General features: G+C 54.2%; 3 protein-coding genes across 21 annotated transcripts; 1 reads left to right on the top strand and 2 right to left on the bottom strand.

The window, feature by feature from the left end:
- Window positions 1–1,741: 1,741 nt before the first annotated feature.
- On the top strand, window positions 1,742–35,961 carry CA9 (carbonic anhydrase 9). Of its 2 annotated transcripts, XM_030565741.1 has the most exons (13): window positions 1,743–2,065; window positions 11,975–12,004; window positions 17,354–17,524; window positions 21,259–21,401; window positions 22,730–22,822; window positions 23,357–23,423; window positions 23,952–24,109; window positions 24,355–24,496; window positions 28,336–28,410; window positions 34,169–34,192; window positions 34,878–34,913; window positions 35,246–35,339; window positions 35,647–35,961. In XM_030565741.1, exons 1-13 carry the CDS (start codon window positions 1,963–1,965, stop codon window positions 35,711–35,713), a joined length of 1,203 nt encoding a protein of 400 aa, XP_030421601.1. In that variant the 5' UTR covers window positions 1,743–1,962; the 3' UTR covers window positions 35,714–35,961. The 2 variants fall into 2 exon arrangements, with proteins under 2 accessions (XP_030421602.1, XP_030421601.1); XM_030565742.1 differs by lacking the exon at window positions 17,354–17,524 and having other exon boundaries at window positions 1,742–2,065.
- Window positions 35,962–37,135: 1,174 nt separating this feature from the next.
- LOC115653067 (gamma-secretase subunit Aph-1b-like) lies at window positions 37,136–71,104 on the bottom strand. Of its 7 annotated transcripts, none has more exons than XM_030565745.1 (7): window positions 70,941–71,104; window positions 57,186–57,356; window positions 42,630–42,703; window positions 41,965–42,087; window positions 39,293–39,420; window positions 38,537–38,660; window positions 38,086–38,217 (listed from the first exon to the last, which is right to left on the bottom strand). In XM_030565745.1, exons 1-7 carry the CDS (start codon window positions 71,051–71,053, stop codon window positions 38,180–38,182), a joined length of 771 nt encoding a protein of 256 aa, XP_030421605.1. In that variant the 5' UTR covers window positions 71,054–71,104; the 3' UTR covers window positions 38,086–38,179. The 7 variants fall into 7 exon arrangements, with proteins under 7 accessions (XP_030421603.1, XP_030421604.1, XP_030421606.1 ...); XM_030565747.1 differs by having other exon boundaries at window positions 38,120–38,212; XM_030565743.1 differs by lacking the exon at window positions 38,537–38,660 and having other exon boundaries at window positions 37,136–38,217.
- Window positions 71,105–83,911: 12,807 nt separating this feature from the next.
- On the bottom strand, window positions 83,912–114,658 carry LOC115653202 (tropomyosin beta chain). 12 transcript variants are annotated; one of them, XM_030566103.1, is made up of 9 exons: window positions 114,467–114,657; window positions 112,834–112,959; window positions 95,757–95,890; window positions 92,066–92,183; window positions 91,396–91,466; window positions 90,859–90,934; window positions 89,617–89,679; window positions 88,441–88,510; window positions 83,912–84,216 (listed from the first exon to the last, which is right to left on the bottom strand). In XM_030566103.1, the coding sequence occupies exons 1-9, from the start codon at window positions 114,578–114,580 to the stop codon at window positions 84,134–84,136; spliced, it is 855 nt and encodes a 284-aa protein (XP_030421963.1). In that variant the 5' UTR covers window positions 114,581–114,657; the 3' UTR covers window positions 83,912–84,133. The 12 variants fall into 12 exon arrangements, with proteins under 12 accessions (XP_030421963.1, XP_030421966.1, XP_030421972.1 ...); XM_030566106.1 differs by lacking the exon at window positions 90,859–90,934 and adding an exon at window positions 89,895–89,970; XM_030566108.1 differs by lacking the exon at window positions 83,912–84,216 and adding an exon at window positions 85,697–85,791 and having other exon boundaries at window positions 114,467–114,658.
- Between the last annotated feature and the right edge of the window lie 7,238 nt (window positions 114,659–121,896).

The raw sequence follows: 121,896 nt of genomic DNA, 5'->3' as shown, positions 1-121,896 counted from the left end.
TTTTTAAATGTTGATACAACAAGAGGCTTTTTCCACTCCTCTGGAACTTTCCCGTGTTCCAAGACATATTAAAAATCAACATTAATGGTCAGTGAGTTCCTCAGCCAGCTCCTTTAATACTCTTGGATGCAAGTTATCTGGACCTGCTGCTTTAGAAATGTCCAACAGTAGTAGCTGCTCTTTGACATCCTCCTGGATTGCTATTGGAATGGAATATATTTCATCATCATGTAATAGGATATGACCACATCATCTGTTTATTTTCCAAATACAGAGCAGAAATATTTTCCAAACACTTCTGCCTTTTCTGTATTATTATTGACAGGTCTACCATGCCCATCTAGCTATGGACCATGATCACTGTTAGGATTCCTTTTGTTCTCTAGATACGTAAACTCCTGTGCATTGTTCTTTGCTCTGATGAGCAGTGGAATGAGGGCAATATCTGCCTCAGGCCTCACTCTCCCATCAAAGGACATCCCTTTGGGGCATGGGCTCCTGAGCCCTCTGTGTCATAGGAAGGGTGGGGGTTGTAGCTACAATGATGTGGATGGGTCAGTGGTTCTGTTTATGGGGCTCATGGAGGAATCTGTCCCCTGACCCCACTGCTGTGAGAAGGGCACTGTGCTTCTGGGGCTCATGGAGGGATCAGTTCTTAGGTCCCATTGCCAGGGGAGGGGAGCTGTTTATGGGGCTCACAGAGGGTCGGTCCCAGGCCCACTTGCTATGGGAGAGGAGCAGTGGTTATGGGGATAATGGAGGGTCAGTCCCAGGCCCTGTTGCTATGGCAGAGAAGCTGTGGTTATGGGGCTCACAGAGGGGTTGGTCCCAGGCCCCGTTGTTATGGGAGAGGAGCAGTGGTTATGGGGCTCATAGAGGGTCAGGTCCAGCCCCCCTAGCTATGGGAGGGGAGCTGTAAATGTGGGGATAATGGAGGGTCAGTCCCAGGCCCTGTTGCTATGGCAGAGAAGCTGTGGCTATGGGGCTCACAGAGGGGTCAGTCCCAGGCCCCCTTGCTATGGGACAGGAGCAGTGGTTATGGGGCTCATGGAGGGGTCAGGTCCAGCCCCCCCTAGCTATGGGAGGGGAGCTGTGGTTGTGGGGATAATCAAGGGTCAGTCCCAGGCCCCCTTGCTATGGGAGAGGAGCAGTGGTTACGGGGCTTATGGAGGGTCAGGTCCAGGCCCCCTTGCTATGGGAGAGGAGCTGTGGTTACGGGGCTTATGGAGGGTCAGGTCCAGGCCCCCTTGCTATGGGAGAGGAGCTGTGGTTATGGGGCTCACAGAGGGGTTGGTCCCAGGCCCTGTTGTTATGGGAGATGAGCTGCAGTTATGGGGATAATGGAGGGTCAGTTCCAGGACCCTTTGCTATGAGAGAGGAGCCGTGGTAATGGGGCTCACAGAGGGCCGGTCCCAGGCCCACTTGCTATGGGAGAGGAGCAGTGGTTATGGGGCTCACAGAGGGGTTGGTCCCAGGTCCCCTAGCTATGGGAGGGGAGCTGCGGTTATGGGGATAATGGAGGGTCGGTCCCAGGCCCTGTTGCTATGGGAGAAGAGCTGTAGCTGTGTTTGAGCTGCTCTGCTGGTAGGTTGTCTGAAAAGGAAACTCTGTTCAAGCTCCGGGAGCGTCCCTTGGCTCTAGTCCATGTTAAGGCTCCGCGTACGCACACCCTGGTCCCAGCCCAGACCCCCAGCTGGCAATGACATTGAACTTCAGGCAAGATCCCAATGCAGGATGTATTTCACCCTTCACCTGCCCCGCAGACTTTGCCTGCAGTCTCTATAAAAGGTAAAGGCTGTGTGAGTCACTGCCCCCTCCCACTCCTGCTCTCTCTCTCTCCCTCTCACGTAGACACAGTTCAGCTCCGGCCGCCCAGCACAGCTCGCTGCTACTCTGGCAGCCAGAGGCAGGCTCTCTAGTGGAGAAGTGGGGCCGTCCCACTGAACTGGTACTTGTTGGAGGATGAGCTGCCCCAGGCTGGGTCTCTCTCTCCTGCTGCTTGCTGCCCTGGCCTGGACTGAGGACGAGCATGGCTCAGAGGACTCTTCTCACTCCAAAAAGAAAGGTGAGTAAATCCCAGACTCTGTCTCTGGTTCCCTTGGCCTCACACAGACCGCTGGTGTCTGGCTACTCACTCTAGGGAGAGATGGGGCACAGGGTACTTGGCGCTGATTCTGCTCCCCATAGGGCTGGCTGGTGTCTCCTGATGGTTCTCTAACACATCCCAGGAAGGCTGAATGAAGCATGTCCTGTTTGTGTCATGGGGCAATTGTCTGCTAGGCTGCTGGAGAGGGCATGTTGGCCGACAAGAGCTCTGCTGGAGGAATGCCCCTGCACAGACAGTGCTTCAGTTTCTGCCTCCAGCCCAAATCCTGGATCCGCTTCCTGTCTCTCAGCACCGGCTGGACCCAGCGCACACAGCCAGGGCACCTATCACAGCAGCAGCTAAGACCCTGGGGACTCCCACCAAAAGTTCAGTCAGTGGGGATGGAATTTAGCCCAGCTTCACCTTGACAAGAGGATGTGACCCACAAATGGCACCACAGTGCAGAGAAGGTTGCCAGCTGTATTGACCCTGGAGAACCCAGCACACCTACAAACTGGAATCGCTTGGTCAGGTGTAACCACAGCAACATCTCTCGGCCAGGCACTCTGCCCAGTCTACCAATTAAGCAAGCATTAGTGTACACAGCCATACAGACCTTCCACCCCCTTTGGCTCACCCCTCATGACTCCCCCCATGTATAGCTCCGGTGCCCCCTTTCGCTCACCCACCATGTATAGCTCCGGTGCCCCCTTTCGCTCACCCACCATGTATAGATTCTGTGCCCCCTTTCCCTCACCTTAGTCCCCTTCTTATGTGCACAGACTTATAGAACTTAAAGCCGCAAGGGACCGTGATAGTCATACAGGCTGACATCCTGCATAGCACATGGTCCCATTCTTCCCACCCTGTACACACCCCTCACCTCTGCTGCTCACCTTGCCTGCATTCTGCATACAGCTCCTGAGCCATCTCCTGCTGCCCCCTTTTCTCCTTGCTGGGCCCCAAGCCCCTTTCCACACATGGATTCCTTTTTCCATCAGATCAAAGGGATTAATGTCAACTTGGCAGTTACAGTTCTAACACTCAGGGGAAAGCGATGGCATGTGACTGGTACAGTCAGCAACTCAGACGGGGCGGCCAGGCACAGCTGCCTGGACAGCGAGGCTGTCAAGATTGATGGCACAGTCACATGGGCAATAAGGTGCTGGGGGGAGGGGAGGCATATGGGGATGGACCTGAAACAGTTGCATGGATATTCCAATGCTGAGCTGGTTTATGGAGCTTTTCATCTGTAGCTTTGGTCTGTTGGCTGTGAGCTTGCTCAAACCCACTGCTCTAATAGGATCAGAGCAGTGCTACCGCTAGGTGCCATTTCACACTCACGTCTAAGGCCCCTTAGTGCAGTGCTGGGCTACCACAGAACCTGCCTGAATCACCTGAGATATTGATGAGGCACCTGGGGAGCAGGAGAGAAAAGTGCAGTGATTTTTTTTTCCAAACAGCATCAGTCACACTCTGTTCTGATGGAAGAATAAATTCAACCACATCTCAGTGCAAGGCCCGGAGGGTGTGAAAGAGCAGAAGGGCTGTGGTCATGTCTCAGTGCAGGAGGCTCTCAGGGACTGTCAGACACATCAGTTCAGTGAGACTTGATTGTCATGACTGGCTAGACAAGTGCTGCAAAGTGAAAGAAAGAAACAGCCCCCTGCAGTCTCTGTTGGAGGTTGGGATATGATTCGCCCAGGTTAGGGCTTTATGTCTTTGGGGTTCGAGTCCCTGGGTCCATTTATTGTTCCTGCCCATCCCTGCCCCAGGACAGGTGGTTCCATAGTGTGGGTCTGTTTCTTTCCATCTCCAGGGTCCAGCAGTTCTTCACTCTGGTAAGATATTGCTTAGGATTCCTGATAGTTGCAGTCTAACTTCCATTTGTTCTGTTGCTGTGGGTCATTAGACTAGAATGTGTCTCTTTCTCTCTATCCACTGGCTGGACAGTCACTGCTCTGTGAGTTTGGCCTATGCTTTGTGCCACCTGGTCCCCGCCCCTGGTTCATGGTCACTGAGTCTGTGTTTGGTGAGGGTTTGTCTATTTCTGCACATGTAGCTGCAGTGATGTCTGTACCAGTGTGATTGTTCTGTGTAGGGGACTGGGGCAGTTTTGGCTTTGTTCCCCCTCGCTGCCCAGTGTGTGTTTGCATTCTAGGTGCTGGGCTTGTGTCTTGCATGTTTTCTGGCTCAGGGTAAGGGTCTTTGCTGTGCCGATCAGGTGCTGAGAGGGCTGCTGCTGAGCCCAGGGACTAGGGATGCAGAGGTGTCAGTACTGCAGGGGGCACGGTGTTGTAATATAGCTGGGAGGGGGGGTGCTGTCATGTTTCCTTGCTGGAAGTTCCCAGGGGTGTCGATACAGGAGTGAGGCTGCAGTTGGGTTGTCCATGTTCAGGGGGTTCCTGGGAGCTCAGAGAGTGCAGCAGCTCTAGAGGAGTCAGCGCCCTGAGAACACAGCAGTGAGTGCAGTTGGAGAGCCGAGAGACTGGGCAATGGGCACAGAGCAGTCAGTATCTATTACTCCCGGCCTTGTCCTTGCCACTGTCTCACTCCAGTATCACCCCCCTTCCTCACCTCTTCATTACCCCCACCTTATCTCAGCCCCCCGCCGACCCTCCATTGCACCCCCCCTTCTCCCAGCTGGTCCCTGTGCTGCCCTCCATCACGCTGTTAGACACGTTGTGCTGAGCTGGGAGAACCATGCCCACATGGACCCAGCTCTGTGGCTGGACTAGGCTTCAGCTCCAGGGTCTCTGCATCTTGCCTCTTGCCTCCTACCACATGCTGGTGGTTGGAAGTGCTACTTGCATCAGGGCTGAGGTGACTCAGGGGAAGCTGTGGCATGTGGTTTAGTTTTATGGGGTTGCACTAGCACTCAAGGGATCTGCACAGGCAGCGTCCTGGGGAGTGATTACTCTCCGCAGGTTGCGTCATTTCCTCCTACTGTGCCAGGAGATGCACTGAAGCAATGTGGTTTGTGGACGTGATGGTGGGAAGAACCTGCCCATTGGTGCCAGAGGGGCAGGGCTGGGGCTCTGGGTACAATGTGTGCTCCAATGGCCAGCACCGGGGGGAGCTTCCAGCTGGGTGCTTGTCAATCTGCTGCTAAGATCTTGGGGGCAGAGTGTGTGTCGGGGCAGAGACTCGCTCCTACCTGGGGCCTCTGGAACCAGAGGGTGTCAGCTGGGCTCCCCCATCCCAGCACTTGCTCCATGGGGCAGGACAGGGCTGAGCTGGACTGGATTTTGCTGCAGCAAAGGAGAAAGCCCTGCCAGGTGCCCTTCCTGTCTCTGGGAGGGGAGTTGGCTCAGGGCTCTGTGTTACACAGTGTAGCAATCTTTGGGGAGGAAGGGGTGCCCTCCTCGAAAGGGTCCTGTCTGAAGTATGGCTTGGGAGAGTCAGCTCTGACCTGCCTCCCTGGAGCCTCTGCCAGCTGGTCTGAAATTTCAGTGCTGGAGTGCGAGAAATGCCCTGCAGAATGGATGGGCCCCAGGCAGCAGGGCTGAGAAGCTGCAGAGCAGGGCCCCTGGCTGTGGGGAGAGGAGATGGCTGTACCCACAGCTGAGCAGTGGTTACTGTAGCAGACTGTGCCAGCAGCATGAGCTCTGCCAGGGCTTTCCTCTGCTTCCTGCCCCCACCCCCCAGTGCGGGCTCCTCAACCAGGCTCACCCTGTGTCTAGCCAGAGGCTCCTGTGCATCTCCCCAGCCCTTGGGGCCCTCCCTGCCAACCCCTCACCTCTCAGGCATGCAGCCACCCAGCCTGTGCCTGGCACAGAGACCTTGGCCCTGATAAAATGAGCAGGGTTGTTATCAAGAGTGATGGGGAGAAATAGTATCTCCCTGGGGGAAGGAGAAGGAGAGTGAGACTCCATCCAGGGCTTGACCCTTCCCACCCCCTGAGAGGCTCCCCACGACCTCTGTCCCTGTCTCCCTCTGTTACCCATTCTCCTTCTCATCCTGCACCTCCCCTAGTCCCTCCAGCCCCATGTCAGTCCCACTTAGGGTGACCAGATAGCAAGTGTAAAAAATCGGGACAGAAGGTGGGGGGTAACAGGTGCCTGTATAAGAAAAAGCCCCCAAAATTGGGACTGTCTCTATAAAATTAGGACATCTGGTCATCCTAGTCCCACTGCAGCCATCCTAGTCCATTCCCCTCCCCATTCCTGTCTCTGTCCATTCCCAGCTCCATTCCTGGTCACCTTCCATCCCAGTCTTGCCTTGGTGCCCTCTCTCATTTCCCTGCTGGTACAATCTCCCTCATCATCACACCTGCAGGAGTAGGGGGCTCCGTGGCTGTCAGGGGATGGGAAAGGTATATTGGGGCTTGCCAGCCCTCTGTCACCTTCCTCCAGAGAGGCACAGAGGCCGCTGTAGGGAATTGGCTCAATTCCCAGGCACCAGGACCTGCGCCCTCCACCGCCCAGGAACACGAGGAATGTTCCCTGCAGCAGCACGAGCTGCCAGCTGCAGATCAGAGACTGTCACAAAGGTTTGCACTAGAGCAAGATTTCTAAACATGGCTGAGGTTATTGTGCAGTCGGAGCTCAGGCTGGGAAGGAGTGAGGCCTGCATGGGTGGTGCCCAGGGTGTGCACCGGAGAGCCCTGGAGAGCCGTACCCATGGGTTGTGCCTGTGTGGGAGGACAGGGGATCCTGGAGAAGCTGAATCTGGGCCATGTGAAGGCAGAGGGGCCGATAAGCAGTGGAGAAGTAGCACCAGACATGGGGCATATGCAGGGAGGGGCCAAGGAGCATCAGATGAACAGTGTCTATGGGGCATGTGCCAGGACAGAGAGGTGGAGGGCAGCATGCCCACAAGGAGGAGGAGGGTGAGAATCTGGGAGGTCAGAGCTCATCTTCGAGGAGCGATTCTCCAGGAATGTGCCCTGGCATGAGGGCCAGGCACCCTCAGGGTGGGATTTGGGGATCCCTGGCATTGTCTGTCACCAATGGAGGAGATACGGGGATCCCCCTCATTTACTGGGTGAGAGGTCTATGGGTGGAGCTGAGGTCTGGGGGGGGTCTTGTGCTAGAGTAGCCCAGGTTCCAGTGCTGTGCCTGGGAGCAGGGGGCAAATGGAGTAGAGAGGGACAGGCCTCTGTGAGGGTGGGAGGGCAACAGAGCAGATACAAGCCAGTCACTGACCCCAGGACGCATGCACCACACCAGCCACCAAGGCCTGGTTTCCAGCACAACCAGGCTGGCTGTTTGCCAGGAGCTCCTGGGAACTGAGGGCTTCAGCTGTCCCATAGTCAGCAGCTTCTTTGCTGCACAGGACTGGTTCCAGCCCACAGCTTTTTCAGCACCTCCCTCTGACAGCAAACTGGCTCTGCTTTCACTGCCTTCCTTGCTGGAGCAGTGTGGACATGCAAAGCTGCCTGCCTTTAATGGCAGCTCCTGCCCTAACTTGACAGTAAGGAAGGAACAGATCTGGCACTTTCTCAGGCGCTGCCATGATGAGCATCCTCAAAATGCCTGATAGAGAGAGCGATTCCTGGTGGCACTTGGCTGTGTGCAGTGACGAGGAGAAAGTGGCTGAAATTAACACAGAGGGGCTTTAGGCTGAATCTCAGGCTGCCAGAGGAAGGTCTCCCTGAGCAGGGCCCTGTCATCTGCAGCATTTCTCGCTGGACTTGAGAGAAGCCTAGAGAATGTGCTGGTGGCTGATGCCTGCCTTGACTCTGGGGATGGGCTGGGACAGAGTGACAGGCTGTCTTGCTTCTCTGATTCTTTGAGCCCAGTGGCAGCTGAACATGCCTTGTGTGCAGCTTTCTCTGCTGAGTTCCCTGGCTGGGATTCTCACCAAAGAAAATCTTGGCCCTGACACCCTGTGAAGGGGTGACCTAACCGGTGGGGGACCAGATGAACATTCACTAATGGCTTTTGATGTTATAACCAATGACTGAAGCCTCACTCCTCCTGAGAGATAGGTAATGGATAGTCAGTGATCATGTGACCCACCACTGAAATGCGTCCACCTCTGGTGTGGTGTGTGGCAGCTGTTCAACAGTGAATAGCAATGCTTCTCAACAATTTCTGACTGGAAGAAAACCGTACCTGACTGCAAGTACAGGGGGAATTTAGGTGGCAGGCTATAATTACCTGCACAGAATTTGGGCCGGGGCCCCAGTGTTACCATCCCTTGTGCAAAGTGCTGGGGGATTGTTAAATTCCACAAGTGGTCAGGCTCTTGGTATTACAACGTCTCCAGGAGTGCCTCTTTGCCCCACACTGGGGCATTGGGTCAGTGTGGAGGCAGACAGAGGCACCCCAGTCACCCATGCCATGATGGGCAGTACCTAGGTGTGCCGTTGAGGCGCCTCATGCAGGTGCTGATCAGGCCCAGTGCTACAGAAGCTTGTGAGAGCTGACGGGATCACAGCACAAAGTGGCCTGGCCAGAGGCTGTGATGTTACTGGGAGACCCCTGTGCAGGGGCAGGCTGGGGCAGGCCGGTGGTTCTCACAGTCATGCTGCCTGGCAGGAGCTCACAGCCCTGCCGGGGGCCCAGAGCGCTGGCGGTACGGCAAGCTGAGGCTGTGGGGAAGCGGGGACAGCAGGGGAGGGGCTGGGGACACCCTCCCTAGCTGGGAGCTCAAGGGCTGGGCAGGACAGCCCCACAGGTCGTAGTTTGCCCACCTTTGCCCTAGTTGGATCCCATTGTGAGGGGTCAGGACAAGGCCAGCTCCCAGCTACTCCCTTGTGCTGCTGCTGCTGGCATTGTCTGTGTCCTGGAGCTCGTCATGCTGCAGCGCTGGGCTCCCCACCCAGTGTCTGATACCAGCTGAGGAACAGGGATCCTGCTGCTGCTCCTCTACACCCTGGGCGTGAGGAAAAGGGACAGTCTGGCCATAGATAAATACAAGTGTGGGGGTCTCCTCCCGTGCACTCCCCTTTGTCATGCCTACCTCCAGTGTGGAGCCCTGTATACTCCCCTTTGGGGTGCAGCCTTTCTGTGAGGTGAGGCAGGAGATTGTGTAGCAAAGCTGAGTGAGTGTGTGTGGAATAGACTCTTCTGGGAACAATGGGAATGCAGCCTCCTGGCCTCTGCTTCCATCACATCCCTGAGTGACTGCAGGGCCCAGTGCTCATTGTCAAGGCAACCAGAGCAAGGAGACCTGATTCCTCTCTTTGTGTATGGGCCAGGCATGGGCCTGGGGGGAAGGAGCATGATCATCTCAGCACTGAGCGAAGGAGGGGCTTGGAGAGAGGACGAGGGCCCGAGAAGGCAGCATTGGAAGAGTTCTCTAAACACATCTGCTCGATGTGCAGCGGCAGTCAAAAAGATTAACAGACTGCGAGAAACAGTTAGGAAAGGGAGAGATAATAAGTCCCCAGTTCTGCAGAGTCATATCATACAGTCCCCAGTTCTGCAGAAAAGGACCTAGAGGTTACAGTGGACGAGAAGCTGGATATGAGTCAACAGTGTGCCCTTCTTGCCAAGAAGGCTAACAGCATTTTGGGCTGTATAAGTAGGGGCATTGCCAGCAGATCGAGGGACGTGATCATTCCCCTCTATTTGACATTGATGAGGCCTCATCTGGAGTACTGTGTCCATTTTTGGGCCCCACACTACAAGAAGGATGTGGAAAAATTGGAAAGAGTCCAGTGGAGGGCAACAGAAATTATTAGGGGGCTGGGGCACATGACTTATGAGAAGAGGCTGAGGGAACTGGCAGGGCTGGCTCTACAGTTTTCGCCACCCCAAGCAGCGCACCGAATTTTATGCCCAGGGAGTAAAATCACCTGCCTAGCCTACTCTGGTTTATATGCCCCAGGAGCACATGATCTGGAGTTTCTGCATCTCATTAGGAATGTAGGGAAAAGTGTAGCCTTCCTGCTAAGCTAAACATCTTCAGGCCTTACTCTTCGAGAGCACTGACCCAGAAGAGGTTGAGGGTGGAGAAGGAGCGGCTTTGGAGATAGCTGGGCACATGGCAGAGTGTTTATACAATTTCTCAGTGCATGGGAAACACTGCCATTTCATCAGATTCAGATCACTTAAAAATGGCCCAAATTTCTGGAATGTTCCAGATGCATCAGATTGGACTGAGTGAGCAGGAGAGCGACTCTCCGAAGGGGCCTTTCTCAGCATGTGTCTGAGAGAGGAGCTGGCCCTGATGCTACAGGGAGTCTGCCAGCTCACACCTGAGTGCAGTGGCAGCTTTAGAGTTAGTGTGGCCCTGTGCACAGCTTCATTTTCGCACACACCCCTTTGGGACCCAGCCACGAAAAAGAACATTCTCTCTTATCTCCCCCAAGTTTTTAATTCGTTTTTTTCATAGAATCATAGAATATCAGGGCTGGAAGAGACCTCAGGAGGTCATATAGTCCAACTCCCTGCTTAAAGCAGGCCCAACACCAACTAAATCATCCTAGCCAGGGCTTTGTCAAGCCAGGCCTTAAAAACTCTAAGGAAAGAGATTCCACCATCTTCCCAGGTAACCCATTCCAGTGCTTCACCACACTCCCAGTGAAATAGTGTTTCCTAATATTCATCCTAAACCTCCCCCACTGCAACTTGAGACCACTGCTCCTTGTTCTGTCATCTGTCACCACTAAGAACAGCCTAGCTCCAGCTTCTTTGGAACCCCCTTTCAGGTAATTGAAGGCTGCTATCAAATTCCACCTCACTCTTCCTATCTGCAGACTAAATACCCCCAGTTCGTTCCCTCAGCTTCTCCTCGTAAGTCATGTGCCCCAGCCCTCTAATCATTTTTGTTGCCCTCCACTGGACTCTCTCCAGTTTGTCCACATCCCTTCTATTGGAGGTGGGGGGGGAACCAAAACTGGATGCTATACTCCAGGTGTGGCCTCACCAATATCGAACAGAGGGGAATAATCAGTTCCCTCGATCTGCTGGCAATGCTCCTACTAATACAGCCCAATATGCTGCTGGCCTTCTTGGCAACAAGGGCACACTGCTGACTCATATCCAGCTTCTCATCCACTGTAATCCTCAGGTCCTTTTCTGCCTAGCCATCCGGTTCCAGGCCTGTAGCAGTGCATGGGCTTCTTTCATCCTAAGTGCAGGACTCGGCACTTGTCCTTGTTGAACCTCCTCAGATTTCTTTTGGCCCAATCCTCCAATTTGTCTAGGTCACTCTGGACCCTATCCCTACCCTCCATCATCCTTCTCCTATATTATAAGTAATAGGAAGTAAATGAAAATAAAGTGATGTACTTTGATTTGGACAGGGGGTTGGGGTGCAGGAAGAGGTGCAGGGGTTGGGCTCTGGGAGGGAGTTTGGGTGCTGGGTGTAGGCTCTTGGCTGGGGTAGGGGGTTGGGGTGCAGGAGGAGTCAGGGGGTGGCGTTTACCTTGAGCGACGTGGCTCCCAGAGCGACCAGCACACCTCTCTGGCAGCGGCCCCTAAGCAGGGGATCCAGGGGAGGGGCATCTCTGCACGCCACTGCCTGCAGGCGCTGATACCACAGCTCCCATTGGCCACAGTTCCTGGCCAATGGGAGCTGCAGAGTTGGTGGTTGGGGTGGAGGCAACGTGCAGAGGCACACACTCCGCAGGGACATGCCAGCCGCTTCCAGGAGCAGTGTGGGACTACCAGCCACAGAATGCAGGCAGCCTGCCTGCCTGAGCCCTGCTGTGCCGCCAGCTGGGACTTGGGGGCTGGTTGTCAGATGAGATTTGTCCTGCATTTTGTGGGGTTCCCACTCATTGGGGGCCCCCTGCCACTTCACTGTTTGTTTCATGGTAACTCTGCCTCTGCCTGAGTGAGAGGAGGGGGAAGGGTGAGAAACTGGGAGGGAGCTGGGATCAAGTGTGGGGCAGTCCAGCTGGGTGGGGATTGGAGGGCTGCCTGGAACTGGTTTGTTTGCTGCCAGCTCGTGGCTTCCACTCATTCTCTCTCTGTCTCTTTTCTTTTCAAGGTCCTGGCCACGGTCACTGGAGCTATGCAGGTAAATACACTGTGGTACTTGTACCCTTTCATATCACACAGCAGGCCCTGGGCCCATGCCAGCCAGGGTTAATTATTACAGGGCTGCCTTGCTCATGCCCATGCTCTGCCGTGCCCTGCCCCTGTTCAGCAGAAGGGGTTGAGTCTGGTAGCAACCCCAGAGAGGCTCACAAGCATTTCTGGGGCCTGACAGACCCAGGGAGAGGTGGGAGCTGCTCAGATTCAGATAAGAGAGAGTGACCTGTCAGGAGCTGTGGGCCCCACCCTGCACATCTGCTCTGTGTTCCCACAAGCTAAAAGGTTAATTCACTCACTGAGCTGGACTTCACCCACCCCTGGGGTCACTGGGAGAGGCAGGTTCCATGTTCACGCAGACCTAGGGTTGCTCCCTCTGCTGGAACATCGACCCCTGGCTTAGAAGCACCTCCTCTCTTATGGGGTGTTGACTCACCAGTCCTGTGTCCCCCTGCCATATGCACTCTGCTTTGCGGCGAGGCTGGCGTGCAGCTCCCTGCCCATAGGGAGGTGGCCCAGGGCACAAGCTAGGCTCCTGACCCTGTGCTTGCCTGGTGAACTGGCTGTTCTGCTGCCCGCAGGGACAGCCCATCTGGATAGAGAGTTCCTCACATCTCTGGCCTTTAACCAGGGCTAGGGCTGGAAATCTCAGCTGTGCCAACAGGACCTTTGCTTTGCTCCTTGGGCTTCCTGGCTCCCCTGACTCCACCATGCTCGGCTCCTCTGCTTCCTTCTATGCTGGGTTACCTTGGTCCTCGCTTCACCCATCCCATGCAAGCCACAGTCCTCCCCACATTCACACAAAGGCCCTAGTCACCATTATCCTGAGCCTTGCGTCTCATTTGCCCTATAAATCAGAGTGAGGACACCTTACACTCACTTTGCACTGGTGTCAGTGACAACACAAGGTGCAGGGGACTGGTGAATTAGGACCCAAAATGTGAATTGGGCCCTATAGAAATGTCTCACTTAGACTTGACAGTGGTCAGATCTGCCCCTCCTGAGGCCCAGGGACAGGCTGGAGGTGGCAGGGAGGGTCCAGGACCTCTGATGTCAGGATTGTGCAGTAGCCCAAAGAAGGCTAAATGCATCCCTGTGTCTCCACCCATTCAGTTAGCATGTTACCACTAAGGGGGGGGGGGCGTTGGGTGCGGTGCCGAGCTGTGTTGGCCAAAGGTCCGTTAGTGCTAAGGGGGTGTTCAGTGCAGCGCCGAGCTGTGTTGGCCAAAGGTCCGTTAGTGCTAAGGGGGGCATTGGGTGCGGTGCCGAGCTGTGTTGGCGAAAGGCCCATTAGCGCTAAGGGAGGCATGTTCGGTGTGGCGCTGAGCTGTGTTGGCCAAAGGTCCGTTAGCGCTAAGGAGGGCATTGGGTGCGGTGCCGAGCTGTGTTGGCGAAAGGCCCATTAGCGCTAAGGGAGGCATGTTCGGTGTGGCGCTGAGCTGTGTTGACCAAAGGCCCGTTAGCGCTAAGGGGGTGTTCAGTGCAGCGCCGAGCTGTGTTGGCCAAAGGTCCGTTAGCGCTAAGGAGGGCATTGGGTGCGATGCCGAGCTGTGTTGGCGAAAGGCCCATTAGCGCTAAGGGGATGTTCAGTGCAGTGCCATGCCGTGTTGGCCAAAGGACCATTAGCGCTAAGGGAGGCATGTTCGGTGTGGCGCTGAGCCGTGTTGACCAAAGGCCCGTTAGCGCTAAGGGGGTGTTCTGAGCGGCATCAAGCTGTGTTGGCCAAAGGCTCGTTAGCACTAAGGGGGGCATGTTCAGTGCAGTGCCAAGCCATGTTGGCCAAAGGCCCATTAGCACTAAGGGGGGCATGTTCGGTGCAGCGCCGAGCCGTGTTGGCCAAAGGCCGTTTGTGCTAAGGGGTTTTCAGTGCGGCGCTGAGCCATGTTGGCCAACACCCGGGTGCGTGAGCTCACAGTGGCTTTACTCATGCTTCACAGCACCAGGGTTGTACTGAGCTATTTGCAAACAGCGACAGCCTGCGACGTGCTGCCTCATCCCGGCTCGAGTGCAGCGTGATACTAAGTGGGAGTGTGGGCAGCTTGTGGGAATAAAGCGGGAGAGCTGCCAAAGGGGAATAGCTGCGAAGAGTGGGGTGGGGGAAACGTGGCGAGGAGTGGGGTGGGGCGAAGGGTTTAGAGTGAGCCCTAGGGGAGGAGAGTTTAAATTCATCTCCTGCAAGGCATGGTTTAGCATGCGCACACTGGGGAGTCTCCTTCAGAGCAACAGTTTAGGATTAGCACATGGGCAATAATTATTGAAGGTGAGCACTTGGAGTGAAGGGGGCTAGAGGAAGCACCCAGAGACAGAGCCCTCCCTAGGGTGTGGCAAATCGGGCAACTGCTCTGGGCCTCACGCTTTGGGGGGCCCTGTGCTTCGTGAGGAGGCAGGCGGGGAGGTGGGCACAGGGAGAAGCCACCCCCACCAACCTCCCCCTCCCCGCAGCGCCTCCTGGTTGCCAGTGGGCCCTGCCGATCAGCGCCTCCCCCTCCCTTCCAGTGTCAGGAAGCACTGTGGGGGAGGGGGCAGAAATGGGTGGGGAAGAGGTGGGGTGGGGCGGGAAGAGGTGGGGTGGGCAGAGCTGGGGGGGTGGGAAAAGGCAGGTCAGAAGTGGGGCCTTGGGGGAAGGAGTGGAGTGGGGGATGGGCCTGGTTAGAGCCGGTGGGGGCACCACCCGGCAGGTAGAAACTCTGCCCTATGTCCTGGCCCCAACACTCCTATAGGGAAAGCCCTGCCCAGGGAGTACATCTATTAAATGAGCACCAGTGGGACCACTGGGGCAGGGGTTCAAGGGAGGGTGAGCTCCATGGGGGAACAGTCCAGGGTACGTGCCCAGAAAGGGAACAGTGAAGGCTGAGCACATGGGTGAAGCGGTCGATCAGGATAAGCACTGGGGGTGGAAATGTTCAGGGTAGACACTCATGGAGAACCAGAGTAAGTCTCCTTTGTGCTCACTTTAAACCAGTTCCTGGTTATTCATCCTAAACCAGGGCGCTGATCTGCTTACTCTACTTCACTCCATGTAGGGGAGAAACATGTAAACGCTGTCCCATGAGGCCGTCCTATCGCTCTTCACTGTGCTCACGCTAACTGCACCTCTCTGAGTGCTCTGCCTGAGCCGGTCGCCTCTCATGCCCCACTAAATATTTCCTCCCTGGATACTCACTCTCAAATTCTCCTAACACAATCCCCAGGCTCTTCCCTACATGCTCATCCTACCCTGTTCCCTGGGTGCTCCTGCTAAACAGTTCCCTAAGTGTCCACCCCAAACTTCTCTGCCCTTAATGCTTGTCCCTGGGAGTCCATTGTAAAGCCCTCTTCTCAGGTGCACCCCTAAATGATTCCCCAATGGTTTCACCCCACATTGTTCCTCTCTGGATGCTTACACCTGTTCATTGACTGTTTGCCCTACACTGCTCATCCCTTGGTCCCTGCCCTAAACCGTTCGGTGAGGGTTCACTCTAAATTGCTCCATCTCTGGGATTCACTCAAAAAACATTCGTCCAGCATTCACCCTAAAGTACTGCTCCCCACGTGATCACGCTGAATCATTCCCTGGGTGTTTTTCCTTAATTGCTTCTCCTGGGGTGTTCACCCTAAACCAAGCCATTGGCATTCACCATAAACCTTCTTCCCAGGTGTGTGCCCTGAACAGTTCCCCAGGCACTCACTTTGAGCCACTCTGCCTAGCAATACGCACCCTGAATTGTGCTCTGTGGGTGCCACCCTTCTCTACTCCTCCCCTAGCGCTCACCCAAAATGTCCCCCAGGTGCTCAGCCTAACCTGTTCCTCCTTAGGAGCTCCAGCTAAACCTTGTACTGGGGTAACTAGGAGCAACCTGTGACACCAGTACCTCTGCTTCCAGCTAGAGCCCTGCACAGGACTTTTAAACATCCTGCTGCCGCTAGCAGGGCAGCATGTCCTGCGGGACCTGTGGGATCCCAGTCCCTCTGCAGGGCTGTACACTAGTCCCATGCAGGGCTCTACCAATAAGAGAAAGAGCCCATTTACTGAGCCCCAGCAGGGAAACCCAGAAATCTTTATAGGCATTCAAAATCTAGGAATAAGGTATAGCAAAAGTAAGCCAGCCAAAAATAATATTGGCTCAAATCCAACATGCGCAGCCTAACAGGTCTTAAAGCAGACACGTGCCTAGGCAGGGCTATGCTGGCGATGGGTCCCCCAGAAGTGTTGACACGCGCACACACACACACGTGTCTTCAGGCACAACTCCTGTAGATGCACACGGAAACGGGTGTCTTTGGGCACAGCCCCTGTAGACGCACACAGAGACGTGGCTCTGTCTGTCTCACTCTCATGCACACAGAAGGGCTTCATGTGTACATGAACATGTTTGGCCATGGACTCAGGTCCCTGTGTTGCCTGGCGGTGTGCACGTGGAAGAGATGGGGCTTGCTCTCTGGTGCCGCCTTTGAGTTCCTGGTGCTGCTCACTGTGCAGCGAAGTCCTGTTGCCCACAGAGCCACCAGCATGTTTCCATTCATGGCCATAGCTCTGCTGCTGCATGTTTCTCCCCCACATATGACTTGTGTTAGCAGTTTTGCCTGATGTCTCTGACCTGGCCAGCCAGGCTGCCTCTGAAAGGGCCATGAAGGGCAGGGCAGCCAAGCGCACGCTTAGTGACAGGGAGGGAGCAGCACAGCTGCGCCAGGAGCACGTCTCTCTCTGCCAGGATCAGGCTGTAAATCGTCTTCTCACAGCTTGTCCAGCTGCTCCTTAAAATAGATGCTCCTGGCAGTGCACCACGTGCAGAGCCCTGTCCTGTGACAGCTGCACAGAGATTCCAGCAGCTTCTGAGCCCAGCACAGTCTGCTGGCAGAGCAGGCCCTGGCCATCAGCTTCTGTCTGGGCAGGAAGCAGCAGCGCAATGCTGCACCTGCAAAGGCTTCTGAGCAAATCTAGAGGGAGCTAGCACAGGGGAGCAGCACCCCAATGCACTATGCTCAGGGCAGGTACCACAAGGCAGGGCGAGAGGATGCTTGTACTGTCCGTTCCCCCTCCTCCACCATTCCAGGGTAAAATTCAGGGGTAAGTGGCCATCAGCAAGACAGACTGAATGTGAATAAACACACTGTGCTGCACCCAGGCCCTCTGAGTGGCCAGCACAATCCCAGTGGCACACGCTTGTCAGGAAGCACCAGTGTTTGCAGCTGAGCTCCCCACAGGCCCCTAGTTCGCTCAGACCTCTAACATCACCATCCCGTGAGTGCTGCAGCCTCTGCTGGTGGGCCAGGAGTCTTCCTGCACCCTTTTCTTCCCCGGCAGGCCCCCCTCACCCCACAGGCTCTCCCATGTGTCTTTCTCTTCCCTGCACAGATAAGGACGAGTGGCAGTTGGAGTTCCCATTCTGCAGTGGGCAGAAGCAATCTCCCATCAATATTGATACCAATTCCACAATCTTCAGCCATGAGCTGCAGCCTATTGTGCTGGCAGGTTACAGCCTGGACCCCAGTGAGCAGCTCAGCCTAATGAACAACGGCCACACAGGTCAGTGCCAGGGGCTGAGCTGTGTGTGCTGGGCTCACAGGGCGTGTCGCTCGCGTCACAGGATGCTCAGATGAGACGGGATATTTTGAGATATTTCTCATAGATTAGTCCCGGCCTCTTCCAGCAGGGGGCGCTGTGGGGAGTGGGGCAGGAGCACTCGCTGGAGGGCTCCCAGCTACTCCAGCCTTGGCCTCTGCCACCAGGGGGCGCTCTAAGGAGTGGGGCCTGGTGCTGGCTGGGATGGGGGTGCTCCCAGCTACTCCAGTCCCAGCCTCTGCCAGCAGGGGGCGCTCTAAGGAGTGGGGCCTGGCGCTGGCTGGGGTGGGGGGCTCCCAGCTACTCCAGCCTTGGCCTCTGCCACCAGGGGGTGCTCTAAGGAGTGGGGCCTGGTGCTGGCTGGGATGGGGGTGCTCCCAGCTACTCCAGTCCCAGCTGTTTCGTGGGGTGCAGGAGGCTCTGGGGGTGGGGGAGGAGCGAGGGCACGGCAGGCTCAGGGAAGGGGGCAGGAAGGGGTGGAGTGGGGGCAGGGCCTGTGGCAGAGCCAGGGGTTGAGCACTGAGCACCCCCCCTCCCCCTAGCACATTGGAAAGTTGGCGCCTGTAGCTCTGGCCCCGGACTCGGTGTCTATACAAGGAGCCGCACAGTAATTTGTGAAGAGCCGCACGTGGCTCCGGAGCCCCAGGTTGGCCACCCCGGATTAGAAAGATGGCAACCCTAGGGGAGCTTCCAGCCACCTCAGTCCCAGCCTCTCCCAGCAGGGGGCACTCTGGGGAGAGGGCAGGAGCGCTGGCTGTAGGGGGAGCTTCCAGCCACCTCAGTCCCAGCCTCTCCCAGCAGGGGGCACTCTAGGGAGGGGGCAGGAGCGCTGGCTGTGGGGGGAGCTTCCAGCCACTCCAGTCCCAGCCTCTCCCAGCAGGGGGCACTCTGGGGAGGGGGCAGGAGCGCTGGCTGTGGAGGGGGGGAAGCTCCCAGCCACTCCAGTCCCAGCCTCTCCTAGCAGGGGGCACTCTAGGGAGGGGGCAGGAGCGCTGGCTGTGGGGGGGAGCTCCCAGCCACTCCAGTCCCAGCCTCTCCCAGCAGGGGGCACTCTGGGGAGGAGGCAGGAGCGCTGGCTGTGGCGGGAGCTTCCAGCCACTCCAGTCCCAGCCTCTCCCAGCAGGGGGCACTGTGGGGAGGGGGCAGGAGCACTGGCTGTGGGGGGGAGCTCCCAGCCACTCCAGTCCCAGCCTCTCCTAGCAGGGGGCACTCTGGGGAGGGGGCAGGAGCGCTGGCTGTGGGGGGGGGGAAGCTCCCAGCCACTCCAGTCCCAGCCTCTTCCAGCAGGGGGCACTGTGGGGAGGGGGCAGGAGCGCTGGCTGTAGGGGGAGCTTCCAGCCACCTCAGTCCCAGCCTCTCCCAGCAGGGGGCACTCTGGGGAGGGGGCAGGAGCACTGGCTGTGGGGGGGAGCTCCCAGCCACTCCAGTCCCAGCCTCTCCTAGCAGGGGGCACTCTGGGGAGGGGGCAGGAGCGCTGGCTGTGAGGGGGGGGAAGCTCCCAGCCACTCCAGTCCCAGCCTCTCCCAGCAGGGGGCACTCTGGGGAGGGGGCAGGAGCACTGGCTGTGGGGGGGAGCTCCCAGCCACTCCAGTCCCAGCCTCTCCCAGCAGGGGGCACTCTGGGGAGGGGGCAGGAGCACTGGCTGTGGGGGGGAGCTCCCAGCCACTCCAGTCCCAGCCTCTCCCAGCAGGGGGCACTCTGGGGAGGGGGCAGGAACACTGGCTGTGGGGGGAGCTCCCGGCCACTCCAGTCCCAGCCTCTCCCAGCAGGGGGCACTGTGGGGAGGGAGCAGGAGCGCTGGCTGTGGGGGAACTCCCAGCCACTCCAGTCCCAGCCTCTCCCAGCAGGGGGCACTCTGGGGAGCAGGGGAGCAGGAGTGCTGGCTGTGGGGGGAGCTCCCGGTCACTCCATCCTGGTCTCTCCCAGCAGGGGGGACGCTGTGGGGAGGGGCAGGAGTGCTGGCTGTGGGGGGAGCGCCCGGTCACTCCATCCTGGTCTCTCCCAGCAGGGGGGACGCTGTGGGGAGGGGCAGGAGTGCTGGCTGTGGGGGGAGCGCCCGGTCACTCCATCCTGGTCTCTCCCAGCAGAGAGGATGCTGTGGGGAGCAGGAGCGCTGGCTGTGGGGGAAACTCCTGGTTTTACAGTTCCAGTCTCCCCCAGCAGCCCCACTGGGGTGCCAGGTCTGGGTAAGCTCTGGGCTCACTGTTCTGCCCCTCCCAGTGAAGGTTCCCTGACTGTCCTAGAGTTTCATAGATTCCTGGATTCCAAGGCCAGGAGGGACAATCAGATCCCTAGTTTGACCTGCTCTGTGGCGCATGTCCTTGAATTCCACCACAGTCCCCTGCTCTGAGCCCCAGAACTTGTGTTTGGCTAAAGCAGCTTCCAGAAAGGCAGCCAGGCTTGAAGATGTCAAAGAGACAGGGAGTACAGCACTGTCTCTGGCAGTGTGTGCCAGGTCTTAATCATGTTAAAAAAATTCTTCCAAATTTGTGCCTAATTTCTAATTTGAATTCATGTGTGTTCAGCTCCTAGCCATCGGTTCTTGTTCTGCCTTTCTCTGCTAGAGTAAAGAGCCCTTGGAACCTGTTATTTTCTTCCCAGGAAGGTACTTAGGGCTAAAGTATTTAGGTAAATAAGGGTTTGTGTACATGGGAACATGCAGGAAAATTAATCTGAATTAGCCAAAGGTATGAATTTAAAGTGGATTAGTTAAACTGCCTTGAACTCCTTTGTGGATGCTCTTATTCAGAATTAGCATGGCCTTTTTTCAGTTTTGTTTAGTTCACTTTAATTCTGATTCAGAGTGTCCACACAGGGGTTTAACTAATCCACTTTAAACATTAGTTTCCTGAGTGTTCCTGTGCTCTAGACAAACCCTACACCATAATCGAGTCACCGCTCAATCTCCTTTTTGATTAAACAGATGGAGACATTTTCTGTAGCACTCAACTCATTTTTATAGATCTTTTCTTCACCCTCTCTAATTTTTAAATGTGGACCCCAGAACTGGACCCAAGTTCCAGGATCAATTTCACCAATGCGTATACAGGGGTAAAGGCACCTCCCTGCTCCTTTGCTAATCCCCTCATTAGTCCCTTGTCCCACTGGGAGCTCCTGTTGAGTTGCTGGTGCACTGTAACCCCTAAATCCTTTTCAGAGTCGCTGTTTCCAGGGACATATCGCCTGGGTTCCTTGTTCTTAGATGGATCCAGCTTGGAGTGATCCAGATTGGTCTGTGTGGTTGCCCCATTCTCATCCTTATCATTTTGCCGATCTTTGTGCCATCAGCTGTGACTTACTGCCAGAGCATTAGTGAAACTGTGGAATAGTGTCAGGCCTTGAACTGATCCCTGCAGAACCTCACTCTAGACTCCCCTGATCAGTGCGGATTCCCCATTGGAAGCTGTTTTTTGAGTGCTGCTGGTTAGCCGGGGCATAATCCTTTTAATGTGCTCTAGTGCTACTGTATAGTGCTGTTTTTAAGATACAGTGTCTCCATATGTTACATCTTTACCGTTCCCTCTATCAACCAAACTCCTAATTGCCGCAAAGAATGAAATCAGTTTGTTTGATAGGACCTGTTTTCCATTAAACCACATTGACTATTTTCCATAACACACGTCTCTGCCTGGTGCCAGCGCCATGGTTCAGAGCCCCCCCTCTGACTTCTCTACCCCTTCACTCCCTCACCCCTGCAGTTGTCCTGCAGCTGCCTGGCTCTCTGACTATTGCCAGCGGTTACCCACAGGAGTACAGAGCTATGCAGCTGCACCTGCACTGGGGCTCCCCAGAAGGGCCTGGCTCAGAACACACCGTGGATGGACGCCGCTATGATGGGGAGGTAAAGATCCGTCGTGGGCCTTCCCCTCTTGCCTGCTGCTCCCCAGGTGTGCCTCAGTTATTGGCTGTGATCAAGTCAGTCCCACCTGCTCCAGCTGTCTGCACAGCGTGAAGGGCTGGTGCCTTGAGGCGGATGTGGCACCCCCAGGTCACCAGCTGCCCTTTGTCCACTCTGCAGCTCCATTGGCGGGGAGGCTGCCACCCCTTTGCCCTCAGTGGAGTGCTCCGGCCAGTCTCTGCTCTTGGCTCAGATCCTCTGAGAGCACAGTTCAAGTGCCCAGGAACCCAGAGGGAGGAATCATGCGCCTAGGGCTGAGCAACTGAAATAAAAGCAGAGTTTATGACACAGCCTGAAACATGGAAGCAGAGGGGAAATGAGGCAAAACTCCTCCATGGAAGGAACATTGTGCCAGCAGGGCGGGGGGGGGGCGGGGGGGGGGGAGAGAATGGCCTGGAGCCAGGCACCCAGTGCACAGCGCGGGGACGGACCCACACACTCTGTGTACAGGATAAACAGTCCATCCTGCTCTGCAGCCAGACTGCCCTGGTGCTAACCAGGTGCTGGGGCACAGGGAGTGCCCCCCCCAAGTCCAGGGTCCTTCACAGCCCCCTTTAAAATTGCCCTAGGATGTGCCTGGGGGGGCACAAGCTTCCCCAGGGGACCTAGGTCCTAAGGAGGGGGCAACACAGAGCTCTCCACTACAGGCTGCCCTGTGCTGGTGGATGATTCCGCTTTTCCCCAGCACTCTGGCCTGCTCTCTGGCATGTGAGGGCCTGGGAGTGGGGACAGCTCGCTGGGCCCTCGTCCTTGGCACCAGCCCAGAGCTGTGTGGGCAGAGAACTCCTGGGACTGTTGTCTCATACACAGAGGTGTTTTCTGCCTGGGTCTGGTTCCTAGCTGGTTCTACCCACCCTCCCCCTGTTGCTGTTCGCACGGAGTCACCAGGGCCCAGTACATCAGGGAGGACAAAAGTTGGAGCTGGCTGCCAGATTGCTGCTGCCCCAGCTAGATGGGCACCAGGGAGACGACCTTCAGCCCTGACCCATGTGCAGAAACCAGGGGAAGGCTGGTGGCAGGGCTCTTAGGGCAGCAGGGGCTGGCAGCAGCAGCACTCTCGGGTCACCGTAAAATGGTTTGGGGAGCTTGTCTGGTGCTGAGTGGGGGACTCTGGCCATGTGACCAAGCCCCAGGCACTGCTAATGGAGAGGCCCTAGTGCTGGGGCTGGCCAGACCTGGTGGGGTCACACTGGGACCGATACAAGGCTGGTTGGTCCAGCACTCGCCCATGGCACAATGGAGCCTCAGGGGGGTTTGCGCTTTGATTCCAGATCCATATGGTTTATTACAACCCCAGCTGTGGCAGCATCAAAGAGGCAATGAAGCAACCCGGTGGCCTAGCAGTGCTGGCAGCTTTCCTGCAGGTGATGCCAATGGGGCAGTCCCTGGGAAGGTGGGGCGGGGGCAGTGCCAGGAAGGGATGCTCTGATCACTGGGCTGGGTGTGGCAGGGTAGGCGAGGACTGAGAGGGCATAGGCAGTTCTGGGATGGAGGAGAATAGGGGCAGAGGAGGGCAGGGGCCGTCCGGGAGGGAAGAAAGCCCTGACGATTGGGCCATGCCAGAGCAGAGACGGGACATTCCCCGATTGCAGGACCATGCTTGTGGTGGGAGGCAGAAAGTGCTCTGTGCACTGATCCAGGTGACGTTAGGGGATGCCCTAATCGCAGGTCAATAGTAGGGTTCATGCTTTGATCCTGGTCAGGGGGTGCCAGGGCCGTGCTGGGGGATGTCCTGATCCCAGCCAGGTCAGTCAGGGAGGTCACGGGTCACTCCTCTGCCTGTGACAGTGATATTAGTCCCATTTTCAGAGTGCCCCGCTGTGACTCAGGCTCAGTAGGCAGGAGACTTGCCTTTCCTGGCCCTGTGCTCTCACACCTGCTGAGTCTCTGTGTTACAGGTTGGGCCAGAGGACAACATGCACTATCAGCCTCTGCTTGAGCAGCTTCACAAGGTCCAAGAGGAAGGTAAAGCCCTCGTGCACCTAATGCCCACCATGGGGCCAGCTAGGGGCAGCCTGCTGCATGGAGAGGCCGGTGCATGCCAGCCAGCCAGAGGCAGGCACTCCTGTGAGACAGCCAGGCAATGAGTGGCCAGCTCAGCAGAGGCCTTTCGGGGATTCCTGTCTCATCCCTCAGAATTCCCCGGACTCCCACTCTGCACCTATCCCAATGACATGGCTTCCCTAGGGCCTTAGGCTCGTCCATCCAGGGCTTGTACAGACTGGCTATGCCTGGCCAGGGCACTGTGCTTCTCCAGTGAAACCAGGGGTCCGTTCCCGCAGTGACAGCTCACCCTCTCTGGGTGTTGGCTCCTGGGGACGTGGTGCCCAGGATCATGCTGCCCAAATTCGGATCCCAAGGGGCCTGTGCAGCTCTTGATTGTTGCTGTGCTCTAGTCCACGGAGCGGTGCTGCTCTAGATTGTGCTGTCTCTGTGTTCTAGAGCATGGAGACCCGCTGCTCTAGAGCACAGGCAGTGTTTTTTTCCTTCCAGGCAAGGAAACCACTGTGGCTGGATTCAATATTGAAGGGTTGCTGCCCGCCAACCTAGGCCGCTATTACCGCTACAGTGGCTCTCTGACCACCCCTCCCTGCTACCAGACGGTGAACTGGACTGTCTTCAACTGGACGGTGCTGCTGTCCAAGAAGCAGGTCCGTCCAGGGGGGTGAGGGCCTCCTTTTCTTCTCTTGGGAGTGGGTGGGACTGTCTGCAGGTGGCTCTGCCACTCCTGTCATGCTCGGAGCTGCGTGCCAGCACCAGCAATGGGTGGGGGCGGCCCATAGGCCACCAGAGACTTCCTGAAGCCAGCCCCCCTCGCACCAGAGTATCGAGGATGGCTGCGTTCATGAGGATCCCAGGGGCAGCTTAGTGACTCCGTTCAACCCTCCCTCTCCAGATCTCGCTGCTGGAGACCACGCTGCAGGGAGACGATGACACGGACCTGCAGAACAACTTCCGGCTAACCCAGCGTCTGCACGGACGGAAAGTCCTAGCGAGTTTCCAGGCATCCCTCAGCCCAAGGAAGGTCCCGCTACCTGGTAAGGAGCTGTGGGATAGGGCTGGGCAGTTCTCTGCTGCATGCCACCCTGACACAGACATGCCTGGCAGAGCAGAACCAGGACACTGGTGTTCCAGGAAAGAATAGCTCCTGTAAGCAAGTGCCAGTGAGCGGTGGGGCCACAACAATGCAATGGGCTTCACTGCTAACCTGACCTGTGGGGAGAGGCATCTTGGTCTCCATGGCCTGCTCTGTCCTGGCCTCACAGCTGACGTGCCAGCAGGGCACAAAAATAATGTGTCTGAACAAATAGTCACAGCAAGTTGTTTGCAGTTTTTGCCAGCTCTCTTCAGGACCAGGCGTTCGGGTGCATGTCCCCAGCCCTGCTAGCCAAAGCCAGGCTGGAACTGCAGGAGAGCAGGACTCTTTGCAACCCCAGAACACACCCTCCAGGCCAGGGGTATTTTGTGGCTCCCACTTCTGGGCCTGGCTATGCCCAGCAGTGCAGGGACATATCCTCTGCCCCACCTCGGAAAGGGCTTGGTCACTTCAGCTTCTTTGAAGCCTTCCCTGGAACACCCCTGCCCCAGCCCAGGTGCTTATTGATCTTCCTGACCCATCAGTGGTCTAGGAAAGCTGCAGTCTCCCTCCCCCACTCCTGGAGCACTCAACAACAGAGGCTGGGCCAAGCGCGTGGCCAAGCCCCAGCGTGTCTCTGTGTCTCACCCACAGACAAAGCCACCCTGTGCATGATACAGCAAGTGTGTACCAGGCGATAACAGAACCATTAATGGCTGTGATACTGCACTGAGTAAATATTTGCCTGGTGGAGCCCCATGATGTGTCACAAAGTCCTAGTGTTTTGGGCCCAGTTTCAGTTACAGCCTGTAGAGCAGACGATTGACCCACCACCAACCACATGTGCTGGTGGATGTGCCGGATCCCTGGCACAGGGAGGGCGGCGGAGGCCTTGGAAATCGCAGTCACTGAGATCGCCCTTCTAGCATACGTCGTGCAGGTGAGGGTGGGTTTCAAGGAGAGACAGTGCAGGCGCCCTAGAAAGAGGGGTCACACGCTGTGGGCTCAGTAAGCCCCAGAGATATCAATCCTGTTGCTGCCCAGCGTGAAGGAGGCAGAAGACTCACTGGAGAAGAATGTGTCCCTGACTCTGCCCGGCGCCTTGATGGGGACTGCTGGGAGCAATAAGGTCTCATCTGTATCTGCACAGACGTAACATGGATCCCTGAAGCAGTGAGGAGGGGAAGGTCTGGGTGCCTCACCTCCACAGGGGCAGCACGAAACCACCAGTGGGCTCTGGCCGGTCCTGCTGCCCCAAACCAGGCCAAGCGGAACCCATCTGTAACCCCTTAGCTGGGGCTGCTCTCTCAGTGCCTCCCACTCAGCAGGCCTGGTGCCCCAGGGAGACAGCAGGAGGGGGCGGGGTGACACGCTAACTGGCTCTTCCTCTGATGTCCCAAACATTACCGGTTAAAACAGGCTCTGGAGGGAATGGAGGCCGGGACACTCCGCCTCACAGGGAGAGGGGCTGGGAAGGGGCTGGCACTATGATGGGCCACAGTGCCTCCTTGACTGCATTGACCATGGCCTGGACAGAGCCGCTTTGGGCAGACGTGGGAATGGGAATGGACTGCAGGCACTGTGGAGCCAGACTCCCTGTGCTTCCGAGAACATGGCCAGGCCGGGGCTGAGCTGCCTCCGGCTGCACATGAGACCAGGCAACTCTGTGGTGGCACTGAGTGTGTTGGCCGTACCAGGAGGCCCCAGCGCTGCACATTGTGAGGGCAGGAGCTGCCCCAGCCATGGCTCCTAGGGTCTGCCCGCCCCTTTCCCAGCCAGGCTTTGAGCACCTGGGGGCACAGTGCGAGTGATTCGTCTTCTACACCCTGGTTAGAGCTTGGCTGCTGCCTTGGGAAATGGCAGAGGATGGTGAGTAGCATCCTTGCAGCTCTGTCCTCGCTAGGGGCTTGCTGGAGTGGTGTGCGGGGCTGTCTCTCACGGCCGCACCAGCTCCCTCTGCAAGTGCTCTGGCTCAGGGGGCACGAAGCCCCCCCCCCTTGTGATGGTGTCTTGGGGGATGGTGATGGTTAGCACAGGGCCGTGTGGGTGCTGTTGGGCCCCCACCGCCCAACTGGCTGGGCTTGCTCTGCTTGCTTTGCTGTAGGCGCTGAACTGCAGCAAAAGCTGATGCTGTTGGTAACATGGCTAAGGGCTCATTTCCTTGTGTGCCTCTTTAATTTCTGCTGGCTGGGCATCCGGGCTTCCGACCCTTCTGGGATGGTGCTCACGAGCTGGGACCCTGATGCAGCATGCACCCACGGGCCAGGGCTCTGCTGGAACACCTCAGAGCCACTCACCCACTCTTGGGCCTCTATGGCTCCCAGATGTTAAAGAGCCCTGGAGGTCGGGGAGGGAGATGGCTAGACCCAGATAATGCATCTCTGCTGTCTTTGGGGCAGGTGCCGCAGCTCAGAGGGACAGATTCCCTCTGGCAAGTTCCTGGCCCACTGGTTGCTGGGTGGAGAGGTCCCCAGGCTCAGTGGAAGGAGGCCCTCCCAGAGCAGTGCCCTCTGGCTCCAGCCTGGCCCTGCGCATCTCTGTCAGGCTGTAGCAGGGTGTGGATCTTGGCTCGGGGTTGTGAATGCGAGAGGGAGGAAGGTGCCTTTTGCTGCAGGGTTCAGGGCTTTCTTCGTGGCTGCCTGCTGCTCAGCATGACTCTTCCAGCCAGGCTGGGCCCAGGTCCCCAGTCTGAGCCAGACCCCTGTCTCTGCCACCCAGGTGCTGTGGGCAGTGCTTATGGGAGGGGTGGGCAAACTGTGGCCTAGGGGCTACATCAGGCCCTTCAGACATTTTAATCTGGCCCTTGAGTTCCTGCTGGGAAGCAGGGTTGGGGGCTTACTCCACACAGCTCCTGGAAGCAGCGGCACATCCCCCCTCTGGCTCCTATGCATAGGGACAGCCAGGGGGCTCCACATGCTGCCCCCGCCCCAAGTGGCGCCCCCACAGCTCCCATTGGCCAGCAAACAGGGCCAATGGAAGCTGTAGGGGGCGGCACCTGCAGATGGGGCAGTGCGCAGACCCGCCTGGCTGTGCTTCCACTTAGGAGCCGGAGAGGGGACATGCTGCTGCTTCTGGGAGCTGCTGGAGGTAAGTGCCGCTCAGAGCCACTAACCTCCTCCTGCACCCCAACCCCCTGTCCCAGCCCAGAGCCCCCTCCCACACCCTGAACTCCTCATTTCTGGCCCCATCTCAGAGCCCACACCCCCAGCTGGAGCCCTCACACACTCCCTCCTGCACCCCAATCCCCAATTTTGTGAGCATTCATGGCCCACCATACAATTTCCATACCCAGATGTGGCCCTTGGACCAAAGTTTGCCTACCCCTGGCCTACGGGCATGCAGTCCCAAAGGAGGCTGCGTCCCCAGCAGGGAATCAGGCAAAGCTGAGCCTAACAGAGGCTTGTGCCAAACACATGGGGCACAGCAGTCAGAGCACTGACATTACCTGCCTGGCTGCTAATGCAGCGTCCTGCCCCATTAATCAGGGCTTGGGACGGGGCAGGTGGGAGCGTTCTGGTAAGAGCCCAAAGCTGCCTGCATGGTGGTACGAGGGGTAGGGATGGCCTGGGCACAGGATTCGGCGCGTCCTTGCCACAGGAGGTTGAACTCAGTGTGTCTCTGGGCTGCTTAGTGGGCAGGAGGAGACTGTGAAGGTTGCTGGGACCAGGTTTGGGCTGTTCCTGGCTTTGGTGCAGGCACTCCAGGGGAGTTGCTAGGTATACCTGGGCTGTGGGGGTGATCCCAGGGGGTGCTGGGAGGCCCCTGGAGCATGTGTGTTTGAGTCCCTGTATCTCACCACAGACGGTGGAGTTGCCCCCATGACGCCCGCCCCTGACAGTGCCACAGAGAGAAGCATGGACAAAGTTCCCGGAACAGGTACCGCTCGCCTCCTGGCGGCTTTTGTTATCTCCTTGGGGGCTGGATCGGGCTCCCCCATCTGTCCTGCTTGTCTCCCTGCAGCCAGCACAGTTGTAGTGATTGGGGCAGGGGGCGGGGGTGGCTCTATCTTGTCTGGGCAGTCAGAGCCTCTGCTGGGGTTCTGGGCCAGAGGCTTCTGGGCTCTGAGGCGCAGTGTGCCCTGACTCTGCTGGTGGCTGGGTGCGGCTGTGGCTCCGTGTGGGTTGGGTGCTCCTGAGGGGCAGGGGCTCGGGGCTGGCTCTGTGGCTGGCTAGGGGGGATGAATGGCTCTGCTCCTGGGGGGTGGGGGCGGGGCTTGCTGGAGGGAGGGGCTCAGGGCTGTCTCAATGGCTGGCTGTGGGGGGGATGGGCTCTGTTATGCTATTCCCAGGGGTCTCTTTGGGGGGGTGGGGGGATGGGAGTGTCAGTAGCTAGTTTGTCCCCTGTATCTCAGACTCTTGCTGGCTGGGGTGTTTTGGTTTTTTAACGCCATCTGGGGGGAGATAGACCATGAAGGGCCTTGAAAGGGAAGCAAGGAGGCAGATGTTGGATGTGCTAGAGCAGTGGTTCTCAACCAGGGGTCTGGGGCCCCCTGGGGGTGCCACCAAGCAGGGCCAGCATTAGACTTGCTGAGGCCCAGGGCAGAAAGCTGCATGGGGCTGAAGCCCATAGCCCTGAGCCCTGCCACTCGGGGCTGAAGCTGAAACCTCAGCAATGTAGCTTTGCAGGGGCCCCTATGGCGTAGGGCCCCAGGCAATTGCCTAGCTTGCTATCCCCAACATCGGCCTTGGCTTTTACATGCAGAAGACCAGTTGTGGTGGCAGAGGTGGGCCATGGAGTTTTTCTAGTGTTGAGGGAAGGTGGCAGAAACAAAAAGGGTGAGAACCTCTGTGCTAGAGAAGAGGGCAGCAATGCAGGGATCTGTGGTCAGAGCGACAGGCTAGGAAATCAGCTTTGTAACAGCATTCCCAATGCGTATGAGATGGCAGGGTGAGACGTGTCAAGACTGGCACAGTAATTGAGACATGAGCTGATGTGGTTTAGCTTGTGGATGGATAAGAAAGGTTGTATCTTAGTGATGTTTTGCAAAAAAAGCTGCGAGACTTAGACTCAGTCTGGATGTGAGGAACTAGAGAGCGTCCGAGTCAATGATGACACCCCGGTGACAGGCCTGAGTGACAAGCAGGGTTGTGGTGTTGTCCATTGTGGTCAGGAAAGGAGGTAGCGGAGTTGTGTGTTCAGGGGAGATTAAGAGCTCTGGTTTAGCCATGTTGCACTTGAGCTGATGGTGAGACAGCCAGGAAGCGATGTCAGCGAGACAAGCTGAGATGTTAGTGTGTACAGAAAGAGACTGGTCCGTGAATCACAGTCGTAGAGCTGGTATTATGTTTGCAGATGAAATTACTCAGAGTGAGGTGTAGCAGGAGACGCAAAGGCGCCCAAGGCCAGAGCCCTGAGGAACTCCTCAGACAGCTGAAGTGGGACTGAGGAGGAAGTTCGGTTGGAGAGGTGGGAGGAGACTCAGGGAGGGCAGAGTCACAGAAGCCCAGGCAGGACAAGGCTTCAAAGAGAGCATGGGTGACTGCAGGGCAGGCAGCTGACAGGTCAAGGCGGATGGGTCTGAGCCTAGGCTAAGAGGTCATTACAGACTTGGATGAGTGTGAAATGCAAGGAACAAGAGCCAGGGTGGAGGGGAACTCCAGCCAGCGAGCGCAAACCTTGTGTTCAGTGGCCTTAGAACTGAAAGGGAACTGGGCTCATTTGTTACGATGGGAGAGACTAAAGCATGCTGCCAGCCATAGGAAGATGTTGTCACAGAGGGGCACGCACCAGAGGCCAGTGAGATTACAGAGAAGGGTAAAAGAGGGAATGAAAGTGGCCCAGGGGAGCAGATGGTCCTGGGGCTCAAGGAGGCGAGCAGATAAGAAATTTCGGCCTCTGTTCTCGAGGAGAAGGCAGCGAGAGGTGTAGGAGGCAAAGGGAAGGCAAGCTGAAAGGGGGAAGGTCCTGTTATCATTTGTCAATCTGCTCTTGGAAGAAATAGCCGTGCCCCTTTGGGGAGAAAGCAGTGGAGGCAGAAGGAGGGGAGGGTTTGAGGAGTGAGTCAAAGGTGGCGAAAAGAGGGCTGGGACCGTGGGGGTGCGATTCAGGTAAGGTGGAGATGTAGCGTTGGTTAGCAAGGCTGCTGGCAGCGCTGAAAGAGGCGCTAACAGATTTGTAATGGTCTGCCTCGCTGGGATGCTCAGGGTATTTCTGGATTTCCAGGGCTCCGTGATGGAGTTTTAGGCTATTCCTTGATTGAAAGCAAGGATTGTGGGTGACCCTTGGCTGGAAAAGCCCCTCCCCCCAGTTTGTGCATGTCTGAGCCCCTGTAATCTCACCCCCGAGGGCAGCAATCCCCCCGTGACTCCTGCCCCTGAAGATGCTGCAGGGGGAAGCACCGACAAAGCGCCTGAAGAAGGTATTGCTCCCCTTGGTGGCTGGAGCTGGTTCTCCCATCTCTGTGCTTCCCACCTGCCTGCAGCTAGCACAGCTGCTGGGAAGGGCTCTCCTAGGGCCAGTCGGAGTCAGAGCCTCTGCTGGGCGTCTGGGGTTTGGTGCTGGGATTGTCCCGTGTTGGGTTTGGCTTGAGGACTGTCCTAGCCTGAGCTCTGGTGGTGGCTGGGGGGTGATAGGCTGTGTGGGTGGAGGTCTCTCCAGTGCTAGAGGGGCCCTGGGCTCTGGCAATGGCAAGTGGAGGGGGGGGGATGGGATGGTTTCTCTGGAGTGGAAAGGGCTCTAGGTACATGGGCACTGGAATAATAAACAACATCCACACTTTGTCCATGAGGCACTTTCAGGCTGTTTGGGCATTCTGGGACCTGGGCACTCCCCTGCACACACCCTGAGTTCTTGCCATGCTCTCCAGTGCCCAGTGCCACACCCTTGAACTCCTGGTCTTGGCCTTTGAGGCCCTTTATCACTTGAAGGACTCGGTGATTATGGCAGATGAACACTGGCACAGGAATGCCCAGCATGATGGTAACAAAACCTGATCCTTGCCTGCCGGGTGCTATTACCTCTGCATATGGCATCGCTGAACACTGTGTCCGGCTCCGGAGGCCAAGGGGATGTTGGAAAATAGGAAAAGGTTCAGGGAAGAGTTGTGAGTGTTCAAGATCTGGAAAATCTGCTTTGGAGAGAGACTAAATAAACTCAGCCAAAAGAAGGCTAAGAAGTGACTGATCACATTCTACAATTACCTACACAAGGAACAAAGGGCTCTTAATTCTACCAGACAAAGGCAGAATGAGCTATCAGCTGCAGCCAGACAAATCCAGACTAGCACTAAGGCACAAATATTTAGCGGTGAGAGTGATTGTGCCAATATTTAATGGTGTGTGACTGTTTGAAAAGGTTAAACAGAATGACCCAGGTAATTACTGGCTTATCAGGCTGACGTTGTTCCTGGGCAAAATAATTGGGCAGCTGATATGGGACTGGATTCATAAAGAATTAAAGTGAGTGTGTGTAATATAATCAATGCCAATCAAAGTGGGTTTATGGAAAATGGATTTTGTCAAATGACCGTGGTAAATACTGATGACAACAGCCAGACTTCTGTATGGGATTTGACTTGGTACCACAGGACATTTAGATTAAGAAACTAGAACAGGGGTAGGCAACCTATGGCATGCGTGCCAAAGGCGGCACCCGGGCTGATTTTCAGTGGCACTCACACTGCCCAGGTCCTGGCCACTGGTCCGGGGGGCTCTGCATTTTAATTTAATTTTAATGAAGCTTCTTAAACATTTTAAAAACCTTATTTACTTTACATACAACAATAGTTTAGTTATATATTATAGACTTATAGAAAGAGACCTTCTAAACACGTTAAAACATATTACCGGCACGCAGAACCTTAAATCAGAGTGAATAAATGAAGACTTAGCACAGCACTTCTGAAAGGTTGCCGACCCCTGAACTAGAATGATATACAGTGAATATGGCACACAGCTGGATTAAAAACTGGTTAACTTATAGATCTCAAAATGTAACTGGGAATCATCAAACGGGTGGGTTTTCAGTGGGGTCCTACAGTCATGAGTTCCTGGCCTTATGTTATTTAACATTTTTATCAATTACCTAGCAGAAAATGTAACATCATCACTGATAAAATTTGACACAAAAATTGGTGGGGGCAGTGGTAAATAATGAAGAGCACAGGCCACTGACACTGGGAGGGGGATTGCTTGGAATCTCGGCGCAAGCACACAGTATGTGTACAACTAGGAACAGAACAATGCAGGATCACAGGCTGCAGCCTGCATGTACTGCGCAGGGGACTCAGTCCTGGGAAGCAGTGACTCTGGAAAAGCCTTGGGGGTGGCTGTGGTGGGGAATCAGCTCCACATGAGGGGCCAGTACAATAGCGTGGCCCCGAAGAGCGAATGTGACCCTGGGATGCATAACCAGGGGAATCGTGAGTAGGGGCAGAGAGTTCATTTTATCTCTGTATTTGACACTGATGCAGCCGCTGCTGGAATAGTGTGTCCAGTACCAGTGCCCACACTTGAAGGATGGATGAAAGTTGGAGAGGGTTGACAGGCACACGAGAATGATGAAACCCTGTCCTATAGTGATAAACTGGAGCAAAGTCATTTTTAGCTTAACAAAGATGAAGTTAAAGGGTAACGATCACAGTCCATCAGTACCGGCAGAGGGAACAGAAAATTGCTGATAGATGGCCTGTCAGTCTAGCAGACAAAAGTATAACACGATCTAGAGGGTGCATGTTGAAGGTGGGCCGACACTGGGTGGAGGTTTCCATGGGAGCCGGGCACAGGTATTTCTAAGAGGCCCCTGAATTGTGGGTTGTTTGAAGTCCCTGTAATCTCTACACATGTGGTAGGGCTTCCCCTGTGACTCCTGCCCCCAAAGATGCTGCAGGGGCAAGCATCAGCGATGTTCCTGGACGGTATCACCTTCCTGCTGGCTCGTTAGCCCCAGGGGTTGACACTGAAACTCCCATGTCTGTCCTTTCCCTCTCCCTGCAGCCAGCACAGCTGCTGGAGGGAAGCGGGGGGCACCTCACGTGCTAGGCATATTTGGGAACGTTGCTGGAGTTCTGGGCTTCTCTTTGTCACGCCTGGCTCAGGGGAACTAGCATTTCCCAAGCTGTGTTGCTGGCTGGGTTTTGGCACAGTTCCTGTTTGGGCAGGAGGGTCTCTCGGGAAGGGAGCTCTGGCAGAGGCTAGATTGGTGATGGTCATGGCCAAAGGACTGTCGAACCGCACCCCCCTCCCCAGGGGAGGGTGTGTGTGAGGGTCTCCCAGTGCCATTGTGTGTGTGATGGAGGCATTGCTGCGGGCGTGAGATGTTCCCAGTTGGGCTCTGGGATTCCCTGAACTATTCCCTATTCACCTGAGTACGAGGAAGAAATGGAGCAGAGGCCAAGCCCCAGGGAGCAGCTGAGCCATGCCGAAGGACCAATTAGCTGGGCTTAAAGCAGTGGCATTGCTGGGGCTGGTTGTGTGCAGAGGGGGAGAATGTCCCTGCTCGAAGGAGAGGGGCAGCCATGGGGGCAGGGGACAATCACAGCTCTGCTGGAGGCAGTTACTCTTCAAAGTTGTTTTACCAAAGATGAAATAAAAGGGGGCATTGCACTGTGACAGGACACGCCTGTTATTTGCTGCAGCCAGCCCCCCCCGCCCCCACGCCCTCCGGCGGCCTGCTCACAGTGTTGCCTCTATTGCAGGTGCTGGCTGCCCACCATGCGCAGGTAAGGCTGGGCCCAGGCCCCACACCCCAAGGATGGGGCAGAGGCAAAAGAGGAGTTCTCAAACTGGGGGTTGGGACCCCTCAGGGGGTTAGGAGCTTATTACATGGGAGGTCACAAGCTGTCAGCCTCCACCCCAAATCCCACTTTGCCTCTAGCATTTGTAATGGTATTTAATACATTAGAAGTTGTTTTTAATTTAGTGGGGGGGATCACACTCAGAGGCTTGTTATGTGAAAGAGGTCCCCAGTACAAGTTTGAGAACTGCTGCCTGAACACCAGCTTGTAGGGGGAGGGCACTTGGATTAGCCGCTAGGCCAGGGCAGTGGCGGGGGGTGGGTGGTACCTACTTCCCTAAGGCACACCATGCTGGGGGCAAGGGGGAGTTGGCTGTGTGCTAGGAAAGAGCCTGGCACTGCACATGGGGGTGCGGGTGCACACAGAGATTGGGTGTGCGCAGATTTCAGTGACCACATGCTGGGATGGGCGGGGGGGGCGGGGCAGGCTTGCATACTGGGATAGGATGGGGGGCAGGCTTAGTGGGCACATGATGGCTGGACAGTGGGCTGGGGGGGGTTGTACATAGGGTGGGGGGTAATAGTGGTTCCTGTGATATTGGCACCTGCCCCTGCCCAGCCTCACCTGCTGTGTGTTTCTCCCCCTGCCCCTGCCAATGTTTCATGTTTAGATTCAGAAAAACAGCTGGGCTTTGCCCTACAGACTGGTGAGTACTCCCGGATGGGCTGCCCTGGCCTCCCCCCGAATTCCCTGGCCTAGGGCCACCCAGCTTCTGCTACCTCTGCCTCCTGCCCCAGGCCACATAGCCTCCCCTAGCCTGGGGCTACCCAGCTTCTGTCAACTCCCCCACCCTTGCCCTGGCTCTCCTGGCCTCTCTCTGTCCCTGTGCTGTGGCACCCCAGCCCTGCTCAGAGCCACTAACTTCCTCCTCCCCTCCCTGGGAGCACCGCTTGGCTTGGTCCCACTCTCCCAAGGCTAGAGTTCTCCCTCCCTGTCTGTGTCTGGTGCCTAACCCCCCTCACTCGCCTGTGTCTGCAGCGGACGTGCTGGCCGGTCTCTTTGGGGCTCTCTTCGCAGTCACGGCTCTGGCCTTCCTCATCTACATCCACAGGCAGCGGAGCCAGAACAGGAGGTGAGAGCTAGGAGCCTGACATACTCCAATCCCGTGTCCCTGTATGCAGGAACTACTCCTCCTAATCCCCCACCCTTCTCCCTCTCTCCTGAAACCCCAGTCTATGATTCTCCAATGCTGCCCCCCCAGTGCCCTACCCTGCAAAGGCTGGGAGAGTCGCAGCCCCCCTGGTAGCAGCCACTCCTGTGTGTAGGCAGAGTGCTCAGCCCCAGCCAGGGGGTAGGGTGGGGAGCACCTGCCCCATAATGCAGAAGGGGGGCTGCCAGGGAGCTGCAAGTGATGCCCTACTGTTCTCCCTTCCCTGCAGGCCGGACTCTCACCCCAAGCCCAACATCATCTACACAGCAGCCACCACAGACGAGAACACGGTGTAGACGCTGCCCTGCGAGGCACATGGAATGTAGACCAGTCCACACATCCTCGGGCTCAGCCAGCCGGACCCTGCCACTCGCGGCCAGCCCAGCACGCCCTCCCTCCCCACCAGGGGGCCTGAGCAGCAGGGGCCCCTCCTCTGGGGCCTTCACTCCTTGTGGCCCGGTTACCTGCACTGAGGCTCAGCAGAGACGGAGGGGAAAAACTCTGCCCCTTTCACAGATACAATAAAATAAATGAAATAAAAACCGGTTGCTATGCCAGCCCTGCCTCTGCTGCAGGAGCTATTGCCCACGGGGGCCAGGGCCCTCCTGCCCTTGCAGTGACAGCCCTGCCTCTGCTGTGGGATTGCCCCATGCAGATACCCCAGACCGGGGCGAGGAAGCACCCCTGTGCAGGACCAGCTGCCCACAGCAGCACAGCAGATGGCTCCAGCTAGAGCAGCCAGGAAGCCCCAGGCGTGGGAGTTAGCAAGGGGTGATTGTTACAGGCTAGCAGGGGATGTGTCCTCCCTCACCGGGCTGGGGGTGCAGGAACCAGATTGATGGTCCCATTGCCTGGGGTTAGTAAAGAACCAGTGGGACATTCCCCCAACTGTCAGGGTACAGGCTCCAGCAACCTGGGCCAATCCCAACATGGGGGTCGCTGCAGCTGGGCTTTGCCTTCCTGTCCCACCCAGAGCTCTCATGCAGCTGCTCTGCCCCCTGCCCATGGCTGCATTGCAGGGGCAAGTGCAGCTCAGCCAGGAGAAGTAATTGCCATGAGGCCTGTTACAGGTGGGAGGGGAGTTCCCATGGCCACTGGCCTGCCCCCCAGGGCTCAGCAACCAGACACTCTGCATGCAGCAGCAGAGGCTAGACAGCCACTGTCCAGCCAGAGACGGGAAGCCAGTGCCCAGCTTCCTGTGACCCTCCAGTGAGGCTTGTTAACGTGCCAGCCTGGAGCCCCGCGTCCACCTGGCAACATCCAACCAGAGCCCCACTCACCTACTCGATGCCAGCACCAGGGGCCATGGTACTGACTGACACCTAATGGCCATGTGGAGTCCCTGCAGCACTTCTGTAACGAACAAGAACCCAAGGGAAATAAGCCAGACCTCCCCCTCCCTGCAGCGACACAGCCCCTCTCTCCTCCCCCTCCCCTGACTATCTACAAACCTCCCCTCCCAATGACAGTGTGGTTGAGCAGACACAGCACTGGACCAGGGCTCAGAACAGCCAGGCTCCCCCACTCACCTGTTGGGTGACCTTAGACAAGTCAATTCCGTGCCCGTGCTTTGGTTTCCCCAGCTGTAAAACAAGGATAACGACCCTGCCCCTACCTGTGAAACACTCCATATGAGCTGGGTACTAGCCCAACTTCCCACTCCCAGCATGGCAGGTGCACTGCATGCGCAGGACCCATCCTCCACAGCCACACACAAATTCTCTTTGAGGCTGGTATTTCTCTTTATTGATATAAAAGCCCATTACAAACTCAGCCAGTCTTGGCTCTCGGCCCTGGCGCCTCTGCACGGCTACCAGGCTCCCAGCTCCCAATTACACCCCACATCCCCAGGGCTGGTGCCAGCTCAGGCGCCTCATATCCACCCCACCAGAGAGATGGGCAGGGTCACTGATAAACCTCTGTGACCGCCCCTCCTCCCCGCATTTCTGCTGGAGTCATGCAGCTACCAGCTATGCTGTGCCAGCACCACCTGACCCCCGCTTCCCATACCAGCATCTTAGCAACAGTCCTTTGTCCCTACTCATCCCCGCCTCCCTCCCCATGCCAGTGCTGGGCATCCAGTCAGCCTCATCCTTTGCCCCCCATCTGTCCTGCACTTCCCACACGAATGCCACCCACCTTCCCAGGCCAGTACCTGGCAGTCTGTCCCCTACCAGCAGCCAGGCACTCGGGGCCAGGGCTGGGAATTCAGTCCCGTGATACAGCCACTCCCGGGCAAGGGGAAAGGACGTTGCAGCTCCTTAATGCCTGACATCCCCAGCTTGGCCCTTTGACGTATCCTTGCAAACGTCCACAGGCCAGTGCTGCTCATTTGCCCCTCAGCCCAGCCCACTGCTGGCCAGATCACAGACTTCTGGGGCTGAGAAGGACTCCCCCTGTATGAGGCAGAGAGCACCCACCCCACATACACTGGTTGTGGGGCAGGCGCAGTGAGTTCTGTAGAACCCCTCACACCACGTGTCTTTCAACGGTGGGCTAAACCAGTTCATGTCCACAGCATGGAGGGAGAGGGGTTGGTAGGACAGGGTGAACAGCCCCCGGCTATCAGACAGTCTGCTGGCTACTCCCTGGCTGCAGGAGCCCCTGGACACCTGCCTCCAGCAGGGACGAATGGGGGTCCCCCGATCACAGAAAAGAGAAATGATATTGCAGAGAAGGCAACTGTAGGTCCCAGCTGACAGCACCAGAGGGCGGGCAGGGCAGGCAGGGAGCAGCTGAGGGAGAGAGCTCCTGATGGACCCTCAGGATCCTGGCTGGGGGCTTGTCTCACTCTGCTGCCCTATGGAGAAGCAAAGGCGAGGGAGTGAGTTCAGGTACCAAGCTTACAGGGTTCCAGAGCAGGTCATTTCCTGTCCTATTCTCACAGAAAAGGGGCAGCACCCTGATCACCCTGATGAATAGCCCCAGATTGGGGTATTTCCCCACTTGCTAGTGCCAGGAAAGCGTTAACATCTCTGCTGAAGGGGCTCAGATCAAAGGAGGCCACATCCTCCTTAACACTGGGAGTAGCCCCTCCGGGCATTCCCTTTCCTACCCCTCAGAGGCAGGGTCTCGGGCAGGGCTCCTCCTCTGGACGTGGGGCTGGACCAGATACTCACCCTGCAGGGATCGGAGCAGGTTCTGAGTGCAGCCTCCTGACAGGACGTAGGCCCATGCAGCTGTGGCAAACATCAGCAGGTAAGAGGGGATGAGGCTGCCCAAGTACAGGGGGTTCCAGAATGTCTGGGAGGAGAGCAGCAAACAGAGTGAGAGGAGGGGACGAGCCGGGGGAAGCCCCAGAGCCAGTTATGCCAGAGCTGGCCTCCCCACGAGCCCTGGCCTGCTTGGCTCAGGCCCCCTCAGTGCTCTAACCTCCTTCCCTGACACTCCTGGCTCTGCACCTGGCTGGGGCACAGTGCTCTGAGGGGTGTGGGGTTGGCGTGCCCACAGGGCCTCTCTGGTCTGCAGCAGGACAGCACTGCCCCACAGAACTAGGGGTCCTGCAGGCTCCTCTGGAGCATTTGGAGTTTGAAGTGCAAGCGTGTTATGTCTCTCACTGGCAGGCGTCAGTACCTGGAGGCTGCCTCTGGCCGTTCGCACTAGTGCAGGGTCCCACAAGTGATTCCCTGGAGCAACGGTCATGGGGGAACACCAAGTTTCTCCTGCAAGCAGGGACTGACTATCTGTGCATGCGGTACCCATCCTGACAGGGCCCACATCCTGAGGGCCCCACCCCGCCCACACCTGCCAAATAGTAATTCCTGGCCCAGAACTGCCCACCCTGTCCCCTGCTGCACTCAGGCAGCAGAGACACAGTGGTGTGGGAGCAGTCTGCTCAGCTGCCCACGTCTCCGGTTTGCCTTGCCCACACTCACCAGTCCTGACACGATGAGGTGAGTGAAGATGACGGCCACCATCTCCCACCAGCGCTGGGTCTCACAGCCGTGGAAGAAGAGGATTCCCCAAAAGGTGTGAAGGAAAATCATCACCATGGTCATGAAGGCTGTGAGGAGGAGCAGAGGCAGTCACGGCCAGGATGGCGAGGCTGCCCCAGGCAGAGTCAAGGCCATGGCAGGGGGGGGCACCATCAACAGAGGGTGAGAACTGGCTTTACCTGAGGGGCAGCGTAGGGCACTGATATGGGGAGCAGTGGTGATGAGGGGATGGGTGGGGTGTGAGCAGGATGTCCATGGGTGATGAAGGTGTGGGGAGGCAGTAGGCAGGCAGTTCAAGGGGCTGTGGCAGTGGGGTGCCTTGAGGAGGAGGCAGTGGTGGGAGGGCAGTGTGGGTGAAAAGAGGGTCGGTGGTGGTGTTAGTGGAGACATGGCAGGAGTGGGGAGCAGACATGGGTTGGGTGCAGTGCAGGTGGGGGGCGGGGGGAGGGACTGCTACACCCATTGCTTCACTGAGATCGGGAAGCAGAGCTGCAACCCGCTCTTGTGTGTGTTCCAATTCCAATATCTCTTTTTTGAGACGGGGTGGCCACATCTTGAATACTGTGTGCAGATGTGGTCATACCAGGGATTTATATAGCAGCAACATGATATTTTCTCTTATCGCCTCTCGCTTTCTTAATGATGCCCAACATTCCGGTCACTTTTTTGACTGCCGCTGCACACTGAGTGGATGTTTTCAGAAACTACTCACAAGGACTCCAAGATCTTTCTTGAGTGGGAACAGTTAATTTAGACCCCAACATTTTATACATATAGTTGAGATTATGTTCTCCAATGTGCATTACTTTGCATTTATCAACATGGAATTTCATCTGCCAGTTTGTTGCCCAGTCAGCCAGGTCTGAGAGATCCTTTGGCAGCTCTTCACAGTCTGCCTGGGATTTAACTATCTGCAAATTTTGCCACCTCACTGTTTACCCCTTTTTCCAGATCATTTATGAATATGTTGAATATGACTGGTACCAGTACAGACACTTGGGGGACACCACTATTTACCTCTCTCCATTCTGAAAACTGACCATTTATTCCTGCCCTTTCCCATTTTTTAACCAGTTACTGATTCCTGAGAGGACCTTCCCTCTTATCCCGTGGAAGATTACTTTGCTTAAGAGCCTTTGGTGAGAAATCTAGTCAAAGGCTTTCTGAAAATCTGAATACACAATATCCACTGGATCCTCCTTGTCCACATGCTTGTTGATCCCCTCAAAGAATTCTAGCAGACTGGTAAGGCATGATTTCCCTTTACAAAAACCATGTTGACTCTTCTCCAACAAATCGTGTTCATCCACATGTCTGATTTGCCCAGTACTGAAATCGCCAGGATCCCCTCCAGAGCCCTTTTAAAAAATTCGCATCACATTAGCTAACCTCCAGTCATCTGGTACAGAAGCTGATTTAAATGATAGGTTACAAACCACAGTTAGTATCTGTGCAATTTCACATTTGAGTTCCTTCAGAACTCCTGGGTGAATACTATCTGGTCCTGGTGACTTATTACTATTTAGTTCTTCAATTTGTTCCAAAACCTCCTCTAATGACACCTCAATCTGGGACACTTCCTCAGATCTGTCACCCAAAAAGAAGGGCTCAGGTTTGGGAATCTCCCTACATCCTAGGCTGTGAAGACTGATGCGAAGAATTCATTTAGTTTCTCCGCAGTTGCTTTACCATCCTTGACTGCTCCTTTAGCACTTCGATCATCCAGTGGCCCCATTGGTTGTTTAGCAGCTTCCTGCTTCTCATGTACTTAAAGAATGTATTACTTCTTGAGTCTTTGGCTAGCTGTTCTTCACATTCTTTTTTGGCCTTCCTAATTATATTTTTACACTTCATTTGCCAGAGTTTATGCTCCTTTCTATTTTTCTCATTAGGATTTAACTTCCATTTTTTAAAGGATACCTTTTTGCCTCTCACAGCTTCTTTTACTTTGTTGTTTAGCCACAGTGGCACTTTTTTTGGTTCTCTGTGTTTTTTAATTTGGGGTATACATTTAAGTTGAGCCTCTATTATGGTGCCTTTAAAATGTTTCCATGCAGCTTGCAGAGATTTCACTTTTGGCACTGACCCTTTTCATTTCTGTTTAACTTCATCATTTTTGAGTAGTTCCCCTTTCTGAAATTAAATGCTACAGTTATGCTGCTGTTGTGTTTTCCCTGCCACAGAGATGTTAAATTTAATTATATGATGGTCACTATTACCAAGTGGTTCAGCTATATTCACCTCTTGGACCAGATCCTGTGTTCGACTTAGGACTAAATCAAGAATTCTCTCTCCCCTTGTGGGTTCCGGAACTAGCTGCTCCAAGAAGCAGTCATTTAAGGTGTCAGACTCTTTATCTCTGCATCCCATCCTGACGTGACATGTACCCAGTCAATATGGGGAAAGTGAAAATCTCTATTATTTAGTTTATTTGAACAGCCTCTCTAATCTCCCTGAGCATTTCACAGTCACTATCACCATCCTCGTCAGGTGGTCAGTAGTATATCGCTAGTGCTACATTCTTATTATTAGAGCATGGAATTACTATCCATAGATTTTCTAGGGCACAGTTGGTGGGGAGATGGTGCAGGGGTTGTAGGCCCATTGCTCACCTGAGGTCAGGAAGTAGAGCTGCGAGTCTCCATGGATCCCCACAGTGCCAGGCCCCAGTGCATCTGCCAGGAGGTTAATCATGGAAAAGGCGCCGCTCATGAGCCCAAAGCCCAAGCCAGCTACTGTGGGACAGAGAAAACACGTGTTGCTGAGCCCAGGGACGTTAGAACCAGAGACTCTCAGAGAGGCTCCCTGACTTGTCTCCAACCCCAGAGGCCTCCCCCACAGCCCTGCACAGGGACCCCGTTACACTTGCTTCCACTCGGAGGGATCCCTGGTGAGAAACCTCCTTTCCCCAAGACCCACTCCCCTTCTCTAGGAGATGCTACCTCCACTCATCCCAGCGGTGCCCAACCTTTTCCGGGTGGCGGGCGCCGGACAATGAGTCACCGAGGACCGCGGCCGGTGGACAAGCATCCGCCAAAATGCCGCAGAGAAGCGGCAACATCAAGAGGCATCACCGCCGAAATGCTGCTGAAAATCAGCAGCATTTCGGCAGTGATGCCGCTTTTCGGTGGATGCTTGTCCACCGGCCAGTATATGAGCGCACTTAGATACCCTGGCAGGCACCATGACACCCACAGGCACTGCATTGGGGACCATGATTCATCCCATGTCCCCACCACTCAGGCTGGAGTCAGCCCTGCCCCACTGAGGAACATACCATATGCCATCTGCTGGATGGAAATTGGGGAGCAGCCATCTTCGCTGAGGGCCACCAGCCCTTCGATTGCCTTCCTGGACAGAGAAAGGAGAGAGCCCCAGTCACACCCCAGTGTGCGGCTGCCCATGGGGCTGCAAAGCGACATAATGGGTGCGCACAGACCATGGTGCTGGGAGCCAGGACTTTCATTCTCTGATGGGATTACTAGGCTGGCTGACAACGGTAATTGTGTAACATACTGTACTTGGATCTTTGCAAGATGTTTGATTTAGCACCGCACAATAGTCTGATTAAAAAATTACTTCTACACAATACCAATGAAGCATAAATTAAACAGATTTAGAGCTGGCTGACAGATCTCAGAAGGGAGTTTTGAGAAAGTGGGAATATTTTGTAATATTTTTAGGAGTCGTGTGAGTCCATTTCCCCTGTGTGCTCCATGGTTGCCAAGTGGATGGAAAAGGGCTGTCTACTCTCAGGGCAGACAAAGGAACAGTGGGGTGGGTGTCATCAAACTTTCTGGGCTTTAGGCCCCACATCAATGGAGCATCTGAGAAAAACAATGGCAAATCCAATCCTTCAGATGTTGACACCCAGTGACCAAAGCCCCAGTGGGACTGGGATTTCCCCATCTCTCAGCAGGGAGGCTGGGCAACATTCCCCAGCTGGAGATCAAAGGACTGGGAGTGTGAAATCGGGGGGATCAGACCTGGCATCTGGGAGGAGTTGGGTTCTCATCTACGAGATCAGACAGAGAGAGACACAGAGCTTGCCTCAAGGGATTCCCTACAGCGTGGCTGGGCTCTGGGCTGGCCAGACTGGAGGATGCTCCAACCGTCAGTTCTCTGGGCTACCCTAAGGGCTCCCTGTGCTGTGTCCAGGTGACGGACAGACCCGGTCACCCGACTGTTCTGGCAGCGCTGGATAAGTGTCGCTGCAGATGCTGGGCGAGGTGCATTAATCTCTGCAGAGTGGACAAGTCTCCATCAGGGTCTGTCTCTGTGGGACTCGCTGAACAGAGCTCACGAGGTGAAGCAGGGAGGCTGCAGGCCCAGAGGTTCAGTCTCAGAGTGAGACCCCCGCCCAGGAGGTCCAGCCCACTGATGGGCTCCTCCAAGGGACTGTTCCAAAGCTCTGTGGCTCTGTGACAGCTGTCAAGAGGGAATCATAACTGAATGGGGCATTTCTGGTATGGTTCTAAGCCCGATGCCACTCCATTTTTTTAACCAAAGGATCTAGAAGTAAATATAAATATCACTGTTTATAAAATCTGCTGCTAACAAAGACTGGCAGAATGGTAAATAAAGAGGAGGACAGGGCAGTCACATAGGGTAATCTGGGCCCATTCAAACAAAATGCATTTTAATACAGTCATGTAGGAATGCAGGCCATACCTACAGAATGGGGGATTGTATCCTGGAAAGTAGTGAATCTAAAGGATTAGGGGTCATATGGGATAAGCAACTGAACTGAGCTCCCAGTACAAACCTAAAAAATAACCATGACCCACATTAAAACGAACTAAAAACTGGCTAACTGATAGGGAATCATCTCTGAACGGGACTGTTTCCAGTGGGGTCCCACTAGGATTGGTTCTTGGCACTATGCTATTTAACTATTTATCAATGATTTGGAAGAAAACAAAATCACTGATAAACTTTGCAGATGACAAAAAAGAATTGGGACAGTGGTAAATAATGAAGAGGACAGGTCACTGATACAGAGCAATGTAGATCACTTGGTAAACTGGGTGCAAGCAAACAATATACTCATTTTAATATGGCTAAACGTAAACGTATCCATTTAGGAACAAGGAACGCAGGCCACACTTACAGAATGGAGGACTCTATCCTGGGAAGCAGTGACCCTGGAAAATATTTGGGGGGTGTGGTGGATAATCAGGTGAACATGAGTTACCAGTGTGATGTTGTGATCAAAAGGGCTAATGTGATCCTGGGAGGCAAGAATGGGAATCTCGAGTATGGGTAGAGAAGTTATTTTACTTCTGTCTTTGGCACTATTGGAACCACTGCTGGAATCCTGTGTCCAGTTCTGGTGTCCTCAATTCAAGAAAAATGTGGATAAATTGCAGAGGGTTCAGAGATGAGCCAGGAGAATGATTAAAGCATCAGAAAACCTGCCTTACAGTGATCGAGTCAAGAAGCTCAATCTATTTAGCTTAACAATGAGAAGGTTAAGTGGCGACTCGATTCCAGGCTACAAGTGTCTACATAGGGAACAAATATTTCATAATGGGCTCTTCTATTTATCAGAGAAAGGTCTAACTCAATCCAGTGGGTAGAAGTATAAGCTAGACAAAGTCAGACTGGAAATAAGGCGTAACTTTTTTAACAGTGAGATTAAACAACCATTGGAACAGTTCACCAAGGGCTGGTGGATTCTCCATCACTGACCATTTTTAAATCAAGATGGGATGTTTTTCCTCAAAGCTCTGCTCTAGAATTATTTCAGGGCAGTTCTCTGGCCTGTGCTCTGCAGAAGGTCAGATAGAGTCATAGATTCTAAGGGAAGAGGAGACCACTGTGGTCACCTATGTATAACAGGTGATTAGAGAGGAGGAAGTGATTTTACCTCTTTATACTGCACTGGTGAGGCCGCTACTGCATCCAGTTGTGGTGTTCACATTTTTAGAAGGATGTTGAAAAATTAAGAGGGTGCAGAGAAGAGCCACAAAAATAATCCAAGAGCCGAAAAAATGCCATACAGCGAGAGATAAAGAGCTCAATCTGTTTAAAAGACTGAGAGGCAACTAAGGACCCTCATGGGACGAAAATACCAGGTACTAAAGGGCTCTTTAAATCGAGCCGAGAAAGGTAGAAAAGAATCAATGGCTGACAGTAAATCGCTCAGCACAGGAGTGGCTGGACATTGGCCTGCACTCAGCAGGGGGGTTAGACTAATGATCCTTTCTGGCTCAAACGCTGTGAATCCTGGATTCTAGGCCTGGCTCTGACACTACCTCGCTGGGCCACGCAGTTTGAGCCCAGGCATGAAAGGGTTTTTGATACCAAACAGGGAGATGCTGTGGTATAGGGTTGCTGTGTTTAGAGCCAGGCCGGGCCCCTCACTGCCATCTGGTTTAGGCTTATGAACTAGGCCACATTTAGCAAGATTCTGTGTCCTGGGTACCATGTCAGACTTAAAATCATGCAGTGTGCCCTGGAATCATCATCATCATCATCCCCAAGCCCTGGTCCACCCCAGCTTCCCCCCACCCTCCTCACAGCTTTCCTGAGGTTCCACCAACCTGTTGCCTGTTAATTTAATTGGGTGACCCCTGGTTCTTGTGTTACACAACAAGGTAAACAACATGTCTCTATTCTTCATTTTCTCCACACCAGTCAGGATTTGATAGACCTCCCTCAGATCTCCCCCTTAGTTGCCTCTTTTCTAAGCTGAACAGTGCCAGTCTTTTTAAACTCTCCTTGTACAGAAGCTGTTCCATACCTCTGATCATCTTTGTTTCCGTTCTCTGAAGCTTTTCCAGTTCCACTATCTCCTTTTTGAGATGGTCACGAGAACTGCATGCAGTATTCAAGGTGTGAGCAAACCACGGATTTATCTAATAACTATGGTATTATGCTATTTACTGTCTTATTTTCTATCCCTTTCCTAATGACTCCTGACATTCTGTTTGCCCTTCTGGCCTCTGCTGTGCACTGAGCTGAAGATTTCAGGGAACTACCCACGGTGACTTCAAGCTCTCTTTTGTGAGTGGTCACAGCTCGTTTGGATCCCATCCCTGCCTATGTTTAGCTGGTACAGATGTGTATCGACCACGAGCAGGTCACTTCCTTTCACGGTGCCCCTCTGTCTGCTTAGACCAGGCCTGCACAACATGCGGCCCGCAGAGGCTCACTGTGCGGACCGTGGCGGGATTCAAAAGGCTCTGAGCTGCCTGCAGCGGCGGAGAGCCCAGAGCCTTTTGAATCCCAGCCGCCAGGGCTGGCTTTAGGCCAATTCAACCAATTCCCCTGAATCAGCCCGCCCCTAAGAGGGCCACATGTCCAACCCCCAGTACGGTGTACCGTCAAAAGCCAGTGCGCTGTAGCGGGGTGGCCCAGCTTTCCCAGGGGGCAATTTAAAAGGCCTGTGGCTCCCAGGCCCTTTAAATTGCCACCAGAGCATCACTGCTGGAGCCCTGGGGTAGGGCTGTGGGGGCTATTTAAAAAGTCCGGAGTTCCCATCACTTCTACTGCCCTGGCCCTTTAAATAGCCACTGGAGTCCCACCACTTCCCCAGGGTTCCTGTGGCTATTTAAAGGGCCAGGGCGGTAGAAGGGGAGTCCCGGGCCCTTTAAATACCCCCTAGAGCCCTGGAGTAGCGGGGGGCTCTGGGGGCTATTTAAAGGGCCGGGGCTCCAGCTGCCTTTGCCGCCCCATTCCTTAAATAGCCGCTGAAGCCACACCGCTTCCCCAGGGCTCCTGCAGCTATTTACAGGGCTGGGGCAGTGGAAGCAGGGGAGCCCCAGGCCCTTTAAATAGCTCCTGAGCCCCGGGTTGCTACTGCTACCCTGGTGGGGGAGGCAGGAGGAGGGGGCACTCACCATACAGGATGGGCTGTACCCCCTGTACCTGCACCAGTTGCCCGCAGCCAACCCTGCCGCACCTCCTGCCCTGCCTGCACCAGTTCCTGTCTGCAGCCAGCCCTGCACCCGCTGCCCACAGCCAGCCCGTCTCCAGCCAGCCCTGCAGCCCTTTCCCTGTCTCCAGCCAACCCCTGCCACACCCCCCTGCCTGAAGCCAGCCAGTCCTGCACTCCTTCGTCTCCAGCCCTGCCAACCCATGCCGCACCCCCCCGGTGGCCCTGCCTGAAGCCAGCCAGCCCATCCCACACGGTCTCCAGCCTGCCCCACACCCTTTGCCCAGCCTGCAGCAAGACCCTACCTCCAGCAACCTCCCCCCCTACCTCCAGCCAGCCCCATGTGCACTGGTGCCCTGTAGTTCCCAGGGAAGTAACCCTGCACACCTGCTTCAATGAGGTGGGCAGGGAGCAGCTGGGACCCACACGTGCACCCTAGCACACCCTCAGGGAGTGGCGGAGCTCATATCTAGTTCAGACACATCTTTTTAAAAAAGAACTTTAGGTAGGGTTAACATACATCTGTACTTTCCCGGACTTGTCAGGCTTTTTGGATCTTAAATTGCCATCCAGGAGGAAAATATGGACGTATGGTAACCCTATTGGTTCAAAAAATACAAACTGTGGCAGAACCTTTTACAGGGAACTGGTTGTTAAGAAATGAAAGGCTTTTTTTTTTTTTAAACGTGTTTTTTTTTTTCCAGTCATCCCTGCTGGGGCCCCGCTGAAAATGCTCGAATTGGGCCCCGCACTCCGCAGCTGGCAGGGCCAGCTTTAGGGACGGGATTCAAAGGCTCTGGGCTGCCCACAGCCGTGGGGAGCCCAGAGCCCTTTAAATCTCAGCCGTGGCCAGGATTCAAAGGGCTCAGGGCTCCCACAGAGATTCTCGGCCGAGGCTGAGATTTAAAAGGCTCAGGGCTCCCCGCTGCCACGGGCAGCCCAGAGCCCTTTGAATCCCAGCAGTGGCTCCAGTGGATGCGCTGGGGCTGGGATTTAAAGGGCTCAGGCTTTAAAGGGCTCCTGGTCAGCAGTAGGAGCTCTGGGCCTTTAAATCCCTGCCCCAGCCCCACAAAGCTCCGGGTTCCCGCAGCTGCTGGAGCCCCGGGCCCTTTAATTTGACCCTGAGGGCTCCCAGCCAGCTCTTCAGCTGGGAGCCCCTGGTTGATTTAAAATCAAGTTTCACCTCCCCACCCCCAACCTTCCTTTTTGGCCCACAGCTGTTTTGGTGAGGCGGCACTGGGAAAGGAGGGTTTGTTTCTGCAGGGCTGGGCGGTGCTGGGGCGGAGTGTTTCTGCTGGGCCGGGGGGGGTGGGGGGTCTGTGTTTCCGCAGGGCCGGGGGGTTTCGGCCCTCAGCTGTTTTCTTTGGAGTAATGTGGCCCTCGCCGCTTTACGAGTTGTGCAGGCCTGGCTTAGACTGTCAGCTTCTTGGGGCAGGGACTGTCTCTCATGCTGTGTGTAGAGCTGCATACAAGGCCCCATTCTCAAAATGCAAAGAAGGAGGATTGGCAGCCTGAGAGGCAACCTTTGTCCAGCAGGCGTCATCAATTCCTGGTGCCCTCTGACGCCCTGAAGGTAGATGGGAAATAGAATCATAGACTAGATGACCTTGAGAGGTCTTCTAGTCCAGTCCTCTGCACTCAAGGCAGGACTAAGTATTATCTAGACCATCTCTGACAGGTGTTTGTCCAACCTGCTCTTAAAAATCCCTGAAGATGGAGATACCACAACCTCCCTATGCAATTTATTTCAGTGCTTAACCACCCTGACAGTTAGGAACTTTTTCCTAATGTCCAACCTAAACCACTCTTGCTGCAATTTAAGCCCATTGCTTCTTGTTCTATCCTCGGAGATTAAGAAGAACAGTTTTTTCTACCTCCTCCTTGTAATAACCTTTTATAGACTTGAAAACTTATGTCGCCTCTCAGTCCTCTCTTCTCCAGACTAAACAAATTAAATTTTTTTTCAATCTTCTCCCATAGCTCATGTTCTCTAGACCTTTCATCATTTTTGTTGCTCTTCTCTGGACTTTCGCCAATTTGTCCACATCTTTCCTGAAATGTGGCGCCAAGAACCGGACACAATACTCCAGCTGAGGCCTAATCAATGCAGACTAGAGTGGAAGAATGACTTCTTGTGCCTTCATAGACTATCAGGGTTGGAAGGGGCCTCAGGAGGTCATCTAGTCCAACCCACTGCTCAAAGCAGGGCCAATCCCCAACTAAATCATCCCAGCCAGGTGTAACGATGCGGTTCTGGCAGGACCCAACTAAGAGTGCCAGTTCAGGACAAATTGCTTAAACAGGGCAGTTCTGGCCCAAGGCTGGGGTTTTTCCACCTTTAGAGGTAAATCAAACCAGACAGACATAGAGGGCTTTGGTCTCACCCCACTGGCTAACTACAAGTCACACAAGCAATTCCCTTAGTTTCCCAGTATCACCACCAGTGTCATGGGGACAAATGGTTATAAACAAAAAAAAAGAAAAAAAGGTTCTCTCGATCCCAAAGGACCAAGCCCCAGACCCAGGTCAATATACAAATCAGATCTTACCCACAAATCATGCTGTTGTCAATCCTTTAGAATCTAAAATCTAAAGGTTTATTCATAAAAGGAAAAAAAGATATAGATGAGAGCTAGAATTGGTTAAATGGAATCATTTACAAACAGTAATAGCAAAGTTCTTGGTTCAGGCTTGTAGCAGTGATAGAATAAACTGCAGGTTTAAATAAACTGCAGGTTTAAATCAAGTCTCTGGAGTACATCCCCAGGTGGTATGGGTCATTCAGTCCTTTGTTCAGAGCTTCAGTTTGTAGCAAAGTCCCTCCAGAAGTTAGAAGCAGGACTGAAGACAAGATGGAGATGAGGCATCAGCCTTTTATAGTCTTTTCCAGATGTAAGAACACCTGTTTGTTCTTACTGTGGAAAATTACAGCAAAATGGAGTCTGGAGTCACATGACCAAGTTCCTGCATACTCTGCTGAGTTACAAGGAGTATCTGCCTTCTCTCAATGGGTCAATTGTATAGCTGATGGTGCTTAATGGGCCATCAAACAGGCTAGGAAGAGCTAACACCAACTTGTCTGGGATGTCACCCAGAAGCATAGCATAAGTTTGAAGTACAGACAGCATAGAGCCAAAATTCATAACTTCAACTACAAAAAATGACACATGCATACAGACAGCACAATCATAACCAGCAACCTATAACCTGGTCTTAGATACCTCATTTGACCCCTTTTATACAAGATTTGGTGCCACTACAGGACTTTGGTTGCAACCATATTCTATATGGTCCCAGATTAGGTCAATAAATGTCACACCAGGGCTTTGTCAAGCCTGATCTTAAAAACCTCTAAGGAAGGAGATTCCACCACCTCCCTAGGGAACCCATTCCAGTGCTTCACCACCCTCCTAGTGAAAAAGTTTTTTCTAATATCCAACCTAAACCTCCCCCGCTGCAACTTGAGACCATTGCTCCTTGTTCTGTCATCTGCTACCACTGAGAACAGTCTAGGTCTATCCTCTTTGGAACCCCCTTTCAGGTAGTTGAAAGCAGCTATCAAATCCCCCCTCATTTTTCTCTTCTGCAGACTAAACAATCCCAGTTCCCTCCGCCTCTCTTCATAAGCCATGTGCTCCAGCCCCCTAATCACTTTTGTTGCCCTCCCCTGGACTCTTTCCAATTTTTCCACATCCTTCTTGTACTGTGGGGCCCAAAACTGGACACAGTACTTCAGATGAGGCCTCACCAATGTTGAATAGAGGGGAATGATCACGTCCCTCAATCTGCTAGCAATGCCCCTAATTATACAATCCAAAATGCCGTTAGCCTTCTCGGCAACAAGGGCACACTGTTGACTCATATCCAGCTTCTCGTCCACTGTAACCCCTAGGTCCTTTTCTGCAGAACTCCTGCCTAGCCGCTCATTCCCTAGTCTGTAGCAGTGAATGAGATTCTTCCATCCTAAGTGCAGGACTCTGCACTTGTCCTTGTTGAACCTCATCAGATTTCTTTTGGCCCAGTCCTCTAATTTATCTAGGTCCCTCTGTATCCTATCCCTACCCTCCAGCGTATCTACCACTCCTCCCAGTTTAGTGTCATCTGCAAAATTGCTGCAGTTCATGTCATCCTCCAGATCATTAATGAAGATATTGAACAAAACTGGCCCCAGGACTGACCCTTGGGGCACTCCACTTGATACTGGCTGCCAACTAGACATTGATCACTACTTGTTGAGTCCCATGATCTAAGCAGTTTTCTATCCACCTTATAGTCCATTCATCCAATCCATATTTCTTTAACTTGCTGGCAAGAATACTGTGGGAGACCGTATCAAAAGCTTTGATAAAGTCAAGGAATAACACATCCACTGCTTTCCCCTCATCCGCAGACCCAGTTATCGCCTCATAGAAGGCAATTAGGTTAGTCAGGTATGACTTGCCCTTGGTGAATCCATACTGACTGTTCCTGATCACTTTCCTCTCCTCGAAGTGCTTCAAAATTGATTCCTTGAGGACCTGCTCCATGATTTTTCCAGGGACTGAAGTGAGGCTGACTGGCTTGCTTACAACAATCCTGCTAATAGATCCCAGAATCATGTTTGGTTTTTTTTGCAACAATGTTACACTGCTGACTCCTATTTCGCTTGTGGTCTATTATGACCCCTAGATCCCTTTCCGCAGTATTCCTACCTAAGCAGTCATTGCCCATTTTGTACGTGTGCAACTGATTGTTCCTTCCTAAGTGGAGCACTTTGCATTTGTCCTTCTTGAATTTCATCCTATTTACTTCTGACCATTTCTCCAGTTTGTTCAGATCATTTTGAATTTTCATCTTATCCTCCAAAGCACTTGCAACCCCTCCCAGCTTGGTATCATCAGCAAACTTTATAAGTGTCCTCTCTATGCCATTATCTAAATCATTGATGAAGATATTGAACAGAACTGGACCCAGAAGTGATCCAAGTGGGATCCCACTCGTTATGCCCTTCCAGCATGACTGAAGTACTGATGATTACTCCCTGGGAACAATTTTCCAACCAGTTATGCACCCATTTTATAGTAGCTCCATCTAGGCTGTATTTCCCTAGTTTATTTATGAGGAAGTCATGCGAGGCAGTATCAAAAGCCTTACTAAAGTCAACATATACCATGTCTATCACCTCCCCCCATCTACAAGGCTGGTTACCCTGTCAAAGAAAGTTACTAGGTTGGTTTGACACGGTTTGTTCTTGATACATCCATGTTGTTACTTATCTTATTATCTTCTAGATGTTTGCAAATTGATTTCTTTATTTGGTGATTCATTGAGGGTGGGGCCCAGACTTTACCCAGATCAGGGCAGTGCTGGCAGCTGGCCAGAGGTCTGAGGGTTATATCGGATTTTCAGAGCAGATTGCACATGCCTGGGAACATGCATAAGAAAACAGCAGTCCCTTGTGTCTGGGATAGGGGGGAAGGGGTCTCTTTAAAATAGGGCACTTGCGCCTCCTCCCTCCTGCAAATCAATGTCAATTTGCCTAAAGCATCCCCTGGATTCTCCTGTCAGGGAGTGTCTGGAGGGGATGTGGCCAAGCCAGCCACATAAGAGTTGCACTGACTGGAAGCTGTTTATGAGGCCCTGAGCTGAAGGCTCCAAGGGGCTTCGAGATGCACAAATGCAAGGACTTTCTGTGCAGATTATACAGGAGGCAGGATGGCCTTCAGGCTAAAGCCCAGGAATGGGAGTCAGATCTGGGGTCTGTTAGTGGTTGTCCTCCGACACACCACTTCCTACCTCAGTTTCCTGCCTGCTAACATGGGCAGTTAATACTGCCCTGCACCGAGGGGCTGCAAGGCTGAGTTCAACAGCGTTTGTGAAATGATCCAAATCCGATGTACTAGAGTCAGGGAAAGAATGACTGGAAGAGTTGCAGGGCCGACCTGCCTCATGGCTCCATCCACACAGGGAACCAACCCTGCAGAGTCCAGGAAGCAGAGCCAGCTTCCCAACAGTTTGCCAACATGGAACAGACATTCTGGGTTTCATGCAGGAATCACTGGGCGAGGCTCACTGGCCTGTCCCATGCAGGAGGTCAGACTGGATGATCATGTGGATAAGGGAGAAGCGGTGGATGTGATATACCTAGACTTTAGTAAGGCATTTGATATGGTCTCGCATGATATTCTTATAGATAAGCTAGGAAAGTACAATTTAGATGGGGCTACTATAAGGTGGGTGCATAACTGGCTGGATAACCGTACTCAGAGAGTAGTTGTTAATGGCTCCCAATCCTGCTGGAAAGGTATAACAAGTGGAGTTCCGCAGGGGTCTGTTTTGGGACCGGCTCTGTTCAATATCTTCATCAACGATTTAGTTGTTGGCATAGAAAGTACGCTTATTAAGTTTGCAGACGATACCAAACTGGGAGGGATTGCAACTGCTTTGGAGGACAGGGTCAAAATTCAAAATGATCTGGACAAATTGGAGAAATGGTCTGAGGTAAACAGGATGAAGTTCAATAAAGATAAATGCAAAGTGCTCCACCTAGGAAGGAACAATCAGTTTCACACATACAGAATGGGAAGAGACTGTCTAGGAAGGAGTATGACAGAAAGAGATCTAGGGGTCATAGTAGACCAAAAGCTTAATATGAGTCAACAGTGTGATACTGTTGCAAAAAAAGCAAATATGATTCTGGGATGCATTAACAGGTGTGTTGTAAACAAGACACGAGAAGTCATTCTTCCGCTTTACTCTGCGCTGGTTAGGCCTCAACTGGAGTATTGTGTCCAGTTCTGGGCACCGCATTTCAAGAAAGATGTGGAGAAATTGGAGAGGGTCCAGAAAAGAGCAACAAGAATGATTAAAGGTCCTGAGAACATGACCTATGAAGGAAGGCTGAAAGAATTGGGTTTGTTTAGTTTGGAAAAGAGAAGACTGAGAGGGGACATGATAGCAGTTTTCAGGTATCTAAAAGGGTGTCATCAGGAGGAGGGAGAAAACTTGTTCACCTTAGCCTCCAATGATACAACAAGAAGCAATGGGCTTAAACTGCAGCAAGGGAGATTTAGGTTGGACATTAGGAAAAAGTTCCTAACTGTCAGGGTAGTTAAACACTGGAATAGATTGCCTAGGGAAGTTGTAGAATCTCCATCTCTGGAGGTATTTAAGAGTAGGTTAGATAAATGTCTATTAGGATGATCTAGACAGCATTTGGTCCTGCCCTGAGGGCAGGGGACTGGACTCGATGACCTCTCGAGGTCCCTTCCAGTCCTAGAGTCTATGAGTCTATAATGGCCCGTTCTGGCCTTACCAATCTCTGACGGTGACTCAGGGTTATAAACCAAGGGAGGGACACAATTCCCAGCAGAGTGACTCTGTGCTTCTGGGCCAAGGCCAGAGGCACCTTGTGCAAACATTCAGGATCAAATCGTTTGCAGTCAGAACCCCACCTCCCCTGATGGAAACATGGAACTTTTGTAATACACAATCACCACCTACTGGCTACTGTAGGGAATGCAGATCAGGAACCTGACAACCAAGTCCTGATGCAGATCTGGGTGTCAGACCAGGTGAAGAGAGGGGCTGCTGCTGCCCATCCTCACCCTAGAGGCCCTCTATAAAAGTGGAGTTGTGAACCACCAAGGCCATGCTATCGTCCCCTCTCGAGTGGGAGTCATAGGAGCATCCTGAACCCAAGATCAGAATCCAAAGAACACAGAAACTGTCTGCTGCTAAGATCTGATCCCAAACTTCTAAGAAACTGCCTCCTTGCTCTTTACCTGGGTCTGAGCCTTTTAGCACAGAATGAGCCCAAATGATAACAGGTGGGCATAATGCCATCTCACACATTGCCTGTCACCTCTACAAGCTCAGTCAGGGTTTAAGGCAGAGCCCTGAAATCACCTTCAAGCCATCCCCTCCCCCACCACCCCATGCTTTTGTTCTACCTACGGATCTGGGCTAGAAGGGAGGGGAAGTTGGCTGTGCACCGCCTTTGCAGTCCCCAGAAACTGGGACTGACCAGGGATCAGACCAGTCCCTGGCATAAATTCAAGATGCCTGAGGACTGCTCTAATTACACCCACTGCCCATGATGCAAAGGGGCAGTCAGGAATAGATGAAGTGGAGAGTGCTCTGGCCGCATCCCTAAGTGAGAACGTGAAGAGTCCCTTCAGGAGAAGTCCTCGCCCAAGCTGTAACCTCCACCTCCACAAGCGACTCCACCCTTTCTTCAGCGCATCCCTCCTTCAGGCCTGGGGAGCTCAGCTGAGGGGGGGGGTCTGTGCAGGATGGGGGGAGCTGGCAGAGGGCAGCGCTTTGCTCTCGTCCAGTTACTAGATGGATACGTGTGCTGTTACAGGGAAAAGCAAAACTCCCCACCCCCAGCTGCATGAGGACATCAGAGTCAGCCCCAGTCTCTCAGATGTTCAATACACATTACCATGTTCACAAAGCTGTGTTTACAATGGTGCCGGCACCTCCCAGCAGTGGAGTAATCCAGCCATTCTTCCCATCAAGACCTGCACAGTTCTGCCCCTCTCTGCTGGTCCTCTCACCCTTACTGCAACACAGACACCCAGCTTCCTCCCTGTGGAGTCCCGCCTTCACCCACCTGCCCTCAGCATGCCTAGGCCAGTACTGAAGATGGAAGTCTGCCTACCCCGGGTAGCCAGGGAGGAGGGTGGTGGCCAGTGCCATTAGGGAAGAGGCAAGACCACTGTGGCCAGTGTTTGGATGTAGCATCCTGGCCTGTGACTCAGCCAATCCATCCCTGATCCTGTATTACCCATCACAAATGGTCCACAACAGACAGACCTCTTCCACCAGCCCACTCGGAGCTGCATACCTCCCTCTGCACTGTTCACCCTCCCAGTACTGGACAGAGATCACATGCTCAAGGCAGAAGTGGAGACCAGCTCTTCCATGTCTGTCCTGAACACACTGGGACAGTCACCAGCGCCTGGTGAGAGAGGCCAAAAGTTCAAGAGTTCCGCTCCCATGCAGACACCGCTCCCATGCAGACACCTAGATAATGGTCAATTTCAGGCATGCACAAGCACCCGGGCACTGCTGTAGTAGGGAAGCTAGAGGGATGCAGAGGAGTGCTGGGTCGGGGTTGGGTTGTTTGCAGCGTAAGCATTGCCAGAGTCTCAGACACACTGGATTTTTCCACTATGCTAATTTCTTGGCTTTTTCCCTTTGGGGTAAAGCAGCACTCTTAAGAACGTTGCATTAAATGAACAGGGATCTAGTCTCAGCCTCAACTCCAGCTTATCAACAAGACAATGGAGAGCTGATTTGCTTATAGTGTGTCAGTAACCTTCACATACCAAAGTGCCCTTTAATCTAGCAGAGACGGGCTGAACAAGAACCAACACTGGGAGCTGAATCTGGACAAATTCAGGTTAGAAATTAGGCACAAATGTCTAACGGTGAAGCTGAACCACCACTGGAAGAAACTCCTACGAGCAGTGGTGGATTCTCCAGTTCTTGGAGTCAGATCCAGCTTGGATGTCTTTCTGGAAGCTGCTTCAGCCAAACACAAAAGTTATTGAGCTCCATGCAGAGGGAACTGGGGGAAATTCAGTGGGCTGTGCTACCCAGAAGCTTATTTTTGTTAGATTATTATTAGATTATTTAAATGGACCTTCTGGCCTTAAACTAGATGAATGTAATCACAATTATGATTCTATTTACTATTAGTATTGCTGGAGCACCTAGAGGCGGGAGATCAGGGCTCTTTGTGCTGGGGGCTCTAAACACCTATAACAAAAACAAGAGACAGTTCCTGCACCAAAGACCTCACAGTCTGAACAGGTAACAAGAGACATCAGGTGGATCAAACAGACAAGTGGGGTGGGGCAGCAGGGTGAGTGTCAAAGTCCTGGCTTGTGCAATAGGCAGCGCAGTTACAGTTCAGACTGAGTCTGGAAAGGCAGGTAGTGTGAGGCACCGCACCCCACTCCTTACCTGAGCAACTTGTAGTAGAGAAATCGAAAGGCCTCCTGTAGGAGCACAGAGAACAGGACTCCGAATATCAGGAGGCCCTTCTGCAGTGGCTCATCCCCTGGGTCACTGGCTTTAACTGCAATGAACCAGACTAACGATGACAGGAGCAGGGAGACCAACCAGAAAAAGGCCCTGAAAGAGAAAGACAGGCCAATTTGGAACATGCCAGCACCACACTGCTTGCCTGCTTGCAGATAGCCCCCCGGGTGGGCAGTGTGGAAACGGCCCCACTATCTGCACATCAGTGGGGTGCAGCTCCCAGCTGGGTCAGGCTCGACAGAGCTAGGGGTGGGGAGAGGTGTGGATGCCTGCAGCAGGCGTCTCAGCTGGTGGACATCTGCAGAGCTCCATTGTCTTCCCACCTGCTGAGGGTGGGGCCATAGGTGCCTGTCCTGGAGCCTGCCCCAGGAGCCTGCTCACACAGGCGCTCTCAGCGAGGGGCTCCGAGGAGCATTACAATCGGGCAATGGGGCCGGAGGCCATGTGCAATGACCCAAGCAAGCACCCAGTGAGGAGATCCCCGTTGGGTGTGTCTAGGGAGAACAGGTAACATTTCCCCCCCGCCCTGTATACATGGGGAATCTGGTGAGGGCTGATGGCCATTCTCCCAGAGGTGTTGCCAACAGGCGCTTCATGGGAGACAGATTCCTCCTCTGGCACTGAAGCCACACTGCTGTCTGGGTGATATGAGGACTGGATCAGCCTGGGGCACGTCTGGGGTTAGCCAGTCTCTATTCTGGGCTTCCACGTTTCTGTGATGCTGCCAAAAACCAGCTATTTTATTTCAGACTAACTGGCTTGGTCCTCAGGACCATTAGCTGCTGCCAGAGCCTGAAAGAGACGGACTTTTGACTTCAGAGGGCATGACCTGCGTACCATGCCTACACTGCATTCTTCCTCCCCAGAGAGTGTCCCAAGGGCTGGCAGGGCCACTGTGGGCACAACAAGAGCAGGACCACCTGAGAGGCACAAGGCACAATTACTCTGGGGGAAGCAGTGACCCCAGCAGCGTGACTCCCATACGCCAGCTGAGAAAACAACTGTGCTGACATCTCTCTGTGAGAGCGTGACGGATCATGTGCTAGGCCCCTCCAGGCAGAAGCCTGGTGCTCTCCTGCTACTATCCGCAGCAGCACCTCCCCCCCGAGCACCAGGATGCAGTGCCCAGAGCAAGGGGGGCCCAGAAACATGGGAAGTGGCAGAAAAACCTACTGCTAACTCAACTCAAGAGCCTGCAGAGATCCCCACATCCAATGCCCACCCCATGACAGACACACCATCAAACAAGAGTGCGCAGGGACTGGGCCCTTAGCAGCAGCTCCAGAATGAGCCCTTGTGCTCCTTGACCCGGGAGCAGACTGGGGCAGTTAGTGCCCTACCTGAAGCACATGGCATTCAGAGCAGAACATAGAAAACACCTGGAACACCTGGTGGCAAGTGAAAGATGCTCAGCCCCGGTCACCGCAGGTCACACAGTCTCAGACACTCAGGGGGCAGCAAGGGGAGCCAGGACCCAGAGGCTGCTGGCCCGCAGAGCTGGGGGCAGCAGCCCAACACACACAGCACCATACCAGTTAGAGGAAGGGCTGGATTAGGTCCCAGTGGCCATGTCCTCAGGCCCAGCCAGGCCAGGGATGTCTCACTTTGTCTAACATGCCAAACAAAAGGGCTCCCAACACCTCCCCTCCACAGCCACATCCCCCGTCCTGTTCATGCTGCATAGAGCAACTCTCATTCTCTCAGCTCCTATCTTCACCGCCCAAAATGGCACTGGCGTCTCTTGCTGCCATGTCACCTGTCTGCTCCGCACCCTGCTGTCTCCCACTGAATGCGGTTCTCTCCTGCCCACCATGACATAAGGAGGAAGGGTAGTGTAGATACCAATCTAATTGGTGATACTGGTGGTAGAGTGTCTGTGCCTAACCGGGAAAAGAATGTCAGTGAAGCCAAACGGCAAAAATTAAGATGTCTGTACACTAATGCGAGGAGCCTAGGGAACAAAATGGAGGAACTAGAGCTACTGGTGCAGGAAGTGAAACCGGATATTATAGGGATAACAGAAACATGGTGGAATAGTCGTCATGACTGGAGTACGGTATTGAAGGCTATGTGCTGTTTAGGAAAGACAGAAATAAAAGGCAAAGGTGGTGGAGTAGCATTGTATATCAATGAGGAGGTTAACTGTAAAGAAATAAGAAGCGATGGAAAGGATAAGACACAGTATGTCTGGGCAAAAATCCTAGTGGGAAAGAAAGCTACTAGATCCTCCCCTGAGATAGTGGCTGGGGTGTGCTACAGACCACTAGGATCTGATTTGGATATGGATAGAGACCTCTTTAGTGTTTACTTCATTAAAAACATTAATGGGGATTGTGAGATTATGGGAGACTAACTTCTCAGATATAGACTGGAGGACAAGTGCTAGTAATAACAACAGGGCTCAGATTTTTCTGGATGCAATAGCTGATGGATTCCTTCACCAAGTAGTTGAAGAACCAAGAAGAGAGGATGCCATTTTAGATTTGGTTTTGGTGAGTAGTGAGGACCTCATAGAAGAAATGGTTGTAGGGGACAACCTTGGTTCAAGTGATCATGAGCTAATTCAGTTCATACTAGATGGAAGAACAAACAAAAATAGATCTGGGACTAGGGTTTTTGATTTCAAAAGGGCTAACTTTAAAGAATTAAGGAAATTAGTTAGGGAAGTGGATTGGACTGAAGAACTTGTGGATCTAAAGGCGGAGGAGGCCTGGAATTACTTTAAGTCAAAGCTGCAGAAACTATCAGAAGCCTGCATCCCAAGAAAGAGGGGGAAAAAAATCATAGGCAGGAGTTGTAGACCAAGCTGGATGAGCAAACATCTCAGAGAGGTGATTAAGAAAAAGCAGAAAGCCTACAAGGAGAGGAAGATGGGAGGGATTAGCAAGGAAGGCCACTTTACTGAGGTCAGAACATGTAGGGATAAAGTAAGAAAGGCCAAAAGCCATGCAGAGTTGGACCTTGCAAAGGGAATTAAAACCAGTAGTAAAAGGTTACCTAGGGAGGTGGTGGAATCTCCTTCCTTAGAGGTTTTTTTAAGGTCAGGCTTGACAAAGCCCTGACTGGGATGATTTAGTTGCGAATTGGTCCTGCTTTGAGCAGGGGGTTGGAGTAGATACCACCTGAGGTCCCTTCCAACCCTGATATTCTATGATTCTATAGCCATATAAATAAGAAAACAAAGAAAGAAGAAGTGGGACCGCTAAACACTGAGGATCGAGTGGAGGTTAAGGATAATCTAGGCATGGCCCAATATCTAAACAAATACTTTGCCTCAGTCTTTAATGAGGAGCTTATGGATAATGGTATAGGACCAACATCTTTTGGTGAGAGACAAGCTTTTGAGTGCACAAAGCTCTTCTTCAGGTCTCTCACCAACAAAAGTTGGTCCAGTAAAAGATTTTCCCTCATCTCTCTTGTGTCTAATATCCTGGGACCGACAGAGCTGTGACTACATTGTGTAGGATAATGCGATGACTTTCAGCACTCACAGGTGAAAACAAAGTTCCTTAAACAGGAGCAAGGCCAGCCGGTGTTCCCCTTATGAAGAAAGTCCTTTAGATGAGTTGCAGTGCTGGCAGGTAGGGGGATGAACTGGGATGCAAAGTGGGATGGGAAAAGAGAAGAGAACTGAACTGATGATTTTTTCCCAAAAGTTTCTATAAGAAGCCCAAGGGTGGCATAGTTTATCCCCCTCATTATTTTGTCCACCAATTAGGCATACTATCCATAAAACCAATTTTGATATATTAACTTCTGGTTCCAAGCCTTCTGTTTTACCGAGCATAATTTCAATAGTCCTTGGATTATATCAACATGGCCTTTTTGGGTTAGACTAATCCAGCTCCTTTAGTTCTCTGCCACTTGTTTCAACATTCAATGTTGTAAACAACTTGACCTATTTTTCATGGTTATTGTAACATCTTAGGAACTTTCACTCACTTCTTATTTTTGAGTTTACAATTGAGGTACATTTTGTAGGCCCAATAGTCATAAAACAACCCTCCTTCTGGGAAGCAAATTCTTCCAGTATGTTCACCTTACACTGAAGGTGAACTTCAAATATATGCATTTGAGGGGAAGGATAGCTCAGTGGTTTGAGCATTGATCTGGTAAACCCAGGGTTGTGAGGTCAACCCTTGAGATGGCCATTTAGGGATATGGGCAAAAATTGGATGGATGATTTAATTGGGGATTGATCCTGCTTTGAGCAGGGAGTTGGACTAGATGATCTCCTGAGGTCCCTTCCAACCCTGATAGTCTAGGATTCATTTCTTTGACAAATGTGAATGAGGATATGGAGGCAGATATTACCATATCGGAGGTAGAAGCCAAACTCTAACAGCGTAATGGGACAAAATTGGAGGGCCCAGATAATATTCATCTAAGAATATTAAAGGAACTGGCACATGAAATTGCAAGCCCATTAGCAAGAATTTTTAATGAATCAGTAACCTCGGGTTGTACTTTACTACTGGAGAATTGCTAACGTGGTTCCTATCTTTAAAAAAAGGGGAAAAAAGTGATCCGAGTAACTATAGGCCCGTTAGTTTGACATCTGTAGTATGTAAAGGTCTTGGAAAAAATTTTGAAGGAGAAAGTAGTTAAGGACATCGAGATCAATAGTAATTGGGACAAAAATACAACATGGTTTTACAAAAGGTAGTTCGTGCCAAACCAATCAGATCTCCTTCTTTGGGAAGGTAACAGATTTTTTAGACAAAGGAAACGCAGTGGATCTAATTTACCTTGATTTCATTAAGGCATTTGATATGGTTCCACATGGGGAATTATTAGTCAAATTGGAAAAGATGGGGATCAATATGAAAACTGAAAGGTGGATAAGGAACTGGTTAAAGAGGAGACTACAATGGGTTGTACTGAAAGGTGAACTGTCAGGCTGGAGGGAGGTTACTAGTGGAGTTCCTCAGGGATCAGTTTTGGGACCAATCTTTTTATTACTGACCTTGGCACAAAAAGTGAGAATGCGCTAATAAAGTCTGCAGATGACACAAAGCTGGGAGGTATTGCCAATACAGAGAAGGACCGGGATATCATACAGAAAGATCTGGATAATCTTGTAAACTGGAGTAATAGTAACAGGATGAAATTTAATAGTGAAAAGTGCAAGGTCATGCATTTAGGGATTAACAACAAGAATTTTAGTTATAAATTGGGGAGACATCAGTTGGAAGTAACAGAGGAGGACGACGACCTTGGAGTATTGGTTGATCACAGGATGACTATGAGCCGTCAATGTGATATGGCCATTAAAAAAGCTAATGCAGCTTTAGGATGCATCAGGCGAGGTATTTCCAGCAAAGATAAGGAGGTGTTAGTACCGTTATACAAGGCACCGGTGAGACCTCATCTGGAATATTGTGTGCAGTTCTGGTCTCCCATGTTTAAGAAGGATGAATTCAAACTGGAACAGGTTCAGAGACAGGCTACTAGGATGATCCGAGGAATGGAAAACCTGTCTTATGAAAGGAGACTCAGAGCTTGGCTTGTTTAGCCTAACCAAAAGAAGGTTGAGGGAGGATATGACTGCTCTTTATAAATATATCATAGGGATAAATATTAAGGAGAGAGAGGAATTATTTAAGCTTAGTACCAGTGTGGACACAAGAACAAATGGATATAAACTGGACATTAGGAAGATTAGACTTGATATTAGACGAAGGTTTCTAACCATTAGAGGAGTGAAGTTCTGGAACAGTCTTCCAAGGGGAGTGGTGGGGGCAAAAGACATATCTGGCTTTAAGACTAAGCTTGATAAGTTTATGGAGGGGATGGTATGATGGGATTGCCAAATTAACTGCCAGAATTAGACTACTGATCTTCGATTATCAGCAGGTAAGTATGCCCAGTGGTCTGTGATGGGATGTTAGATGGGATGGGATCTGAGTTACTGCAGATAATTCTTTCCTGGGTGCTAGCTGGTGAGTCTTGCTCACGTGCTCAGGGTTTAACTGATTACCATATATGGGGTCGGGAAGGAATTTTCCTCCAAGGCAGATTGGCAGAGGCCCTGGAGGTTTTTCGCCTTCCTCTGCAGCATGGGGCATGGGTCACTTGCTGGAGGATTCTCTGCAGCTTGAGGTCTTCAAACTACAATTTGAGGACTTCAATAACTCAGACATAGGTTAAGGGTTTGTTACAGGAGAGGATGGGTGAGATTCTGTGGCCTGCTTTGTGCAGGAGGTCAGACTAGATGATCATAATGGTCCCTTCTGACCTTAAAGTCTATGACTCTATGACGGAGGCACTGGAGTTATTTCTCCTCCTACCGCTTCCAGCTGCCTTGTCCAAACTGAATCTTAATTTTATTTCCTGCCCGGGTCTGGCCTGCCTGGTGCTGCAAAGAGAGTGAATGCCAATGGACAGCATTGCACATGATTGCACTGCTGTAAATGACAGCACAAGGGAATGGTGAATTATCCCACCAGCATGCCCCATGATGGAAAAGTCTGCATCTCCAGTGCTGTCCAGTGGAGCTGCTGCAGGGCTCAGCCCCTGAAATCTGCAGAGGTGCTCAGCTCCTGTTCCCTGAGCTCTCCCATCCTCTCTGACCCAGACTGCACCAGATTCTTCTCTTGGGGCACAGGGGACTGCTGCTGGTCTGACCCATAGAAAATATACCCAGACCTGAAAACTCTTTTTCTCAGGTCCCGCTTACCTATCTACCTGGCCCGCGTTGTGCGCATCTCACACTCTTGTGTACAAAAACAAAACAATACACAACAAATGGAAGAAAGGAGAAGGGGATGGCAATGGACTTAAATCAGAAGTTAGGAATCGTAGAACACTGAAACGGGACACAAGGAGAAATCTGTGGCCAGCAGAGATAAGGACAATAAGAGTTTTAAAAATATGTTTAAAAGAACAAGAATCCTGACAATGGATTGGTCTATTACTAGATGGAAGTAGTAGCATTATCAATGATCATGAGAAAAGGCAGTGGAGTTCAGTAAATATTTCAGTTCTGTATGTGGCAGGCAGATGTTGTAGGTTCATCATGACAATATCACTTTCCATCCCACTACTTTCTCAGGAGAAAGTCTCATAGCAGCTACAACAGTTAGATATTTAAGAACAGCCGGTCCAGATAACTTGAACCCAAGAGTTTTAGGAGGGCTGGCTGAGGAGCTCGTTGGACCGTTGCTGATGATTTTGAAAATGCCCTAAGATGCTGTGTAAAAGGCGCAGAAGGCTGGAAGAAAGCAAATATGTGCCTATCTTTCGAAATATTAACAGCATGACTGTGTAATTATGGGCTTGTCAGCCAGACATCAGTCCTGGGCAAGATAATAAAGTAGCTGATATGGGACTAATGATGAACTAAAGGAGGGTAATATAATTAATGCCAATCAGCATGGGTTTATGGAAAATAGATCCTGTCAAACTAGCTTGATGAGACCAGGTGGGTGAGGTAATATCTTTTATTGGACCAACTTCTGCTAGTGAGAGAGACGAGCTGTCTCCACTCTCAGCATCTTTCCCAGACCTGAAGAAAGAAAGGCTCTGTATAAACTCGAATGCTTGTCTTTCTCACCAGCAGAAGCTGGTCCAATAAAGGATATTACCTCATTCACCTTGTCTCCAATACCCTGGGACCAACATGGCTACACCACCACCACAAACTAACTTGATATCATGGTTAATATTAACAGGGGAAGGAAGGGAAGTCAAAATAGGGAAAGAATAGATTCAAGACTATTTAGATAAGTAGATGCATTCAAGTCAGCAGGACCTAATGAAACTCATACTAGTTCCTACTTACAGAACTAGCTGAAGCAATCTTTGAGAACTCCTGGAGGATGGGTGAGAGCGTGGAGGATTGGAGAAGGGCAAACATAGTATCTATCTTTAAGAAGAGGAGCTGTCATAACTATAAAGGGAAGGAAACAGCCCCTCTATGTACAATACTATAAAATCTCTTCTGGCCAGAGACACCAAAATCCTTTTACCTGTAAAGGGTTAAGAAGCTCAGGTAACCTGGCTAACACCTGACCCAAAGGACCAATAAGGGCACAAGATATTTTCAAATCTTGGTGCGGGAAAGGCTTGTTTGTATGCTCTTTGTTTTGGGGTTTGTTCGCTCTTGGGACTAAGAGGGACCAGACATCAATCCATGCTGTCCAAATCTTTCTTAACTAGTCTCTCATATCTCAAACTTGTAAGTAACAGCCAGGCAAGGCATGTTAGTTCTATCTTTGTTTTCTCAACTTGTAAATGTTCCTTTTTGCTAAGAGGATTTACCTGTTTGCTGTAACTTTGAACCGAAGGCTAGAGAGGGTTCCTCTGGGCTCTATGAATCTGATTACCCTGTAAATTATGCTGAGCGAGTTGGTGCTGGAGCCCCTGTGTATATGGCTGATGTCTTAGAGTATCTGACTGCTGAGATTCTCGAGTTGGCTGGCAACGCTGCACGCGATAACAAGAAAACCAGGATCATCCCCCGCCATTTGCAGCTCGCCATCCGTAACCACAAGGAGCTCAACAAACTACTGGGGAAAGTCACTATTGCTCAAGGGGGTGTTATGCCTAATATCCAGGCCGTGCTACTGCCTAAGAAAACCGAAAGTCATAAAGCCAAGAGCAAGTGAGAGTGATCGAGGAGAAACGGGACATTTGAATCTGTGCTTAAAAATTAAAGTTATTTTCCATCCTGATTTTACAGAGATGATTTTTACCTTTTTCCCTTTCTTTCTTTAATTAAAAGCCTTCTTTTTAAGAACCTGATTGATTTTTCCTTGTTTTAGGATCCAGGGGATTGGATCTGGACTCACCAGGAATTGGTAAGGGAAAGGAGGGGGTTGGTTAAATTCTCCTTGTGTTAAGATCCAAAGGGTTGGATTGGTGTTCACTAGGAACTTGGTGAAGAAGTCTCTCAAGACTATCCGAGGAAGGGAGTTAGTACTTGGGAGTGGTGGCAGCAAGACCAGATTTAAGCTGGTAATTCAGTTTAGGGGTTCACATGCAGGTCCTCATATCTGTACGCTAAAGTCCAGAGTAGGGAAGGAATCTTGACAGGAGCAAAGAGGACCAGAGAATTACAAGCCAGTCAACCTAACTTCAATACCTGGAAAAATACTGGAACAAGTTATTTAACAATCAATTTATAAGCACCTAGAGAATAACAGGGTTATAAGGAACAGCCAGCATGGATTTATCAAGAACAAATCATGCCAAACCAATCTCATGTCCATTAACTTTGTCAAAGAAGAAAAAGTGGATATGATGTATCTTTATTTTAGTAAGACTTTTGACACAGTCCCATGTGACAGTCTCACAAGAAAACTAGAAAAATGTGGTCTAGATCAGTGGTTCTCAAAGCCGGTCCGATTTAGGGAAAGCCCTGGCAGGCCGGGCTGGTTTGTTTACCTGCCACACCCACAGGTTCAGCCGATCGCGGCTTCCACTGGCTGTGGTTTGCCACTCCAGGCCAATGGGGACTGCGGGAAGCAGTGCAGGCCAAGGGATGTGCTGGCCGCCCTTCCTGCAGCTCCCATTGGCCTGGAGCGGTGAACTGCGGCCAGTGGGAGCCACGAATGGCCGAACCTGTGGACGCGGCAGGTAAACAAACCGGCCGGGCCCATCAGGGGCTGTCCCTGAACAAGTGGCAGACCAGCTTTGAGAACCACTGGTCTAGATTAAATTACAAAAAGGTGAATGCACAACTGGTTGAAAGAGTTGTTATCAATGGGTTGCCGTCAGACCGCAAGGGTGCATCTAGTGAGGTCCTGCAGCAGTCAGTCCTGGGTCTGGTACTGCTCAATTTTTTCATTAATGACTTGGGATAATGGAGTGGAGGGCATGCTTATAAAACTCTGCAGATGACACCAAGTAGGAAGGGTTTGCAAGCACTTTGGAGAACTGGATTAGAATTCAAAACAACCCGGACAAATTGAAGAATTGGCCTGAATTCAAGAAGATAAAATTCAATAAAAACCAGTGAAAAGTACTTCACTTGGGAAGGAGAATATCAAATGCACAACTATAAAATGGGAAATAATTGGCTAGGTGGGAGTACTGCTAAAAAGGATCTGGGGGTTAGAGTGGATCAAAATTGAATACGGGTCAACCACATGATGCAGTTGCAAAAAGGCAGATACCATTCTGGGGTGTATTAACTGGAATGTTGTACAGAAAACATGGGATACAATTGTCCTGCTCTACTTGGCACTGGGTGAGCCTCAGCTGGAGAACTGTCTTTAATTCTAGGCACGATCTTTTAGGAAAGATGTGGACAAATTGGAGAGAGTCCAGACGAGAGTAACAAAAATAATAAAAGGTTTAGAAAAACCTGGCCTGTGAGGAAAGGTTAAAAAACACTAGTCTATTTAGTCTTGAGAAAAGAAGACTGGGGGAAGAGGACCCAATAACAGCCTTCAATACCTTAAGGGCTGTTATAAAGGGAACTGTGATCTATTGTTCTCCATATTCACTGAAGGTAGGACAAGAAGTAATCAGCTTAAACTGCAGCAAGGGAGATTTAGGTTAGATATTAGAAAAAAAAAAAAACACGTTCTAACTATCAGGGTAGTTAAGCTCTGGAACAGGCTTCCAAGGGAGGCCGTGGAATCCCTACCACTGGAGATTAAGAACAGGTTGGACAAACTCCTGCCAGGAATGGCCTAGGTTTACTAGGTCCTGCCTCAGAGCAGGTGGCTGGACTTGATGACTTCTTGAGGTCCCTTTCTGCCCTACATTTCTATGATTCCACTATTCTATTATCTTTTTTTGAGATTAAAAAAAGTTTGGTTGCTAAAAGGTAACAGTGCGTATGTAATAAACGCTGACTTCTGTAAAGTCCTTGGTACTGCATAACATTTTGATTAAAAAACAGAAGGATACATAGTGCACATTACATGGATTAAAAGCTGGCTAACTGATAGGTTTCAAAATGTAACTGTAGACAGGGTGACAGGTTTCAGAGTGGTAGCAGTATTAGTCTGTATCAGCAAAAACAATGAGGAATCTTTGTGGCACCTTAGAGACTAACAAATTTATTTGGGCATAAGCTTTTGTAGGCTAGAACCTACATGAAAGCTTATGCCCAAATAAATGTGTTAGTCTCTAAGGTGCCACAAGGACTCCTGGTTGTTTTTGTAGAAAGGGCGTTTCTCGTGGGGTCCTGCAGGAATCAGTTCTTGGTCCTATGCTATTTAACATTTTTATGACTGACCTAGAAGAAAACAAAGTCATCAGATAAAGTTAGCAGATGACACAAAAATTGGGGGAGTGGTAAATAATGAAGAGGACAGGTCACTGATTCAGAGCGATTTGGATCACTTGGTGAACTGAGCACAAGCAAACAATATGCGTTTAATATGGCTAAATGTAAAGTTATACATCTAGGAACACAGAATGTCAGCCATGCTCACAGGATGGGGGACTCTATCCTAGGAAGTGGGCACTCTAGAAAAACTGGGGTTGGGGGGGGCATAGGTGCTGGAACTAGGAGTGCAGGAGGTGCTGCAGCACCCCCAGGCGGGAAGTGGTTTCCATTATAGCCAAGATTTACAGTTTGGTTCAATGGCTCTCAGCACCCCAGTATACAAATTGTTCCAGCACCTCAGGGGGGTGGGGGCTGGGAGAGGAGATAATCAGCCAAACACAGTGGCCAAAAGAGCTAATGCGATCCTGGGATGTATAAACAGGAGAATCTTGAGTATGAGTAGAGATTATTTTACCTTTTTATTTGGCAATGGTGCAACTACTGCTGGAATACTGTGTCCAGTTCTGATGTCCGTAATTGATGATAATTTGGAGAAGGTTCAGAGAGGAGCCATGAGAATGATTAAAGAATTAGAAAAAATTAGTGATAAACTCTTTAAAAGAGAAGGTTAAGGTATGATTTGATCAGTGTATAAGTACCCATATGGGAAACAAATGTTTAATAATGGGCTCTTTAATCTAGCAGAGAAAGGTCTAACATGATCCAATGGCTGGACATCAAAGCTAGACAAACTCAAACAGGAAATAAGGTGTATGTTTTTAACAGGAGGGTCATCAACCATTAGAACAATTTACCAAAAATCATGGTGTATACCCCATAACCTGACAAATTTTAAATCAAGAACATATGTTTTTTGGAAAGCTCTACTCTACGCCATACAGGAGGTCAGACTAGTCCCACGCCCCATGCTATAATCCCAACTATACATACAAAGTGGCAGGGTCTAAATGAGCTGTTACCACTCAGGAAAGATCTTGGAGTCATTATGGGCAGTTCTCTGAGAACATCTGCTCAATGTGCAGCAGCCCTCAAAAAAGGTAACATATGAACAGGCCCTACTGGGTCAGCCCAAAGGTCCATCTAGCCCAGTATCCTGTCTGCTGACAGTGGACAATGCCAGGTGCCTCAGAGGCAGTGAACAGAACAGGTAAATATCCAGTGATCCATCCCCTGACACCCATTCCCAAGTTCTGGTGAGAATCATTATGAAAGGGATAGTTACCGTAATAAGACAGAAAATATCACATTGCCTCTGTATAAATCCATAGTACTCCCACACCTTGAATCCTGTGTGCAGATCTGGTCACCCCAGCTCACAAGAGATGTATTGGGATTTGCAAAGGCACAGAAAGGGGCGACAAATGACTGAGGGCAAGGAACAGCTTCCACAGGAGGGCAGAGTAATAAGCTCGGGACTGACTTGGGGGGATAGGATGGCGGTCTCTACAGTCATGGCTGGTGTGGGAATAGGAAGGGTTATTCAGTCCTTCTCCGGACACAGGCACTCGGAGCCAGGAACGGAGTGACCAGAGGGAAGGTTTGCAGAGAAGCAGCAGGAAGCAGGTCCCCACAGCAGGGCAGAGTAATAAGCTCGGGACTGACTTGGGGGGATAGGATGGCGGTCTCTACAGTCATGACTGGTGTGGGAATAGGAAGGGATATTCAGTCCTTCTCCGGACACAGGCACTCGGAGCCAGGAACGGAGTGACTAGAGGGAAGGTTTGCAGAGAAGCAGCAGGAAGTAGGTCCCCACAGAAGGGCAGAGTAATAAGATCGGGACTGACTTGGGGGGATAGGATGGCAGTCTCTACAGTCATGGCTGGTGTGGGAAAGGAAGGGTTATTCAGTCCTTCTCCGGACACAGGCACTCGGAGCCAGGAACGGAGTGACTAGAGGGAAGGTTTGCAGAGAAGCAGCAGGAAGTAGGTCCCCACAGAAGGGCAGAGTAATAAGATCGGGACTGACTTGGGGGGATAGGATGGCAGTCTCTACAGTCATGGCTGGTGTGGGAAAGGAAGGGTTATTCAGTCCTTCTCCGGACACAGGCACTCGGAGCCAGGAGCGGAGTGATAGAGGGAGGGTTTGCAGAGACGCAGCAGGAAGCAGGTCCCCACAGGAGGCACAGCCAAGCTGCGAGCTCCTTGCAGAGGCTGCCGAGAAGGCCCGCCGGACAGCCGGGTGATAGAAGGGCTCGGCGAGGTCCCGGAGGACGGGGCCAGGGATGGCTGGTGTCCCTGGGCCGTTTGCCAGGAGCCGGGACCGGGCGACAGGGGAGGGATCACTGGACGGGTCCCTGCTCCCTCCACTCCCGCTGCGGCCGCCGGGCTGGAGGGGCCTTTGGCGGCTCGGCCGAGTCCCGGGGCCCGGCCCCAGGGCAGGTCAGGCCGGGTCTCCCCGCGCGGTCCCGAGGCGGCGGGCGGGCGCGCACTCACCCGGCGACGAGGATGATGACGCGCAGCGGCTCCCGCACCACGCTGAAGAGGCACAGCCCGAGCGCCGGCCCAAAGGCGATGAAGCTGCAGCCGAAGAAGACGGCGAGTGTCATGGCGGCCGCGGGGGCGGGGCAGGGCCGGGGGCTCCCGGTCCGGCGGGCGGGGCGGGGCGGGGCTGGCCTGTCAGTCTGTCCGTCCGGCTCGGCTCGGCTCGGCTCGGCTCCGCTCCCCCGCCCCGCCGGTCCCGGCTCCGGCTCTTCCGGGAGCCCGCTGACATCACATCCCGCAGCCGGCCGCCTTAAAGGGGCAACGCCGGGGCTGGAAGTGGGGCCCACCTGCTGGGCTGCGCCAGGCCAGGCTGGAGCGTGCGGCCTCGATCCTGCCCCGCCGGGTCCCCGAGCCGAGCCCAGCCCAGCCCAGCTTGTGCGGCGCTGAGAGTCAGGGGGCCGAACCGCGCCCCCTGGGGGTGATGGAGCCACCCCTGCCCCTGTGGGACTGGACCTGCCAGGGCGGGTTTAGCTCCCGGGGGGCACCGGGGCTTCCTCTGCTCCGCCCAGCGCGCTCATGGCTGCTGAGCCTCGCGGGAGGGTGGCCCCAGTCTCCATCGTGGGGAGTCTGGGGTCAGTGGTGGAGATGGAGGCGGGGGGGGGGGAGTCTAGGGTCAGTCATGGGGATGGAGGCCGGGGTGGGAGTCTGGGGTCAGTTGTGAGGCTGGGGGGGGAGTCTGGGGTCAGTCGTGGGTATGAAGGCCGTGGGGGGGAGGGAGTCTGGGGTCAGTCGTGGGGATGGAGGTGGGGGGGGGGATCTGGGGTCAGTCGTGGGGATGAAGGCCAGGGGGAGGCTGGGGTCAGTTGTGGGGCCGGGGGAGGGGAGTGTGGGATGAGTCGTGGGGATGAAGGCCGTGGGGGGGGAGTCTAGGGTCAGTCATGGGGATGGAGGCCAGGGGGGAGTCTAGGGTCAGTCGTGGGGACAGAGGCCGGGGGGGGGAGTCTGGGGTCAGTCATGGGGCGGGGGGGTGAGTCGTGGGGATGAAGGCCGTGGGGGGGGGAGTCTAGGGTCAGTCATGGGGATGGGGGCCGGGGGGGGACTGGGGTCAGTTGTGAGGCTGGGGGGGAAGAGTCTGGGGTCAGTCGTAGGGACAAAGGCCTGGGGGGGGAGTCTAGGGTCAGTCATGGGGATGGAGGCTGGGAGGGAGTCTGGGGTCAGTCGTGGGGATGAAGGCCGTGGGGGGGGGGGGAGTCTAGGGTCAGTCATGGGGATGGGGGCCGGGGGGGGACTGGGGTCAGTTGTGAGGCTGGGGGGGAAGAGTCTGGGGTCAGTCGTGGGGACAAAGGCCCGGGGGGGGAGTCTAGGGTCAGTCATGGGGATGGAGGCCAGGGAGCGGGGTCTGGGGTCAGTCATGGGGATGAAAGCCGGGGGGGGGGGGGGGAGTCCAGGCCCAGTGGTGGGGATGGAGGCTGGGGGAGTCAGGGCTCAGTCGTGGGGATGGAGGCCGGGGGTGGGGGTCAGTCATGGGGATGAAGGCCGGGGCGGGGGGGGGAGTCTAGGGTCGGTCGTGGAGACGGAGGCTGGGGGGGCGAGGGAGTTGGGTCAGTCGTGGGGACAGAGGCCGGGGGGGGGGGGAGAATTCTGAGCCCAGTTGTGGGGATGGAGGCCGGGTGGGGGAGTCAGGGCCCAGTCTTGGGGATGGAGGCCAGGGGGCGGGGTCTGGGGTCAGTCATGGGGATGAAAGCTGGGGGGGGGGGCAGTCCAGGCCCAGTGGTGGGGATGGAGGCTGGGGGCGGGGGGAGTCAGGGCTCAGTCGTGGGGATGGAGGCCGGGGGTGGGGGGGAGTCTAGGGTCGGTTGTGGAGACGGAGGCTGGGGGGGCGAGGGAGTTGGGTCAGGCCTTTTGGAGCCTTCCCCCCGGAGCAGAGTGCTGAAGCCCCCACCCTGAGCTCAAGGGAAGGCAGGGTGGGAGGTCCAGGAATGAACTCGGGAAGCCGGGACTCCAACCACAGGGCACAGAGTTCAGCCAAGCCGAACCATGTGCCCCCAGCACAGAGGATGCACCTGTTTCCTGAGGTGGGTGGGTCTGATCGGCCCCTTGGGCCAGACCCCGCTGCTCTAACACCTTATAGCCGACCCTGCCGTGGATCTCACAACCCGAATCTGATGTAATGCAGCAAGGGGGCCAGCCAAAAAAGGAGGGAAGCAGCATTTAAACCAACGCAGCTGCCCTTCCACCTTTTACAGGGTGATGATACACATGCTTGATACACATGCCTGGCAGGGAGCTTCCCTGAGATCGCCCCGACTCCTCCATTCCCCCAAGTTACCTCACCCCATCAGCCTAAAAAAACCACACCCCCAAACGCCAAAAGTTTCACAGACGAAAAGCACCAGTGTGAACAGCGCTTTGTCGGCGGAAAAGCTCTCTCCTGCCAACAAACAGCCGCTACATTGTGCACCTTGTGTCGCTAAAGTGTGTAGTGTGGACATAGCCTGTGTTTACTGTCTGCCTAAGCCGGAGGCTAAATCTGCTCCCTGCTCTGCCCCACCTAGAGGGCCACGGCTTCCCTTGCAGACTGTTAATTGCTGTCTGCCCTGGCCTGGAGACTCTGGGCTAAAGCCAGTTTACTGCTCTGCCACGCCCAAGGGGCTAGAACTCCAGACTGTTCATGGTCATTTGCCTCTGAGGAGGCTGCGAGCTATAAACTGCTATAAACGGCCCCACCAGCAGGACCAGAGCCCGAGTGCTGCTGCCTGACGCAGCGAGGTGGGGTGGCCGACCTCCCCCCTGAAGAGTGAGAGACTACAGTCCTGGTCTATGGAGAGCGTGATTCAGATGATGAGGTCGGCAGGGATTGGGGGTAGTTTGAAGGCCAGAAGAGGAGGTTCAGGAAAAAATTTTCTTTCAGGTCCCCATCGAGTATGGGTTGTTGTCTGATGACATGCCATATAGGTTCCAATGTAGGGTGGTAGGTGACAGCTGGGGTGTGCAGTAAAAGGGGGTTTTAGTGCTGTGTGGAAGCAGGTTCTCTCGGAGTATTTGGGTGGTTCGGTCCATGATGAGGTCTGCTACTCTGGTGGAGTGTCCTGGTTTGGTGAAGGTGGTTTCACAAGTGTTAAGGCAGATGTCTCGGACTTTCTCCTCGGAGCACATGCGGTGGTAGTTGAGTGAGACGCTGGTCAGACATGGGTGTGTTGCACCTGCCAGGGCATGCCTGTGTCACAGCCAGTTGGCCCGTCGCTGGGTTTGATATGTGCTTCCCAGTGATTTGTCTACAGGCGCTGTGCTGGCTTGCTGTGTATTTGCTGGTCAAGGACTCAGCGTTACTGAGCACAGGAGCAATGACGTAGTGTAGAGGAGTGGAGCATGTTTCTGTTTGGGTTTAGTGTCTGACCTCCTTTGAGTGGGAGTGGGGTTGCTGCTTTAGAAGCGGTGGCCCCAGAGCTGAGTCAGCTCCATTTGTTGAGTGGCTGGGGAATTAGCCCAGTTCTTCCCAGCAGCTGTCAGTGCTGCATCTCCCACATACAAGGTGTGTTCATGTGATGTGTCTAGTGGGGTTTTATCCCAATCAATGGAACCAGTTCAAGTTGGGCCCCAAACATCACTTGGGCAGAATGGGCTGGACTGTCCCATGAGAAGGATTCACCAAGGTATTTAGGCACCAGGTCCCAGGTTTGGCTCCATTGCAATTCACAAAACTCCTTCCGAACCTGGTATGTGCCTAAATGGTCTGGGTAGAATTTCTCTCTGCACTGTTGCTTGCCTGTCAGCGTGTGCACTCCTGCCCCACTTTGGGCATTAGGAGGCCTCAGCCCTAGAGCAATTCACAAACCGGTGAGATGGGTGAATGCATGCCTAGCTCACCTGCAGGGCCTGATCCTGTAGGGGTGCTGAGAGTCTGCTGACTGGATTGCAGCACTTTCAGAATTCGTCAGGAGGAGAAGGTGGAGCCATCCCATTATACCTTCTAGCCCAGTGATAGAACCTGTCTGGGCTGTGGGAAACCTAGGGGTCAGTTCTCTCCTCTCTGCCAGAGCCTGGACTCCCACATCTAACCATTGGCCTAAAAACTATGAGAGCATCACCTCCGCCTCCAGCTGTTGTGTAGCATGAGGCCCTCCCTAGCTCACAGTCACAAAGCGGCCCAACTCCAGGAGATGGATCCTGGCTGTGTGTCCCTGCAGCCCAGGCCAGGGCACCAAACTCCCTGAGAGGGATGGGCGGGGGACACATCCTTGTTGTTGGCATATCCCATTGGCTTCAGCCCTACTCAAGCCCCAAGCCCCGGCATGTGCGCCCCATGGGGCTGAAGCCTCAAGACCCTCCTCCCCACTGGGCAGAAGACCTGATTTCCACCCCCCTCCCCTAGTAGGTGGAGAATGGATGGTGGTATGCACGGGCTTTGCAAGCTGCACTTTAAGTGTAAAAGAGTTTGGCCACCCCTGCTCTAGAATTCTGGCCCTTTGGGTGGGACAAAGCAGAAAGCAGGCTTTAGCCTAACCTGGCTAAGGCAGCCAGCAAACACACAGTCTGGAGCCTCCTGCCCAGGTCAGTCTTCCCTCAGGGCAGGGTGCTGCATGGTGCTGGTTCAGCTCCAGAGTTCGGCAGTGGACTAGAGACAACTGTCTCCTTCCCTGGCTCCTGGTAATGGAGCTGCAGGGCCCTTCCTTTATACTTCCCATTCCGCCCTGGTACTTCTGGTGTGGGGAATGGAGTGGGTTTGGCTCCGCCCACCAGGGGGAGTGTAATGATCCCTTGCTCTCAAGTCCAGAGGGAGGCCATTCCGCGACACTACACACCCCACCCCCTCAAGTCCATCTCCTGGGAAAGGCAAAGAGATGGCCAAGTCCCCTTCTCCCAACCGAGAAAAGAAATCGGCATTGGTGTGGTCCTTATCAGTCCAATGACACACCGTGAACTCATAGGGTTGCAGGGGGAGGTACCAATGCATCAGTCAGGCGGTGGTTTTATTGACCATGTTCAGCCCCTTCAGGGGAGCAGTCAGTCAGAAGCACGAAGGGGGTCCAGGAGGTATATCTCAAGGCGTCCGCTTGACTGCCAGAGCTTCTTTCTCAATAACTGAGTAGTTCTGTTCTCGGGAGAGCAACTTTCAGCTGATATGTAATATGGAGTGCTCTTCCCCGTTAACCTCCTGGGAGAGGATGGCTCCCAGTCCCACCTCTGAGGCATTGGTCTGTAAAAGGAACTCCCAGTTGAAGTCAGGGCTGAACAGCACCGGCTCTTGGCACAGTTGGTCTTTGAGGGTATGGAAGGCCCATCCACACTTATCTATCCAATGCACATGTCAGGGACTGCCATTTTTCAGGAGCCACAATCAAGGCAAAATTGGGGACAAAGTGGTGGTAATAGTCCACTAGCCCCAGAAATTGCCACACCTGTCTTTTTGTGGTAGGGGCTGAGTAGGCCTGCAGACCTTGGACCTTTCCCACTAGGGGCCATACTTGGCCTTGCCCCAGGGTGTATCCCAGATAGGGTGGCAGGAGACCACTTATCTTGCACTTCTTGGGGTTGGCAGTCAGCCCGGCTGTGCACAAGCCTCTAAGGACAGTGGTGACCTTGTTGAGGTGGTCTTCCCAGTGGCTGCTGTAAATCACTACGTCATTGAGTTAGGCAATGGTGCAGGCACAACGGGGTTGTAGGATCCAGTCTATCAGCCAGTGGAAGGTGGCTGGGGTGCTATGGAGACCGAAAGGCATCCAGGTGAATTGGTACAGCTGGGTCAGGGTGGTGAACGCAGTCTTCTCCCTGGAGCTTGGGTCCAGTGGAATTTGCCAGTACCCTTTGGTGAGATCCAGGGTGTTCATGTACTGGGCATCACTGAGTCAATCTAGCTGCTCGTTGAGCCACGTCATCAGGTAAGCATTGAATTTAGAGATGGTGTTGACTCGTTGGAAATTGATACAGAACCGAAGGTCTCATCAGGCTTAGGGACCAGAATGATGGGACTGTGCCGCTCTGGGATCTCTCGACTATGCCTAGTTCCACTGTGGCCTGGACCTCCTTGTCAACTACTTTGGGTGTTTGGCGCAGCAATGGCCTTGTGGTCTCTCGGACAACTTTTCCTGAGTTTGCCAATATTCTATGTTGTACAAGTGTAGTCTGTCCTGGCTGGGCCATGAAGGTTTTAGGAAATGCCTTCAGCAGGCTCCTGACTTGCTTCTGTTGCTCCTCAGTAGGGTATTCGCCAGTTGTGGCCCTTCAGAGTCCATTAGGTGAGGAAGCTGGGGCCCTAAGTCTGGCTCCAAGGGATATGGGGCGATCAGCAGCCCCTCGTGCTCCCGCCATGCCTTTAACAGATATGACAGATTTACCATATCATTTTCCTTCCAGTCAGGTTGGGACCTTCATAAGTGACCGGCCCGACCTGGCAAATGATCTCATAAGGCCCCTGCCAACGTGCTAGGAGTTTCAATTCCTTGGAGGGTAGGAGGAGGAGAACCCTTTCATCAGGCTCAAAAGTCCCTTCCCCGGGCTCCCTTGTTAGAAGTTCACTCCTGTGCTTTCTGAGTACAGTGGAGGTTCTTCTTCACAATCTCCGGCACTGGCCAAACACCCCTGAAGCTGCAGGACATACTGGAGGAGGCCCTGTGATGGGGACAGTGTAGGTTCCCAGTTCTCCCCCATAGGGTCTAGCAGTGCCCTTGGCTGCTGGCTTTTTAACAGCTCAAAGGGGGAGAACTTTGTCGACAACTGGGGTACCTTTTAGATGGCCAGCAACAGGGGTGGGATAAGTTGGTCTCAATAGTGAAGTTATTTCAGAGGGACCTTCCGCAGCATCTCCTTAAGGGTCTGATTAAAACGCTCCACAAGCCTGTCTGTCGGTGGGTGGTACACAGATGTTTTCAACCTTTTTATCTCCAGTAGGTCACAGACCTGTCGAAGAAGCTTCGACGTAAAGTTGGTGCCCTGATCAGTCAGGAATTCTTGGGGGAGGCCTACCTGGGCAAATATTATCAAGAATTCTGCAGCAATGGTTCATGTGCTGTGATGTTTTGGAGAGGGACTGCTTCTGGGAAGTGGGTAGCATAATCTAAAACCACCTGGATGTACCTGAATTTCACGACACTCTTTGTGATGGGTCCCCAAGAGGTCCTTGCCCCAGCTAGGAGACTGTGGGCCCAGCCTGTGTGTTTGCTGGCTGCCATAGCCAGGTTAGGCTAAAGCCTACCCACCCAAGGTCTGACCGAGGGCTGTAGCCCAACAGCCAAAGGACGTGAACTGGCAGTGCCTACAGCCTTAAGAGCATACTGGTGCCAAAGACGCTGCACTCAAGTCCACCAGCCAGTGGCGAAGGACCCAGGTTCTGCCTCGCACTTGGAGGACATGTATGAACTGCTCAGGGGGTGGGGCAATTTTGGCTCCACCCAGCAGGGGGAGTGTAGTGGGCTCTCACTTTCAAGTCCAGAGGAAGGTCACTCTGCTGCACTACAAGGACACACCAAACCCTGCCAGTACAACAAATGCCAAACCTGCAGACATATCACCACTGCTACAGTGATGAACACCCACCCAACACACCTTTCAAGCTCTATGGGTCCTATACAAGCCTATCACAGCATGTGGGGTACCTTATCCAGTGCACTGAATGCCCCAATAACAACTATGTGGGTGAAACTATGTTTTATAGTCAGGAACAGAGGACGGAAGAGGATAATGTAAGGGCCGGATCACATGATAGTCACATAAAAAAGGATCTGGTACATCAGAAAAGGGCAGACAAAGAGGGACAAGTTTTTAAAGTGCTTGTACACAAATGCTAGAAGTCTAAATAATAAGCTGGGTGAACTAGAGTGCCTTGTGATAAAGGAGGATATTGATATAACAGGCATCACAGAAACCTGGTGGACAGAGAGCAATCAAGGGGACACAATCATTCCGGGGTATAAAATATATCGGAAGGACAGAACAGGTCGTGCGGGGGTGGGGTGGAAGTGGCACTATATGTGAAAGAAAATGTAGATTCAAATGAAGTAAAAATCGTAAGCGAATCCCCATGTTCCATAGAATCGCTATGGATAGAAATTTCATGCTCTAATAAAAATATAACATTAGGGATCTATTATCGACCACCTGACTAGGACAGTAATAGTGATGATGAAATGCTAAGGGAAATTAGAGAGGCTATCAAAATTAAGAACCCAATGATAGTGGGGGATTTCAATTATCCCCATATTGACTGGGAACATTTCACTTCAGGATGAAATGCAGAGATAAAATTTCTCGATACTTTAAATGACTGCTTCATGGAGCAGCTGGTACGGGAACTCACAAGGGGAGAGGCAACTCTAGATTTAATCCTGAGTGGAGCACAGGAGCTGGTCCAAGAGGTGACTATAGCAGGACTGCTTGGAAATAGTGACCATAATACAATAGCATTCAACATCCCTGTGGGGGAAAGAACACCTCAACAGCCCAACACTAGCATTTAATTTCAAAAGAGGGAACTATACAAAAATGAGGGAGTTAGTTAAAAGTTAAAAGGTACAGTGACTAAAGTGAAATCCCTGCAAGTTGCATGGGCCGTTTTTAAAGACACCATAATAGAGGCCCAACTTCAATGTATACCTCAAATTAAGAAACACAGTAAAAGAACTAAAAAAGAGTCACCGTGGCTTAACAACCATGTAAAAGAAGCAGTGAGAGATAAAAAGACTTCCTTTAAAAAGTGGACATGTGGACAAAGGGGATCCAGTGGAAATAGTGTACTTAGATTTCCAGAAAGCCTTTGACAAGGTCCCTCACCAAAGGCTCTTACATAAATTAAGCTGTCATGGGATAAAAGGGAAGGTCCTTTCATGGATTGAGAACTGGTTAAAAGACAGAACAAAGGGTAGGAATTAATGGTAAATTCTCAGAACGGAGAAGGGTAACTAGTGATGTTCTTCAAGGGTCAGTCCTAGGACCAATCCTATTCAATTTATTCATAAATGATCTGGAGAAAGGGGTAAACAGTGAGGTGGCAACGTTTGCAGATGATACTAAACTGCTCAAGATAGTTAAGACCAAAGCAGATAGTGAAGAACTTCAGAAAGATCTCACAAAATTAAGTGATTGGGCAACAAAATGGCAAATGAAATTTAATGTGGATAAATATAAAGTAATGCACATTGGAAAAAATAACCCCAACTATACATGCAATATGATGGGAGCTAATTTAGCTACAACGAGTCAGGAAAAAGATCTTGGAGTCATCATGGATAGTTCTCTGAAGATGTCCATGCAGTGCGCAGAGGCGGTCAAAAAAGCAAACAGGATGTTAGAATCATTAAAAAGGGGACAGAGAATAAGACTGAGAATATATTATTGCCCTTATATAAATCCATGGTACGCCCACATCTCGAATACTGTGTACAGATGTGGTTTCCTCACCTCAAAAAAGATATTCTAGCACTAGAAAAGGTTCAGAAAAGGGCAACTAAAATGACTAGGGGTTTGGAGAGGGTCCCATACGAGGGAAGATTAAAGAGGCTAGGCCACTTCAGCTTGGAAAAGAGGAGACTAAGGGGGGATATGATAGAGGTATATAAAATCATGAGTGTTGTTGAGAAAGTGGATAAGGAAAAGTTATTTAATTATTCCTATAATACAAGAACTAGGGGTCACCAAATGAAATTAATAGGTAGTAGGTTTAAAACAAATAAAAGGAAGTTCTTCACACAGTGCACAGTCAACTTGTGGAACTCCTTACCTGAGGAGGTTATGAAGGCTGGGACTATAACAATGTTTAAAAGGGAACTGGATAAATTCATGGTGGCTAAGTCCATAAATGGCTATTAGCCAGGAAGGGTAAAGAATGGTGTCCCTAGCCTCTGTTCATCAGAGGATGTAGATGGATGGCAGGAGAGAGATCACTTGATCATTACCTGTTAGGTTCACACCCTCTGGGGCACCTGGCATTGGCCACTGTCAGTAGACAGTTACTTGGCTAGATGGACCTTTAGTCTGACCCGGTACGGCCGTTCTTCTGTTAAACCAGAGAATCTCTGCGCTCTTGAATGAACTCTTACAGGAAAATGATATGGTTGAACATGTTTCACAAAATGATCACTCAGGCCTTAGCCTCAAAGGAAACCTGCACAATACTTTCAAAAGATGAGCCTGAGAGCTTAAATTCATAACTTTGCTGCCCCTAAAAATCATGGACTGACCAAAGACACTGGATTTATGGCTTATTACAACAATCTGTAACCCACTAACAACACCCCCCACACACACACACAACTTCCTTCTTATCTCCCCCTTTTCTTTCCCTCCAGGATTGGTCCCTTGAAATATGTTACTACTTATGCTAAACAATTTCTTCCACCTTATATTTAGCTGAGTTTTCCAGACCTGAGGAAACTGTGTAACTGCAAAAGCTTGTCTCTCTCACCAACAGAAGTTGGTCCAATAAAAGATATTACCTCATCCATCTTGGCTTGCCCAGCTTTGCAATACTTGACCAAAGGTGTGGGGGAGGGTCACGTTGTCTCTGCTGAAAGCTAAGCACTAGGTGATCATCGTGGTTATTTCTAGATGTTTGCATGGGAAGTATTTTATGAGCTCTGTAAAATGTAGGCTCTGAGGGTCCAAACAACTGGAGCTGAAGCAGGTGACCTGAGGTGGTGTGATAAATTAAAGGAGGGGGGGCTTCCTTTTATGGACACCCAGCCAGCCAGTTAGCGCTAAAATCCCTCTTGGTAGCTGTTCTCTACTTGCTTTACCTGTAAAGCGTTAAAAAGTCTGACTGCATGCATAGGTAAAAGGAAGTGAGTGGGCACCTGGCCAAAAGAGCCAATGGGAAGGCTGGAACTTTTTAAAATTGAAACAAGATTCCCCTTTTGTGTGTCTGGCGGTGTTCTCTGGAGAGAGGTACAGAGCAGGAACAGGGCTGAGCTATGCTATAGGAAGCTTTAAGCCAGGTCTGAAAAACCATCAGATCATACCTGGAGACTATTCACCTGAAACCCCAGCTATGTAAGTAAATCAGGGAATGTCTAGGAAGATGCAATTAGGGTTATTTCTTTTATTTCTCATTGGCTTTTGGCCTCCTCTGTGCTAATCCCCAAATGCTTTTATTTTGCTTGTAACCTTTAAGCTGGACCTCAAGAAAACTATTCTTGATGCTCAATTATGTTTGCTGTTTTTAAATCTAGCAATAGCATACAGTACAGATGTATTTTCTTTTTGTTTTCAATCAAATTTATATTTTTTAGGAACAGGATTGGGATTTTCTGTCCTAAGAGGTTTGTGCTTATGTTTAGTTAGCTGGTGGCAACAGCTGATTTCCTTTGTTTTTCTTTCTCAGCTCTTTCCTGGGGGGGGGGGGGTGTGTGAAAGGGCATGAAGGTACCCCACAGGAAGAAATTCCCAAGTGCACCTTCCTGGGTTCTCAAAAGAGGGTTTTTGCACTTACGTGGCAGCAGCATCTACCCAGCCAAGGTGAGAGAGAAGCTGTAACCTTGGGAGTTTAATACACGCCTGGAGTGGCCAGTGTTAATTGTTAGAGTCCTTGCGGGCCTCCCGCCTTCTGCACTCCAGAATCAGCCTTGACAGGTGGGTTCGGGCTCAGCTAACTCCACCAAGAGTGAGAACACCCAGCATCGGTCTAGCCAACCCGGTCCTGGGTTTCCATCTGGCCCAGACATGGGCCTAAGCAGTGACAAAACCAAAAGAACCCCAAGAAAAGACACAGAGAGCTGTGCTGAAGTGAATGAAGCGCCTAGGTTAGAAAATGAGCCCAAACCTCTGGGACTGTCCGAGCAAGGAAGCAAGGGCACAAGGCATTAGCATTATGGAGGTGCCATGCTCATGGGATGCAAACCCAGTATGCGTCTCATGGAAAGCGGACCCAATTCTCTGGCCTGGACAGGTGCTGTGTGGACTGATTGGGGGTTAGAAATACTTTAACAGACAGGACAGGCACTTGTTAATACGTACAGGCCACAGACTGGGGTTTATGTTTTTCTTTTACCTGTAATCTTATGTTCCCAAAACCTTTTACTTGTATTTGAATCTATCTCAAGCTGCATTAAATAAACTTCAATCTGGTTTACTATAGCTGCGCCCCAGTGCTTTGCTAAGGCATGTGTTGAACTGGGTGATGCCAATGATCTGGGCTGCCTTGCTTCCACAGAGGCAGTAGATTGGTGGACATTGCAGGTGTCCAGAAGACAAGGAAGTGGGCATGCGACTGTAACAAGGTGTGCTGGGTAAATTGCTAGCATGCAGCAGGAAAGGGTGGGGCTTGCAGTATCCCCGAGTGGATCACCTTTATTGCCTGCAGCTGGTAGCTTTGGGAGAACTTCCCCTGGTGGGCACAGACAAGACTCCCTCACACCATAAGCAGGGGGTAGCAAGTCACCCTGGCCTCCTTCATTAACCCTGAAAAGTGTCACACTGGCTCCAGCTCCCTGCACAGAATGAGTCTGAAAGCACAGACCTGAAGAATTACGGCAGCCTCTCAGCAAATCCAGACTCAGCAACCGCGCACTGGGCGTGGGCTGGGGAGACACAAAGCACAAAAAGCGAGGAGCGACAGGGCAGCCAAGGGGACAGAGAGATTCTAGCCCAATGTCCCAGATGTGACGGAACAAGATACATTTATTTACATCAGTTAGGACCAGGAATCCTAAGTGATGTCTCTTCAGAGCGAGAAGGGAAAACTCCCTGCCTTTGGGAGATGGAGAGAGATGGCTCTGTGCTATGGAGGTGCCTGCTCTAGAGCAGGGACAGGCCGCAATGACAAATTGACGCAGGAGATCAAACCCCAAAGACGGGAACGCCCTGATGTGGGCAAGTCCCCACCTCCCCTCAGCAAGAGACAAGAGGGGGCTGGCTCCTATACTATGGCAACATCTGTCTACCCAGTCAGGCCAAGAGCCCCACTGAAATGAGCTGGGGAGGGGGGGCAGAGGCTCTCAGCTGTGGGCAGCTTCTCCCCACCCTGACCCCCCTTGGCTAAGGACCAGACATCTGTCCATCTTGTTAAACTTGCTTTAATATTTGGACATGAAGACAGGACAGAGCCGATCTGGCTGTGCACAGACAAGATGCCCCAGGGCCAAGGTATGGGCCGCAGGGTTTCCCTTCTCATGGATGTGTGTCTTTGGCCATGATGCAGTTCACTTGGTGACCTCCAGAGGGTGCCAATGGGGTTCAGGTGCAGGGGCAGGCGGATAGAGTGGGGCTCTTCAAGCAGCTCAGAGGTTGTTCAGCTCCAGCAGGGTCTGGTCTAGAACTTGGTGAATGCCAACGTTCTCCTCTTTGGCACTGGCCAGATTCTCTGTAAACACAAGGGACATCCAGACACACATCCGGACAGACAGACGCAGATCACACAGGCACGGAGACAGACCTGCCCATGCACAGGGACAGACAGACCGAGCCAAGACACACACGCACACCCCCACACACCCGACAGGATCCAACCCAGACACACAGACACAAATGGACATTTCGGTGTCGCTGGGGAACAGTATTTCCACACAGCGCCATAATGCACCCCAGCTCCAAGCCAAGGCCCTACCAGGGACACGGCCCGACCTCACAGAGCAGCAATAGCTCAGAGGCAGGTAGGGTGCCTGAACCAGTCAGATTCTTGCAGGCTAACTTCACACCCACTGCTTCTGCCTGTGCTCCCTGCAGGTTGCTACTGCACATGGGGCCGTCAGATGGCACAGCCCCATTTCCGCAGTCATGTGCTTCCAGCAGAGCCAGGTCCATCCCCAGCGACTCCTGCCCAGCCACTCATGATGAAAGGTGCATAGTACTGACCAGCTGCTCCGAGACTCAGCTGGGTGCAGTGATCCGTGGAGAGCAGGAGCAAGGCAGCAGCTCAGGAGGAGAGAGGACAGCACAGATGGAAGAGAGAACAGCACTAATGAAACTGCAGGAGCCAGTTCTTCTAGCCCTCGTGTACAGCACATGCTACGGGAAACCTGCTCACAGCCAGCGCTTCTGCACTGTCCCCTACACCACTTCTGCTGGAATGAGACTCGCCACCACACCCTCAGCTGCGAGACACTGGGTCTGGGGATGGAGTAGCTGGGAGTTCCCTCTTCCAGTGCATCTGTCCTGCTGCCTACCAGAGCCCTCGCTGGGACAGGTGTTTCCATGAGGTCACCTGCGGCCAACGTTGCTGCCCAGCGCACCTGCTGGGAGAGGCTGGGGCCAGAGTAGCTGGGCTCCTGCCCTGTTCCTTACAGTTCCTGGATCTGGAGAAGCTGGACCTGTGAGAGCAGTATCCAGACAGCCTTTGCCTGCAGCAGTTAGGTGGTTTAGGAAGATCCTGGTAGAGCCGGTGGGAGGCTGGCTGTCCCCTTCCCTGGCTTGGGGAGCTCTACGCTCTAGGGAGGGTTCATGTGGCTCAGCCCATCACATGGGCACTCCCTCCCCAGCCTGGGCAGTAGGCACCAGCTCAGCAGTGCCCCCATGGGGAAGGCAGGACTCTGGGTATTACAGCAGGCTCCCGATTGCTGGGTTGTGATGGCAGCAGGCTCTGCCCCTGGGCAAATCAACCAGCTTAGGAGGCTCCAGCAATTCAGAGCAGGCTTGTCACTCTGAACTGCAAGGCCAGGGGGTGGGGTCCATGTGTCAAGTACCCAGCAGCAGGGAGAGGGCAGGGACTCCCTAGGGCCCAGGCCCACCCAGCCTGGTGGGACCTGTTACCAGGACTCGGGACTGTAGGGAATGTCCTGGGCAACAGAGGGGGCGAGCGATGGGGCTGGAACACCCCAAGAGACACAGGCTACATGACATAAGCATGGGCTGAGGCTGGCTCAGTTGTTAAGTTCGTTAAGGATGACCCGCAGTTCGTTAGTGAGAATACGGTTTTTCTCCGCCTCCTGCTGGGAGCGCGCTATGGAAAACAGACGTCAGCAGCAGCAGAGGGAGAGAGAGAGAGAAAGAGAGAGTTAGTGCAAAGAGAAAGTCAGGTGAGCACAGAGACGCTATTGGTGTACGCTGAGCCCGGGGGGGCGCATGGCCCGCAGCCTGTCTGCCCAGTGCAGGAAGGAGAAATGACGTCAGGGCTACAGGCAGAATGGAGCAGGCTCAGGCCTGGCAGGGGGATGGAGTAGCATGGAGGCATTCGAGAAGGAAAGAGGACATGGTTCCAGGAGATGGGGAGCTTTGTATCACAAACTGGGGTGAGGTCTGACCCGGAAACATCATGCTCTTTGAAGGGGAAAGCCAATCACCGCTCCAGAAAGGAAAGTGCTGCAGCACTCAGCTAAACACAAGCCAGGAAGCCAGGCCAGGGCTGTGAAATGGTGTGTGCACTGGAGTAGGTCCAGGCAACGAAAGAGAGACAGGGTTGGATCTAGCTCAGCTCAGGCTAGGACCTGGAGCCCGAAAGGAGCCCAAGGACCAGGTGAACTTTCCTCTCAAATGGAGCTAGCTGTGCGCTTGTCCCTCTCCCTCCCCGATGCACAAAGGGGGAAGGTTGCCCTGACAGACATGGCTGAGCTCAAGGGTCTTTCCGGGTTCTTATGACAGGCCCCTCCCCACAGGGTCCAAGCACCTGTGGATGTCCGCGCTGTGGAGCACACCTGGCGGGAGAACCCCCCATAAAGGGCCATGTACAGGCATGAAAATGAGAGTGAAGGTGAAAAATCAAAGCAGCATGAAGAAAACAAAGGAGAAACCAAGGAGAGAAAATGTTTTATTGAGACCAGCGCATTGACCCAGAAGGACAGAAAAGAAAGTAAGTCATGAAATGTGAACTCAAGAGTAACATGCGAAGGACAGGAGGAATACAACACAAGGACAGGGGGATGCAGTAAGGGCTGCCAAGCCTCCCATGTTTTCCTTCCACCCCATGAGAGTGACCCTCCCCTCTCCTCCTGCCCTCAGCTTTGGAGGGGCTGCTTCCAGCTGCGGGGAATCCCCTCCAGGGGGGTGTCAATGGGAGCAGAGCCCAGGAAGATTTGGTCAGCGGATGTGGAGCCCACGCTGCCCTTCCCAATCCCAGCACTAGCTGCTCCCTTCTTGTTCCCAGCAGCTGGGCTAAATGCACCTGCCTCTTGGGACCCAACATAAGTAAAGCTCCCCTTTGCACCAGGGCATGTCCCTCCATCTCCTCCCCCGAGGCCTTGGGGTCCTGGCCCCAGAGCTGCCGTTGTCCTCAGGCTTGTTAGAACTCGGCAGCCCTTTGACACAAAGCATGCCCCATGGGGCAGGCGAGGCAGAAGGGAGCCAGATGGCCAGTAGCATGGGGAGCCCTGGCCTCTTCTCCTGGGCTGCAACAAGAGCTTTTCTCTACTTTATCTTCTGCACCAACTTCTCTTAAGGAAAGAGAGAAATCCAAATCTGCAGCCATCCCTCGGCCCGTGCCCATGGAGCAAGGATCAGTCGAGGCCAGCAGACAGAGACCCAGCATGTGGGGTGAGATGGGACCATGCACCTTCCATCTTCAGACCCCACCCCCAGGCGAGGGGTCAGCCCCTGAAGTCTCATCCCACTATCTAACTGGACACTTCGCTGCAGCTCAGCAGATCAGGAAAGCTGGCCACACGCAGCCCCTGGGCAAGGCCTATGCATGGCACATTGCAGCCGGGCTGATCCTGGACCAGGGATGCTCCCCAGTCTGGGTTATGGGCTGGTCACTGCTCAGGGACTCTCCTCTCCTGCAGCTTTCACTGAGCAAACCACAGCCACCTAGCAGCACTGGAGCTTGTGGGGACAAAGAAGGGATGGACAGACACACACGCAGTGGGGAGCAGAGACCACGGGACAGCTGGACAGGCAGGCAGGGGCAGCCATGGTGACTGAGGTCACAAGCAGGCCGGGTGGGAGGGGGCGAGCAGACAGTGGGAGTGGAGTGCCATGGTGCTGGGACCGCTCGGGGGGCTCAGAGGGAGGTGATGTCGTTAAGTGCATTGTCCAGCTCCTCGCTGATTGCCTTATACTTCATCTTCTGAGCATACACTTCGTCTGCAGGCAGGAGGGAGTGCGGGGGGCGGCCCGTGGCAGAAAGCGGAGCAGGGCAGTGAGGGGGAGGGAGAAAGAGAGAAAGTGAATGTGAGAGAGAAAGAGACCTTGCTGCCATGGGAGGGTGCCGGGTAAGGCTCACACAGGTGCATGGGCCTCTGACAGGCCAGGCTGGTTCCTCCCACCCCTGCCCTTACCTCGTTGCTCCAGGGCCTCGCATGGCCCCTTCTTACCCAGGGGCTCTCCTGGCCAGGCTTGAGCTCCCTGGCCACTCTTCATCCCCTCCCTGCCTATTGTGCTCCTGGCCTGCCCCGATCTGGGGCCCTTCCTGGCCCACGCCCATCGCACGGTGATCCTGCCTCCCATCCTTTCAGACTGGGATTCCCACGCAGGGGGACAGCTCGTTCTGTGATACCCACCCGGGCTCTCTGTCCCTCCCTCCTCTCCGAATCCCAGTGCTCAGCCAGTCCCATGGCCAGAGGTTTTGGCTAGGCAGACCCTGAGGCGTGTCCTGGGCCTCTTAGGCTGGCTGTGCTCTGTGAGGAGGGGGGGCAAAGGGCAGGCAGGGTCTCTTTACCTTCTAAGTCGTCAATGGTTTTCTCCAGCTTGGCCACGGATCGCTCAGCAAACTCCGCTCGGGTCTCAGCCTAGGGTCAGGAAATGGGGCGTTAACTATGGTACCGACTGTCTGATGGAGAACTGGTCAGGAGGTAGGTCAGGACTCTCCACGGGCAAAGGAGGGCCAGAGGCTACCCCGTTTGGTCCCATGGAGGAGCCCCTGACTGGAGCTGGGACATGGCGAGCAGCCAAACCTCCTGCTGGACTCTCTTCCCCAGCACATCTGCAGGGCTTGACTGCCTGCTTGGCTGTATCTGAAGTTGCAGCAGATCCAGCTGACCTGTCAGCTGCTCTGCAGCGACTCCAGCCCTGCAGCATGGAGCCAGGCCATAGCTGGAGGAGCAGCAGCATTCAGAGCCATGTGTGAGGCCAAAGCAGAATCTGCCTTTGTGCTGCTAATTTCAGCTCCGCTCCAGGAATGACTGTGTCTGCCCCCCGCCAAGCACCTCAGGGCCTCACAGGCTGAGTATGGCCCCTTAAGTGCATCAGAAACACATAGCTGGGCAGGGACCGGCGGTGGGGATGGCTCGTGTTTTGGGGCAGGCTGTCAGGGGAAGCTGGCCGGGGATCCTGTCCAGGTGGATGGTGGTTTTAGCCATTCAGAGGAGTGGGCAGTAGACTCAGTGTTTCTGTCCCTGCTCCGCCTCTGTCCCACCCCTGCTCTGCCCCCACCCCGCCTCTTCCTGCCCCTGCTCCACCCCCCCGCTCCACCCCGTGCCTCTTCCTGCCCAGTTCCTCCCACTCCTCAAGCTCCCTGCATCCTAGCTTCTCTCCCCTCCACCCCCACCCCACGCCCAGCCTCCTGCATGCAGTGAAACAGCTGTTCATAGCGGAAGGAGGTGTAGGGAGGGAGGGGGAGGCGCTGATCCACGGGGCCCGCCAATGGGACGGAGGCACTGCGGGGGGGAGCTGATGGGGGGCTGCCGCCTGGTGTTCAGGGCCCACCAATTTCCCCCCGTGGGTGCTCTAGTCCCAGAGCATCCACGGAGTTGGTGCCTATGGCCCACAGCCAGCATAGCCCACAGCCAGGCCCACTCTGAAGGGTGGCAGCAAACCTGTGCACTATGGGAGGACGGGGCGATTACACAAGGTCTCTGCCCTCCTGTCAGGGTCTCTGATTCTGGGCGTTTCTCACCTCCTTCAGTTTGTCTGTTAGCAGCTTGATCTCCTCCTCGTACTTATCTTCCTTGGTGGAGTACTGTGAAGAAAGACATGTCTGAGTTGCTGCACAGTCCCTGTGGCACCCACTGGGTCCCTCTCACAGCAACAGGCTGGTGGGCCCACCCCGACCTGCCCCACCATTGGCCAGATCCAGGGCATCTCCCGGGAGGGCAGCACTCTGCTCCGCTCACTTCTCAGGCCCTGCTCCTCACCAGCCCCTGGGGGCCGGTGGTGCACCCCTCTGGTTCCTACCTTATCGGCCTGGGCCTCCAGGGACTTCAAGTTGTTGGTGACAATTTTCAGCTCTTCCTCTAGGTCCCCACATTTACTATTCCCAGCAGGCCGGAGCGCGCGGAAGAGAGAAGGGTGGGGTGGGGGGAGGAATGAAGGAAAGGAGAAAGAGAAAAAGCTCAGGAGAGAGAAACAGCAATTCAGATGGAGAGGAAGCAACAGCCAGCCTGGTCCGTGGCCCATGACCTCAGGCAAGCCACCATCCCTGCTGACTTACCCCAGCGGTAGTCACACAGCTCCTGAGAGCGTCCGGCTGAATGGCTGGGATGCGAGAGGCAGGCTCAGACACCCAGACTGTGCCCAGGCAGCGAAGGGGTAGAGTGAAACACCTGCCTGAGCAGGCTAGGCAGGTAACTGGATCTAAGAAGGGCCCAAAGTCCAGAGCAGAGATGCCAGAGTGACAGGACCAGCCAGCCCAACTTGCCTCTGCAAGCTCAGCCCCAGCTGGGCCCCTCGCGGGACCATGAGACCTCCTCCTGCAAGCAGCACAGCGGAAACTAATCGGGACAGAGACTCTTGCGGTACTGAGAGACAGATGTAGACAGAGAGCAGGAGAGGTCTCGCTCCCCCCAGGGCCTGCCTCACGCCTGCAGGGCCTACCCTGGGGCCTCGGCCAATGCTCAGTTCACCCTGTGGCACAAGGAGCGGCCCTGCAACGCAGGCAGCAAGGGAGATGTGTGGGGTAAACCAGGCAGCAGCCAGCACCAAGGGCCACCCAGCTCGCCTCCAACCCTGCCCCTCCGTGCCTCGAGCCCCATCCGTCTCAGCCTCAGGAGCAGGACCAGACCCAAAGCCGTCCAGGATGGCGAGGGAAGAAGGAGGGCTCAGAGGATTGATGAAAAGGAGACAGCACGTCCAGAGGGTCGGAGAGGCAGAGAGGGACAGAGAGGAAGCTGCGAGTTTCCCCAGTCCCCTGCCCCAGTACCTCTTCCTCTGAGGCCATCAGGGATTTGAGGGTCTGGTCCATGGTGCGCAGCTCCTCTTCCAGCTGTCTCACTCGGCTGGGGGGAGTGAGAGGGAGCATCCCAGGGGGAGTATTCAGCCATGGGAAACCGAGCAGAGAACAAGATCAACCATTCCCACTCCTTGCACCCCCACCCACCTGGCCGGCCCGGTGGGGACAGTGAAGGGGCAGGAGCCGGCTGCCATTCAGCCTGATCAGACACAGAGAGCCAAGGGCCCCCCTAGGATCAGGCCACCTGCTCCGTCAGCTCCATGGGAACCTGCCTCTGACGGGATTCTGTGCCTCTGACGGGGTCAGTGGTGCCTCCTGCTGGAGAACCAAGGGAAGAGACTCGCCCTCGCCACGGACTCTGGCTGCCCATTGAGTGCCCTACGCGGCTCAGCTCCCCAAGGGCTGGATCCCAGCTCAGCCTCATCGGGGGGGAGAAGGACATATGGGCCTGAGAAACCCCGTCCCCGTGCCCTCCCCCACTGCCCGGGGGGTACAGACAGCACTCACCTTTCTGCAACCTCCGCCCTTTCCTCTGAGCGCTCCAGCTCCCCCTCAATGATCACCAGCTTACGGGCAACCTGGCAGGCCCGGCAGAGGAGAGACTGTCAGCCCGGCGCAGGCCCTGCAGGGCGGCAGCTGCGGGGACACAGCTCGGCAGCAGCCCCCCCACCACAGTGGTGGCCGTGGATAGAGGCCTTGGGGTGGGGGGGCAGCAGGCAGAGGATTAGCAGGGAGGTGGATGGTAGCCTCCACGTGTAGTGGTGCTGGGAGGCAGAGGACATTGCATGTGGGGTGCTGCCCAATGTGGCAGGAGGCAGAAAGCCGTGGGGGGGACACCCCCAGGGTGGCAGTGGTGGCAGGCGGAGGAGGTGCCCCCCAGAGACAGTGGCAGCAGGTGGGGGAGGGGTTGCCCCCCAGAGGCAAGACAGCAGAGGGTGGGGGGAGGGCAGGGGCCTCAGCAGCAGGACCCACTATCTCATGCTCCATTCTCCGGGGCCTCTCCTACAAAAGGGGGTGTTGCTAGGAGCTGCCAGCCCCCCGAGGGATGCGCCCCCCTTCATGGCAGTGCTCCAGTGCACGAGCCCATCCTTGGTGAGCCACCCGGAGCTGTGGATGCTCCTGGTGGTGTCAGCAGGAGCCCCGGGGATGATGGTCATTGGGAAGGGCTGGTTCTCACCTCCTCGTATTTGCGGTCAGCCTCCTCAGCTATGTGCTTGGCCTCTTTCAGCTGCATCTCCTGGAGCTCCATTTTCTCCTCATCCTTCATGGCCCGGTTCTCAATGACTTTCATGCCTCTGAAGAAAAACCAAACCACAGTTACGGCTGCAATCTAGACTGCCCTGAAATGCAGCCATGATCTAGAGCACCCAACTTGCCTCGCAGCAAGTTAGAGCACCCCAGCTCTGCCCCATGCCGGAGTGCCCCACACCTGCTCCCTCTCCTTTTGCAGCCCTAAGCACCCTTCCCTCCCAGTGAATTAAACCATCCCCATGTTCTAGATCAACTTGAATGTCAGGAACTAGCCTCACACTGTTATCCCAGGGCCCATCCTGCCACATCCCTCACCCTCTCTCAGATCACTGCCATGTGGAGTCAGATGCTCCTGGCGTTGAGCTAGCAGCTCCCTTCAGCGCCATCCTAGCTAACACTCAGCGCTAGTTCTGCACCCTCTGTGTCAGGTATCTGTCCTGCCACTCACCACCACAGCATCTGCGCACCTCCTGCAGAGGCAGCAGCAAGAGCGAAGCCGCTTGTGGGCACAGATCCCTCTGGGACAATGCATATGATGAAGCCCAGCCAAACGCCTGGGAGAGCTGGGGACACCACATTCTCCATCTATGGAAAAACCTCCCAGTGGAGATCAGGGAAATTCAGTCTGACCATCTTCAGGACACACTTACACCCTCCTTTCCCACACGGCACCAGTGATACTCACAGCTCTGACACCCAGTCTGCCCAGATAGCCCTCACGTAGTACACAAAAGCCTACAGCAAAGGATCAAATCACCCAAAGAGGCGGGGAGCCTGCGGAGGGACAGGAGCACGGGCTCCCTAGGCAAATGGCCAGCAGTAGTCCTTGGCTCAAGCCTCTGAGCTGGGTCAACACACCTGGGCTCACAGGGCCCCTGCTGCACTCTGCAATTGCAGCTCGGGCTGTAGCGTGGGCTGGAAGCCCAGCCTTGCCCTAGGCTTCAGAGCCTGACCTCCCGCTCAAATCACGTCGACTAGCCAGTGATAGCAGGCAGCGCGGGCCCCGCCAGCCCAGGTCTGTCGACCAGGTTCAGCAGCTCGTGGCTGTGGGCAATGCAGACAGTTGCCTGGTTCATGGAGAGGGCAGGCAGCCAAGGGAGCTAGTGACCCAGCCTCAAGTGACAAACACAAGGGTTGTTGGGCCCAGGCCCTCAGCCAGGAGGAAGGGGCAGGGATTCCTAGTGAGTTTGAGGTGAAATAAGACATTTTTAGACAGATACTCCCTGGTCCCCCAGCTTAACGAGGAGTTAAACAGGACCCCAAGGCTTTGAACGATTCGGCAAATGGAAGGTGGAGACAAAGTCTTTCCAACAGCGACACTTTGTCTGGGGTCTCCAGCTGCAAGCGAACTGCCCTCCATCCAAGAGCCGATCTCTGGGACGTACTGCGAGTGACATCTTAGTCGTGGTGGTGGCTGCATCGGTGGTGAACGAGATAGATAGTTAAGTGTTGTTGGCAACTGAGCCCTGGTGTCTCCCTCTATCTCCCAGTGGAGTCACGTAGTCATTGAGGAGAAGCAGGTGTTGCATGGATCCCTGCGGGACCCCGTAGATGAGAGCCTTCAGCACTCCCCATCCTCACTCCCCAAGTTCTGCTGGAGAGGAACGCTCACCCACTGGAGTGCTGTGTCATCGGTTGCTCTGTCAGGTAGGTGAGTTAGTACCTGCGGTTCACTGCGGTGCAGCAGCATGAGCATGGAGACCTTACCTGCATCCATGGCCCAAGGCCATCTCTCTGTGCCACTAGAGCGGTTTCTGTGTTGTGCACTAGCCTGAACCCAGAATCCAGTGCATCCACAATCACGGCGCATGCTGGAGCACTGATTATTTTACCCTGGAACGGGAGGCTGGAGAGGTCTTCAGGGTTGACTGGTGGCTTCTGGAGGACAGGGCAGACTACTGGGCTTTCCAGGAGACTGCCCTGTGCTACACTAGTGCTGCATTCGCACATCTGACCAGTTCCCTGCTTTCCATGCTGGTTTCCCATAGAATAGTGAGTCACGGCTTGGTCCTTATTTCCAAGATGCTCAATGGCCTGGGCCCAGCACAATCTAAAAGGTCCTAAAGCTCCAGGACGAAGTCCTGGTCACCAGTTCCGCTCCTCAGCACAATGGGACTCTCCCCCTGGAGGGTACAGCGCATCTGGACACGAGACAGAGCTTTCCAGGGCCAGCTGAGACTGGAACAAACTCCCTCAGGGGCTTAGTACCATCACAAACTCCCCACCTTCCAGTCCCAGGGCCAGCATGCTTCTCCAGCTATCCTTTGCTGACACAGACCCGGGGCAGTGTGGACGTGTTCAAAAAACCTAATAGCCCTACCAAAATCAACCACTCCACTGCACCACCTGGGGAGAGGACAGGCACGTGTGACAGATGTTAGCCACAGCTGCAAGGTGCCCAGAGACCTCCGTGATCAGCGTGGGGAAAGAAAGAGTTTCAGGGCTGATGAGCCCTGCCTGAGACAATAAGTATCACCTGCAGCAGGACTGTCACTTACCCACGGGGAAGGCCTAAGTCCCCTTTTAATTATGGCCCAAAGGCTGGGTAAATATTCTGAACTCTCGACATTCTGCCACGAATGGCGGACCCACTCAGGAGTCACTAGGAAGTCACATCGAGTGCAAGGGAAACTCTGTTTGTTATCTGCTCAGCGCCTTACAGTCACACCCAGCATCACCCAGCGGGAACACGCTCCCCTTCAGGAACATTTCTGGGATCTATTTCTGTCCTCTGCATCTCCCTTCCCCAGCCATGTTTGCCATCCGCTACCTGTGTGTCTCCCCATTACCTCCCTTCTGCCCACTCCTGAAGGCCAAACGATTAGCAACTGACTAGTTAATTAGGACATTGCAAAAGTGTTATCATTAGGCTTTAGAGTCAACACCTTGGCAAGGTCCCCAGGGAGTGGGGCAGTTCACAGCTCCCAGAGCTCCTGTCTCAGTCGCTGTCTGTGTGACACTTGAAGTCTGGGAGCTAGACTCTAGCTTTTGAAAAGCCTCATGAAATCTCAGTGCTGGCACAAGCTGAACCTGCTCCAGGGGCCACGTGACCCAGCTTAGCAAGAGAGAAGGAGCCTGAGGTGCCCCTGTTTGACAGCAGTAACTGGCACCTTCAACAGTCCAACTCACAGCTCATGGCAACCTAGAGCACAGCTGGCCTCGGGCAGGCTGCTGCAATCTTATCCCCTGCCCCAAACTGCCCCCATCCAGGGGTGCCAAAACAGTTAAGGGGCCATGGCAATGCACTGCCACAAAGTGTGAGAGTCAGGGGAGAGGGTCAAAAGGAGTGGAGAGGAGCAAGTGGGGAGCAGGACCTCAGGGGAAGGGGTGTTGCAAGAGCACAGCCTCAGTGGGAAAGCCTCCACCTTTAGGGGGCTTCCACCACTCCTGCCCCCATCTCTCCCTGACATGGGGCTCAGCATGAGGCTCAGCTGCCCGTTGCTGCCTGTGACACCAGGGGACCCCAGTTCCATGGGATGGGGGCTTGGAGCAATCCTGCAGGGCCCTGGAAGAGGAGCCCAACCCCATGGGAGCAAGAGGCCACATCCAGGCCAACCCGCCCCCAGCTGCCAGGCTACATTCCCCTCCGCACTCCTTCCTTCCCACCAACCACACACCGCTCGCTCTCATCAGCCGCTTTCTCAGCCTCCTCCAGCTTCTGCAGCGCAGTGGCCAGGCGCTCCTGGGCTCGGTCCAATTCCTCTTCCACCAGTTGGATACGGCGGTTCAGGGAGGCCACATCAGACTCAGCCTGAGGGAGAAGCAGCACTAGAGTCAATCCCACCCCACAGCTGGAAAAGGGCTGAGAGCCACTGAACGTGCATGAGCCCCTCAGCACTGGGACCCTGTGCAGAGGCCATAGGAATTGCTGCCTGGATCAGCCAGGGGTCTGTCCTGCACACCAGTCGGCCTCTGACAGTGGCTAGCATCAGATGCTTCGAAAGTTCGCGCAAGATGCCCAAAGGAGAGAGAGGTGGAATAATCTGCCCCCACACAAAGTCTCGTCCTGGTCTCGAATCCTTCGAGATTGGCTCAAGGCCCTGAAGCATGAGGCTGAATATCCTTGCCAGAATTTATGCTAGCAGTAACAGGATAGCCCTGAATAGTCTTATCCATATAAGGATCCAATCCTTCTTTCAATTGGGCTAAATTTTGGCCCAAATGTCTTGTGGCAGTGAGTTCCACAGGACAATTATGAACTGTGTGATAAAGCGTTTCCTTCTGTTACTTTTTAATTTGCCACCTTTAAATTTCTTTCACTGTCCTGGGGTTCTAGGACAGCAGAAGTTCCAAATCTACATTCTTTAGACCAGTGGTTCTCAAAATTTTGTATTGGTGACCCCTTTCACACAGCAAGCCTCTGAGTCTGACCCTCCTTATAAATTAAAATCACTTTTTTTATATTTAACACTATTATAAATGCTGGAAGCAAAGCAGGATTTGGTGGATGCTGACAGCTTGTGACACCCGCATAATAACCTCGCGAGCCCCTGAGGGGTTTATCTCCCAGTTTGAGAACCCCTGCTCTAGACGATTGATTGTTTTAGATGCTTTTGTCATGTCCCCTTCTTATTTGTCTCTCTAAGCTAACAATCTTGATCAGTTCACTCTCTCCTCACAGGAGCCTTTCCAGACCCTTGATCATTCTCAGCACCCATCTCTGAACCTCTCTAATTCTGCAATATCCTTTCTGAGACAGGGTGTGCAGGGGAGGCCGGACCATCTATTTATATAAAGCCATTCAAAATTCTCCATCCTATTCTGAATTCCTGACATCTCATCTGGGTTTTGGATCACAGTCTAGCCAGCGCCTGACTCCAGTGAATCCTGCACCTCTCTCCCGAATCCAACTCAGCCCCAAAGAACCAACCTCAGTGGACCCTGCACTGTTCTCCCAAACATAGGCGCTGACTTCTAGTTTTCCGGGGGAGGAAGGGGGCTCTCTCAGGGGGAAGGGCCTCCTTCCCCGCTCCAACCCAAGGCCCTGCCCCCATTCTGTCCCTTCCCCCAAGGCCCCACCCTCACTCCGCCTCTTCTTGCCCCACTCCGCCTGCCTCCCGAGGTCCCGCCCTCGCTCTGTCTCTTCCCACCTTGCTCCACCCCAAGGCCCCCACCCACCTGCTGCTCACTGCTCTCCTCCCTCCCACAAGCCTCTTCCCCAGGCATCAAACAGCTGTTTGGCAGCACTCCTGATTAGCTCATTGGGGATGCTGCCAAACCACTGACTGGCACTGGCAGCACTGAACAGCTGTGCCTGGTGGGTGCTGAGCACCCAGTATCTTTTTTCCATGGGTGCTCCAGCCCCAGAGCACCCACGAGTCAGCACCTGTGCTCCCAGAGGCCAGCCCAGTTCTAAGAACAGATAGACAGATGGCAGGACGGACAGTTAGACACATATCTCCATCCCAAGCCAAGGCCCAGTCACTTTGGCAAGCGAGGGCCTGGGCAGACAGACTTGTGTGAGCAGGGCACGAACTGGCTCTGAGATTGGGGGCTAGCCAGAGCTGCTGCCTGGGCCGCAGTGTCCACACTGCTCCTTTTAGTGCACTACCTCAGGCCCTGCCAGCACGGGCTGTCCCGGGCTCGGAGGCCGGCTCCCCGCTGCAGTGCGGACACAGCCCAGGAGCCCTGCACACTCCCCTCCAAGCCAGAGCCCAGCCCGGTCAGTCCTGGCTGACCCCGGCGAGTAGGGCGACCAGATGTCCCAATTTTATAGGGACAGTCCTGATTTTGGGGTCTTTTTCTTATATAGGCTCCTATTACCCCCCACCCCCGTCCTGATTTTTCACATTTGTTGTCTGGTCTCCCTACCGGCGAGGGTGGCGGGGCAGCGTCTGGGTTTGCAGAGCGGTGAGTAAAGGAGCAGGAATGCCCAGCACAGACTCACTCCCAAAAAGGAGATTGGAACAACTTGTGGATTTCCTGTTTACCGAAGCCAGCCAGGCTGTCCATGCGGGGTCCCCTCCCCCGCCCCGGCTCCCTACCCAGCTAGGCAGGGCGGAGGCAGCACTGGCCAGGCTGGGGAGGGGACCTCGATGCTGGGGGGCCTGTGGATACCCCCGAGACCCCAGTCACTGTTACAAGGAAAGGGAGCCACTCTGGCTGGCACCTTCTCCCGGCCCCTCCTCAGCCCGGGGGGACAGACTGGGCCAGGCCTGAGCCCTCCCTGATTTACAGTCCTCAGGGGAGGAATCCGGCAAAGTGCCTCCATGGGGCTGGCCCGCGGCCAAGGCCAGGCTGCAAGGAGCCCCAAGAGCCAGAAACCAGTGTGTTCCCAGGCTCCAAGCACCACCCCTTCCCCACAGGGCTGGGTTCCCTGGGGCGAAGGGAAGGGGGGTAGGCGAGCCAGGGCAGAGGACACTGGGGAAAGGGGGGGCGGGGAGAGGGATGAGACCAGAGGCGGGGAGAGGGCGGATAGAGGAAGAGACGCCAGAGAGAGCTCTTGGCAGGGGGTGTGGGGACTGCAGGCACTTCCATGCAGCGGGAGCCGGAGTTGTGGACTGGGAGACAGACCCCCGTCGGCCCCATGTCAGCTCCCCCAGCCCCACACCAGCCTCCCATGCCATATGCCAGCTCCCCCAGCCCTATGCTAGCTCCTCCAGCCCCATACCACCCTCCCCTCCCCACAGCATCTGACCAGCTTTCCTTTCCATTGGCAATTCTCGCATTGCTCCTGCTCTCGCAGGCCTGACCTCAGTCCCAGAAATGCCTCCAGCGGGTGCAGCAGTCCCCAAGGGCTGAACTCTCTGCGGGGTGCGGGGGGAGAGCAGAGTGTGGCTCAGTGCTGAGAGCAGGGCCAGGGCCCTGCCCAGCCTACTCAGCACCCGGCAGGGCACAGGCCACCAGGCACCCTCACCCCAGCATTGTCTGGCTAATGAGTGCCCTGCCCAGGAGGCTGGGATCTGTGCACCCGGCCCCAGAAAGCAGATCACACAGAACAGGGGTGAGCCTGCAGAGTTAGGGACACCCCCTCATGCCATCATGACCCTGCCCTACATCCCCTTTCCTGACCTCCCACACCCGTGGGAAACCCCCCTCCCCCAGGCAGGGGTGCCAGAACTAGGGCTGGGAGGGCTGCACCCCCGGCTTGAAGTGGTTGCCATCCGTACAGGATTACAGTTTGGTCCAATGGCTCTCAGCACCCACAGGATGCAAAGTGTTTCAGCAGCCCTGCCCTCAGGGACGGACAAACCCTCCAGGACCCTTGCCCCCTCCCCAGTTACAGTCAGACCCAGACCTGCCCTTCGCTGGATGTAATTCCGCAGTGCCATCTCCTCCCAGGCCAGACACCAAGACAGCAGGGAAAGGGGCTGAGCTTGGCTTTCGAAGGGACTTTGGGCAGAAGGCCCCAGGAAGCACACATTGGGCTGCTCTCCTCCCCCAACCCTCACCCCATGGAGCACTGTGCTGCCATGCCGGGGTGCGGGCTGGGTTCACTGGCTCCACATCATGCCACAAGGCTGGGAGAGCTCCCAAGGAACCATCCCTGCCAGGCACAAGGCACAGCAGTGATGTGATTCCTGTGGGGTCTCCCCAGCACCAGCAGAAGGCGTTAGCCAGGCTGCAGAAAGCTACCTGACCCCACAGGGCCTGCAATAATGTCCTTGGCCTATGTTGGTTACAGAGATATGGGGGTGGGCAGAGCCCCCTTCTCCCTGCTGGGGCCCCCTTCCCCTCCGGCCATGCTCACTCCCCAACACAGGGTTTCCCTGCAGCCTGGTCAGTAGAGCAGAGGAAGCTGGGAATGGGGCAGGGCTTAGCACACACTAGTAGGGAGATCAGAGGAGACAACCCCCGGCCCCCCCACCACCTGGCCAGGTTCAGCCCTTGGGACATGCAAGCCAGGACCTGGCCCTTCCACACTGAGGTCTCAGGTCCCTTCCCTCCTGGAGTCAGGGCAGGAAGCCACGCAGCGCAACTGCTCTATGGAGAGTTTCCGCTGGTTCCTGGACCTCAGCCAGGCCCAGCGCTGGAGTGACCGGCCTGGCTCTCTCGTGGAGATCAGGTTACGGGGCAGGGTGGCCCGGCTTTCCCTGCAGCCAATGAGCACCAAAGAGTGAGCGGGTCTGGGGCTGTGGGAACAATAGGAAAGCTCCCTGCAGGGCGCCCTGCCCAGGAAGCTCCTGGCAGAGTCTGCTCCACCCAGCCTCAGGTACACGCTCCAGCCAGAAACAGGAGCGCTTGGGCCTGCTAGTGCCACCCCAGGCAAACAGCCTGTAGCCCAGCCGCACCCAGCCAGGGAATGCCCTCCCCTGCCCAGGCTGAAATCCTCCTAGAGTCAGATTGGATCAGCAAGGCCCAGTCCTGCATGTGAAGTTCCCAGGGGGGCGCTGCCCGAGATACTCATAATCCACCTATTGGGCTCTCTCTGCCCGAGATACCCACGTATAGGGCTTTCTCCTCTCTTCCTCGTGTTATTTACGGCAGAGCAGCTTTCCTGAAGAAGGCCTCTGTGGTACGGCCTGAAGCAGGCCAGACTCCTGATTAGCCAGACTTTCTCTGGGAATACAAGCTCATGTGATGCTGTGGCAAAAAAGGCTACAGCAATCCCTGGATGTATAAGCAAGGGCTAGCAAAGGGAATAGGAAGATGGCATTAGCGAGATCATTCCTGGATACCATGGCCAGTTTCGGGGATCACACTGTGCTGACAAACAGGAAGGGTTCAGAACAAGCTACAAGGATGATGCGGGGTTAGGAAAGCTAGCCCAACAGCAAGAGACTGAAGAAGCTCAAATCGAAGAGAAAGTCAAGAGGTGACTTGACAATAGTCTACAGCTACCTAGACAGGGCAGGGCTGTCTGGTAGCACAGGGCTCCTTCACCTAGCAGACAAAGGCAGAGGGAGAGCCAGCGGCTGGAAGCTGAAACAAGACACATTCAGACTAGAACTAAGCTGCGGTTTTTAACAGTAAGGGTTCAGTGGGTGCTCTCCCCCAGACCCGCTCACTGGAAGGGGTGGGCTGGAGGTGGCAATCACTGGCTGACATTCTCTGGCCTGTGCTATGAAGGGAGTGAAACTGGATGCTCATAATGGCCTCTTTGGGTCCCCACATCTCTGACTGTCTGAGGGATGGCTACACTTAGAGCCGTACAGAGCTGCCGCGGGAGCGCTCCCGCAGCAGTGCTTTGAATTGCAAGTGTGGTTGCAGCAGCAGTGCTGGGAGAGAGCTCTCCCAGCGCTGCAGGTACTCCACCTCCCCGTGGGTATTAGCTCACAGCGCTGGGAGCCGTGCTGCCAGTGCTGGGGCAGCGTTTTCACTGGCGCTTTGCAGCACTGTAACTTGCTGCGCTCAGGGGCTGTTTTTTCACACCCCGAGTGAGAAAGTTGCATCACTGTAAAGTGCCAGTGTAGCCAAGGCCTGAGTCTAACCCCTCTCCTGGCAGGAAGCCCTCCTCTCCCCAGCAGTGGGGATACCATGGAAAGTATTTGAGGCACCTGTTGCTCTGGCATCCAGGTGCACATTACAAATGGAGCACCTTTTCCGCCCACGCCCTGCAGCACTCAGCTACTACCCTTACAGGGTGGGGCTAGGGAGAGAGCTCCCGGGGCTCCGGCCAGCAGAGGCCTGGACACCTGTGTCTCACAGTCTGCTCTGGAAGCGACCAGGCTTGGCCAGACATATTTCCAGTGGTGAGAATCCCAGAGGCAAGGACAACACCCTGAGAATGGCCGACACCCCTCCTGCAAGTCCCACCCTGGGGACAGGCAGCCTGAGTTTTCCTGCTGAACACAGGTGGCCTATGGCAGAGAGGGGGCCTCTGAGATCACTGGGGCCTAGGCTAGCTGCTTTTGGATCCCTGGGGGGGTCTTTCTGAGCAGAACCAGTTGCAAGCTAACCCCTTCCCCCAGGGCTTGTCCCTACAGCTGAGTCTGCAGCACGGAGGAGGCAGTGGAGTCGAAGGCTGCTGGGAGAACCTGCAGGGGCAGCTGATCTGCCCATTGCTGTGAAGGGACAGAGCTGGCAACCAAGCCTAACGCCATTCCCAGGGACGAGGCCTAACTGATCTGGGTTAAGCACAGGGCTGTGGATGGAATCACGTGCTGCTGGAACTGGTCGACTCCCACCCGACTCAGGGCTGGATCAGGTAGTTACACCAGCATCCTGGGACGGCTTCCCAGGCCAGATCCAGCCCAACAGGCTTTCAGAGCTGCCTGCCCCTTTCCTCCCTTAGGCAGCCCAGCACTGCCCACTGCCTGTCCCCACCCCACAGTGTAATGAGCCAGCTCACAGGGCCTCTCGAATCCCTGCTCGAGTGACTCGCTGTGACTTTGCCAGGGAGCACAGTGGGACTGTCCCTTGGGCTGTCCTGAACTCTGGGAGCCCTTCTCGGGGGAGGCAGTCAACACCGAGACCCAGTCAGGTCAGCTTGGGTTAATCAGGGCGGCACAGGAGAAGGCAGCTCCCTTCAGCTGTACCGCTGCTCCTGCACCCTTCCTACATCATTGCCAATCATCCATCCCCTACTCCCGCCAGCAGTGCCTCTGGCACTTCCCCTCGCCTCCTCTGCACGAGGGCAAGGGGAAGCCACAGTGAGCCCAGAGGGAGGGAGGGATAGACGGGGACACAGCTTTGCATCCTGTGGGCCAGGACAGCAGAGGCTGCAGCTTCAGCCTGGAGCAGGAGATGTTCCCTCCCCGACAGAGAATCCACTGCACCTCCAACCAGACCCAGAGCATGGCCACTTCTGGACTTGGGGCCCAGCAACTGACGGAGGGGAGCACGCGGCTGCAAGGCCCAGGCCATGAGTCAAAGCTGCCGGAATGGGCACCCAGTCCGCCAAGATGGTCAGTTGGGGCAACCAGCAGTAGGCCTGAAACTGACACCACGGTGATGGGGACCCCAGAAGCACCCAGAGTGCAAGAAGGGCTTCATCCCTGCTGGGGGGCACTTTCCCAGCTGGGTCTGGCCACTGTCCTTCCGAGATGCAGGCGCAGCCGGTAGGTGGACAGAGAAACTGAGCCACACAGGGCTTGCTGAACCCACAGACAGCCACAGCCAGGTCAGGGGGCGCATGGATGGGGCTGGGCTTTCCAGAGTGCCACGAGTCTGGTGCTTGGGTCATTCTCGGCTGTTGTGCTGCCCTGGCATCACCATAGGGACAGGCACCAGATACCCACCTACTACACCACAGACCTGGGACCAGCCTGCTCTGGCCCGTTACCATGGGAAAAATCCCCCTACCCCCACCTCTGTGTAACCCCCAGGCCTGAACCACAGCACCAGGCCCCATCTCCCAGCTACTTCCCAGACCCCTCCCCGCAATCCCAACCTTTCCCCAGCTGCATCCATGACCCCGTCTGTGCCCCGCCTTCCCCAGCAGCCTACATCCCGGCCCCTCACTGGTGCATCCCAGACCCCCAGGTGGTGGGAGGCTGGGACAGGGCCAGATGGGGTGTGAGTGTTAGGAGAAGCTCCTTAGATGGGGAGTCCAGCATCAGGCAAGCAGGGTGCAAGGTAAGCCCAGCTTGGGGTGGAGCTGACTGGGCCTGCCAGGCCCTGACATCCACGGGGAACGGTGGGGATGTCAAACCCAGGCTGGCACCCAGGCCCCTGGGGGAGTAGGGCAGGAAGGGCATTAGGAGGACCTGGCTGGGACTTTCAAGCCCTGGACCACCTTACCCGCTCCCTGGCCTGTCTCTCAGCATCCACCTCCCTCTGCAGATGCTCTGCACGCTCCTCTGCCTCGTCCGCCACCTGCTGCAGGCTCTGGATCTTCTTCTTCACCGCATCAATGGAGGTGCTCCCAGCCATCTTCCACCCCAGGGCACGCCCAAGGAACGAGGCCTGAGGGTGCTGCTTGGGGACCTGAGCAGGACTTGCCTGGGGCAGGGTCTGGGGCGAGCTCCAATGCAGCCTGGTTCCAACCCACTGGGTCCTGCTGGCTGTCCCTAGCCAGCTCTGTGCTCCAGCCCAGGCTCCCCGGTCACTGGCTCTGCCGGTGACAGCTCCGCTTCAGCCCTTTGTGGGACTGCCACTCCCAAGCCAGCAGGAAGAGCTCAGGATGCGAACTCTCCCCTCCCCGCCTTCATCCCCTTTCCTGCTCCTCCTCCCCCTCTCCTGCATCTCCTCCTCAGGAAACGAGTGTCAGGCTTGCACACTTCCCTCCTCTTAAAGAGGCAGCACCAGGCATCCAAGCTGCTTTTCCCACTGCAGCTAGGGGCTCCCCTCCCTCCCCCAGGGAACCAGCCCTCCCCCTCCCCAGGCCCAGGGAGCATTGCTGCGGTGCTCTGGGTACCTGTGTGTCCCTGGCCTGCAGAGCCCAGAGAGGAGTGCCCCAGCAGCGGCTGGCCTGTAGGGGTTTGCTCTATCTCTTTCAGGTGGGGCTCAGCAGAGAGGCCCCTTTTTGCATTGCCACTGCTGTAGCCATGGGCATGGCTTCTGGACCCTACTTCTGCGCTCCATGGAGCCAGGGGGCTGGGGAATTGGGAGGGCTCTGTCCTGCCCCTGGTGGGTCCTGCACACAACACTGAGTCCCTGGGGGGTGCAGGAAGGGGGAGCAGAGAAGTGGCAAGAACAAAGTTTCCCATAAACGTATGTTCATGAGTCAGGGTTTGTGACGTGTAAGAGAGAAACGAAGCCCAGGCGGGGAGTGTGGGGGCTGGAATGAAGGCCGAGGAGCAGAACAAGGCAGCTCCTGGCAGAAGCAGCACCTCCTTCCCCTCATGCAGGAGACTATCGCTAGTATCTTTCTGAAAGGTCTCTAGCTCGCCCACAAGCGAGGGGCTGAATGCAGGAGTCACCCAGTCAGATCTCTGGCCTGGAGGGTCCTCATGGGCCCTAGGAAATCATTGCAGAGCCTCCCCATCCGACCAGGGGCTCTGCCCTTAGCCATGAGAGGGGCTGCTGAGACTGCAGCCCCATTGGGGTTCTCACAGACACCTCACAACCATTTCTCTGGGAGCTGTGCCCCCTTGGATGGAGCTGGCAGGCTGCAGTGTGTCCAGTCCAAGAGCCGGAGCAAGATGCATGGCTGCTCCAAACACCAGTGGAAGGGAAGGGGGTCTGGGAGTTTTAAACCCCATTTGCCCCAGGTTCCAGAACTATTTCAGCATCTCTGCACAGATTGAACAATGGCGGCAGAATCCAGTGACAGGCAGGAACCACAGGGCATGCAGGTGTGAACCATGGGACAGCCTGCTGCATGCCATGAATGCTAGAGCACAGCTGGGCCTTTAGGGTCAGCCGCCAGATATGAACGACTTGAGCTTCTGCCTGTGCTCGGAGCGCATCTCCATGGGAAAGAGTCTCCAAGCCCCAGGGTATGTCTACATCTACAATTTTGTAGCGCTGGTTGTTACAGCTGTATTAGTACAGCTGTATAGGGCCAGCGCTGCAGAGTGGCCACACTTACAGCAACCAGCGCTGCAAGTGGTGTTAGATGTGGCCATACTGCAGCGCTGTTGGGCGGCTTCAAGGGGGGTTCGGGGAACGCGAGAGCAAACCGCGGGAAAGCAGGTCTCCTTCCCCGGTTTTGCTCCAGTGTTCCCCGAGCAAGCAGATCTCCTTCCCCGCGGTTTGCTCTCGCATTCCCCGAACCCCCCTGCAAACGGCGGGGAAGGAGACCTGCTTGCTTGGGGGTGCGGGGAAGGAGACCTACTTGCACGGGGGTTCGGGGAACGCGAGAGCAAACCGGGAAAGGAGACCTGCTTCCCCGCGGTTTGCTCTCGCGTTCCCCGAACCCCCGAGCAAGCAGATCTCCTTCCCCGCGGTTTGCTCTCGCGTTCCCCGAACCCCCGAGCAAGCAGATCGCCTTCCCCACGGTTTGCTCTCGCGTTCCCCAAACCCCCGAGCAAGCAGATCTCCTTCCCCGCGGTTTGCTCTCGCGTTCCCCGAACCCCCCTGCAAAAGGCGGGGAAGGAGACCTGCTTGCTCGGGGGTGCAGGGAAGGAGACCTACTTGCACAGGGGTTCGGGGAACGCGAGAGCAAACCAGGGAAGGAGACCTGCTTCCCCGCGGTTTGCTCTCGCGTTCCCCGAAACCCCCTGCAAACCGCTGGGAAGGAGACCCGCTTGGGGGGGGATTCGGAGAACACCGGAGCAAACCGCGGGGGAAGGAGACCAGCTTGATTACCAGAGGCTTCCTCAGGTATGCTGGGATACCTGCTTATTCCATGGAGGTCAAGAAAAGCGCTGGTAAGTGTCTACACTTGATTACCAGCGCTGGATCACCAGCGCTGGATCCTCTACACCCGAGACAAAACGGGAGTACGGCCAGCGCTGCAAACAGGGAGTTGCAGCGCTGGTGATGCCCTGCAGATGTGTACACCTCCTAAGTTGCAGCGCTGTAACCCCCTCACCAGCGCTGCAACTTTGTGATGTAGATAAGCCCCCAGGGTCCTGACACCATCCATCCCATTCCTGGGATCTACAAGCCCCTCAGACAGATCTGATGATTTCATGTCTGCAGCCTTGGTCTCTACTCTGCACTGGATATAAGGAATCACACACGCAACTCCCCAGTGCTCAGACACACTTGCTATCTTCATCCCTGCTTGTCTTGGAATGCAACACGGACGCTATCTGGTGTCGGGGCTATGCCCTGGTGTCCCATGCTCTGGGACATGGTCTGATCCGTTACAAGGGGAGCCCTCAGTCCCTCCTTAATGAGCAGTGACAGACAGCAGGCAGCACTGGCTGCACTTCACGCCTGCATTTAAAGAGCACAGCCAGCACAGGGATTCCTGGGCTCCATATGCAACAGCTGAGGGACCCCAGCAGGGCCCATGTCTCCACTGCTGAGAAGTCTGTTTTCCTTGCAGGGTAACTAAGGCAGGTCGGCTGTCCCGGCTGCACTGTACCCTGCCTGGGGCTGAGCTCGGCTCATTTACCTCAGGGTACGGCCACAGAGCCTTGGCTTCACTCTGGCTTTACAGCAGGCTAGCTCACGCATTGTCACCCCCGTCCTCAGCAATGAAGGCAAGGCCTGTGCAGAGCCTAGCTGCAGCATAGCACTTCCACACCAGCCACAGGGCAGGGCAGGGAGTCAGGCCCCAGCTGCCAGGAATGGGGCAGGTTCAGGGGCCGGAGAGACAGTTCCTTCAGCAGTTGCTCTGCTAAGTGGCCTCTGCTCTAGCCACACCCTGGGCCGCCAGCCAGCTCCCTCCCACTGGCTCAGGGAATCACCAAATAAGAGCAAAGTCTGGACTAGGAGGTGGGCTGGGGCGGATCCTGTCACAGCCTCCCAGGGAGCTTTCAGGATCACAGTCCTGGAATCCAGCACTCTCCCTGCATGCCCCAGAGACGCACACCAGCCCTGCTACCCCACTTATGGGCACCCAGACCAGCTCCTGCCTCAGGAACTGGGAAGTGTGCAGCAGCTGGGTGCCTCCTACACAGCCAGTTCCACTGCAGGTTACTGGGCTCGCAGTGTTAATTACAGAGCAGGCAAGAATAATTCCCTCCACGGCCAGAGTCACTGGGTGAGGTTCCCTGGCCCATGCTATGCAGGAGGTCAGCCTACAAAACCTATGAATCAGTGCTCCCGCCCTGCACCCACAGCGCCTTCTGCTGGGAGAGGCTGGCACTGGAGAAGCCAGGCAGCCCTCCCCCCCATGGCGAGCACCCCTACACTGAGCTCTGACACACCCCACTGTTGGGATTGCAAGGACCTGTGAATCCCTGAGCCTGCCACACTTAGCTTTATGCTGGAAGCTGACACCCCTTGGCAGGCTGTGTGGGACGGGGCTCACATTAACACCCGTTAGCATGGACCCATGTTACATTAGCATGTTGCAGCCCATCTGCAAGCAAGCCACACTCCCGTCTCCAGACAGGCTTGTCAGCTCAGGCTGTGGGCCAGGGGCACATTCCCGTTGTCCCCAGATGAGCACTAGAGAGGGTTAGTTATTTTAATGTATTTTTGTTGATATTTCTACAGAGAGCAGCTGCCTCTCTATCAGGGCCCAGGGAGCTGGGAGCAGCCCTGCATGGCTCAGTTGCTCCTGTCTTGCCCTGCTAGACTCACAGGAATGGAGCATCTCTCCATCTCTGGAGACGCTGGCTCCTCTGGCTCCTGGATTCTCAGCCTGGGGTTTTATTCTCCTCCTTTCCCAGGTGTCCTCCAGCTCCTGTTGCATCGGCCTCCCCAGCTCCTAGCACCGTCCTGCCCTGGGATTCACTCGCTGGCGATTAGGCAATGAGAGATCCTGGAAACAAGCTCCAGCAGCCACAGAACAGGGTCCTCCCCTGGAATGGGGCTCCCCCAGAACAGAGCTCCTCAGGGGCTCACAGAGAGACATCCTTTCAGGCAGGTTTGGTCCCTGCACTTCATTGTCCAGGGTTCTGGCCAGTCCTGAGCAGATGGTCCATCTCGAGCACCCATCACCACAGGGCCTCCACTCTTCAGCTCACTCCCAGCAAGTTTTTCCCAACATTTCTTTCTATTTTTCCTTTTCTGAATGGGATCCCATTCCTCCTGGTCTCTCCCTCAGGTCCCCGAGCAATTCCCCTCCCTCCTGGGAGGCCACATCTCTCAGATATGTGGAGAGAGGTCGCAGGACTCCCCCTACCCCCATTGTCAAACTAGGTAGGTTTGTCCAGCCCCCCTCAAGCCTTTCTGTTACTCTTCTCAGAGCTCCCTCCAGTTTGCCAGCACTGAGCACAATATGCCAGGGGTGGACACAAATCAGAGCCACATAACGAGGGATTCATCCCCCCGGGAGCGTGCACTGCACATCACACTGCCAACTACACTGCGAACTCCGCATCCACCCAGGCCTCTGACTTCCCCCAGGGCCATCTCCTTTCCACTGCCACCCATCTGCAGCTCAGTTGGACCCTCAGCCATTTGCACTCCACGCTAGTCCACACCACGGGGTAATCTACATGCAAATTTGCACCACTTCAGTTAAAGCAGTGCTATCCCCTCTGTGGACACTTAGGCCACATCTACAGAGAAACTCCCCCCCCCGAAACCCTGCAGCGGGAAATCTCAGAGCCCTGGAGCACAGCTCTGGCTCACGGGGCTCATGCTACGGCACTCAAAATGGCAGTGTAGACGTTCCCGCTCGGCCCGAAGTTTGGGCTCTGAAACCTGGCGAGAGCGGTAGCGCTCAGAGCCCAGGCTCCAGCCTCAGGGGGAACGGCTACACGTGCTGCAAGCCTCAGGACCCTGAGTCTGTAGGTCTAGGTTTGAGACGCGCTGTCGTAGGGCTTTATGTAGTGGAGACTTACTTTAAAAACTGCTCTTAATCTATGTCAGGCGAACTGAAACAAGCCTGTTTGGAACCAGAGTGTCTGTGCACTTGTTTCTTCACTGGCTTAACTAAATCAGCATTCAGAGAAGCACCAGGCCCCAGGCAGACCCATGTCCCAGAGGCCCCCTCCCACTTCTCCGCGAGAAGAACAACTGATTAATAGACTCCTAGAGTTTCAGGTCAGAAGGGTCCCCTGTGATCACCGAATCTGCCCCTCTGTGTAACCCAGGCCGGAGAACTGCCCTGCATTAATTCCTATTGGAACTACAGCAGAGCAACATCGTGTCTTGATGTAAAAACTGCCAGGAATGGAGAAGCCGCCTCGACCCTAGGTCAGCTGTTCCAATGGTTAGCGACTGTCACTGTGCGCAATCTCCATCTTAGTTCTAGTCCGAACCTGTCTCATTTCAGCTGCCAGCCTTTGGGTCGGGTTAGATCTTTGTCTGCTAGAGCCGGACAAGCCCATTATCAAATATTTGTTACATGCGGGGATCAGGGCACCCCATAACTTTCCCTTTAAGCTAAGCAGATTGAGCACCTGCAGGCAGGTTTTCCAGTCCTTCAATGCTGCACAGCCTGGCTCTGGCTGCCCAAAGCCCAGGGGAGCCTCTGCCAAGAGTCACCAGGGTGAACTCTAGGCTCTGAGGAAATCAATGGCAAAACTCCCATGGATTCAATGGGCCCAGGATCTCACCCCAGAACCCCAGGGCAGCTGCCTCAGGGTAAAGGGAGGCTGAGGCCAAGAGGAGCTTCTCCTTGTCTCAAGCGCCTGGCTGCAGATTTCGCCCCCAGTTATGCTGGACTCCGATGCAGGGTTTGGCTCACGCTCCAAATGGAGCAGACACGTCCCAGAGCTAGAGCAGAGTAGCCAGGGCAGCCAGAGAACAGGGAGGAGGAAGCAGACTCGCTCCACATCGCCTTTACACCTGGAGCACTCACTGAGAATGGGGCCACTAGGCCACCCCCCTGCAGCCCTCCCGGAGAACTAGCACCAGTGCCTGGCCTGCACGGACTGTGCCAGCTGGTGCTGGCTTGAGTGACAGGAGGGGGTGCAGGACACTTGAGCGCTGGCATTGTAAGCTCCGAGGCAAGGTGTGTTTACGCAGAGCCCCGCACAGTGGGGCCCTGATCCTGACTAGGGGCTCTACTGGACTATCAATACGTTTGTGGGATGGTAGGGTCCTGAACTCAACCAGGGTGTTTTGCTGCCCCAGGGAGTGGGGGAGGGGACGTATCACAGTCCCACAGCCTTGTCCTTGTCTGGACTCCCCTGTCCTTGGTGGCTACCTCAGAGATTTGACACATCTCCCCCATTTAGCTCCACAGGCCAGCTGGGATTGAATTTTTGCTCTTGATCCTAAAAAGCTTGGCCCTCCCCCCACTGGCTGTGCTCCAGATGGCTCCCTTCAGCTTCTCCTCCACTTCTCCGGGGTGGTTTTCATCAAAGAAGGGCTGGCTATGGAAAGGAGGATTTATTTATAGGGTGTCAAATACCCTGGGTGGTACAGTGGGTCACTACACCCCATTCCACTCCCTGGAGCAGCCGGGGGCTGCACACAGCTGTTCCTCACTGTGCCCTGCCCGGACACAACGTCTTCCTCCAGGCAGGAGCCACTGTCTCAGGAGAGAGAGAAAACCACTCCAGGCCTGTCCTGAGGCTCCTGGAGCTCCTGGAGGAAAAGGATTTTCCCAAGCACAGCTACAACCTCCTTCCTTCCAGCCAGCCAGCCACCCTCCTGCCTCCCCCAGCCTCCCTGGCCCAGGGTTTCTTTCAGACGCACAGACACCTGCTGTGCCTGCTCCCTGCCCTTGGCTCCCTGCTCTCCTCGGCTTTCCCAGAACAGGCTATCAAGCACCCTGGAATTTCTCTTGATGTCTGAATGTTATGGGAGGCCGATGAGCTGGTCTGTGCCCAGCAGATACCAATGGCCCATTTGAAGATACTCAATATTGGCTGGTGCAGTGACAGCTCCAGTCCTGGCAGGGCCCTATCACTGCTAGAGAGGTGGGTCCAGTCCGCTGAAACAGCAGAGCTGCTCTGGGGCCTGCAGAGCTCCAGGAGTGTCTAGTGTTGTCAGCAAAGCCCTCCATCCAAGAGCAAACTCCAAACAGCTTCTCACCTCCCGCAGGTCAGAGCTCACTGCCTCCCCTCAAACTGCATCCCCTTCCCTCTCCTGACTGTGCCCTTACCTCCCTATCGCCCGCCAGGCTGTACCCCAAACTGTCTCCTCGTCCTCCGTCGCGGCCGGACTGCACCTCAACCTGTCTCCCCATCCTCTGTCAGATTGCACCCCAACCTGTCTCCCCATCTTCCATCGCCTTCGGACTGCACCTCAACCTATCTCCCCATCCTTTGTCGCCACCGGACTGCACCCCAAACTGTCTCCCCGTCCTCTGTTGCCCAGACTGCACCCCAACCTATCTCCCCGTCCTCCATCACCCGCCAGACTGCACCCCAAACTGTCTCCCCGTCCTCCGTCGCCACCGGACTGCACCTCACACTGTCTCCCCGTCCTCCATCGCCGGACTGCACCTCAACCTATCTCCTCGTCCTCCGTTGCCCGCCAGACTGCACCCTAAACTGTCTCCTTGTCCTCCGTTGCGGCCAGACTGCACCTCAACCTGTCTCCTCGACCTCTGTCAGACTGCACCCCAACCTGTCTCCCCGTCTTCCATCGCCTTCGGACTGCACCTCAACCTATCTCCCCGGCCTCCGTTGCCCGCCAGACTGTACCCCAAACTGTCTCCCTATCCGTCGCCCACCAGACTGCACCCCAACCTGTCTCCCCGTCCTCCATCACCTTCGGACTGCACCTCAACCTGTCTCCCTGTCCTCTGTCAGACTGCACCCCAACCTGTCTCCCCGTCTTCCATCGCCTTTGGACTGCACCCCAACCTGTCTCCCCGTCCTCCATCACCTTCGGACTGCACCTCAACCTGTCTCCCCATCCTCTGTCAGACTGCACCCCAACCTGTCTCCCCGTCTTCCATTGCCTTCGGACTGCACCCGAACCTGTCTCCCCGTCTTCCATCGCCTTCGGACTGCACCTCAACCTATCTCCCCGTCCTCCATCGCCCGCCAGACTGCACCCCAACCTGTCTCCCCGTCCTCCGTCACCCGCTAGACTGCACCCCAAACTGTCTCCCCATCCTCCGTCACCTGCTAGACTGCACCCCAAACTGTCTCCCCATCCTCCGCCACCTGTCAGACTGCACCCACCCTCGCCTCCTCCCTCAACAGACTACACACCTCTTGCCCCATTCCTCCCATTGGGCTGCACCTCCCACTCCAGGGGTCAGGCCCCTATTGTCCATTTTATAGTGTTTAGTGCAGCTTAGTGTAAGTGTCCCAAGTGATGGGATTTCGACTGCTTCCACCAGGAGAGGTTTCCCAATGAGGCTCCCACCCCTTAACCCCCAGTGACAGGGCCCCCACCCCTCCCACATGAGATGCTTCTCCCGTCTCATGGGGAGAGGGGCTGGCAGTGGGTACATACATCTGCTGCCTTCTTCTCCGCCTGCTCCAGCTTCTCCTGGGCCTCTTTGACGGACTCGGAGTACTTATCCACCTCATCCTCAGTGCCCTTCAGCTTCTTCTGCAGGGCCTGCTGCTCCTCCTCCAGCTGGGAAGGGAGATCAGAGCGGGGGCTTAGGGGCCCGGACAAAGGTTCGGCAGGAGCCAGGCAGCATGCTAGGTAACAGGCAAGTGGCAAGGCGAACTTGGGGGGTGTCCCAGAGCGGCTGGCCCAGGACTGGCGCAGACACAGAGCTTGGTTCCTGGAACTCGAGGCCAGCGGGACAGTGCTGGGAAGAGTCTCCAGAGAGGGTGGCTCCCAGAAAAGGCTCCTTGGTCCAAGGACCAGGGGAGCCCAGAGAAGCCTCTCCCCAGTCCTGGGCACAGATGCGGGAGAGTGACGTTCTCGCCCCACATTTCTGGTGAACCCGCTGCGTGGAGGGGAGAACCCCAGTCTCAGCCCGAGATTCTGGCTCCATCCCAAGGGCCTGAGCTGCTGAGACAGGCAGTGTCCAAGGGGGGTGGAGCAGAGACAGTCCCTACCCCCTGGATGAGCAGGGGGGGCCAGGATGCCTGTTTGCAATGAGCCCCCTACAAGTCTAGCTCCAGGAGGGCCTAATGTGGTACCTGGTCAGGGGATGGAACTGGGGGTCCCTGGAATGGTCCCCAACAGTGTGCAGTGACCCCACACTTGGTCCTCACCCTATCAATGGGAGTCTAAGGGGGAGGAGCCCTGAGGGATGGGGGTATCGGTCCTCACCCTGCTTAATCTGTCACTGGATGGGGATACTGGGCAGGGTTAATCCCAGCTGGGGGGTGGGGGGGCTGGGCAGCGGGCTGCCTAGAAACTAGAGGGGCTGCTGGTGAAGGCACTGGAGGGGGGTGTCCGAGTGTGTGATGGGGGGCTTCCCTGGGACTTAGGGGGGGAACTGAGGGGTGGCTGCCTAAGGACTCAGAGAGGCTGTGCCCAGGTGTAGGGTGGGCTGGGGAGCCTGGGAACTCAGGGGAGTGTTAGGGCTGCCTGGGGACTTGGGGGGGGGGGTATGGCCAGGGTGCTGGGAGGGGCCCTGCTAAGGTTGATGCCCAGGGACTTGGGGGTTCTCTGGGGGTCCCGGGTCTGCCTGGGGACTTGGAGGGCCACCGGGCAGGGAGCTTCCTGGGGACTTGGGGGGGGCGCAAGGGGGACTGCCTGGGAACTTGGGGGGCCACTGGGTGGGGGGGCTTCCTGGGGACTGGGGAGGCGCTGGCAGGGGACTTCCGGGGGGGGCGCGCAAGGGGGACTGCCTGGGAACTTGGGGGGGCGCTGGGCAGGGGGGATTCCTGGGGACTCGGGGGGGCCCTGGCAAGGGGCTTCCTGGGAACTGGGGGGCACCGGCAGGGGACTGCCTGGGAACTTGGGGAGGCGCTGGGCAGGGGGGATTCCTGGGAACTTGGGGGGGCGCTGGGCAGGGAGTTTCCTGGGGACTTGGGGGGGGGCGCAAGGGGGACTGCCTGGGAACTTGGGGGGGCGCTCGGCAAGAGGGATTCCTGGGGACTCGGGGGGGGGGGCGCTGGCAGGGGAGATTCCTGGGGACTCGGGGGGGCGCTGGCAGGGCGCTTCTGGACACCCCCCTCACCTGCTTGCAGCGATCCTCCGCCTGCTTCTTGTCCGCCTCCGCCTGCTCGGCGCGGTCGATCGCGTTCTCCTTGTCCAGCTTCAGCATCTGCATCTTCTTCTTGATGGCGTCCATGGCTGCGGCGCGGGGCGGAGACCGGGCTGGGAGCGGGGCTGAGCGGGGCCGGGAGCGGGGCTGAGCGGGGCCGGGCGGAGCGGGCTCTGGGGCCCGGGCGCTGCCGCCGCGCCTAAAAGCCGGGGAGGGGACGGGAGGAGCCGCGGGACCCGGACCCTCCCCCGCCGCCGCCGAGCACCTTTTAGGGACAGGCTCGCGAGCCGAGCCGCAGGGAGGGGCGGGATCGGCGAGCAGCCGCAGCACCCCGGGAGGGACCCGGAACCGGAGACACCCCCCTGCGCCTGCACCCCAGGGCCCCACTCCTACTGCACCCCCAGAGAGACCCCAACTCCAGAGAATCACACTGCACTCCCAGAGCCCCCACCCCATTGCTCCCCCAGGGAGAGCCCCAACCCCACTGAGTCACAGTGATCTCCCCAGAGACCCCCAATCGCCCTCTCCAGAGGGACCCCCAAACACCAGAGACCCCATCCCCAGAGACTCTCGCTGCTACCCCCCGAGATTTCCATTGCACATACACCCGAAACTAGTTAAACACAAATCAAAAGGAAAAGTCACAGGAGTGAAATGCCTGGAAGCTGCCTGGAAACTTTTAAACCCACATAAATAAAATGCCACTGTGGCTAAACAACACAGTAAAAGAGGCAGTTAAAGGCAAAAAGGCAACTTTTAAAAATTGGAAGTCAAATTCTGCTGAGGGAAATAGAAAGAAGCATTAAGTCTGGCAAGTGATGTATAATTAGGCAGGCAATAAATAGAGTAACTAGCAAAAGACACAAAAACTAACAGCAAAATGTTTTTAATTACCTCAGGAGCAGGAAGCTGCCAAACAATCAGTGGGGCCACTGAACAGTGGAGATGCCAAAGAAGACTCACGGAAGACAAGGCTGTTGTGGAGAAGCTACATGAATTATTTGCATTAGTCTTCATTGCAAAGGATGTGAACCATACTTTTAGGTGATAAATCTGAGGAACTGCTCCAGATTGAGATGTCAGTAAAGGTGGTTTTGGAACAAATTGATAAATTAAATAGTAATAAATCACCAGGACCAGATGGGATTCATGGAAGAGTTCTGAAGGAACTAAAATATGAAATTGCAGAACTAAGAACTATGGTATGTAACCTTATCATTTAAATCAGCCTCGGTACCAGATGACTGGAAAATAGCTAATGTGATACCAATTTTTTAAAAAGGTTCCAGAGAGGATCCTGGTTATTACAGGCCAGTAACCCGAACCTCAGTACTGGGCAAATCGTTTGAAACTATAGTAAAGAACAGAATAGTTAGACACATAGATCAGCATGATTTGTTGGGGAAGCGTCAACACAACTTTTGAAAAGGGAAATCATGCCTTGCCAAACTATTTGAATTCTTTCAGGGGGTCAACAAGCATGTGGACAAGGGGGATCCAGTGGATATAATGTACTTAGATTTTCAGAAAGCCTTTGACAAGGTCCCTCATCAAAGGCTCTTAAGCAAAGGAAGCTGTCATGGGATAAGAGGGAAGGTCCTCTCATGGATCAGTTAACTGGTTAAGACAGGAAATAAAGGGTAAATGGTCAGGTTTCAGAATGGAGAGAGGTAAATAGTGGTGTTCCCCAGGGGTCTGTATTGGGACCAGTCCTATTCAACATATTCATAAATGGTCTTGAAAAAAAGGGTAAACAGTGAGATGACAAAGTTTGCAGATGACACAAAAACTACTCAAGATATTTAAGTCAAGGCTAAATCACAGAATCATAGAATATCAGGGTTGGAAGAGACCTCAGGCATTCATCTAGCTCAAAGCAGGATCAACACCAACTAAATCATCCAAGCCACTCATTCCACCACCATCCCATTTCACCGCCTCCCTAGGAAACCCATTCCAGTGCTTCACCACCCTCCTAATGAAATACTGTTAGCTAATATCTAGGGTGACCAAATGTCCCAATTTTATACAGACAGTCCCGATTTTGGGGTCTTTTTCTTATATAGGCTCCTATTACCCCCTACCCCGTCCTGATTTTTCACACTTGCTGTCTAGTCACCCTACTAATATCCAACCTATACCTCCCCCACTGCAACTTGAGACCATTACTCCTTGTTCTGTCATCTGCCACCACTGAGAACAGCTGAGCTCCATCCTCTGTGGAACCCCCCCCCCTTCAGGTAGTTGAAAGCTGCTATCAAATCCCCCCTCACTCTTCTCTTCTGCAGACTAAATAAGCCCAGTTCCCTCAGCCTCTCCTCATAAGTCATGTGCCCCAGCCCCCTAATCATTTTTGTTGCCCTCCGCTGGACTCTCTCCAATCTGTCCACATCCCCTCTGTAATGGGGGGACCAAAACTCCAGGTGTGGCCTTGCCAGTGCTGAATAGAGGGGAATAATAACTTCCCTCAGTCTGCTGGCAGTGCTCCTACTAATGCAGCCCAATATGCCATTGGCCTTTTTGGCAACAAGGGCACACTGCTGACTCATATCCAGCTTCTCGTCCACTGTAATCCCCAGGTGCTTTTCTGCAGAACTGCCGCTTAGCCAGTCAGTCCCCAGCCTGTAGCAGCGCATGGGATTCTTCCATCTTAAGTGCAGAACTCTGCACTTGTCCTTGATGAACTTCATCAGATTTCTTTTGGCCCAATCCTCCAATTTTCTAGGTCACTCTGGAACCTATCCCTACCCTCCAGTGTATCTACCTCTCCCATCAGCTCAGTGTCATCTGAGAACTTGCTGAGGGTGCAATCCATCCCATCATCCAGATCGTTAATGAAGATGTTGAACAAAACCGGCCCTGGGGCACTCCGCTTGATACCAGCTGCACATCGAGCCATTGATTGCTACCCCTTGAGCCTGACGAACTAGCCAGCTTTCTATCCACCTTATAGTCCATTAATCCAGCCCATATTTCTTTAACTTGCTGGCAAGAATACTGTGGGAGACTGCATCAAAAGCTTTGCTAAAGTCAAGATATATCACATCCACCGTTTTCCCCATATCCACAGAGCCAGTTTTCTCATCATAGAAGGCAATCCGGTTGGTCAGGCATGACTCACCCTTGGTGAATCCATGCTGACTGTTCCTGATCACCTTCCTCTCCTCCAAGTGCTTCAAAATGGATTCCTTGAGGACCTGCTCCATGATTTTGCTGGGGACTGAAGTGAGGCTGACCAGTCTGTAGTTCCCCGGGTTCTGTTTCTTTCCCTTTTTAAATATGGGCACTATATTTGCCTTTTTCCAATCATCCGGGACCTCCCTCCATCCTCACAAATTTTCAAAGATAATGGCCAATGGCTCTGCAATCACATCAGCCAACTCCCTCAGCACCCTTGGATACATTAGATTTGGACCCATGGACTTGTGCACGTCCAGCTTTTCTAAATAGTCCTTAACCTGTTCTTTCACCACTGAGGGCTGCTCACCTCCTCCCCATACTGTGTTGCCCAGGCAGGGCCGGCCTTAGCCATTTTGCCACCCCAAGCACGGCGGCAAGCTGCAGGGGTGCTCTGCTGCTCACTGGTCCTGCGACTCCAGTGGATCTCCTGCAGACGTGGCTGTGGAGGGTCCGCTGGTCCCGTGGACCTCCCGCAGGTGTCCCTGCGGATGCTCCACAGGAGCTGCGGGAGCAGTGGACCTTCCGCAGGCACGCCTGCGGGAGGTCCACTGGAGCCGCCTGCCGCCCTCCCAGCAACCGCAAGAGCGCCCCCCGCTGCATGCCGCCCCAAGCACGTGCTTGGCATGCTGGGGCCTGGAGCCGGCCCTGTGCCCAGGGCAGCAGTCTGGAAACCAACTTTTTCTGTGAAGACTGAGGCAAAAAAAGCATTGAGTACTTCAGCTTTTTCCAAATCACCTGTCACTAGGTTGCCTCCATCATTCAGTAAGGGTCCCACACTTTCCCTGACCTTCTTCTTGTTGCTAACATACCTGTAGAAACCCTTCTTATCCCGTCTAGCTGCAACTCCAATTGTGCCTTGGCCTTCCTGATTACACCCCTGCATGCTCTAGCAATATTTTTATACTCCTCCCTAGTCATCTGTCCAAATTTCCACTTCTTGTAAGCTTCCTTTTTGAGTTTAAGCTCACTGAAGATTTCACTGTTAAGCCATGCTTGTCACCTGCCATATTTGCTACTTTTTCTGTGCATCAGGATGGTTTGTTCCTGAGCCATCAATGAGGCTTCTTTAAAATACAGCTAGCTCTACTGAACTCCTTTCCCCCTCATATTAGCCTCCCAGGGGATCCTGCCCATCAGTTCCCTAAGGGAATCTAAGTCTGCTTTTCTGAAGTCCAGGGTCTGTATTTTGCTACTCCTTCTTCCTTTTGTCAGGATCCTGAACTCAATCATCTCATGGTCACTGCTGCCCAGATTGCCACCCACTTCAACTTCCCCTACCAATTCTTCCCTGTTTGTAAGCAGCAGGTCAAGAGGAGCATGACCCCTGGTTGGTTCCTCCAGCACGTGCACCAGGAAGTTGTCCCCAACACTCTCCAAAAACTTCCTGGATTGTCTGTGCACCGCTGTATTGCTCTCCTACCAGATGTCAGGGTGTTTGAAGTCCCCCGTGAGAACCAGGGCCTGTGATCTGGAAACTTCTGCTAGTTGCCGGAAGAAAGCCTTGTCTACCTCATCTTCCTGGTCTGGCAGTCTATAGCAGATGCCACCACAACATCACCCTTGTTGCTTTCGCCTCTAAACTTAACCCAAAGACTCCCGACAGGCTGTTCTCCAGTTTCATACAGGAGCTCTGAGCAATCATACTGCTCCCTTACATACAATGCAACTCCTCCATCTTTCCTCCCATACCTGTCCTTCCTGAACAGTTTATACTCTGGCTGCGAAGAGTTACAAAGCGACATCCCAAAACTGCATGACTGGGCAAGAAAATGGCAGATGAAATTCAATGTTGATAAATGCAAAGTAAAGCACATTGGAAAACATAATCCCAAGCATACCTACACAACGATGGGATCTAAATGAGCTGTTACCACTCAAGAAAGATCTTGGAGTCATCATGGACAGTTCTCTGAAAACATCCACTCAGTGTGCAATGGCAGTCAAAAAAATCTAACAGAATGTTAGGAACTATTAGGAAAGGGATAGATAATAAGACAGAAATTATCATGCCACTAGCTAAATCCATGTTATATCCCCACCTTGAATACTGTGGGCAGTTCTGGTTGCCCCATCTCAAACGATATATATTAGAAATCGAAAAGTACAGAGAAGGGCAATAAAAGTATGGAACATCTTCCATATGAGGAGAGATTAAAAAGACTGGGACTTTTCATCTTGGAAATGAGATGAATTAGGGGGTATATGAAAGAGGTCTATAAAATAATGACTGGTGTGGAGAAAGTGAATAAGGAAGTGTTATTTATCCCTTCACATAACACAAGAACCAGAGGTCACCTAGTGAAATTAATAGGCAGCAGGTTTAAAACAACAAAAGGAAGTTCTTTTTCACACAACGCACAGTCAACCTGTGGAACTCACTGCCAGGGGATGTTATGAAGGCCAAAAATATAACTGGGTTAAAAAAAGAACTAGATCAGTTTCTGGAGGTCCATCAATGACTATTAGCCAAGATGCTCAGGGTTGCAATTCCATGCTTTGGGTGTCCCCAAAGCTCTGACGGCCAGATCCTGGGAATGGGCAACAGGGGATGGATCACTTGGTAATCACCTGTTCATTCCCTCTGGGGCACCTGGCATTGGCCACAGTCAGCAGACAGGATACTGAGCTAGATGGACCTTTGGCCTGATCCAGTCTGGTCGTTCTTATTTTATTTTAATTTGTATGAGGCCTGTTGCCATAATGATGTTCTTCTCTAACCCACTAGCAGAACCTGACCATGCCCCTTGGACATCCCCCTCCTTCTCTTCAGCCTGGCTGCCCACTTCTCAAACCCTTCACTAGCTCCCTCCTGAATCCCAGCCTCTGAATCTCAGAGCCCAGCTTCTCATTCTCTTCTTCACACCCTTTGCCTCCCTCCAGCCCAGGTAACTAGGCTAAGCTCCCCACACAGCCCCCTCCACAGCACCACACGGCCCTACATGCCAGGGACCCCTCAGCCCTCTCCAAGGAGAAACAATACCAGGGCTCGTGTCCTGGGGAGGGAGGGGGGGCCAGCAGGGGTCATTGTTGCTGTGTTTCCATGAGGGGCCAGGCCCCATTTAGACCCAGCAGAGTCTATGCTGAGCAAGGGCACCTCAGCCCCCAGCAAGGTGTGAGAGCACCTCATGAACATGCCAATACCCTTGCTCCCCCAGCCTTACCCAGCATCATTCTGGAGAGTCTAAGGGGAAAAAGCAGCAGAAAAAGCCTTTAAAAACAAACCAAGCAATCAACCCTCCTTGTGCAGCGTGAAGCAGCCGAAAAGCAGCCAGGCTTTGCCTTCAAATCACTGCTGCAGGGAGAGATGCAAACCCTGAGCTCAGCAACGGAGCATATATTCCAGTTCTCACCCCAAAAGCAGGTAATACCATGAGCTGACTATCTGCCCTTGTACTCCTGCAGTGCACCCCTCAGAGACCCCCACCTCTTGCCAGCGTGGCCCACAAGGCTCATTGCACAGCGCTTCGTGGCTGCATTCTGCCCGTGGCCACACTTCCCAAGGCAACACAGACGCCGCGGCTGTGGGTTCAAGGCACCCAGAATGCATTCTGCTCAAAATCAACAATATGCAACAGGTGACCCATGTAAAACCCTCAGATACAAGCGCCTCTAGAAATCACACACATTGAACAGTTCATAAGTGTGTCCAGTGTGAACCAGACCAAGCAAGAGCTTGGGCTGGGTGAGTGAGCAAGGAGGGGCTGGGGCAATAGCAAGAGTGGAGGAGCTGGGCAGGAGGCTGAGGGGCAGGACCTGATTGGGCTGAAGGGCTATGGCAGTGCTGGAACTGTTGCTGGTAGAGCGGGCTGAGTAGGGGGGTTACCCGGGCGTGGATGGGTTACTGGAGGGCTGGAGAGGACAGACAGGGTGCAGCCACTGGGGATGGGAGTGGGGTGGTGATGCAGTAAACGCAGCCAAAGTGGGCGGAGAGAGGCGCTGCGATGGGGTTGGGTCTATAACTGGTGTTTGTAATCATAGAACAGGAATAGCCCTGCCAGGTTCCCTCCAGCTCATCTCCAGGGCCAGGGCAGGAGTCTTCCCTACAATCCATTTTCCAGGGCTCTGGCCAGTCCTATGCTGTGGGGTGCCCCAGCTGGATCCATTTCCCACCCCACAGGGAACAAGGGGCTCCTGACCCCTCCCCGGAAGATGATTCCTTAGCCTGATACATGTTGCTGCTGGGGAATGTGCCCTAACATTCTGCCTACATGTCCACTATTCAC

The sequence above is a fragment of the Gopherus evgoodei genome, chromosome 6 (assembly GCF_007399415.2).
Source record: "Gopherus evgoodei ecotype Sinaloan lineage chromosome 6, rGopEvg1_v1.p, whole genome shotgun sequence".
Taxonomy (NCBI): Eukaryota; Metazoa; Chordata; order Testudines; family Testudinidae; genus Gopherus; species Gopherus evgoodei.
The sequence above is the reverse complement of the archived record's forward strand: the minus strand, read 5'-3'. Positions and strand labels throughout refer to the sequence as shown.

What these genes read in the sequence shown, in the direction of transcription:
- LOC115653202 (XM_030566107.1), bottom strand. Translation starts at nt 114,580, where the DNA reads ATGGACGCCATCAAGAAGAAGATGCAGATGCTGAAGCTGGACAAGGAG. An exon ending in TGGAGGCCCAGGCCGATAAG is followed by an intron (nt 89,680 to 89,894) that starts GTAGGAACCAGA and finishes CTTTCTTCACAG; the next exon opens with TACTCCACCAAGGAAGATAA. An exon ending in AACCATTGACGACTTAGAAG is followed by an intron (nt 87,867 to 88,440) that starts GTAAAGAGACCC and finishes TCCTGCCTGCAG; the next exon opens with ACGAAGTGTATGCTCAGAAG.
- CA9 (XM_030565741.1), top strand. Translation starts at nt 1,963, where the DNA reads ATGAGCTGCCCCAGGCTGGGTCTCTCTCTCCTGCTGCTTGCTGCCCTG. An exon ending in GGGCTTTGCCCTACAGACTG is followed by an intron (nt 34,914 to 35,245) that starts GTGAGTACTCCC and finishes CTGTGTCTGCAG; the next exon opens with CGGACGTGCTGGCCGGTCTC. An exon ending in CAGCGGAGCCAGAACAGGAG is followed by an intron (nt 35,340 to 35,646) that starts GTGAGAGCTAGG and finishes CCTTCCCTGCAG; the next exon opens with GCCGGACTCTCACCCCAAGC.
- LOC115653067 (XM_030565743.1), bottom strand. Translation starts at nt 71,053, where the DNA reads ATGACACTCGCCGTCTTCTTCGGCTGCAGCTTCATCGCCTTTGGGCCG. An exon ending in GTCATCATCCTCGTCGCCGG is followed by an intron (nt 57,357 to 70,940) that starts GTGAGTGCGCGC and finishes TTTCTCTTTCAG; the next exon opens with GGCCTTTTTCTGGTTGGTCT. An exon ending in CTCTACTACAAGTTGCTCAG is followed by an intron (nt 42,704 to 57,185) that starts GTAAGGAGTGGG and finishes TTCTCTGTCCAG; the next exon opens with GAAGGCAATCGAAGGGCTGG.